The following is a 118,519-nucleotide window of genomic DNA, read 5'->3' on the forward strand; positions in this document are numbered from 1 at the left end:
CCTTTTTGGCAGTTTGCAAGACATTAAGGTAGGTAATTAAAAAAAAAAAAAGTAAAAAAAAAAAAAAAGATCAAACAGCCAGTTAAAATCCAGTTTGGACACACACACATCAGTGTTGTGTCTGTAGACACACACACATCAGTGTTGTGTCTGTAGACACACACACATCAGTGTTGTGTCTGTAGACACACACACATCAGTGCTGTGTCTTGACTGTAGACACAAAGGAAAATGAAAGTACGAAACTTCCGTACGCACGTTTGCTTTCATTTTCAAGTATGCTACGATTACAGAGGATAAGAAAGGAGTATAGAGTGATTGAAGTTTATGTTTTTTGAGTTTCTGAAACCAATAAAAAGCCAACTATACTGGAAATATATTGTTTCGGTGGTGAGGCTATGCGGTGGAGTAGTTTATAAGTTGCAGAGTGTGTTATGAAAAGTCTTTAGCAGAGCAGGAGCTGAGAACGGAGAACAGAAAGTCTGTGGTGTCAACAACAATGGAACCACTATGTCGTCTTTAAGTGTTACTCGTAAACTACAGCTTCTACTTTGGGTTTGTTTTTTTGTTTGTTTTGTTTTTATTACCGCTTCTGTTTACCTTTAGTTAAGGTTAGTAGTTAACCTACTTTCTGCATGTTGATTTTGTTCGTTTTTAATGTGTTGTCTTAAATAAAAAAAAATAACCCGGAAACCATAAGACAAAAAATATGTCGACAGTAAAAATGAAATCCCGCCAGAGGATTGGAAATCAACTTGAGTTGGAGCTCGTTTAGATGGTGAAATGCAAACACGCTCTATGTAACTCCTGCCACATAAATCCTTATATAAATAAGCTAAAAGCATACATAACAGATAAAACAATTTTATTCTATTTACTTTTTTCTATTTAATTGAGCTTTTTACTTTCGTGTATTTTTGTTATTTTCATGTTATTAAGCTATTTGGGTTTAACCCTTTACAAATACCATGATAGAATGGTTATCTTCTGGGTGATAAACCATTTTATCATCCAGAAGGGCAAAATAGCCATTTTTGTCTTTTGTTTTTTGTTTTAATGTAAAAGTCATAAAGCTAATAGCTATAATTTGTCACTTCTAAGTCAGATTAAATAACATAGGAGGTCACTTTTACAATTCATGAAGAATAATTTTAATGTCAGTGGCAGGGTAGGCATGCAAGTGACACAAATAATGTCAATAAATTATGTTTTTTGTTTGTTTGTTTTGTTTTTGTCATGTAGACTGAGGAATAAGTTCAGGCAAGAGTTTCCATTGGCTGTGATGCTCGCAGATGACCTTGCGATCTGCAGATCGCAAGGTCATCTGCAGTGAGAGTAGGTAGCAGGTGGAAAAGGACCTAGAGGTACGAGCCATGAGGGAAGGTTTACAAGACAGGAAAGAGACCTGCTATGATTTATGGTTTGGAGGTGGTGACATCGACAAAAAGACAGGAAATTGAGCTGGAGATGTTAAGGTTTTCTGTGCAAATAATCAGACTGGAAATGAGCATGTCAGAGACAAAGCTCAGATCAAGTACATTAGAGATAAAGTTAGAGAGGTAAGGCTGAGATGGTTTGGACAAGAGATACTGCATATACTGGGCAGAGGATGTTTAAGATGGAGCTCCGTGGAAAAAGGGAAGACCACGGAGGACGTTCTTGGGTGTAGCGAAGAAGAACATGCAGAGGGTTGGTGTGTCAGAAGAGGATGCTTAAGATAGGGTGAGATAGATGATCCACTGTGTCCTTGAAGAGGATGAGAATGAGAAGAAGATCAAGAAAATCATAAAGAAGCTCACGAAGAAGAAAAAGATCGACAAGAAGAGAATCCATGAGAACAAGCTCAGTTTCACAGCATTTGTGATGGAGCCTGAACGCATCACTAGTCTGAGTTCCCATGATGCACTTCGTTTTCAGTTGGATGGTGACAGTCGAGCGTCTAAAGTCGAGCTGACTTCTGCTCTATTTTTAGGTGTTTTGGAAGCGATGGAGAGTGACTGCACGGATTTTTGTGCCTCTAACGTGCAGCTCCCGTGTTTACGTTAGTTTAAGGAGGACACGCGCTTGTTTTTCGACCTGTTAGCCAGGCTGTTTGTTTCGGTAAGCAAAACTTAGCTAGTAAAAGCCGCCGACAACGTCTGGGTTTAATATTATTACATAGCTGATAGACATTTCGTTATTTACACAGCTTTTTTATTTTATTTGTTTAATTTACAGTGTTTCGGTCGTGCATTTCTGTCATTAATGCACATACGCCCAGTGCTCGTCACTGCAAAGCGTCTGCAGAGAAAACAAATGCTTCTAAATGTCGCTTTGGGTATTTAAAACGAAACTATTAACCAGCCACTGTTTGGTAAACAGTACTTTGTTTGCTGATAGCCCAGCACTTGATGTATTTAACGCAATCTTATTTGGATGTGATGATGTCAGGGTGGTTGGATTACATGCTAATTAGTTCTCAGAGTGCCTCTCAGTTTTTATTGGGGAAGTAAGAAGCTACTTCCCTGCAGACGTCTTCTTTAATCTGTGCTTCACGTGACTTGGAGGGCTACTCACAGAAAGGATGAAATGGCAAATAATGTCACAGAGCACAGCCTCGTGATTAGGAAATTCTGGAAACTCGATGTGAGGAGGGAAACTCGTTTCCTTCTCGTCACATGTCTGGCTCGAAGGCGTGGCCATATTCAGGATACAAACTCGCATGACTCGTTTGGTCGCTGTTAGTCAAGCCTGCAAGTGCAAAAAGGGCAGGTCTTTTTGTGTGTGTTTCAGTGTGCCATGTTGGAGTAACTTATTCCAGGAGGTGCCATGCTCGCCACGCAGACTGAAGCTCACCACGAGACTAAGGATGTTAAAAAGGTAAGAATAAGCTCGTTTCACGTTGCGGATTTCACTTCTGTCTGGCTCCTTCCTCTGCTGGTGAGACAGCGTGAGAGTTGGCTTGTGAGATTTAAGTAGTATTGTAATGCAAAGTACCCCCTTGATGTTTAGGTTGTGGGGGACATGGGGTGCTCCAAAAGAAAAACAAAAACAAAACGACAACAGCACAGCCTGTTTTCAATACGCCACTAATAGTGGATGCAGCAGAGGAAATGCATCATAATCCCGGTACTAAGCTCATCAACAGAGGATTTTCATTATGTTTAATGGTGAAGCTGGTCTTGCATAGGTGTAGTCCCAGGGCTACAGGAGGTCTTCTGGTACAGACAGGAAGGGGAAAAAAGCCCAAATGGACCGCTCTGCTGCTGTTGTGCACACTTCAGGGGACCTGCATTGAAAGACTGAATGAAGGTTAACCTAAGAAACATGTAACAAGTTCTATCCTTTTAGATCAGTGGTGGACATGTTTTGTCTCAGAGGGTCTTACTTACTTTGATAAATTAACCCAAGAGTCAAATATTGAACAATTAATGTGAAATAGTTTCACATATTTCAGAAGTATTTCAAGATTTTTTTCATAGACATAACTGACGCATCAGTCCTGGGTGATCGTGTCAGGAATCAGGAACTTGCTGTTAGTACTTTTTGTGCTTGTGTGTCTATGGTGAACTGTAATATAAAACCACTGAAGTACAAAGCTGAATTACTTAACAAAGAATAGATCTGGCTAATATTTGCTGTTTACTTTTAATATTTTAACTCACACATTGGCTTTCTTATACTTGATACATGCGACATTAGTTTATTTTCAGTGTGACTATTTTTGAGAATTGATTATAACTCTGAGATTTTAATGAATCACCCCGTGTTTCTTGAATCTAAATAATGACAACAAGTGAGACGGTCACCTCTCACCATCAACGCTGTTATGTTAAACATGTTATTGCTTCAAACGTGTTTGTTTGTTTTTTTTTAAACCACTAACAACAATTAAACCCCTCAACATCATTCATATTCAATCTGTTATGATGGCTTGCAGAGATTTGTTGTGCACTGTATATGATTGTATAACTTAAACTGTGTTCTTAACTGCCAAGGGCTGCCACCAGTCTGTGGGCTACTCTTTGAGAGTCTAACTCTAGCCTGAATGGTAGACTTCAGAACCAGAATACCTTTATAATCCCTAAGTAAATTATGTGTGTTAAAGTTGCTCCAAGACAGTAACAGACCAAACTAAATAAATAATGCAATATGCTACAAAGGTTACAAATTTAAGAAACAGTGCTAACATATACAAATTGCTCAATTATAAATATCAAGAATATTACAGAGGTAAATATATATGATTGACATTTAACTCTAACCTGTGAACTTTGTCATTTGTTATTTTACTGTAGAGAGTGTGTTAAAGGGTGTAACTATTGCAGTGTTTACAGTATATTAGATGGCGGAGTTGTACAGGGAGATGGCCACAGACAGGAATGATTTCCTGTGTGGTGCAGTGTGATTTTTGGTAATCTCGGTCTCTCATTGAACGTGCTCCTGTGACTAGCCTGCATGTAATGGAGTGGTATTATTCAGCATTGTCCTTATCTTGGACACCATCCACCTCTCAGACACGACTAGGGATGGGTACCGGTATCATGGCACCGGTTCTGACATAAACGACCAGACCGAAAAGCAGCGCACATTTCGGTGCTTGTTTTTCCTGAGATGTGATACACTTTGAATTCAATCATTTTACGTTTCCGAGGATAGTAGGCGGGTCCAGGTACGTACGTTCTTTTAGAGCAGAACTACAGATTAAAAATGCCCAAGGCGAAGCGGTCAAAAGTCTGGCTGTACTTCACAGCAAAATATGCAAACTCAGCAGCCTGCAACAAGTGCTTTAAGCTGATACTGTGATACTGTCAAAGGAAGTAACACCTCAAATTTTTTTAAAAGCCGAAAAATGCGCCGTATTTGATAGCTTGCTGCGAGACCTCACACCAAGCGCATCTACTGCGGTTGTTTAAGCACTGCTTCCAGCCAAGAGTGATACCATATATGCCCCATAGCTGCAGAAAAGGTAACATTGTTATCTTTTTACAAAAAAACAGCTAAACATGAGAGGTTTTTGGACCAATTTTGTGTTCTCCATTCTTTAAGCACCAGTTTGAGCACCGGCACCATTTCAAAAGTACCGGTTTGGCACTGGTATCGGATAAAACCTAAACGATACCCATCCCTAGACACGACCCTTCCTGCAACAGGAACTTGCGGATCAGTTTGAGTCTGTTGGCATCTGCAACCCTCAACCTGCTGCCCCAGCATGCAACAGCATAGAGGATAGCACTGACCACAACAGACTAACAGAAAATCCTGAGCATTGTCCGACAGATGTTGAAAGACCTCAGCCGCCTCAGAAAATAGAGACAACTCTGGCCCTTACTGTAGAGTGCAGTGGTGTTCTTAACCCAGTTCAGTTTATTGTCTTTGTGTACTCCAAGGTATTTATATTCCTCCACAATGTCCAGAGGGTTCAATTAAAGAAGATGGAGAAGTGTTCCAACTAGGCTTTCCTAGGATCATAAAAATGAAGACGTAAATTATCCTTTAAAAGTAGGAAGCCTGAGTCATAGGTGGAGCTACCCACTAAAGAGGTTTTTGACCTTTCACCAAAGAAAAGTAACCAGAACTATGATTACAAATATTTGTAACCAGTATTTTTTTTTTTAAAGTGAGGCTTATTTTACCCAAGTTTAAAATACCTTTTTTTTTTTTTTTATTTGTTTATAAAATAGCTAAAAATAACAGGGAGAAACTTCTGTTAGCTTAGATGCCAAATCTTATTTTCCGTCACTATGGACCAGTCGTGCGTAGTCATCCTCCAGACGCCAGGAAAACCCCAGGGTTATGGCTTTTTTTTTTTTTTCTCAAATGTGTTTTTCAGATGTTTCAATGAAAGGAAAAAAATGAGTTAAAAAAACATAAATAATTTTTATGTTTTGTTAACAAGGCTTTGAGACCTCAGATCATTAGGTAAGGTGAAACAAAGTCATTGCTTTGAGTATAGTTGGACAAACTGTGCTTGTCTGGCCCATCGTGGACCGTGGAAAAACCCTGTAATTCTAGTTTTGCAGAAAATAACCCCGCTGCATTAATGTACTGTATATGTCCAGGTGCTTGGAACTGGACCTGTAGATGTTTTTCTTTTAACAAGTCAAGCACTGCAAAGGAAGAGTTCTTCAGTGCTCAAGAGCACTAAGTTTCTTGTGTGTTGCGAAAGAAGCTGCCTTTGTCCTCTAACCTTTTACATAATGTAGGTCTGTTTGTAATGTGTTTGTTATTTTTTCCCCATCAGCTGACAGTGGGTGACATGTGACAGGAGGTTATATACAGGTTGAGTGTCATAACATCACAGCTGATCTCAAACTGCTTGTTTGTCATCACACTGTGGAATGAAATGCAGAAAAAAGTGCCAGTTAATGCTTGAAGATGTTTTCTATGTATGTGGTTGAACAGGAATTTTTTTTTCTTGTTTGACAGCTGCTTCCCATCAGAACCAGTTGAGGAATGTGTTGTTAGGTTTTGTATTGTTGATTGTCATTTATGCTTAGAAATATTTAACCATATATGCTTAGAGGTGTATAATCAATTGTGTAGTGATAGGACTGTGATCTTTAGCAGGCTGCAAAGGCTTGGTGTGCATTCTAGAGTGGAATGCACACCCACATCCTAGGAGCATAAGAGAGGTCCTGTCTTCTCTTTGTTGATATAGCAAACACACGTATATCTCTTTAAGTATAAGAGCCTTTTGTTCAGATGGACCCGCTAGACTCCTGGCACCAGCTTTTGGGGAGTCTTCACAGGGTCACATCTTGACCTCACACAAATCACATACACACACACACAAAGGCAAGGTACTCTTTGTGTGTGTGTAGACGTCATAGTTTAATGAACCTATGCATATTCATGTAACCTCAATAAAAGAGCAGTGTTACGGGAGAACGGACAAGAGCAACTGGGGTCAAGCGAAGGAACGGCGTTTGTCCGGTTCTCTCCTGTGCACGAGAAACATGAAGAACTTTGCCTACTTCGTGTCTTGCTTGCTGTGTAATTATATTGCCTTCAACGTTCCAGCGAATAGGTTTGTAGCTTGAACCTATCATGTGTTTTATTAAAATCCTTTTCCTCTTCCATGTATTGTTTCTTAGATCAAAGAGAAGTTGGCGCAGTCGCTCAAGGCCCTGCAGAAACGATATGTAGCGTCAGACTCGGTAGTCACCAGTGATGATTCCGATGCTAACCTCCTCTGCTGTGCCCTGGAGGCCATCTTCATCCACGGTATCAAGAGCAAGTACATCCGCTCAGAGTCTCGAAGCAGCAGTAGGAAAGGGGACCGTGGACCCCTCCCTCAGCCTTTTTTCTGGAGCCTCCTCAAGAGTGTCACCCACCGGTAAGTCAGAACCAAGGCACAATTATTCCTAAATTTGGGGGGTTTTGGACTTTTTCCCTTTGGAAAAAATACATTTGGAGATTTTATCTTAGACTTCAGGTTCATTTTATTGTAGTGTCTTTACCTTATGCAAAGTGCCTTGAGGCAACTTGAATAATCAAGTATTCTAACAATTATTCCACTGATTAATCGAGTAATCTGATGACAACTACTTTTTTGGGCTAAGACTATCTTCCAGGAGGCAAAAAGAATTCTGACAGTATTGTGTCTCCTGGATGAGGGGGTTTTGGTGTGTGTTCATGTGTATGTGTGTGTGTCTCTTTAAAGCAGCATGTGGTGGCTGCAAAGAAGAAAAGTGAACATACAATGTTCAATCTTCTCAATAACAATGTTATTGAGAAATTCAAATCAGTGATTCCCAAAGTGTGGCCCTCAGCTTCCTTTTGGGTATTGAAGGTATGCAGGTTGTCTGTGTGGTCAGTGAAAAATTTACAATTGTTAAGCTTGAAGTTAAAATGTTCTGAGTTCCCTGAGTAACATTTTCAAGCTTTAATATTTCCATTTACAAAACAAGTACAAGACAAAAGATTTTAAAAATTGACTGATCATTATCACATGGCAAAAAAGAAGGCTGTTAATAGAGAATTACACAGAATAAGAGAGATGATTGATCAAATGAAATGAAGAACAGAAACGTCAGGAGGTCATTAATCCGAGTCTTGTGTTTAAATCAGAGTTTTTAGTAAAGGGTTAGGGCTGCCGTTTTAGAGTACCTGTGAGGAAGACTAAAAGACTCCAGGTCTCTTTTATCCCCACTGCATCTTGTCTCCTCAATGGCAAATAACTGTCCTTGGACTTTCTATCACTATTATTTTCATTATTATTTTATAGTATTGTTCTGTTTATTTATATCCTGCTGCTAAACTAATTTCCCCTTGTGGGACAATAAAGAAATTTAATCGAATTGAATTGAAGTGTCCCTGAAGATTTTCAGAGTTCATATTGAGTGATGCTGTTCTTAAGTTTAAGTATGACTGATTTAAGGTATTATTCTGTGAAAATGCAATATGTTTATCACACTCTTTTTTTTTTTTTTTCTTTTTTTTTTTTTACCTAGTGATGTGATCACAGAGCTGGAGAAGATAAGCTTTGTGGGCACTGATGTGGGTCGCTGCCGAGCGTGGCTACGGCTGGCCCTCAACCACGGCCTCCTGGAGTGCTACCTCGTATCGCTGTTCCGTGAAGACTCCAAGCTGCAGGCCCATTATCAGCCCAGTGCCTTGCTCCTGAACCCGGAGGAGCGAGAGGTTCTGCTCAGCTACCTCCAGGGTCTGGCCTCCCTCACATTCAGCCTGTCTTACAAGTCATCTGTCCTCAATGAGTGGACCACCACGCCTCTGGCTCTTGCCGGACTCTGCCCTTTGTCCCAGGCAGACTTACTCGACCTGCCCCTCAATGGTGGAGACCCTCCCACCTCCAAACCGATATGGAAGGAAATTTGGGATACAGTGTCTCAGTCATCGGGTTCTTCGGACGCACTGGATGTACAGAGAGGCTGCCCAGTTTTAGTGGGGAGGGGATCAGATCTTTTACAAGGGAGTCAGACTGCTCTTCGTTCTTCTAATTTAAGCCTGGATACCACAGGCTCCTCTCAGCTGTCCTCCAGCTTGAGCTCTGACAGCCTTCTGCAGGGACAGGACCCCCGCAGCCCGACAGGAGAGCATTGGTCTTCATGTGACTTGGAAGCAGCCATTAATCCCAACATCTGCACCAAGAGGCCACAGAAAGAGTATGTATACATTTTAAACAGTTTTTAATCATTCTGGAGCAAATAGGAGTTAAATAACTGTTCTTAGCACCTGAATGAGCCCCATCTTGTAGTATATTTTTAGCCAGTCCCTCATACACCATCCTGTTGTTCTTATAATCAATAGAGAACCAGATATGTGTTAATCATTGGCAGGAAATAGCCTCCAATAAAACATCCACCCCAATATGGGCTCTGGCACAGGACTGAAAAGCAGCCAATAACCAGTATATAAAATTAGCAGCTTGGATGCAGAGGTTTTTTTTTTTTTTTTTTTTTTTTTTTTGGTCTTTCGTCAACAAAAGCTTTTCTTTTATTTAACTTGAAGTAGAATACATGTTTTGAGTTATCTGTATCTCTGCAGCTCGCTGACTGATTTCCGGGAGAGCGGACACTGCAGTCAGGACTCGACACAGGAAGACTCATTTGTCTCCAGCATGGGTCCTTCTCAGTTCTCTGAGAAGGGTATTATCAGTGACAGTGAGCCCCAGGCTTCTGAGTACCAGCCTCCAAACTTTGGACAGCTTGATTTAGAGCAACCAGAAACAACCACTGAGCTGCCGTCATCTGATGATGATAAGTGTCCCGCTGAAGTCTGCAAAAGTGCCTCTTCAGAATTGCACTCGGACATATGTCTTGTCTCAGCAGTCAGTGAACCTGCAGAACCTGTGGAGGAAGTAAGTGTCACTGTTGAGCCTGTCCAGGAAGAGAAGCCAACAGAAAGCTCTGAAAAAACCAACGCAGACTCTGCAGTTCATCAGTGCCCACGTCGCTCTACAAGCATCTTGAGCAGAAAGCCATCTTCAGATTCACTATCAGTAAGTGTAACATCTCTGTAGAGGGTAGCCGTTATTTGAGCAAAACCACAAACTTTATCTGGCCTTAATGCAAATTTGTCAAATGCACTCATATCAGTTCATAAATACTGTGGTTGCTGATTACGTAGAATGCAAAAAAACTATTTGATATTTGTTGCATGAAATGTCAAGTAGGATGTTCAACTCTTATTCTTGAATCTTGAATAATGCATAGAGAAAAAAACAACACAATATCTGTAATAAATAATGGAAAAATGTTATTTTGTGTTTATTGTTTTCCATTTTAAAACCCCTCACAAAAATGGTGAGTAGTCGCATTAGTTTTACTAACTTAGTCTGTCCATCCATCCATCGTCTAACTCCTTGTCTAATTAGTAGGGGTGCAACGATACACAAAATTCACGGTTCGGTTCAGTTCGATACTTTGGTGTCACGGTTCAATATTTTTTCGATACAAAAAAATGTTCATGAATTTTTAATTTGTCATTTATTAAAATTATAAATATATATTTTAACTCAAAAGTACAGTTTTTAAATTTAACCCTAACCCTTGTGCGTGTTTTTTATTTTGACAGCGAATGCGCACCTGCGGACCACTTATGTGCAGTCCTGGTTATTTAGCTCATCATATTGCAGCCACAGAAATTCTTTTGTCCATGAAACCATAAAGCTGCACTTTCTTTTTGCCTTATAGTCTGATTTGTCATAACTTCTCCGTTTTGTGGTAAGCTTTTCTTTGGCTGTCACTTCTTCACCCCGACCTGTCTTATTTGGCTCAGCAGAACTGAAATGCTTTTACACACTCACTCACATAAGCTCAGCGATTCTCTGCGCGATCAACCTCTCACATGTTTAAGCTTGCTGCGGGAGATTTCACTTGTCATGTTTGCATAGTAAGCTAACGATTAATAAGACGATGTCAGAGGAATTGGTGCACAAATTATCATCACTCACAGATCAGTGCTGTCGCTCTCTATACACAGTTCGCACGATTGCAAAGTGAAAGCAAAAAAACAAGCGCAAATTCAAACGCGACTTAAATATGTCACATATTGACAGTGGCTCACCGATGCCAATGACATAATTACCCAGCTACATTTCTGAAAGAATGCAAAAGCATTGACATATATTTTTCCTACAATAGCCCGACGGGCAGGGCAGAGATAGATTTTGGTAGCCCGACTGAAAAAAATCGCTAGCTCCGGGACGTCGGGCTAGCGATATTGCGAGCCCTGTATCTGATTGAGGAATCACTCATCTTTGGAAAAGAGAGTTTATTACAGAGAAATGGCTCTTTCCAAAATAAAAGCTATACTATCCGCTTCTTCTGGGCTATATTCTCAGCAGCATAAGGAGAATCATGTGCTAACAGCTGTCTAAATGACTCGGCTAAAGTTAGTAGCATGCTTGTTGTTTTTGTCTTTGCACTAGGATGATGTCGGCGTAAATGTGCAGTCATATTCGTTGTGTTCCCACTAGTGCTTTCAGGTTAATCTCGTTGAAATGACCTTAACGCCACAACACGGCAAATCTCCGTTAACGAGCTACCGCGGATCGCTCCGTGCATGGGGCTAGACGGCCAACACGTTAACGAGCTAACTGTGCTAACACACTAGTTCACACCAATGTAATTGAGCATTGCATGGCACATCCAACATACTGTTTTACTTTAGTCCATGACTCGCTTACCTTCAGGGTCATACGTCACATGAAAACCAAAATAATTCCAAACGCCAGATCTGAATGAGGTTCAATTTGCCTGTTGCAAGGAGAGCTTAACTTCTGTCTCGCTAGCTTGCCCTGCGCTCTTTCTTCTGACTATGCTGTCTGTGTTGAGCGCTCAGTGGATCTGCGCTGGACAGTGCAGCCTAGGCGGAGTAGTCGAACACAGATTCACTGAGCGCTCAACACAGACAGCATCGTCAAAAGGAAAATTGATAAAATAAATTACAAATGTTGTATTGTTCGATACATATGCGTACCGAACCGAAAGCACTGTATCGAACGGTTCAATATCGATACGAATATCGTTGCACCCCTACTAATTAGGGCTAACTTTTATTGACTGAGTACTGAGTCTTACTATAGTACTCACATCCACAGCGACATTTTACCTGAAAAACACCTCTCTGATCTGTGGGAAGTAGCTTAAGCACGCAGCAGAAACCCACATGGGCACAGCAAAAACACACCAACCTGCTGTTCTAGTGTTCAGTGTTAATAGACTGTGAGAATACTGCCGGAAGGCAAATTAGTAGTGATATGAAACCAGTCCTGTGGCGAAATGTTAATAAAATGGAGTACAGAAAGTAGCCATACTATACCAGCAAATGCCTAGAGTGAAAACAACTCTTAATTGTGATCTCTGAATGGGGGAAAACTAAAGATATTTCTTAGTGTTTTACATAAATATAGGAAAATCTCTTAACATTAGTCAAGACAGACACATTTGTGCTTAAATTCACGTGACCGTTTAGAGACCACTGTTTATAGCTTCTACACCACTAACACCAATGACACATGATAAAAGGGGAACCCTTTTTTTGCAAACTGCACTCTGCTACTTACCATTAACATACAAATGAAACCCTTTAGTTCCCAATGCTAAATAAAACATCCTTTCCTGCTTTTTGCAGCATTCTTATTCTTGGATCTCAGACGATGACATTTATAAGCCCCACCTGGAGAATTTGCCGGACAGCGATGACGCACCTGTCTCTCCTCCCGCACCTGAGCCCAGCATCTCGCCGTCACGTCCAAGTGTCGTCCATCGCAGACAAATAGGTACCATCCCCTGTCCCCCAAGCTTTGAGTGTAAAACTTATGATAAACGGTTGTATGAAAAGAGTTTTGGGCGCTGGGCATAATTCACAGCAGTCAGTGCTCAATGTGAGAACATAATAAAGTTTCTTTCTTTCTTTTTATTTTGTAATTGAGCACTACAAGCTTGTGTATGGGGAAAAAAAAAAAGATGTAAGAATTTTATGCAATATAAGAAAAATGCATAAATGAAGGAATAAGTAATTATGGGGAATCTCAGCAATCTCACTGCCCGAGGAAAGAAATCTGAGTTTCAGAATCCTGCCAACTGAGTTTCTCTGAACAAACAGTTTCTATCACAAATAGATCATTGCATTCAAGTGAAAGAGACAGAGCTGTTAACAAACTAAACAGAAGCCCACATATAAAATCGTTGCTCCACAGCACTTCTAGTGGTACCTGCAGTGTGCGCACACCTGGTCAATACAGGTAGCCACTGAGGGATTACAAATGAAGTAACATACTGCACTAAAGTCCAGGAGCACTAGAAAGCGTGGAATGAGATTAAAGCCACGCCCCCAGATTTTCCCAGCAGGTAATTTCCTTCAGGTCTCAAAAGAGAAAACGCCTGCTGTTACATAATGCTTGGCGTGTGGCCACATCACTGTGGAATGTGATTTTACTACATTTGCAGGACGTCACCTGGATGAGTCCCATGGCCTGTTTTAAAAATAGAAATAATGTGAAAGAGTGTAACACAGTAACGTTAACAGCGCAGATAGTGAAGCATGTCATGGGACATTTTGTGACAAAGCATATGGACTATGGTTATTATTTATTTTTAAAATCATTTTGTCAATAATGGGACTGTTCACGAGTAGCTAATCTCAGTCATTCACATGAACAGATTAGATTATTTAACCGTGTTGTGAGTCAATGTTAACTTATCTATTGAAGCAAATAATGGGGAATGTTGGCTGGTGAAATTATCCCACTGGGGATGTCAACTTGAATTCCAAGCCTTCTTTTCATTTTGTTTTCGCGCTGCTAACAGGAACTCTGAAGTCATGTAATAGTTGATTGGAAATCCAATGTCAGTTCACATATCGGCCTGTTCTTTTTCTTGTAACCCCGTTTCCTTCTCCATTTTTTTTCTCTACATTGCATCACTGTGTTGTAGCAAGTTGAGAGGACTTGCCAGGGAAGAATTACTTTCTGGGGAAAGTAATTTGTTAGATTACTTATGTTACATTTGCATTACCATATAACGTGGCCTAAATGTCATAGAATTACCAGACGTTAATGTAATAACACATTAACAAACAATAATATAGTTTCTTACATAGACACAAATCCCTGTCCTAATGAGGATTTTTCTTTTAGTCTTTAAGTTTTAACACACAGTTGACAGCTACATTGAAAACCAGTCCAGCTTTTATTTATTTATTTTTATTTATGACAACCCTGCAACTTTGCTCAAAATAATGCAAAAGGTTCAATTGTGGCTTAATTTTCTGTATGTATTGCTCAGCTAGTAAACATGGATATAAAAGAGGCCTTCTCAGTGTGAAAACACGACAATGTCATCTATGTATGTGTTTTTCCCAGGGCTGTCAAACCCCTTTCGAGGGTTGCTGAAGCTCGGTCACCTAGAACGACGCAGCGCCGTAGGATTATGGCGCGACTACTACTGCGAGCTGTCACCCTTTGAGTTCCGCCTATATGGGAATGCAGATGAACGGACATGCTGCGAAAACTGCTCCCTGGTGCGATGTGAAGACGTTCACATCACCTCAACTGAGGGCCGCTTTGACTTGACCTTTCCTGGAAAACGGCTTTACCTCCGGGCGGCCAATCGTGACGAAGCTGAGGACTGGGTGGACCGGATTATTGAGGCTGTCAACAAAAGCCGACCAGTACCGCATGGCGAGCAGTGGGAGGTGCTGCACACCGGGTGTGAGAATGGTGTGGATGAACGTGCAGTTTCTTCGCCACCCTTGTCCCCTTCCAGCCCTGAGCAAGGCCCGTCTGGTTCTGATGCTTGTGGAGGGCAGGATTCTCCATCTCCTCCTCAGCAGGAATTTGACTGGACATCGACTACAAATTTAGAAACAGATTCCATCAAAGAAGCTGTTTTGTACTTCTCCACAGATCCTGAGGCCCGGACGTGGGAACGTATGGTTTTCTCTCTCTCCTTGGAGACCTTGAAAGGATTTCTCGTAAAAGAAGGAAGGAAGCTACAGCGGCTAAATTACCCTGTTGAGGAAATCCGGGATGTGGTACCCGATGTTTCTCAGGGGGGACCAGCCTTTTTCAAGCTCCTGACAATTCGAGAAACGCTTAGATTTAGAGCGGAGAATGACAAGGAGGCTCGCTTTTGGAGGAAGTTTATCCGAGAGGCTCTTGACTCATACCTGGAGAATGGGGAGTGTGAAGGCTCTGAGGTACCTTTGGAAGCGACTGGAAATCTGTACAGACTGGTGCAGCATAGGCTAAAAGAAGATGGAGCACTTCTTGTTCACCTTTTCAAAGTTCCCTCAGAGAAGGGCCTGGACACTCAGGGCTTCAAATGTGCAGGTAATGTTAGAATTTAAAAAATATCTTTAAACCTTTTGAAGCCTGTTTGATGTAAAATCAAGCAGATTTTGCTTGTTGTGGTAATCCATCCTGTCTGCAGTATCAAAAGTTGAAGCTTTTCATTGCACTTCTAGTGTAAGTGATTGGGTCAAAACCCTTTACTGGGTTTGAGCACACCATTTTTTTAAATTTAAGACTTCAGCAGTCTGAGACGGACAAAATCAACCTTGTTTTAAAATTATCAGCTTAACAGCATTAAAAAGCATGTTTTGGACTCTTGGATAGTTTCGTCCTTCATTAATAACCTTTACAGTAAATGAATGCTTTAATAATGCATTTGTTTGCATTTGACTAAAACTTGAAGTTAAGGGTATGGCCTAATGTTTATAATGTGCATTTTGGAACATTTTAATGGACCTGACTTGCTGTGTGGTACTGATCATTGCAGATGCGTCTGTGTGTGTGTGAGCCTATGGCTTGAGCTTGCTTGTGTTAGCTAATAACTTTGCACTTCAATCTCTTGTTCAAATATTGTTCACTTCTGGCTCTGCAAAACTAATATATTGACAGCCAAAACAATAATGCTGAAACTTTAAAATCCAGGATCCATAAACCAGTAGATAATGTCATTTTATGTACTAAAAAAAAAGAAGAAACTTTTACATTAAGAAAACTGGAGATTATGGAAGATTTGCACTTGTCTGTTCAGTCTGTTCATTTCCTGTTGTTTAGTTTGGTTTTGAGTGTGATGATAAAAATCAGCATGTTGCCTAGGAGTCTAAGACCTGATCTTGTGTTCAGTTGTATTTTTTACGATCCTTTTACCCCAAAACCAATAAAACCCATCTTTAAGATCCACCTATTTTCCCAAAAGAAATTTAAAGTATTATTCCTTTGCTTTTGTCCCACTTTTCTAGCAAGTATCTTAAAACTCGGTCAGGTGTTTGTTTGCGTAATCCCGCTGACAGATCTGTTTTGGGGTTTGGTTTTTTTGTGGGGGGGGGGGATAAATCTTGGGATGAAAGACATCAACTTCTGACACGTGGAGCAGATCAAGCATAGCCTTGTAAATCATAATGTATCACTGATTGAGTCTACGGGAAGAGGAATCCGACTCATTGTTAGAGTGGATGTGACTCAGACTGAGTTGTGCTTTGCTGTGTCTTGCAGGCTGTCCTCAGAAGATTGGACTGTCACTGGGCAGAGCCAGGTTATGTGAGTTCTCTGGGCTGTACTACTGTGAGTCATGCCACAAAGGTGACACCTCCATCATCCCCTCACGCATGGTACACAACTGGGATGTTGCCCAAAGAGAGGTAGGTGCAACACGTAACTATCTGCAAACAAACTTCTATAAAAACATTTGTTACAGCAATTAGAAAAAACAAACATATATGACTTCCTACCTGCTAATTTAGATGAAAGCTTAGTGTCATTTGAAGAAACTGGCCTTGGGTATTAACACGAGTGCTGCAGACTGGAAGCATGAAGCACACTGTGTAATGTGTTACACCAAACTCTATGAACTTGCATCTTAAAGGTCTGAGTCTCATTTGAAATATTTTCTAATATTTTTTTTTGTTTGTTTGTTTTTTGTTTGTTTTTTTGCAACTTAACTGTTTTGTGACCTCTGAGGTTAAATAAAAAGACGGCTTTGCTAAAACAATCAAGTCAAAAAGTAAATGCCATTTCAGTATTTAATATCTCAAATTTAATTAAGGAAATATTTATGTTCACATACACTAATTATGAGCATAAATGTGATCACTGTCATGAATATGAATGAGTAACCTTTTTTTCTTTTTTATTTCTTGCAAGTTTTGAGGTTTGATTCAAACATTGATTTATTACAGTGCAAACCTGAATCAGGAATTGAAGAATGGATTAGGCTAATATGTACTAAATGTGCTAACAGTGTTTATATTTTGAGGAGGTCACCTCTTTCTAAGACCAAAAAGTCTGGTTGTTGCTGTTTGTCACAGAAACTGTTCATACAGCGCCATCTGCTGAAATAGAGTTAAATGGCAGTACAGACTATTTGCATTTCCTCCAGGCTAACTGACAGTACAGTCCTCTTACAGTTTTTCTGTGCGGGTTTGTTTTATGTATTCTAACCCACTCATAACTAAATATTCTAGTTTGTCTTTTTTTTTTTTTTTTTTTTTTTTTTAAATTGCTGAACATTTTGAAGCAACATGTCAGCCTCATGAGACTGCTTACACTTGTTTGTCTGCACAGGTGTCTAAGAAAGCCCTGTGGCTTCTGAAGCAGGTAGAACAAGAGCCTCTGCTCAACCTGGAGCAGCTGAACCCTGAGTTGGTTGCGCACACAGAGTCCATGGGTCAGGCCCACGAGCAGAGGCAGAAGCTATGCCTTCTGGGTGAATATCTGCATACCTGCCGCAGTGGAGCCTGCAAGAAACTCAAAGCGAGGTGTTTGGCAGAATGCCTTGGCAATAACAATAAATTACTCTAGGCTACATTGTTCCTATTGAATTTCTTTTTAATAGGAACAATCAATTTAAATGCTATAAAACATGTTAAACACCTTTCTTTTCTTTTTTTCATCTCCTTCCATTTCTCTCTCTAGAATGGGGCAGCGAACTTACCTGTTGGAGTCAAACCACCTGTACAGTGTCAAGGACTTGCGACAGGTAACCTTCTGGCCCGCTTTTATTGCATATAGGATCCGCCACCTTAAAATACCTACATATAGGCATCTGTATTTTTTTTATTTCTTTTTTGTCAGGTAGCAGAGGGCCAGTATGTAAACTTTCTGCGCAGGCTGGTGCAACATGCCTCTAATCACGTGTTCAGCTGCGACCTTTGCACCCAGCGTGGCTACATTTGTCAGATATGCCACTCTGATGACACCATCTTCCCCTTCCAGTTTGAGACAACCACAAGGTATGTTTTCCAAAGGGATCTCTCTTCATTCCTCATTCTTTTTATTTGTTTGAGCCCTAAAACAAAATAGTTTTAAAAAGAAAGAGGAAAAAGTCTCCACAATGAGGCCAGCCTTTTGTCCAAATATTCTAAATTAAATGCTAAACACCAGCTCCAACTTTTTAAACATCCTGTTCTTCTGTGTGACTTCCTTTCCCTTGTTTGTGTTTTCAGTGTTCTTTTTAGTCGCCACTGTCTGTCGCTTTTTAACGTGGGCTATATAAAGTGTAAACAGGACAAAAATTAACTGAAGCGCTCTTGTTAATATGAATAGCAAGACACAATCTACCAGAGAGACGTAGAAAACACTTTTAATAAAGCACACAGACCAAAATGATCTTCTTTTGGCTGCTACTTTTAGGGGTCGCCACAGTGGATCACCTGCCTTCATCTCACCCTATATCTAGCACCCTCCTCTGTCACTCCAACCCGCTGCATGTCCTCCTTCTCTTCTCTGTGGTTTTCCGCTTTTCCTCCTGTCTGGCAGCTCCATGTCCAAACCATCTCGGCTTTGCCTCTCTAACTTTGTATTCAAAACACTCATCCTGAACAGTCCTTCTGTTACAATAAACTTGTCTGTCCTGCTCACTCGCACTGAAACTCTTAGCATTTTAACTTGTCTACCTGCAACTCTGCCAGTGCCACCATCTCCAAACCATCCATCTTAGTAGGTCTCACTACAATCACTACTTCCAGGCTCATATGGGATTTGTCACCAACCTAATGAACATCTCTTGACATCAGTCACACAAAATCTGTAACAGATGATCATCCGTGTCTTTGTCACCACCCGGCTGGCTTCCTGCAGTGGGGTCCTGTTCGGAAATTCCTGCAAAGCCCTGGACAGAATCCAGTATGTCCAGAACTCATCTGCCAGGCTTCTAACATGCACTAAGCTCGGGGAATATATCACACTCACCCTCATAAATCTCCACTGGCTCCCAGTCAAGTAACGCATTACTTACGAGATCCATCTTCTCATCTACAAATCCCTCAATGCCCTGTTTTCATGTGCTGTTTTTGAAGTGGAACTGAAGTCTTTGCACTCTTGTCAAACCAGCCAGATTCCACTAACAAAAATAGTAATTATACCTGAGAACACACTTTAGATTTAGATTAGCAACTGCTGTCTGGTGGCTTTGAAAATTACAGTGTACTCATTAGTGTGGAGAAAGTCCAAGGGGGCTTTGAGCTTCTGAGTGAGAGTGGGTGTGAGGCGGAAGGAGCCTAAGGTATAGTGTGACAACTGCAACCACTCGCTCAGCTTTACCAAAGAAGCGCTTTATAGAACGTGAATTCAAACTGTTCTAATATAAATGACTGTCTTGTCCTGTACCTCATTTTAAAATATTGATAAGATCTTAAAATCTGTGTCTCCAAAGCTATAAAAATAACACCTATATGTGTGGAAATTATTGGGGAAACACATTTTCTCTATCGGAGGATTTAAGGCTGACACCGTCAACTGACTGAGAAATTCTTTTGTGAAAATCATACTTTAAGTTTGTGGAAAAGCAAAACAAAACCTTTAACATATGCTAAATTTGGTCATTAGTATTTTTACTAGAAGTGGTGTGGAAATTGTGTCCACAGTGCCTTTAATTTGGTTTGTTTTTTCTCTTGCCCAGGTGTGAAGATTGCAAAGCTTTGTTTCATATAAGCTGCAAGGCTGATGAGCAGTCCTGTCCTCGCTGTCAGCGGATGAGGAAATACATGGAGAGGGATCTGCAGGACTGAGCACGGTCAGTAGGGACAGTGCTGAGCTGTGAGCCACGGGGCCAGACTGTTAAACGTAAGCTGGTGGAGAGTAAAGAAAACAAAATTTAGCTTTCACATGATGTAACCTCAAGTGCAATTATGAGTTTGCCTGCCCTAACTGACTTAAAGCAAGCATGAAGATGAAGGTATTTGAAGTCACAGTGCTACAGTAGCTAGACTCTCTTGCACTAATGTAGAGGCATTCAGAGCCTCGTGCTGCTCACATGATGCAGCCAAATGTTACTGACCAGTGATTTAAATACCTCTCTGATTTCTGATTCAGCCACGACATCAAAAAAGGCCTGGTCAGACGTCGAGGGTGCTGCCAATCTATTGTATCCAAACATTTTTTACAGTTGGCCGTTTTCCACTGCAGGAACTAATAAGTAGCTTGCACCATTACCTATTCTAAACTCAGGAATCCCCACACCCACTCCTGTAAAACCTCTTGTAGGACTGCTTCTGGATCAGAATCTACTCCAGAATAAGAGCCTGTACTTAGAGGTTCTTAACTACTATCAAACACTACTTTTTTTTTTTTTCTTCTTTAGTTTCAGAACAAGAAAATCTTTGAAAAACCCCCAAACCTATTCGAACAAAGAAGTTTAGGAGTCTTTCAAATTGTAAAATTTAAGTGGATAAAACGAATGACAACCATCATCATCTGGTTTCACAGATTCATAGTTTAACTAGTGGTTTAATAATTTTGAAACTGAGACCGAAATCAAGATGGAAAGTCTCGGAGACTGCGTCAAAGACTTATTTCAGTTTCCTGAACCAAAACATACTAGTCTGGTAAAAGCTGTAATGCACCGATCAGTAGAGAAAAACCAAGGTATGAGCAGAAATCATAGCGTTGTCTTACCCTTCGCCTTTTTTTTTTTTTTTGGTGCATTCAGGATCTCCACAGATTGTAAGAGCTGATCATGGGGACTTCCTGTAAACTTGGTTCCTGCTACAAGTTTGTGCAGTGGAAAAGTGACCATTCACGCTCTTTACTTTGCTTGTCAATGTCTTCTTAACCATCATGTTTACACAAAAGTGATCCACAGTATGTTTTCTGTTTCTCTCAATGCACAAATTATTCAGACATGATTTCCAGCATTAATATTTAGTACTGTACTTGTAGAATAATGAGAAATGTTTTGATTAACAGATCTTGATTGTGCCTTCTTTTTTTTAATTTAAGCGTTACAGTTTTCCCATGATATCTCACTATTACGGGGCCAAAACTTTTTTTTTTTTTTATACCCATAATCATGCAATAAAAAAATTAGATTGATCAATAAAAAAATTTAGTGTAAATATGAGCGCTTTGTGGAATGTTTCTCTCTATATATATATGTGTGATTAAACAGGCAATTGTTAAGGCTCACAGAGGAGATTTGTTTATGCTGCTTATTCATGCATTTAATGAAATAATTTAATAATAACTGTGTGGCAAAAACATTAAAAATGAAGATTTGAGATGAGTGTTTATAAAGTTTAAAACGTAATTTGCATATTTGCACTCGGAAATGACTGTTAAATGGATATTTCAGCTGAGTTATTTGAGCTCTGATATCTTCAGCCACATTAAATTATCCCTAAACTAAAAACCCAGCTGTGTTTATGAGCTTTTTTTTTTTTCCCTTTTCTTTCATTTTTGACTTTGAACTGAGAATCATCAGACTTCTCTGGGGTCTGCAAAGAACAAAAATAAGTTGAAGATGTACTGAACTCCATTTTGTGATATGCAGAACATATCATATGCAAAGGGAAAATTGCATATACTGCAGTACTGTTATTTCCGGATTTGTATTTATTTTGTCTCATTATGTATGAATGACTGTATTGAAATAAATGTCAGTGTATTTGATTCGGTTGTCTTTTATTTTAAGCCTTTCACACCAGATAATATTCATTTTACTCACAAAGCCATGTATGGAAGAGGATTAGGGCCACTGGGGAAAAAAAGTGGGCACGTCTTTTTTTCTTCTTTTCCTGAATTCTGAGAAAAAAGTCAGAATTCTGACTTTAATCTCAGAATTCAGATTTTTTTTTCCCAGTGGCCCTAATCCTCTTCCGTAGCCATGGCACACACAGACATACGGGCTAATTTTCATCATCAGTCCCTGGAAGGCTGATGAAGACCAGATGCTTATTTTGCAGTACACACACCCCGGCACCTCACAGTCAGTTATCTCCTCAGTAAAACAATATTAATTCCTAATAAAGTCAATAATATATAAACAATTAAATACAACTGCCAATAACATGCAAACCTGGATCGAATATTATTGTGCATTACAGTCTTATAGCAGCTTGCACTGTGGTGCACTGAGTCTTTGGCTGAAGATGCTACTGTTGATAACCTCCAGGGCATGGCGTGGGTGTGCAGGGTTGATCATAATTGACTTCACTTTCAAGAGGATTATTCTTCCACCACCTGATGGACTACCTCCGTTTTGAGACTGTAACACAGAGCTAGTCTTCTTGATATGTTTGTCTCCATTGTGGACACACAAAAAACAGGCCGTGCAGTGCCTACCATATAGAGATGATGTTTGCTAATGCACATACTGTGGTCTAAGGAAGCAAGCTGTAATAAGGTTTGATTTGACACAAAAACTCTGATATACGAGAGGACCAGCCCCTCAAGCGTCATAATGACATGTGGTGAGCACTACGGGTCTTATAGTCTTGGTATTTGGTGTGATGACTCTCCTTTGCAACAGGGACTAAGCAAGAGGTGTTTCACAGGCTTAGGACCTTTTGCAAATGCAGGTGTGCTGGAGGACCACATATTTCTGCAGAACATGTTTTTAACAGCCTTGGGCTCATGTCACATGACCCTGTCAAATGTGAGGCCATATTGTCCAACGCTAAAGCTTGATCCAAATTTGGTCATGCAATGGGACTCCATCAAGTCCTGTGGAAACTTTGTTTTTGTGCAGTCATGTTAAAAACAATAACACTGTGTTTAAAAAGTTCCTCTGTGAAATAAGGAAGTCAGGAAGTTAGTTTCATCGCCATCTGTCACACTGAAATCATTGTAGGAATTTGGGTGTGTCTTTACATGTAGAAAAGATAGAAGGGAAATTCCTGTTTTCAACATCTTTTAAGATGGACATTTTGTGCTTTTCATCATTTTCTGTCATATTTATACGGATACATCAGGGGATCCTTATATTAAGATAAAAACATACCAAAATTGCGAATAGTGAAATCAATATTTATAAATGACGAAAGCTGATGCTTCAAAGTGTTCTAAACAGATAGTTTGATCCTCACTCTGGACTCTGTTTTAGTTCATTGAGTGTGGATATCCCTTATATGGTCACATGTGGCACATGGCAGTCCCACAGACCTTATGTTTACCAATCAGAAGAAGGATGGCTTAAAGCGAGAGGCCCTAAAACAGTCTATGGGGCTGTAACAAAGACCAGTATGAGAAAAACAAGTATTATTTTAAACTGAATAATGCAAAGCTACTCTACTTGAGTCCAAGTTTAACATGAACCTTGAAATGTGCTTTTAGAGACAAAGAGCTCCTGCAGAAGGAAGTGGATGACCATTAATATGTAGTGAAAATACACAGATTAAATGTGATTTACAGTATTATGGGAAAAAACAGGATCAATGAAACTAATGTTTTGACCTTCATTTCACTAGAATTCAACTAGAATTTTGGAAGCTCCTGAAGAGGGGAGGAGGGAGAAGTCTTGGCTGTATAACAGGTTGACAAGAAAAGGAACAGATGTATCACTCGGAGCAGATTCCTTAATACCAAACCTACCTGCCATACTTGGCACTTCTATGTTCTGATTTCATCTGTGTTTGGGGTGTTAAAATATCCACTTCACTGCTTCTAACCTGCCTGTTTATTGTTGAGTATACTAGCATGATTATATTTCACTCTATCACAGAGAAATTACGCGCAATGTGTTAAATTTTCATGCGGCCCATTCTAAACAAATGATTCTTAATCACTTAGGTATTCTAAACACGCAATACCTGGTGTGCCGAACTTGCATGAAGGGCTCATGCTTATGGGAGGAGTAAACAAAGGCAGCAAGCCTGAAAAACACGTTCCCCAAAGCCTCCAATTCAGACGGCACTTTTCTCTGAGCCAGAGCGACACGATCAGGTCCTCTGAGCCGCCACAGCATTCACCTTAAGCTTTGTTAAGCACTTTTCGGCGGTTTTTATTTGGGCGACGTGGCGCTGCTCATCAGGCAGGAGAGTCAGAGCGCAGAGCTGGGATGGATGCTGCTCAGAGAGACGCGCCGGTCAGCCCGCTGGAGAGGAGCAGCCACACCGCGTTCATACACAACAATACGCTGTATGTGTGGGGAGGTTACCAGGTAAGAAGAGCCGAGGTGTAATTATAACCTCGCTACCTGTGCAGGTCCCCAAAACTTGATTCTGTTTATCTGAACGTCATCAGTGGGGGAAAACGTTTCGATGAAGAGAATGAACTTTCTAGAATTTCCTTTCTTTACCTGGATGATTAGGTGCAGGTGTTTCTACGCGGAGCCAAGTCATGACAATAAATTTAAAGAAAAAGTCACTGGTGACTGCTTCTATGGTAACTCAGTGCGTCCTCGCTGTGTTTACTTTGAGGAAATTGAATCCTAAAGGAATAAATCACCGGAGTATATCAGTGTTTGTATTTATGAGTACGACAAATAACACGCATCCAGCATGTGTCGTTGAAAGGTATTACAGCTTGAGCTGCTACTGAACTGAGTGAGTTACACAAAGGTGTACAAGCACCTTTGTGTAACTGTTCACTTTAACTGTTCACTTTAATTAAAAGTGAACAGTTGTTTTGGTTCAATGCGTTTGTGACTGTATATGTATATGTAGACTTTAAAAAAAAAAACACTGCGGAAACTGAAGGAAATTGCCTTCCCGGGTTTCCTCCGTGGCGTGAGCGATAAGCAGAGTTCTGTCCTTTCCTTCTAAGATTCCTAATTATTTAAAGTAACACTCAGGTATGCCATTCAGCTGGGTTAGTTACGACGTCGGGAGCAGCTTGGGAGAACAAGGAAACACAGACTGCTTCAGGTTGTCTTCCCAAATCGACTCAAAGGTTTATTTGATACACAGCAGTTTATATAGATGAAAAAAGGTTCGTGTGTCAGCTTTCCCAGTTCAAACCGGTACAGACCAAATAAGGAAACGTCTTCCTGCCTTGTGAGCCAAGAAGTATCCTGTGTGTAGTTTATCAGCTCAGCTACAATTTATGATCATCCCAGCAAAATACACTCCTAGACATAGAATACAGAGTTCTTTCATTAGTGAATTCTGAAACAAACCACCTAGCCTTTAACGAGCCTTTTCCAGGAGATAAAGAAAAAGGGAGGATGGGAGTAAGGAAGTGGTCTCATCTCTGTGGTGTTTTTGACCTTCAGGTACCAGCTTGTGAGTCCTACACATTAATTCTTGGGTCACAGAGAAAGAGAAAAACAACTAGTAGTTGGGCCTTATTGAGTAACAGTTTTCCTGTATAAAACAATATCCTGTAAATGCTACTATGGTATCAAAATACCTAACAGAAACCAACTTGGCAAATGAACTGGAGATTTCAAATATCCTTCTAGGAAATCCTTCTAGCATGTTTCAACAAGAAACATTTTTTTTAAACTGCATCTTGCTGCATCCAGGTTGTTGCTATGTCCATCAGCCATCTAAGGTCACCACAGCTTTTCAGCAATGTGCAGCTTTAGTGAACAAAAGAGGACATTCACAGCTTTATCTTGTCTTTGTTCCTTCACAGGTAGTTGCCGGACAGGATGTCGTGTTGCCCAGTGATGAGATATGGCTCTGTGATTTAGACAGTGGGATGTGGTAAGATCAAATGAGGGCTGTTTATCAGCTGAGATAAACGGTGTGTCACACTGACATGTATCAGAGGATAGGACAAACTAGATAAAAGTGACTTAGCATTCAAAAAACAGCCTTTTCTTTTATGGTTATTTGAGTCAGGTCAACTAAAACCAAAGCCAACCTTTCTTAGTGTTTACTTTATATGTGTGTTTAAGATTTCTAAGGCTTTACCTTCTTATCTTTTACAGGCGTTTTTTAACGTTTTTGTCTTTGCAGGGAGCGGAGAGAGATGACTGGAGACATCCCACCAGACCTGTCGGGCTTCTGCGGTGCTAATATTAACACTAAACTCTACATCTTTGGAGGATATGAAACAGCTGGGTACTCCAGCCAGGTGAGATGCTGGGCCGCACATTCTGTTCCAACTCAGACCTGAGCGTCACGTTTGATAAAGATAAATGCTTAAACAAACTTCTACAGTCATACAAAAACTTTCTATCAATTTTATGGTTTTATGTATCAGGACATAATAAAATAAATCAGCTGGTACTTACCACGTTCATCCATCAAAATGCAAAGGTAGTGTCTGAAAAACTTCAGCGGAGGAAATAATTATGCAGAAGGTTGTGTGACAGCGTTTCAGCTTGGTTGAGGTGTGGACCTTGATATATATATTTTTTGTCTTGTTCAGCCAATTTAAATAGTCTTTAACCTGAATACAGCCATTACTTCCTCTTGAAAACATAACACTAAACTTTTTAGTGTAAACATATTCCACATATTCCAGTATTCATTATCTCAACTCATCTTATTTTAAATGATCATATCTTTCATTAAAATACTTCTGGTATTGCCAGATGTCGACACTTAGACATCTTGGCACTATTCTATGGATGCTGGAGAATCTGGATTTTCATTTTCTTCTTTACGTTGATTTTCTTATCTTGGACTTGCAAATCATGCGCTCCATGGCGTTCACTTGCTTGGTTCCTTTTCTTGTAGTCTTTTTTTATTTATTGAGCTTTCACTCAAGCTGTAGTGAGTGTCTGACAGCAGATTGCATAGCCCTGTTGGTTCAGAATAATTCAGCTCTACCAACAAATGCACGGTGGTAAGTTAAAAATGGGCCAGTGTACGTACATGTTTCACTAATGAGACACTAATTGTACAATTTTCTGCAGGGTAAGAACTTTTCCATGCAGATATTAGTACTTAAGGTAAATGCCCTCTTGTATGGCTCAATTTCAAGGAAGTTTTAACTTGTCGCAGAGATGTCCTCACATCTAGAGGAGGTCATGCTCCTGTGGCTGCAAACTAAGCCCCATAATCATTACCCATCCACCACTGTACTTGACAACTGTACTGCCATGAACTTCTACATTTAACATGTTAACAGAGGCCTATAGAGTTTGAGCTCTTGGGTTTTTTGCAGTTTCTCAGAGCATGCTGTTAACAGCACTCCAGCTACTTCCATCCATCCATTTTCTTCAGCTTATCCAATTTGGGGTCGTTAAGGGGGTGGAGACTATCCCAACTGTTATAGAACAAGAGGTGGGGGTATATCCAAAATGGGTCGCTAGTCTGTTGCAGGGCAATCATTCACACTCACATTCACACATATGACCAGTATAAGTTCACTATTTCACTTAACTAACTTCATGGTAACATGTGAAACTGTTGGAAAATTATTTTAGCCTTTCTATTTGACTGGGTGTAGATGTATCAGTGACAATTTGCCTACCAGTTTGCTCCTGTCAGATAGTTTACTGTGAAATTTGGTAAATGAGCTGTACAAACATGTAATCGTGGTTTAGTAGAATGGACAAGAAAGTGTACCTTCCCACCTACTCCCATCCTTTCCTCCAAACTGTCACCATGGCAGCTCTTTTATTTTTTTATATATATATATATATATATATATATATATATATATATTAGTAGTCAGAACTGAGGGGATTGAACTACCAGAAGGCAACATTGCAGACATAGAGGACAGTTACAAGTACCTGGGGATCCCGCAGGCAAATGGGAACCATGAAGAGGCCGCTAGAAAGGCTGCAACCACCAAGTACCTGCAGAGGGTCAGGCAAGTCCTGAGGAGTCAGCTGAATGGTAAGAACAAGATCCGGGCCATCAACACATACGCCCTGCCCGTGATCAGGTACCCTGCTGGGGTAATAGGCTGGCCAAAGGAGGAGATAGAAGCCACTGACATAAAGACAAGAAAGCTCCTGACCATGCATGGAGGGTTTCACCCCAAGTCCAGCACCCTGAGGCTGTACGCTAAGCGGAAGGAAGGGGGCCGGGGACTGGTGAGTGTCAGCACCACAGTCCAGGATGAGACAAGGAACATCCAAGAATACATTGGGAAGATGGCCCCAACTGACCGAGTGCTCAGTGAATACCTCAGGCAGCAGAAACCCAAGAAAGAGGAGGGAGACGAGGAACCATCATGGAAGGACAGGCCCCTGCACGGTATGTACCACCGGCAGATAGAGGAGGTGGCTGATATCCAGAAATCCTACCAGTGGCTGGACAAAGCTGGACTGAAAGACAGCACAGAGGCACTAATCATGGCAGCACAAGAACAAGCTCTGAGTACAAGATCCATAGAGGCTGGGGTCTATCACACCAGGCAAGACCCCAGGTGCAGGCTGTGTAAAGATGCCCCAGAGACAATCCAGCACATAACAGCAGGGTGCAAGATGCTAGCAGGCAAGGCATACATGGAACGCCATAACCAAGTGGCCGGCATAGTGTACAGGAACATCTGTGCCGAGTATAACCTGGAAGTCCCGAGGTCAAAATGGGAGATGCCCCCAAGGGTGGTGGAGAATGACCGAGCTAAGATCCTGTGGGACTTCCAGATACAGACGGACAAAATGGTGGTGGCTAACCAACCGGACATAGTGGTGGTAGACAAACAGAAGAAGACGGCCGTAGTGATCGATGTAGCGGTTCCGAATGACAGCAATATCAGGAAGAAGGAACACGAGAAGCTGGAGAAATACCAAGGGCTCAGAGAAGAGCTCGAGAGGATGTGGAGGGTGAAGGTAACTGTGGTCCCCGTGGTAATCGGAGCACTAGGTGCGGTGACTCCCAAGCTAGGCGAGTGGCTCCAGCAGATCCCGGGAATAACATCGGAGATCTCTGTCCAGAAGAGCGCAGTCCTGGGAACAGCTAAGATACTGCGCAGGACCCTCAAGCTCCCAGGCCTCTGGTAGAGGACCCGAGCTTGAAGGATAAACCGCCCGCAGGGGCGTGCTGGGTGTTTTTTATATATATATATATATATATATATATATATATATATATATATATGCGCGCGCTATAAATAAATATCCCCTGCACCATTACCACCTGAACCATGGATACAAGGTAGCTCTTCTGGACAGAGATCTGCTGGATATATATATTAAAATGTCTCATTCACATTGGAAAATTGCATTTATACACTGGCTGTTCTTTGTCTTTGATATAATGAGCAAATATTAGCATACACAAAGTCAAAAAGTTAGCTAGTGACTTGAGCTGGTGTACATGTTAGACCTGAGAGGCATCAGCATCTTGGCACTTTTGTTCTTGTGAAGATCAAGTTATCGTTCTGAACTTTGCTAGACTTGCTCACAGTGGGAGTACATACTTCAGCAGAACTGTTTGAAGGATAGTTGAATAGATTTGGAAAACTACACCCAGCTACCCACCCGTCAACTTTTGATATCAGACTTTACATTTTTTGGTAACTTGCAAAAAAGCAAACATGTTTTTTTTTTTTAAAGTCAGTTTCAGCACAATATTACTAAGATGCACGATAGTAAGAAAGCAGATAAGGCTCTCTTTCTAGGGGTTTCTAAAAAACAACAGACAAAACAAAATTCCTTGCATAACTGCTTGACACTTTACATGTATGTGCAGTGATATGCATGCCTCCTTCCCCAGGAGCAACACATTTGAAGTTATGTATTTTTTTTTTTTTAAAGTGTAATATTGTTCATCATGTTTCAGATGTACTATTTGAGTAAGTCTTCTGAGCTTTTTTTTTTTTTTTTTTTTTTAAAAGAAAGCTGTAAAAGTTGTTTGACTTTTTCAGAGGTCATCAAATATTTGTCTCTTCTGAAAACGGGCTCAGCTGTGTGACGTCATTGTTGTGATAATGTTTAATTAGAAGTCACTCAGAGCCTGACCTGTTCTTTATGCTTTCTGGTGGCTATCACTGATATGGAAGATTGGACAATGTGATCGGACGTGCATAAAGATAGTCGCAGGGGCTTGTCTGCACATCAGTGTTTAGAGAGGCATAAAGGAGATTCATCTATTTCATGTTTTGATTCAGGGTATGAAGACTCTCTCCAAATGCAGTTTGTCTTCTGTATTATTCCAAGCACCGTGTGTGTGTGTGTGTGTGTGTGTGTGTGTGTGTGTGTGTGTGTGTGTGTGTGTGTGTGTGTGTGTGTGTGTGTGTGTGTGTGTGTGTGTGTGTGTGTTTCACAAATGCTGTTTTGTCAGGCTCATACCAGACTCTGTAGAGACTGGATGGAGATTATCCAGCTCGATCATCTGTTCTGATAGCTATGTGAAGCGTGTGAAAGCTCTCTGTAGAGGCAGACTAGAAGTTTACAAAGAATGGCTTTTAAAATGAAAAGGTGCATAAGCAGTGTGGATTTACCATCCATATAATATGCAAAATTAAGAGTCAAGAATTTGTGGTTCATTTTTGACAATAAAATACAAACACAAGCAGCCAGGAGCTCCTTTAAAAAAAGGTTTGAATTAAAAATTGGCTAGATGGCTAGACTGTGTGCTGAAAAAATGTCCCCTGCACCATTACCACCTGAACCATGGATACAAGGTAGCATGGATCCTTGCTTTCATGCTGTTTATGGCAAATTTGCTCCTACCAGTTTGGTTTCTCCTCTGATGTGTGACATCAACAAGGCATTTTTTCCCCCAGAGAACTGACACTCGCTTGATATTTTCTCTTTTTTCTGACCATTCTCTCTAAACCCAAGTCATGGTTGTGCGGAAAAAATCTGTAGATCGGCAATTTGTGAAGTACTCGGATCAACCCATCTGCCACCATAATCATGCCACATTAAAAGTCTTAAATCACCTTTCCTCCTCATTCTGATCCACAGTTTGATCTTGGCCATGTCTAACATGCCTAAATGCATTTGACCATATGATTGGCTAATTTGATATTTGCATTAAGGAGCAACTGATCAGGTGTACCTACCAAAGTAGCCAGCGAGTGTATTTTTCTTATTTTGTCTAATAAATTGAACGGTGTTTGTAGATGTTCAGCGTTGACCTCTCTGAGCCGTGCTGCTCATGGAAGAGAGTGACTGACACGAAGGGAACGACCCCCTCACCTCGTAACAAACACTCCTGCTGGGTACACAGAGGCAGGTCAGTTACTACAATACACAAGCTGTCAATGAATAGCAGCCCCAGTTTTACAAATACAAATAGCAGGGGTTTATGTTGCACCTTTACCTCATTTTTTTTTGTTTAATTGAAGGATGTTTGTTTGTATTGTGTTTTTTTTTTTTTTTTTTTTTTTTTTTCTTTTTTTCACAAATTCTTCCAGGTTTCAGTAATTTCATTTGTAAATGAAAGTTAAAAGAGCAGTATTCTCTCCTATGTTGTCTCTGTGCAGATTGATCTACTTTGGTGGATATGGATGCAAGACCTTGAGGGAGTTACGAAACACATCGTCATCAAACTTCACTTTAGAAGAGATGTCCTGGGTAGATATTACTCTGATATAGAACTTTGGTTGCCAATTTATTGGTTAATCGTTGTTTTACTAATGATGATCGATATGTTTTTCTTTTTAGTCAAGAGCTGTAAATGAAGTAACTCTGTGCAAGGGATGGAACAGTGAGGTGAATGTGTTTGACACACTCACAGCTACATGGAGCATGCCAGAGACTCAAGTGAGTAAAACGATAAGATGGTCTTACTTTTGAACTATTAGGCTATCCATGCTAGCAGTTCTCAGAGGCTGTATTCAGACACAGCTGTACCAGAAGCTACACTAAAACTTTGATGTTTTATGATTTTTTTTTTATTACAACGTGCTGACATCAGCCTGCTTTCTAACAACACGCTGATGTCTGACCTTTGAACTATGACCTTGAAGCATTACACACTAAAATGGTATTTTTTATTATCTTTAACCAAATGACTGGAGCAGAAGTTGATCCCAGCTGAAAAATTCCACACTTTTAAACAATTCTGTAATTTACTAAATTAATACCTTGAAATAATTAATAAATCATTAAAATAGCAACTGAGATAATACACTCACAAATAAAGTGTTTACTGAGATCATAATTAAGGGAGCTGAGGGCTGTTTTTCCACAGACTTGTACACAATTAGACACCTTTTTGCAACTAGAGGAGTCGCCCCCTGCTGGCCATTAGAAGGAATTAAGGTTTTAGCTACATCCTAAATTGTGTTTACAATGCTCATATAATAGAATACCATATGACAGCATGGTGGGTATATAATAGGTTTTTCATGTATGTAGAAAAATTAGGGTCTAACTGAAAGCGAAGAGATGGTTGCAGTGGTAAAATCACTGTATTGAAATGCTGGTGGTGCTCCAGGAAAAGCTGCGGGTCTAAGCTTCATCATCTGAGGACCATTTTGTGGGGAATGGGTTTGATGGTTGTGGGGAAAGATCACCAGCCTCATCAGTTCTTGTCAAGCTTATCAGACCAGCAAGGATGATGCTCTGGGTGGGCCTATAATAAATAAAAAAACATTTAAAAAAAGGAGAAGGATGATGTCACAAAACTATAATTTGTGTTTTGCTGATTTTTATAATAAAATGGTGTGTTTTCTTTTGTTCAGGGTTCTGCTCCATCCCCCAGAGGCTGCCATGCCAGTGCCTTGCTGGGGAACAAAGGTTACATCAGTGGTGGTGTGGTGAGTTCACTTTTCTGAGCTGCTTAACGACACCATAAACAGCCAAAAATATGCAGACACTCTTGCACGCAACCTATTTTGTATCGGTTGATCTGCATTTTTGTCGTCCTCAAAGGGAAACTTTAATGCTGAAGTATACTGCAACTATTTTGGACAATACTCTTCCTCCAACTTTGTGGTAACAGTTTGGGGAAGGCCCTTTCCTGTTTCAACATCCCTTTCCTGTTGTGACGTGAAGCCGCTCTCATGCACAAAGCCAGATCCTTTATAAAAATGGTTTTCTTTTTTGGTGTGAAAGAATTTGACTGACCTGCACAGAGTCACGACTTCAATCCCATCCACCCTCTCTGGGATGAGGTGGAAGTCAAGGCTTATCACCTAAAAACAGTGTTCCACCTTACAAATGCAGCTACAGTCTGGTGGGAAAATCTCAGAAAAGTGGAGCAGAAACACGGCAGATTAATGGACATAGCTTTATATTGAGATGCTCAACAATAATATATATTCTGTGGGCCATGTAGTGTATGGCAGATTAACAGTCACTCTCTTAAAACTTTATTTCTCCAAAAATATGATTTTAAATGCCAAAAAGTTCCAGGATTTATAAATCACGTTAAGTTTCCCAGCTGCCCCTTTTAGGTTTATCTCCTTCCACACCTCCAGTTCTCTCCCAGCATGCCAATATTATTAGTTTGCTCCATAGAAATTCTGTTCTGACCTCAGACTGACTCGACTGTCATACAGTAAAAAATATGACAAAGTCCATGTTCAAATGCTAAAGGTCGTAATAAAACGCCTATATTTCTGAGCTCTACACACACTGAAAAAATACACCAACTCATATCAGCTTGCAGCTTCTCTATATGGAGACACAAAGAGGCAAATATATTTTCACTCACCACAGGTGTGAGTGAAAGTGTAACGTAAGCACCCATGGGATCACACAATGAACATAAACCTCAAGGCGCTCTAAAAGGCTGATAACACCTTTCTTGCCCAGAATGGTGTAGACAAAGAAGAAAAAAATAACTTTGCATGTAACTAGTCCTGTAAGAAAGATGAGAGAGCAAAGTAGGCATTGAGACCAGCATAACTGGTGGCCTTAAAGGCATATTAAATGTATGCCTTTATCTTTGTGTGAAGCTTCCGATTTTGTTGTTCACATTTTGGACAGAGAGGACAGATGGTTTGAAAGAGGAGTGAAAGAAGCCATCTATGTCCATTGTGAGCGACCATCTTTGAACAGAGACGGTGTTTTATGACACCAACTGTCTGCCATCTATAATCCAGTTTTGAGATCCCTCCCCAGACGCCTTAACGCCCACTCACATCCTGGGCCATCTGACCTCAGGAATTCGCATGATAAGGTGGGGCCAGGTTTCACAATGAGCTCACCCGAAACTCTGGCTGATTGGGACCCACACCCAGTTTCACACCTTGGCTCAGGCGATTAGAGGATCATCAGGGGGTCCTTTTGTCCCTCTGTGGGGGGTTACTCCCACTAGGTTTATATCTGGGACTCTCCACCATTTGACCTTAGAACTGAAGAAGCTTCTCAGATGAGAGGTGAAACGTCTTCAAGTAACTCAAAGAAGTCCAGACGCTTTTCTTTGCAAGCTCCTTTGACTACGATGACCTGGATGACTGATAACCTTCACAGACATATTCCAATTTTGTTTCATCATCTTCCTTTTAATTTGACTTTAATATTGAGGATCGACACTGCAGCATTCACAAGATTGTGTGGAGCTGAACCTGAAATTATCTGTTTTTTACCCCTCACCTGCAAAAGGGTGATGGGGTGTTGTTGTCACGCCACTGATCGGGCGGCGTGGAGACCTAAGTTTGTGAATGCAATAGCTTGAGAACAGGGTGATTTTGAAATTGATACCATAGGTGTGTCTACTAGGAGGCTGAGGGGTTGTAGATTTTTGTGAAAACAAGAGCATATTACTAACTCACCACCTGCCCTACTTGGCAGACTGTAACTTCCTGTAACTTTGTCCTCCTTCTCCTCAAAATAAAAATGTGTTGTTGTTTTGACAGACTGGTGGAAGAGCCAGTAAGTAGTCAAACAGGATTTCCAGACTGTACATAAAAGATGGACATAGCTTCCAGGTCTGAAAAGTGCAGCAAATATGGAAGTGCTTTGAACTTTCCTTAAATGGCCATCAGGGGGTGATTATGTCGGGCCCTCTTTTACATACAGTCTAAAAATAGCAGCTGCAAAATAACCGGTCCAGATGTGCACAAATTTATAAAGTTGTTGTACTTCATATTTTTCTTTTAATGCTGAGTGCTGCAGTCATTTACAGCCAAGTGTAGTGCCTCAGGCAAGAGCAATGCCTAACATCTGAGTTTACATTTGCAGGAAGCAGCAGAGTTGGACATGTTCTGCTTAGACCTGGACACCTGGACCTGGACCAAACTGTAAATTTTCTTTCACTCTTGCACACATACAAAAGCAATGACCTAACAGGATTTGTCCTTAGTGGCTTACTGACCACTGCTCTGTATTTTATTTTATTTTTTTATTTATCTTTTTTGAACAGTGACATCTCCTCAGCTTTTGCACCTCTTGGTCGCTCTTGGCATACCATGACGCCCACGTCAGATCACACGCTGTTCATGTACGGAGGTTTTGGCACAAATGGAGATACTTTAAGTAAGTCTAAGAACCCAGAATAAGCACCGATCTGTTATGGGATGAGACAAAATACTCCAAGAATGAAAGTAATTATAAAGAGGCAGAAAATGAAGTGGTTCTTTGTGGTCCGATTTCCAAAAAAAACTCCCAAATATTTAAGCAAATCCCCACTTGTTTTTCCTGATGCCATTTATAAAACAGATAACCATTCTGATTGCATATAATCATTCTTTTGGTTCAAGGAAGTGAATGGTTTGTGAAAGTGAAGCTTCGTTATTTTATCATGAGCCTCTTTCTTTTAGATGATGCCTGGCAGTTTAACACACAAACAAGAGAGTGGACCAAGATGATAAACCCCCACAAAGACAAGCCCAGGTAATTAAAATCATTCTGTAAATGTTAAAATTAAGTGTTTCAGCTTCATAGTTTTATCATAATTTGTTCTCACAGAAATGTCTATTTTATCCATAAAATCTTGTTATTTATTCCTCAGAACACTTCAAAATGCACAAAATTTAAGCCTTGCTGCAGTAAACCTTTATTTACTTGTCAGAGTTTTCCATACGGCGTGCCTGGGGAGGGATAGTGACGTTGTGGTGTTTGGGGGAAGCAGGAACCTCCGCATCGTCATGGATTCGGTATGTGATTAACATCGGTCATATTGTTTTGTTACACTGTAAGGTCTTACTGAATAAATCCATTGTGGTATAACCCTTTCCCGTTGCAGACATCATCAAAAGGCTGCTGCATTAAACAGCAACTTTCCTTAAATACTTTTAAACCCCATTACTCTTAAGGTAACTTGTTGAGTCAACCAATTACAGCGTCGTCTTTAACCAGGAGTGTTACATAAATGAAGCATAAGTAGTTTAAGGGCTCAAAGTATTAAATGCACCTGCAATGTGTTGCAGAGTCATGTGAAAAATAACCTCTTTCAGTTCTAAGGCTTTACATATCAAGGCAACAGAAACAGTAATTTGTTCCTTAACGGGTCTTAAAATGAGGTAAATGGGCCTCAGATGAACCACAACAACATGGCACTTTACAAATTGCCATTATTTATTTAACAAATACTAAGCCAAAGTGAAGTTTATTATCTGTTTATCAGATCATCAGCAAGTGTGGAGAGCTCTATAAAAACATACATTTTGGCAGTTTGCTGGTCTGGAGCCTCCAGCTATGTGTTAGCACAGTGTGAAGGAGGAGAGACACCAGCAATGATCTCAGAGAAGCCATTATTGCTGCTAATTGATCTGGGAAGGGTTATTGGGTCATTTCCATTTTATTTGAAGTCCATCATTCTACAGTCAGAAAGTTTATTTACGAGAGGGAAGCTGACGATGTCTCCCAATGTGTTTCCCTCAAGTTCAGATCATGTAATGCTCAAAGAAACTGCAAAAAAAAAAACAACAACAACCCTAAAAGCCACATCTCAGACTCAGATGTAGAACGTTTAGCATTATGCTTCATTCACAAACAGAAAACTAACTCAAATAAGATGACTGGGATCACCGGTGCTGATGTTGCACAGAAAAAATGAACCTAGGACCGTTTGTGGGAGAGAAATCATGAGCTTTAAAGATGGAAAAAAAGCATTTTGACATTTCATTCTTAATGTTAAATGTAGCAGTACTTTAGAAAATGTCAGGGATTTGAAGAAAGTCTTTATGATTTATTATCTGCAAGAAGTCCGTGCAAACGTTGATATGACCGTACAGTAGGACATACAGAGTGTTCACTAAGTGTGGCAACCATAAACCGATTCAATTTTTGTGCCCAAAAACGTTCAAGTAGGGAAAAAAGGTATAATGATTCTTGCATGTATCATCCATCCTCATGGGATTATTTTGAATCCTGTCATCAGATGGTTATTTTGAGGCTTCCATCACCACATCACTGCAGAGACGTACTCATCTTTCAGACTCAGCCTTACTCCCTCTCCAGGTATGCCTAACTAAAATTTTAGGATTCATTTAACAAAGATGCAGCATGGGTTTCATACTTTCTGTTGTGTTAATCATTTCATACTTTAACACATGTATTTCTTGTCATCACTGAAACCTCCATTCACAACCTCCATTTACACAGAATTAATCAGTTTTAATAAAGTCTGCAAACACAGCTGTGCAACTCCTTGTAGTTGTGCTGCCTCACATGCAGCAAGGCGTTAGATTAATAAGCTTTATCTTGGTATTATACGAACACAGGTCACTTTATTAGGTACACATGTTTAACGGCTTATTAACACAAATATCTAATCGTCTGGTTACATGACAAACTCAGCTCATGACCAAGACAACCTGCTAAACTTCAAACCGAGCTGAGTATTTTAGAAACTGCTGATCTTCTAGGATTTTCCTGCACAACCATCTGTAGTTTTTAGAGAGAATTCTCTGAAAAATACAAAACATCCTGTGAGCAGCAGGAATAGAGATGCTTTCAACACTTTGTCTGTATCATAAATAATTAAGGCAGTTTTCAAGGCAAAAGAGGGCCCCAAGCTGGTACTAGCAAGGTCTACCTAATAAAGTGGTTGGTGAGAGTGTAGGTGACAGAAAACATAATGGTTCCCTTGAATAAATAAAACTGCACGCTGAGGTATTTTCCTGTGTTCTGCTCTTCTTCAGGTTATGTGAGGATGTCATTGGACAAAACTCAGAGCTGCTCAGGTTGCAGCTCAGCTGGCTGCCATCGAAGCTACAGAGGACACTTGAGAAGAGAATGAGCTTTTTTTCTGCCAGTTCTTAAAACTTAGAGGACTATGTTTAGACTAGACACCAAGATTCTGAGCAAGTCTTCACTGAAATGTCTTCATTTATAAGTTGGGAATATGTATTTATACTTTGAAAAATGGTGCTAGATAAGATACTTTTTAACTTAATTTGTAAATGAAGCCTTTTTAATTTTGGGTAAAATTATTCCGTTTTGTGGTTTCATGTTGTGCTGTCTGTTTAACGTTTAAAAATTGTCTGTGAAATAGTAATAAAAGGTATTGATGTAACATATTAGTGTAGCTTTTTTTTATCACTTTAAGAGTGGAAAATGTTGCAAAATAAAAGCATAAGCAATTGTAAAAATATAAGTAATTGTAGCTTTAAAAATACACTGGATAACATTCTACTCTAAGAGTGGGTTCTGTGCTAGTAAATGTTACCCTTCAAAAATATAAATAATTAGTAAATCTGAAGATGAATGGGTTTTATTGTGAATTTGTTTCCTTTCCTCCTTTCTCCTTTGACCTTACAAACATAAAAGCTTTATTATCAATATTTATTCTTCATGGAAGTCAAAGAAACCATAAGCAGAGCCCCATCATACGATTTGAAAATTACATTTATGGAAAAAATGCAAAGCAGAACCAGGCAGGGATGCTTTTTAAATGCAATATTTCATTTGCAAAAAGGTGATTTTTAAAGCCTGATTGCAGGTGCGGGCAGCAGATCCACAGGGCAGGAGGTGGATCTCTGAATATCTGCTGGGCAGAACTGTTTGTTTCACACAGGTCGTACATAGTTAGCAGGAAGCATGCCCCGCTGCCCAGTGCGCTGGTTAAAGCCGAACACCCATCCCTCATCTATCGGCTCCACATCTAAGATCAGATCACCTTCCTGCAGAGAAAGCTCATCCGCTTCAGCTGCCATGTAGCTGTACATGGCCTGGTAGCGCTTCTGAATGAGCGGAAACACACACAGAGAAGAGATGAATGAACAGAACCAGTCAGACATGCAGACACACTGATATAGCAGATAAGAACATAAAGAGCACACAGTCTACCAGGATACATTTGAATTTAATTTCCCTACAGGAAAAATAAACAGAAGCAAATGTAATACATGGCAAGAAGTTTTAATATTAGTTCACTAGAGCTTGCTGTGTTTATAGTTAATCAAATCTAAAGTCTAAAACTGTGAGCATTCACACCTATGGTGAAAGATTAAAAACTACAGCTGTGTTTTATGAATTGATAGTATCCGGGATCTGTGTTATTGCTGCAGGAGACAAGAGAAAATTTAAAAAAGCTTGAAAAACATTTCACACAAATACAGGGTATGAGCCAAAGTGTGTAGACACCTTTCTTTACTATTAAAATGTGGGAGCACACTTGAAATGACGTGTATAGAAAATATAATTTTGTGCAACAGCTTGTGTTTCTTCTTGTGGCTTTTTTGGTCAACATATTACCCAGTCTACACAGTCACGTCCATAAAAACCTGGTTTTCTATTCTGGTATAAAATAGATTTGGTTGAACTGGAAGCCAGGCCTTATCAATCAACATTCATAGTGAATCCCTGCAGATTCAACCTCTGGAGGAATCTCTCCAGATGATTGATGTACCCACAGAATGAGGCCCATCTTAAAAGAGAGCATGCACACAGGTGTAATGTATGTGTCCACATACTTTTGGGCATACGTTTGCTTATGTATTGTTCTTACCCCTCCACTGTGTGGTGCTACAGCAGCAGTACGCATTTGTCCAGCAGACTGACCAAAGTCACTGACAGGGTTGGATGGCTGGTCCTCATAGTCTAAACACACACACAGTTCATACACACATTTAAAGGGAAAACTGTTATAAAGTCCCTGTGTAAGGATCTGTCTCACCTTGCCTATTTTCCGGAGGAGGCGCGTCACTTCGAATCTTGCTCTTCTCAAATTCTTCATGGTACTTTATCTGCACACACATGCACACATGTTAAATCCACACGGGGGTGCTAAGCTTTCACATTTGACGGTTCAGCCTCAGCAAACCCTCCCACTGTGAGAAGCAGCTCACCATTTTAGGAGGTGCTGAGAGATGACGAGTGGATATTGCAGCCACAGACGCAGAGAGAGAAAGACCCACATCTATTTAGTGTCTGCTTTTATTTGTCTATTTTCAGTAGTTGCAGCCCACTTGCTCCTTTCTGAAGGGCAACCACTGTCACATTAGTTTCACTTGAGAGTGGCTCAAAAAGCCCCCACAGGCTCCCATGTTAAAAATGCTGACCTTTATATCATTAAATACCATGTTTATAGCCCAATACAGAGAACTGTTTTTTCCTTCATTAAATAAACAGCAAATTATTTTTAATTCATTCATTTGGATATAACAGGGAATCACTTTGATGTGCAGGTGTGCTTGTAGCCAAAAGCTGTCTTCAAGGTTTCACTTCCAATAACAGGGTTAGGGTTATAGTTAGGGTCCTCTGAACTGGACCGCTTTGCCATGTTTGTGCGTTTTGAAGCTTTTTTAATGGCATTCTCAAACTTGCTGCGCAGTTACCTGTACTAACAGCATGTCCTAGAAGCTTCTTTTGGTGCGTCTTACACTTATCAATAATTATGTTTCTCTCCACTGGTTGCAAAAGGAAGTTGCAAATGCAGTCGTACACTTCAGTTTATCTTTGTGGTTAGTAAAGACGTGTGACGACCCCTGACTCTTGTTTTCAACCTTTTCACATTTGTCTTGATGCACGTTCAATCATCTCGTTAAGGAAATCTCAAAAAACGTTGATTATGTTCATCTGGATGTAGCGTTTTCAGTGGGAGAAACGTTTTAGATGAACAGAATCAACTATTTTAGGTTTTCTCATTTGTTTTGATGTCGCTGGTGGGCAGAGGAGGGTTTGTTAGTGCCAGCTGTTCCCAGGCTATAAATCTAGAGCTGGCAATCTCTTTTTCCCTCCTGCTCCTTGTGACCATCACACCCTAGATAGCACTTGTTTTTGCACACACACATACATTCACTTGCTTACATGTCCTCACTCATCTACACCCTACGTCACTGAGGCCATTGATTTGCAAATGTCAATAGTTTCTATTTCAGTTGTTTAATTAGGTTTAATAAATAATGTTTATATTGGCAAGCGGTGTGTCAACCTTTTTGCCATGGCCTTATGAGCCAAGTTGTGACACTTGTCTAATATGTTTATAGTCTCAATCGCTAATTTGACATATTATTTAATAAAACAATGTGTTTACGCTGTCAATTATGTTGGCATTCAGACTAATACTGATGACAGATCACTGTCATATGTCATGGAGATCTACCCCTCACTGATTAAAAAAATAAATAAACCAACATAGCTACGCCAAAAATATTCAAGTTGAGGCTTTAAAACAGAATTTCACTAATGACCTAGTGACATCACTGGCTGAGCTTTTATATGCAGTAAATTGTATTTGCCTTTTTTGGTCTAACTGTCTGAAAGTAACTTATTTTTAAAAACTGCTTTTTTCAGCGTTTTCCAACAGAAGCTGCTGGTGATGGGGTATTCAGTGACACAAAGCAACTCAAAGATTCTTGAACTTTATATGTGTTGAACTTATTCTGTTGTTAGTTTGGTATGTTGCTTGTGCAACATACAGTATGTCCCCCAAGAATAAAAACAACTCTGGGTCTAGTACTTAGAGGAAACTGGATGTTGCTTAAGGAAGAGAAGGAGCAGCCTCCTGTGACCTCAAGAAACCTCGAGAGGAGTAAACAGAAACAGGAATTTGTGGGAATAAAACTGGAGGAAAGGGATTGTTTTTAAAGTGGGAAGTGAGGGTGGAGAAATGAGAAAAAGACTCATACTAATACCAGTGGACAAAAATAATAGATTGCCCCTTTGACACACAGCTTATCACCCATGATTCCTTTCTACAACTAGTGCTCTCATGAGAGAGGAAGAGAAAGTTTGTGTGTATGTGTGTGTGGATAGCAGTTCCCTTTGTGTCCACAGCTGAGAGACTTTGACCATATAGGGCAGCTGTTCCTCAGTGGATGGAGAGAAATGCCTGAAATGTGCCTGTGTGTCTCTGCAGGGTTGTACTCTTGACATCTTTTGCTGCTCTTTGCAGCAACATGTTCTCTGCTTTGTATGCTGAAGCCATCAGCAAATCTACAATCCTGATCTGGACTTTCTCGTTTTCTTCTTTGAAAACTAAAATGCCTTTTTTAACATCTGCAGACTTGCTGCTTGCATCTGTCTATGACATCCTTCTGGAACTGAAAAATGTTGCCATAGTGAGATGCATACCAGATGTTTGACAGTCAAGGCCAAACATCCAGCAGTTTTCCCTTATTTTTGCAAGTGAAGAGCAAACTGAAGATACAAAAGTTCTATTAGAAGATATTGAAGGAGTCTGACAACATGACTGCACTTACGTTACTGATCTGATCCTGTGTCTTCTTCACTCTCTGCATCTCTGGAGTATCGACCACCACACTGAAACCTTTCCCCTTGTTCTTCTCAAACTCCTCCTTGTAAAGGGCCTGCAAATTTCAGAGTTATTTTAGAAGAATAACTTGAAGTTTAAAGAAAAAACTGCTTTCTTGGTAAAAATTATTCTAAAAAAATTAACTCCACTCTCTTTGTGTATCAGGACTGAGCTGTATCTGTTATTAAAATCCAACCGAATGCCTTTTTTTTTTTTTTTGAAAAGATGGAGATACCACTTGAAATTACTATGACTAAAAAATATGTAGCAATGCTGTGCTTCCTTTCTTTTGCATCAATCTTGGTTGCATTGTAGCCCAGGTACAATAACATCTGTGTGTACTGACTTTCCTTATTGCTATAAGGTTTAACTGCAAAGGTCTATATCTTTCCTTTTGGCCTTACAGACTTAGAGCTGTTATTGACTAGATTTTATGAGGACGGTTTAAAGCAGTTAATATGAAGCCGCTAACAGTCGTTAACTGTTGGGTCTGTCCCCCAAATTCCTCTTCAAGCATGTATAAGGTTGACTAGTGAACACTTTCTCTGTGAAAACAGTGGAAAAACGAATCTGCAGCTCTTATGGGGTAATGTTATTGATATTAAGAGGCCTAATGGTTAAACTAAGCCAACTGGCTGGTGGTTCATTATTAGCATACGGACATGAGAGTGTTGTCAATCTTTTTATCTGCCTCTGACCAAGAAAGTGAATGGTCACATTCCCAACAATGATCCAATATTTCTTTAAACATTAAACAAGTTAAATGACACAAGTGGAAGGAAACAGTTAGCTTTGTTACATATTGAATGCATGCATTGTTTTATCTTTGACATCAGCTAAAGCCACGGAAGTCGAGTTTTAAAATGAAGCCGCATTCAGTTACACTGTGCATCGTTTTACTGTTACAACGATCTGTTATTACAGCAACAAAAAATCCAATCCTGCAGCCCGTCTACCATGCACACTAAAAGAAAATAGTTCTTTTCATGGCTTCTTTGCAGCCTGAAGTGGAAAATCTAAGACATTTTGCAAATGCTTACATTTTAGTGAAGCTTGTAAACTAAGCAGATATCTCTTTAGAACTTTTCATCTATGCTTTTATTATTTTGCAAGGCACACCTGCCTAACTTCCTGGGATTATTATTATTTTTCATTTCATCTCAAATGTAGCACAACCTGAATGCAGCACTGAATCAAAGCCAACAAAGGATGATTAACAAAGACTTTTACATGTAAAGAATAAGATGGTATGGAAGCCCATGCAGACATGCAGATAGCAAAGCCGCATCACAACCTTCAATAATGTTTTAAAGAAGGAGGGAAAAAAAGAAGGAAGATCATTTGTTATAATTGGAGAGGTAATGGATAAATGGAGATGTTATCGGAGAATTCGATTCTTGGTGGTCTTTAAGGTGGACCGAGCATACGTTACTGATCTGGTCCTGTGTCTTCTTCACTCTCTGCATCTCTGGAGTGTCAGCCACGGCGCTGAAACCTTTCCCCTTGTTCTTTTCAAACTCCTCCTTATAGAGCGCCTGTAAATTTTCATTCATCAGTCTTTATTGTTCATTTTAATGTTTTTAACTTAGACAAAGGAGCTTAGGGCAATGCTTTGGCTTAAATTCTCAATTCTAAAGGGTTATACTTGCTAAAATGATCATGTTAAACACTTTTACTGCATTTTAATCAAAAATATACAAAAACTGATTCATGCAGGGCTTTAAATGGCCTTTTGGTGAGAGTTTTTGAAGCTTAAAACCTCAAGGAAACACTTGCAAACTTATTCCATGCCTGCATGTTTATTTGAAAGTAAATCTGAGATCCCCGCGAACTCACGCAGACATGCAAACATAAGTGAGTCATGATGTTGCTATGAGGAATATGCCTCCTCGGTAAGAGAGCTTGACTGCAGAGACTTTTATGGTTATAAACAATGAACTGGGCTGGTTTGATGAGTAAAGCGCAGAACGGGAGGGGTGGTGGTGTAAATTTGATCATGCTGTTATAACAGCCGTGTTGAAATGAAACGACAGATTAAATTGCTAACCAAAAATACAGCCGCTCTTGGCGTGTTTGTCCTGTTTCATCAGGTGCTTGTTTATTTAGAGACTAACTGTTCAAAGAGACAGCTTAAAAGGAATCTAGTGGAATAAAAAATAAAAGACAGTCACATTTTTTATAGGACTCAATCCTTTGAAAAAATAGAAAACCAGAAAAACTCAGTACAGCCTTACTGTGTCCATATGAATTAAGAGTGTAAGTTGCAGCCAAGTGCTGCTAATCAAATACACTTAATTAACTGATCGTCAAAAAGTTTCAGCACTTCCCGGGGGTGGATTTCCCAGCAAATTCCCCCCAAATTAGACTGTGCTCAGAGAAATAAAAAAAGAAAACAAGAGTTATATATCAGAGCCTACACACCTCAGTAAACATGTTAAATAATAAAATTCATAACAGCAAAATTAGAAAAAAGGTGAAACATTTTTTTGCTTGTTTGGAAGAGTTGGTTAGACAAAGCCTCTACATGGCAGTAGACGATATACCAAATAAACTTAATGTATCGCAAATTTTTCCCACTATGATGGTTAAAATGGCTTTATCACAACCATCCAGTATAAACAGCCATGGCAATATTAAGCTGTCTGCACGTAATTTTCTCCCACACGCTGCGACTGCATCATCAATCTCCCCTCCCAACAGGTACATTTCCTCTTATCACTCAGCCCTACTTGGCATTATGGTTTAGGTTTGCAAAGCTGCATCTGAACGAACTGCAAGACTTTTGTAACAATGTGCTTTTGACAGAGGAGAACAAAGTGGAAATGGAGCCATAAAGAACAGCAAACCAAACAAGCACCACATATACCTTACACATCATGAGGTTTTGCAACCACAGGACCTGGGCAGTCACTGAGTCGACCATGAACTCTGTATACCAGAGTATTCTAGAGTCAAAAGTGAGGCCATGTGGCTGACAGCTAAAGCTTAGTCAACATTTGGTCATGCAATAGGACAATGATTGCAAGCACAGCAGCAAATCTACAAAAGAAGGGAATGACCCAGTCAAGGTTACACTTCAGCCCAGGTGAATTGTTGTGATGGGGACCTTAAAAGAGCTGTGCATAAGTGAATGCTCACAAACCTCAGTGAACTGGGCAGATGTAGGTCACAGTGCCTCTCATCAAACAGATGTGCTAATATTTACCATGAATGTTTTTGATTTATTACCACATGTTGACACAGAAACACTTGAAAATAGCAAGGCGATGACAAAGGAAACAGAATAGCAGCACTGAAAGTCAATACTGTTTGATGCATTTATAGATGACATCAATGAAGCTACAAAAATATCAAATGGTTTCATGTACCTTAATACACGTGTAATGGTTTCTGCTGTGTTACTGCAACCTTTAAGATTTTTTCAGCCATTATAAGACCTTTGCATTGTTTATTGCATTGTAAAAGTTACATTTAAAACTGTGTCCTCTCTTTTCAGAAACAGTTTATGTATTAAATAATTCACAAAATTCACATTTTTTACTTGGATGATTTTTCTTGGCAATGCAGATTAGCGTTCTGCATACCTACGCAATTGGTTTAGCTTAACTGCTGACATTATGAATGGGGGTAGGGGTCGAGGACCATCCAAAAAGCTAACTGTGCCCCTCAGCTATATTCATTTTACATATTTATATGTAAAATCCAGTCATACAGTTCGGTAATTAAGAAGTGAAACACCCACATTGCTGTTAATTTATTGTAATAACAACCAAGCTCATGTTAATGATTCTGTGAATAGCACCTTAGTGCATCTGCAGTAAACACTTTAGTATGACCAAGGAGGACACTGATTTTGGAGCATATGGGCCTATGCAAGTCAGACTTTGACAAGTACCCCTCACTTTTCTTAAGAACTGAAAAAATACCATTCACCAGCTTATGCATTTTTTTTAAAGCACTTGAAAATTTCAAAACAAATGTGCAAGTGTGCATGAATACTTTGCTATAGAAACCATTTCCTGATAAACAGGAAACGTGAACTGATAAAAGGTTATGCTGTGTTCAGTTAACTAAATTTAACTATTCTCTGCAAATTTCGATATTCTGTCTAACAAATACAGGTCTGCACGGGTCTTGCAGAAATGCAGTCGTGAGTGGATTGCCTAACTTTTTTCATCCTTTTAAAAGGGAAGAGAAGCTTCACCTCAAAATGCTGAGTGGCAAGATGATCCCTAAAGTTTAATCTGTGAAGGAATCTCTTTAATTTTGCGTGACTTGCAGGACTTATCTCTTTGATCAGGTTAGAACATGTTGGCATGAACAGTGTGATTAGATTAGAGCTTAAGAACAGGGATGGCAGGGAAAAGGAGGCCGGTACCACATCAGAGGCTAAAAGGAGACTGGATCTGAGAGTATTTTTAAAAATGCTCTCAAACCTCTGATCATTTACAAGAGTTCCTGACGAAACGCATTTGAACTTCATGAATGTCAGATTGGCTCATGTTGTAAAAGTAGAGTCTCAAAATGAAGCTACCATGTCCTTATTTAAGTAACTCATCAAAGGGTACCTTTGATTTAATCAAAGGAATCCAATTGTCATGAGAGCAGAGCCAAGATCTGCGTCCTGATCTCCTGCTCTGATACCGAGCTGAGTGAAGGAGATATATATATAGAACTTTTCCACCAATGGGTTGCTGTTGCCAGTGCTTAACCTAGAAAAAGCTCCACTTATTTCCACCTTTAAAAAGACTGATGCTGGTGCCAAAAAAGCTGACATCAGCACAGCTCCAAACAATTGCTGCCACCAAAGTTGGAATCACTGCTCTCAGTGACAGTGTGAGGGCCATGGCGGAAAATTCAGGGCTAATTTTAATAAAACATGAGCCAAAGCAACTTCTGTTAAAATGCCCAGCTTTTACAGCGTAACATTTAGTTCCCTGGCATATCTGGTTATCAAAGACACCAAAGCAGAACTGTTATTTCTCGCACCACCTTCAACACTGTGATGACGGAAAAGAGGCAATCAGGACTGACAGATATGTAACACCAAGCGATGTTGCTGCAGTGAGCTTGCAAACAGTATCTCCTTTCTCTGCTGGTCAAGACCAAGATGTAAATGATGGCAGAGATAGGCCTGAACTGCTAAAGTCTCACCTGACTATTAAGCATGCTCTGTTGTTTGAGACGCAGATTCTCGGGGGTGTCGGTCACTATGGTGAAGGAGGTTTTGGGGTAATGCCTGAAAAAAAAAAAAACAGAAGGGAAGAAATTAGATAAATGAAGATTCACATCATGCATTCATCCACCCATCTATCCAGTTAAGCAGCAAGACCATGATTAGATTGATTGGTGTTAACCAAAGTCCTACAACATAACAGCAATCTTCTATGAAATCCAGCCCAACAATATGATTGGCTGATAGAGTTTTTCCGTACATTTTAGTTCAGGTTTTGCTGAATGTCTTCTTCCTATGGATGTTCAATGGCTTTATGCTTGGCTGCTTTGTTTTTTGCAATATTTGATTTTCAGGAGAAGCAAACTGTTGTCAAACTGAATTGAATGAACTGATTAATTTGTTCATTCTGCAAATAATTTGTGCCTTATAATATTATGTAAAGAGCACAATAGATGAACCCGGGTTGCTGTTTAATAACAGTCGGACAGCAAATTTCTAATCTCACGTCAATCTTTAGGAATGACTGGAATCACATGATTCAATCTGTCTGCTCACACTTCTCTTTTCCATCACTTCCACATGCTGCCTGCAGCTTCTCCTGCTCAACTGCTTCAGAATTTAACTTCTGCTCATGTGGTAGATTTGTTAATGATGAAACAACCAAACCTGTTCAATCACCTTGCACAGATAATAGAAAAAAAGGCCGTAGTAAATAATTCCTATAATGCTACGTATTATAATTTTGTGGCTATAGTTGCGTAATGAACTGATTTTGATTGACGCTAATGTTACTTAATAACAAGCAGTAACCTAAAGGAGCTGAAAAAGTGAAACGTCAAAAACTAGTGTCTCTAAAGGCCATTTTATTCTGGCTCCAAAAGTGACTCCCATGTTAAAATGTCCAAATTCAGCAATAAACTTACAATATTCGCCTTTTATGATTACTGTACAGTGGATTTTTTTCCCCAAGAAATCACTCATTTGGATTTTGTTGAGGCCTAAAGTAGTTGAGCCCTTTGACTGACAGGTGTGCCAACACCTAGCCCATAGCTGATACTGTAGGCCTCACCTCCAGTAATCGGCATTACTGAACTGTACTTCTGGACCTCGTGTGTTAATGCAAACTCATAATATCTGACTTATAATATGGCATGCTGCAAAGCACAGCCTGTCCAAGAAATCTGTGCTTCAAATTCAGTGAATGAAATTCTATAATTTATTAGTCAGTTACTTGGCACTAGTTAGCACACACAGTGTCTGTGTGGATCACCTCTACAGTGTAAGGATGCAGCTTTCTTCCTTGGTCTCTTGTGTTCTGGGGGCCTCTGGATGTCTGGAGATTTGATCTCCTCCATACCTGCTTCATGCCCTGGAGGACGGGGCTGTGGCCCCCCCACACCCTCTAGCAGATCATTACATGAAGGAACCTTTTAAAAAAACAAGCGCGTCCATGCTCACAGGTGTACACACGGGTGATCACACCCACAAACTACACTCTTTTTGGCTCCTACCTCAAAGCACACTGTGTTCTGTTGATCTTATGTGCTGCACAATAATGTTTAATATTTAGTATTTACTGTCATATTCCCATATATCATTGTGATGTTGTTTATTCTATTACTCTTGTTCTCTTCTGCTTGTTTTCTTTTTTCTTTCTCAGCAGGTGACCCAGGTGATTGATATATGTATTTTTTTTCTTTTTCTTTTTTTTCTGCCCGTTCTGTTGGTTTTTGTCTTTTGCCCTTCTCCCCCGTCCCTCTTCTCAGCTGTTTCTCTTTCCCTCTTTCTTTCTCCCCTTCTTTCCCCCAGTCAAGTCTGTCCCGTATTCAGTAAGTGAAAATAAAATAAACAATAAAAGGTGAATCAAATGGACCATTACGGCAAGGCTGGGATGGTCAATTTGGTAAAGTAAATCCGTTGGGCATCTTTCTTTGCCTTTAGACAACAATTCTGATGGCAAAAGAGCCAAACGGGACAGGCGCAAAAAAAAAAAAAAGGATGCAGCTTTCTGAACAAGCTTGCTAGCGTTTCCTCATAACTTAGCACTTGACTCTTTCATCCAAATAAGGCTGGCTCAAAAAAAAGCAAGCAAACAAACAAAAAGACCACCACGTCTACGTCTGAAATGCTAATGCTGAGGCTTCAGAGGAAAGGTAACCACATCTTTTATATTTTAGATACGGTTTTGTTTCTTTCAAATATACTGCAAGCTCTTAACAAAGAGTCAGATGCTATCCAGCTATTTTAAGTGTTTGTTTTAGTCATCATGGTGGTGCATGCTGTGAAAGCTCACATAGTGCAGTAAGGTTTCTTCTCAAAGCCTTTGTAGTTCGTCATGCTCAAGGCCATCTTGCAGACCTCACAGCTGAAACAACCTTTGTGCCAATACTAGGAAAAAAGAGAAGAAATAAAGTCTGAAGTATTAAACTTAGAAGAAAATGCATTTCCATCGACACAAATTTAGATCTGTATTAACCTTTTTTGACAGAACACTGTGGAAATCTTGTTCACTCTTACTGGCTGATTGAATTAAATGGTTTTTCATTTGAAAAAATAAAACTTTTTTCTCTCTCTTTCTCTCTCTGAGCGGGGAAATCCCTTGACTCCTCTACATAAGGCCACAGCTGTCCTACTAATCTGTTTCTATTTCTCCCATCGCTTCACTAAAAGATTTCCAATAAGAAATGGTTCAAATGGAAAATGACTGTGAGAAATAATGCTGTGAAATTAGGTGCATTTTTAAACCTATGCACTATGCATATAAACTTTCCCATAAATATATTTTTTGCATTATTAAATAAAAGTCCTGCAGGAAGCCATTTTTCCCAAAAGAAATCAGGAATTGATAACATCTCTGTAACTCAGGTCACTTTGCTTTGATTAAGTCCTTAAATTGATTAGATCATCTTGATTATAAATAATATTCATCTGATTCCACTAAAATGATCAGAGTACATCTATTTGAGAAACCACAGATACATAGATTATTATTGATTATGTACGATATAAATTTTTTAACATTTGGAAATTTCTAGTTGATTTTTATGTGTATTATCTAGACTTCCATTTTGCATGTTTTTTTTGGCTTGGTTGTGACTGTACAAAATATGCACCCAGTTAAAGCATCACATGAGATATGACTGCATAAAAATATTTTTAAAACTGTAGAATAAAAAAGAACTTTTGCAAGTGGACAAAACTATTTTAAATTTAAAATATCTATAATAAAATTGAAAGTATAAGTTAGTCTTGAAACTCACCTGATAAATCTTTGCATACATTAGAGTAAATCACATTAAGGTCAGTGGATGGGCTTAAACTTGTTTCACCTTACCTTATCAAGGCAGTTTATTTTTTCTGTTGGGTAAACTGGTTTATTGCATCTCCCACAGGGCGGATTCATGATTGCAGAAAAAACAAAAACAAGTTTACTAGTCCAAAAGTTCAGGAGTAAAGGACCTGTAATGGGCAGCTGGTACTCGAACCGTCCTCCCGCTTTCTCGCAGGCATTTCAGTTAATATGACCCCAAGGCGAGGAGGAGTCAACTGTGCAGCACGGAGACCTCATGTTGCCTTTACAGGTCGTCGGACATAGCAATTTTACTTCTGGTGTTTAAGTAATTAATACGAGATGGTCGTCAAATGTGATTCTATATGATATTTTTAGTAACTTAAAATGAATTAACAACAAAACAAACGAAACCATTGCGCATCATTCAGCGGCCTCTTTAGCTTGTCCAAATATGTTTTGTAAATTACAGGGTTTTCGCATGCCTTGAAGGCAGCATCAGCAGCGTTGAGGAGAAGTGAGGTTGATAACCTTAAAAGGAGTAACAACATAGACTAATCCAAATGTACTGTAATAACGCTTTTAAATAAATAAGGTCGACTCTAAACATAAATTTATCGCGGTAAGCTCTAAATATCTACATTTATACAACAACAGGGTTACAACTTTTTATTTAAAAAAAAAACCCCATACACAGCACTAACACAAAAATTTAACCAGTAAAGAAAACAAAGAATTTTCCATGCTATTGATGACGTGAATGATAAATAGATATCACCAACTGCTACGTGGGGACATGATAATATACTGTACTGCGGTTCGACTTTGTTTATTTGACGCCCTCTGCTGGAAACAAGCTCGATTACAACCAGGTCTGCCATTTTTGTTTACATTGTTAAGTTAGCGGAAAGCTTCGGACTAAACAAACCTGTGTATTATAATATATGTTGGGATTTATGAGTAAATGCAAGAAACAACTATATAGTATATTCAGCGTGTCAGTACTGAACATGTGGTATATTCATATAGCCAAAACTGGCCTATTTCGTGCATCGGGGGTATAGCTCAGTGGTAGAGCATTTGACTGCAGATCAAGAGGTCCCCGGTTCAAATCCGGGTGCCCCCTCTTTTCTTTCCTTGGTGACTTTTTGTCGTTGCGTTCGTATAAATAAATGTAATAGAAAACTTCACCGATTGCCTAGCGATATATGAAGTTTATTCCTTACTTAACGAACATAATCTCTACGAGTAGCCGTATGTCTTTTTGTCGCTTTTATGTTTCCCACCGCGTCTTAAAATACTATATTCCACCTTATCTAAAAGAAATTCTTCAGAGGGTTTTACCACTAAATTAATTACATGTCCCAATGTGTACTTTTACTTTACTTTTTGATTTTGTCACCATTAGTTGTGTGGAAAATCTCTTTTCTTATTAATCTGCAAAGTTTACAAGTATTTATAGACGTTGCAAGCGGTTAATATGCCTGTATGTTAGCAAAACTATCGGAATATCTGTCTCTGCTCGGTACACACCTTGATCTTTAAGCTCAATATAACAAATGATCACCGTGGCTGCGCTTGTCATGTGGAATTTCGTGTTGTGTTATGGCGCCATCCTGTGGCAATGCTGTGCACAGCCCTAAATACCTTACATTTTTGCAATTTTTAACCTATCATGGGACTTCAGCAAGGAAGGAGATAAATTTCCATCCATCCTAGCTGTCTCAGGGCGAGACAGATGCATTTGCTGTCAAATAAATTTGCATAAAAAATGAATTCCATACATGCAGTCATTTTGAGTTGTTATCACAGCAGTGCTTAAGCTATAATGTAAATTTATTTTTAAAAATTAGATGCACATGAAGTATTAATGCCCACATAAGGTATTTCTCTAATAGTATCTTTAATGCTGTTTCCTTATATTTTAAGGCTCATTCATTTAGTTATAAAAATTGAAAACCATCTAAATAGATGTTAGTCACTCACCAGACTATGACCTTGAGATCAAAATCCAGACTCGTCACCAGCTTTTATTAGAAGACATTTAAACAGAAAGGTTCAAAGAAAACCCTCATAACACGTCTCTAAAATTCATCCAAACAACATACGTCCTTATAATCACTATCAGCTATAAAGCTAAATATCTGTCGTAGTGAAGTCCACATAGATATAACATTTTATGAACTCATCGTTGCTCGCGTAGAAGTTTCATGAAACAAAAGTGACTCCATAAAATGGATAAAAACAAAAAACACAGAGTAAAGTTGAGTGGTACATTGATTTGCAGTATGAAGGCTAGTTTAATTCATTCCCTGACAGGCCCTTGCATCATTGGCTTTTGGACATTTGCATCTCATCATTTCTGTACTGCCGTCTTCCTCTCAAACCCTCCAACCCTTAGATAATATGGCTAATCCTCTGTGTGATGGCAAACAGCAAAAGACACAGAGAAAGCTGGCAAGAGCTACAAGAGCAGTTACAGTAAACACTGTCCAGCCTCAAAGGTTGGAGTAAGGACATCTTGTGTTGATGGTCAGCCTGAATGTCCATATTCATCCTCCTGTAGTACCGCAGTTTTCCTCAAGATGGTGTCCTCTCTTCCACTGATTGAGTCCTGCAAGTCCTAGACCCTTAGCAGCAGTGCTCAGCTTCAATGAAGCCTTCCTTTTCATGGCCCCCGAGCTCGACTTCAGCATAACTGGAGTGACAGCCCTGATTGCGGAACTTCATAGAGGGCCAGTAGTTATTGGTGCGTCGCTGCAGACAGAGAAACAGTAGTAGGTAAAGACCACCTAGCAGGCAAATGGGAAGATGCAGGCTTCAACCATAGACGGCATAAAAGATGAATGTAGCCACTGGGATGTGCCTATTGCACATCCATAAATCCCCTAAACTTTACTGCAAGTGCTTTTATGAATTTTAAAGGTGAGTGTTTTCAAGTCAAGAGTGGGTTTTACTGTGAAGCCACAAGCTCATTGGCCCATTGGAGCTTAAAGATCATCAGGAGAGTGTTTCCAGTGTTCAGGGCTGTTTTGTCACAGACTTCTGCAAGTCTTTTTGCAGACACATGAACATCACCCACTTCTCATTCATCAGGTGAATCTGTCATTTCATTGACCTGTGAAATAAACTGGTCACCCAGTGACAGAGTATGCATGCTTACACGTTTCACCTGTCTGAAGTCTGGTAGTTATGTAGACATTATAAAAGATGGACATAACTTCCAGGTTTAAAAGGGAAGCCAATGCAGAAGTGCCTTAAATCTACATTCCTTTTAATACCAGCATCAATGATGTATTTCAACAGTGGCTTAAAACAACTTTACCACCACCATCTGACCATAGCAGTATATTACAGCCCACCAGGTCAAAGTGAAATTAAGGGAAAACATATATTTTAAGACAAGAAAAGGTCCTCTATATTTTAAAAGAAAATTAAAGTCTGTGACCATCCCTACTGCAGAGGGAATGAGAGCTGGATGTTGTTTTTCTGACCTGCATGAGGTAGAATGGTGGAGCCACTGTGGGATGTGTGTTGATGTAGTAAACAGCCAGTAAGGTGAGAGCTACAAGCAGAACTAGAGCAGCCACAACGCCTGCGATGATGGCCGTGTTCTCTGTCATCCCGTTGTTTGGAGGGCTCGTCTGTATATCTGAAAGGAAGGAAGATTGTTGCTCCTGTTAAAGCATTTCTAAATATAGAAATGCCTAGGTAGCTAACTATGGACTTTACTTTGGAAAACTCTGTGGCCAACTTCCTAAAACTAAGTGGGGACAATTTTCGTTTTCAAATTAAAAAAAAAAAGAAAAAGAAATTCATGTTCACTTGTTTGTATTTACAGTAAATCTCCCCAAAATCTGTATACACAGAAAATCAACAGAAAAACATTAAAAAACAATCATCAGTCTCTTCCCAAAGTCCACATCGAAAAACAAATATTTGACTACTTTACTGTTGGACTTTATTAAAGTTGAGTTTGACACTTACATAATCTTTATTTAACTATGATAATAGAACACATGAGATTTAAAATCAGTGGGTTCTTAATTAGCAGAATTTATACAAATAAATAAGTAGAAACATATAGATGAACTTAAAATTTTTGAACATATTGAATGAATAAATTGTGGTCCTAGGATTGATCCCTGGGGCCTACCCCTGGTTAGATTACAAGCTTTGGAAATCATAGCTTCTGCTCACACACTTCTAATGGTTTCTTCTGATTATTACTGTCAAAAGTGAAAATTTAGTTATTCATAAAAAGTGTCCCTGCCAATGCAACAGAAGGCACTCCTATTTGCTTAGGTACATTTGATTTTACATAAACATGTCTTTGAAAAGATCTACACAAAATCTCATATATAAATACATAGATAAGTTCAGCAATTATTAGGCATAATTTTATAGTGAGACTAGCTTTATGATAAGCTTTCTGTTATTGTTATTTTTTACATTCTGAAAATGTTTGCAAAGATGTACAAGTTTAAATCTGACACAGATTTAGGGGCTATCTACTGTTTATATTGAGTCGTGCAGCTGGTACCTGAATGCTTATGCTCTCTATGGAAATTCAGCTTTAATTCTGTAATGCTCAGAAGTCAGAGAGCTACTAGTAATTCTGCTTCTCCTTAATCTATTCACAAAGGGTCACATTTTGCATGATCCCCCAAAAAATAAACAATTAAATATTCCTTCATTAATCCTTCACCAGTTGTGGGACTGAGTTTTTGCTGAAATACCAGCACTGTATTTTCCAACTCACCCCTAGTAACAGGCTGTTCTTCAAGCACTGAAACGGTTGGACCTGGAGAGGAGTGATTAAAGGAGCTCATAGTTGCTTCAGGTAGAACTGTGTTGTAGTCCTCACACATGCCTTTAGCCTGAGTGAATGCCGAAAAGAATGACTCAGGAATCAGTAACAAAGCTGCTCATCTCTCTCTTGTGTAATATGGTAATGAGTCTCACCTCTTCAGGGCAGTTGTAATCCAGCCACTCTTGTCTATGTCGGTCTATACCATCAGAACATCTAGAAATGAAAAGCAAAGTGAGAAAAGGCGAGAGTCTCATAACATCACGAATTGAACTTTGTCTTACCGTTGAAGTGTGTTGCACCAGCCACAGCTGCTTGTCAAGTTGGATGTTAGGCAGAGATCACAGGATGTGTGTTGAAGACAAGCTGGGGAACGGGAATCGCATCATTACGCAGTTACGGGGTGAGTAATGAGGCTAGGCTGTCGAACAAAAACTAGTTTGAAACAGAACTTACTGGGCAGAGGTGTGAACTCAAAAGCTGATCCGCTCACAATCTTTGTGGTGTCAATGGCAACACGATGATACTCATAGATAGTACGCCGCTTTGCTTCTATCAAGACAAAAATTGAATGTCAGCCTTTCTTCTGTATTAAGTCTCATGTGAAAACTTAAAATGAAGTCTGTTCTCCATGTTTCTGAGAGGGGACTAACTCCTGTTCAAATTGAACTACTTGTAATGGAAAGTATTTAGTTTCTGCTTTTACTCCTCTGCCTTAACTGGCTTAATAATTTACTAAAATATGAATAATTACTTTAAATTAACAGTAGAGGAAGCATCTCTTTTTTATTTTAAAGGAACTGACCTGACAGCAGTGATGTAGGGAGGTGTCCCATGAAAGCGTCAGATAGTCCAACTTTCAGCGGATGCTCAGTAGAATTTATTTCCTCCACTGGCAATGGGATCTCAAAAAAGAACAGAAGTTTGTTTTGACACTGGTAAACCTGACATTCAAGCTGAGCTGTGTTTTTTACAAAATATTGAAGTGGTGGAATTATATTTTTTGCTACATCTGATTAAAAATACATAACTTACATCTTTGTAGTTGAAAACAATTGTTCCATTTTTGTGGAGCGCTGCCTGGAAAGTAAAAGGCCCCGCTGCCTCTCGGTCCTTTAACCGCACTTTGTCCCACTGCACGACAAATAAATTTCCTGGGCAAAGCAGTATACAAAGGCCAGTCAGAGATACCCAGGAGCTCCCAAACTCTAGAGACTTCATAGAGGAACCTTTACCTACCATTATCCGAGTACCTCACTGTTGAATTTTTAGTAAAGCTAGGGTCAAAATTGGCCATGAGGGGAGCGACATACTGGGTGGCGGTTAGCATTCTGTGAGTTATTTCACCCATGTAGATGAAACCTGAAGAGAAACATTAAGAGAAGTGAACTGTTAAAGATTTTAAAAACACCTCTACCTCATGGTCGAACAGCACATCTTTAAACTGAAGCATGTGACCTACCTCCAGTTGCTATAATAATTTGTCTCAAGTAGTGCCCATAGAAGGGGAAATCAAAGGAGAGTGCCACTCTCTGTGAATAAGAAGACATGTCAGATGTGGTTAAATCTGTCTGTAAATCAGACATTAGTGCTTGAATGTGCGAACGCTCATCTCACCGCTGCCTGTCGATGCGCGTTGGACAGTATGCCGTGAATTCTGACTTGGTTTTTGTGCAGGTTGTCCATATCCACCCACAAGCTTGCAGTCTGTGTGTCTGTTGGACCAAAACTCTGCCATCTGTAGTACTTCTGGGAGTCCTCCTGAGAGAAAGAGGTCACTCATTAGACAAGTTTCCTGAATACATTAATCATGGTGAGGTAGTTTAGAGTAGGTCTCTGTATGAAATAGACTGATTTATATTGAAATCAATGACTTACTACAGGACTGGATAATTCAAAATGTATACATTTTGGGTAGCTCTAGCCACTCCAAAATAAAGATGCATAGTTTTCAATCTTGTTTTATGTACATCTTAAACTAGTAGTCTAAAGGATTGCTACGTGCATTTCCATATAATAATAACAAATGAAAAAAATAGAACATCTTACCCTTTTACATATCTCTGAGAAGAAATCTTATCAAAGAGAACTCATCTTTATGAACATTTGGGGGATTTTTGCATCCTATTGTACCAGTTTCTAATAGCTAATCAAAACATTTATCATCGTTCTAAACAGATTTCTTACATTTGGGTTTGTACAAGGTACTTTTTTTTAAATTACCTTCTTCAGAACTTGACTTTCACCAACAGGAGGCAGCATTTTGTGAGTTGGTTTGTTGAGATTTTCCAGTGTTTACATTTTGATATATATGTTTTAAGCTACTCTATTTCCTCTGCTCTTAATGGCTTACTTAGTTAAATAAAGCTTATAATTATTCGCTGCACCATATTGTAGTACAGGTATTACAGGTATTATTACTGGTATTAGATGAAAGTACAGTCTTACCTTTTTTCCTCTTTTTTGTGAAAAATATTTAGGTTAGTGTAAGTGTGAAGTGAAAAAAAAACCACTATTTAGTCGATCAGCTCAAAAATAATGTGAAAAAAGCAAAAATGTCTTATTTTGAAAAAACAACTGGGATAAAACTCAGTGAGTCATGCAGGGATTTTTCCCTTCAGTCCTTCTCACATAGTGCCACTTGATGGAGCTGTTTACACATTGGCTTTGACAACAAGCACTTGTGTCTTCATACAGATCTCCAGTCTTGATGGCATTATTAATCTATAGCATAGTTGAAGGTGACAGAGAGCAATGGTTCTGGGGTTTAGTATGGGCTCAGAAAGTGGAGCAGTTAAATGCAGCTCCGGCTGCTCCACTTACAGCAAGTGACCCACTTTTTTCTTCCATCTCCACTGCCTGACACCAGCCTGTATTTTCTAGGGGGATTCTAGGTGAGGAGAATAATCATTTATTTTCCCTCACAGCTGACTGACTTATTGAAGTGACTCTGATTGGACAGGAGATGGAGGGTTTTGGAAATTGGGATCAGGCCTCCCCCTAAAAAAGCAGCAGCAGCAACAGCATTATAACAGGGTTACTTGTGATCCAATCCAAGTGAGTCACACACACATGCACATACTCGTGCGCAGCCATGCTTAAACAAACACTGTAAGCTGGCAACACAAGTATGTGGTCTGTTTTCAATTTGAATTGTAGGGAGAGGAAGAAAAAAACGTAGAACACAATTTATTTGGGCTAATTTTTACTGAGGCTGATTGAAGTGAAAGATGAGTCTAGGAGGTAAGACACTCATAAAACCTCATCCCATGCACTAAAAACACACACACGCAGACACACACTTCTAAAATAATGACTGGAAAATGGCACAGGACAGTGATGTGCTACAGGCTTTACCTTTGACTAAACTTTATTTTTTCTGGCTTGGCAGTAGCTACTTGACTTGTCAGCACAATATCATTACCAAAGCCATTTACAGTTAGAGTTTGCCTCACATTTATCTCTTCATATTGTCATACACAGATAACAATGAGCTATATTAAAGGTTAAAATGTTGTTAGGGGTCAGCATACCAACCTGTGATACCCCAGCCTATGGTTAGGTTAATTCTGCAGCATTCGTGAAAGTAACTTGTTTCTTGGTTTAAAGATTATAATAACCATGTAAACATCACTATATTGATTGACACTAAAGATTCTTTGGCTTTGGTGTAATGGATGGTTTAGTTTTCCTAAAATAAGTAGGGGATATTTATCCCTCAGGCTAATGTCATTTTAAGTTGGCAGCTATTAATGCCCTTTTTCTTGCAGAACCAATAAATATAAGAATTCTCATTTCTGTAATTCAGCTGACAATGACTTGCACAGCTGTGTTGACCTCATTCTCACTGGTCACAGTTTTTGGGGCAGTTTTTCTCATGCTCTTACTGGTTGTAGCTCTGTGGCTGTACAGTTTTCTACAACAATGAGCCCTCCATAAGGAAGTATTATGCAGTTTAGGCTAATTTTAGCATAATTTTAGCAGAGTTAGATAATACAATACAAACAGCACATTCTGAAGCTACATGCAGTGACGCAGTCTCAACATACAAACTTAGCAACAAAACTGACTCTGTAGACAGTTCCTCTGTAGAACTTTTAAAGTTCAAGACAGTACAGTTAGAAAATGGCTGAATAATATGGGTTGTTTGGACTGCTCTTCTCTCTAGAAAGAACATAACAGCATGCTAAGGTTTGCACAGTTGCAATCCTAAGTGCCCGTTGGAAACATAAAACCAAATTGAAGATGTTTGGTTATTATTCACAGTGCCATGTTTGCAAAAAACCAAACACAGCATATCTGCTCAACAGGAAACCTCATACCAACTTAGAGTTATGACAGCTGAAAGTGGCTCTATAAGAAACTGTTGGCGGTTTTGGCCATCGCAGTCTTACAAAAGGTTTGCCAACACAAAAACATCTGTTTTATTCTAAATAGGACCATAATTTTCTAAATGAACATTATTCTCAATTGAAAAAGAGTTGGCCATCTAAGAAAAGATAAGATAACCTTTATTAGTCCCAGACGGGGGAAATTTGTTTTGTTACAGCAGAAAGTGGACAGTGCAAAGTTAGAGAACACTGGAATACAATAAGAATAAGATAAACAATTAAGACAGTAAAGACATTAGGAAAGTGTTTACTTTGGTATGAAATCGACTGATATGAAGCTCACTTTCTCATGGCCATCTAGCTGGACCACAACCAGAGCAGATGCCCCCTGCTGGCCATTAGAGAGATTGAAAGCTTAAGGAACAGCTATACGCTGTGTAGCTTTAGCTTCAAGCATAGGCATGATGTCATTATTTTAGAGCTTACATTAAACTTGATATTTACTGTATGTGTTGTAAGTAAAAGAGCAATGGGAGCGTCATTTCTATGAACAGAATTTAGGCCATATTAAAATAGTTGATTTTCCTACTGTCACTATTGTAATCTAAGGTCTTAGCCATGAATCAGTCATTGCATCTCACCACTATGCGAGTCATGTTGTCAGGCAGGGGACTGATATCAACTCCTCCTCCTCCTTCAGCCTGTGAGCTGCGGGCTTCCCTGTGTTTGTGTGGGGTCTGCTGGTCTCTCCTGGTTCTGTGAAAACTGGACGGATCTTCCAAAGCAGTTCCACTCCATGCATCTAGAACAACACAAGCAGCAGCACACACATACATGCAGATTCATTCACGATGATGTACTTCTTGAGGATTTAATCCATGAATAAATACTCTCACCACATAATCTCTCACCTGTTGTTAACCATCAATTTGAGACATAAGAGTTCAACAAACAAAAAGCCACAGACTTGCTTACTAAATCACAATTACTTTGAGGAAAAACAAGATAATGTAATTATCTCTCAAAATGTGTGAAAACTGTGTTATAGACATTATAATGACTTTGACTTTAAACTCTGTGGTCACATCTGTTCTTTATTGGTTACCATAATCTGGATCATTAACAGGCATACATATCTAAAGAAAATTAAATCCATGTTTAGAGGTCACGGAGCAATAACTCACACAGAGACAGAAATAAGATCAGCACAAACAACACCGTAGATTTTGTATACATCTGTCATGCAGAAATAGGGGCATGATTCCTTTTTAATCATGTGGTGCCAACATTGTTCTTTGTTCAAATAATCCCTGTGTATGTACAAAAGGATTGTGGGGGTTTGTCTGTGTGTGCATCTTTTTAGAGCACTCACATCTCTACTGACCACCTACATTTGTGTGGGCTTTCGTGACATCTGCTTAACAGATCATAGATGGCTGTTTATGTTTTTTTCAACCGATCTATGACTCACTGTCCACATTTTTAGTTGGCAGTTGCAAAATCAGCAGAACTCACTGATAGTACAACAGGGTTAAGAGCTCATTATTCCCTCTGAAACAGAGGGATTAAATTCCCTTTGCTGTCTGGTTCTGAGCTGTTAGTTCACTGAACTGAGCTATTAATTAACAGCATGTTATGAACATTCCCTTCAGTGTGAGAAAGATGAACCCCGTCTCGAAGTTATGGCCAAAATTATGTGGATAACCCCCCCCTTCAGTCTGGAGCTGTTTTATTGGATTGACAGTTTGTTATGATTAAAATGTTAATGCCAGATTATAAGTTTAGCAGTAGTTTGTATTCCTCCCCTGTCTCATCTAACATGAAAGGCCTGTGTACAAAAAAATAGGCCTGTAGAAAATGTTTTTCACCGTTTGTTGTTGAAGAACTGCACAAACCCCCAACCATGACCCCATCCTGCAGCTCTGGTATGAACTGAAAACTTTGACTGTGATCCTAAGATGACCTAAGATCAAAGGCTGGACTTGCTAACGTGCTTGAAAGTGAGATTGGCAGGAAAGCAAATCGCTGCTGCATAGGCATAGCTTTGTAACCTTCCAGTTTCTTAACACAGGCGGTAAATTAACTATTAGTAGTTTTACTAGTAATTTTTTCACAGTCATCTATACAATCAGACTTCGTGTTGTGACCAGTGGAGTCAATCTCTGCTGGGGGAGAGGGGAGCTGCTTTAAGGCACTTCTGCGTTGACATTGCTTTCCATCTTTTATATAGACATATAGACTATATATTAATACAAAAACTACAATGAATATTTATGACTAACTCACACCTAATCATAAAGACTGAAAAAGATGGATGTAGTTCCTGGGTCTTAATGTATCTTAAAACTGCATTCTTTTTAACGATCACCAGGGGGAAATACATGTGGTTGCAAAAGAAGAGAAAGTGGCCCTCGTCCCAGGCCTCTGTAAACACTTTGCTGATGAGTTTATGGGCTCAGTCGCTCATTTTGTGTCATACTGAATAAAATAAAATAAAATAAAATAAAATAAAATAAAATAAAATAAAATTTGTCAGAAAGAAGGATTATCTAGCGCCTTGGCGTACAACTCAGGTTGAGGCTTCATAATGGGACTTCACAAGCCAACGTGTCACGGTGGCTATGACCTTATAGTTTTTGTGCACCTAATATAGTTAAACTTAGTTTTATAAAAATAAAATAAAATTAGAAATTTGTGGCTTCAACATCAAAAGGTTCCTGTCCGGTTTTAAAGCCCAACATTAACTGCCTGTATTTTGATTGTTTCGCTGATTCAAAAAACATGCACTCCGCAAAGTTATACCTGCTACCACACAAACAGAGAGTGCATAAAATAAATATATATAAAATGTTAATTTTTCTAAAGTAAGAATGATATTAAATTAAAAAGTCTTAAGGGACAAAATAGGACAAGTGAAAAAGAGAGGTTATTACACACTCGGGGGAGATTGTGCTAATGAGGAATCTTGTTTGATTATGGTGCGGTGGAAGCTAATTTCACTGCTGCAGAACAAAAAGCTTCTAACTGGGTCAGATTGGCACTTATCATCATCATCACTAAACAGCGGAGGAGGCTTCAAACAGCAGAGTTAAACAATGAGGAGGAGCTTTGAGGAGCAGGAAAACTGAAAAGGGGAGTTCAGGGGCTGCACACAAGTTAGCGCAGTTTAGGCTACAGTCTAATAGACCATGACTATACTTAGATTTTTCCTGCCACCCTTACAATAGGTCACTTTGAGATTTGCTTTACAGATCTTCCAAGTGTTCACATTTTCTTTCCTGAAACATCATTAACCTTATCTAACTGTCTGCATGTGGGGCTGGATGAACTTCAACATCAAAAGTGTGCTGGGCTTTGCATAAGGACCTGGACTTAAGACAGGCCTCAGTAGCATCATGTCTGGCAGACACATGTGCGTGTGGACCCTGCACTGGGAATGTGCAAACTGGTGCAAAAAAAAAAAAAAAAACCTATGCTGATGAATGGTCTAATTGTTGACGCGACAGATATGATGTGTGACAGATGTACGGGTGAATAGTCAGTGGCTTCACTGCAAAAATGCCCTCTGATGTTGCTGCTAAATAAAATCAAAGGCATGAAACACATTCTGACAGTCCTTTGAATTTACATCTATGCATCTGCAGGATGTCAGATTTTCTGCTTTTTTTTAGCCAACCTCACATATCCAACAGCAGAAAATCCTTATTTCTGTGCCAAGTCTGTTGACTTGATTAAGAAACATTAAATCCCTTAACAAATGCTCGCTATTTTGAGGAGATGGCACCTGCATGGCAGCGGTGTCCACTGTACCTTCACATGTGTCTGCATTGCAGCAACCGCCACAAATCTAGTGGGTGTTGTCAAACTAGGACACAGCCTGATGAACCATATACATTGCTCTGTTGATACATGGATTGTATTCATTCATGCCAGTACCATGTTACACACTCCTATTTCCATTTCTCTCATTTTTTGCTCTATTTTTTTCCTTTATAAGTATGAAAATGCAAAGCTGTAATATAATAACAATATAAACACACAAACCTTTTACTTATCCTTATAATTTACCTCATTATCTGTTGTCAAAGACAGATATCTAAGAAACACAACAGGGTATATTTTCTTCTGTATGAAAGTATTTTTTGAAGGCTCTACAAAAACCAGAGCCACGTTCCTAAACTGAGACAAAAGCTAAATGGCCTTTCAGTCTGCTCAGATGGATCAAGTCCATGGGCGAAAAATACATTTCTTCTGAAAACAATATTTTCCTGGGTAAATGTGCAACACTTTGAAGTTTGAGTACAGGCGGGAATACATCGAGGGCATGTACTTGGTCAATGAAGGGGAAAGAGAATTATCTGCAGGCCCATCAACAGAGAACAAAAGGCCAACATCTTTGCTCCAGAGGCAGACACACTGAAGAGAGTGAACTATTGTGCACTGTCCAAACACAGCACACGAGAGCAGATTAAATCTCAAGATACAATCAAAGTCTTGACCCTATCACTCTTTTCTAGTGGTGGAAATGAGACACAGTATTACGTGCTTTGTCAGGACAGGGATTAGGGAACAATAATCACAAGACGAGGTCATCGCTTGTCGACTCAGTATAGTTCAGTGCAGTGGTTTTATTATTTTGGATTTTAAAAGGGTGATCTGTGTTAAAACCAGCCTGGAGCTAGTAGCGTGGGAGGACCTATTTGGCACCTTATCCTCAGAACAGCAGTAACCATAACACACAATCGCAAACACTAGCAGCTGGAATGATAAAGACCTGAAAATAAATAGAAAAATGTGGTGTTTAGATTAATGTGCACAAATTGACAAGGGTCAGTTGTTTATGTTTTTGAACAGATCTTTCATTTTCAGTCCAGATGACATATGATTTGAGTTTGCAGATGTGCTTGGCCAGTTGTAGTTAACTGTTTATTTAGTGCTTTAATATTTATAGTCATAAATCTGAGATTACCTTAGTAAGAAATGTGCAGTAGCAACCAAGAAATGACTTCAGAGGAAAATAATGTTCTGCCCCTTGAAATGATAAGTGCAGCCGATCAGATTAAAATCAAAATAGTCTTGTATAGATGCCACATTGTTAAAAAAAACTCTTAATAGTGCAAATCCATCTACATGAGGCAAATGTTAACCACATGGGGCTAGAGGTAGTCTCACGTTTTAACGTCTAACTTAATAAATACACAAAAGTTTAAATTAATGATTTAGCAATGACCATCTATTGGAAAATGCTGTTTTGTATTTGAAAGCAATTTTCCACAACTTATTATTAATATAAATGAAAGCCACAATGTATATTTATAGTCTTTATATATCTGTGCATTCCCTTTTTCTGTTGTAAATACTGTTAAAAACTTTAAATATTATTTCAGCTGCTCTTCTCCCGCCTACTGATCTTTGGGTTGCAGTAGGTCAGCGAATCTCTTTTTGAACCATGTGTTTCTTGTGAGACCCACATGTGTTCACTTTTGTAAACTAGTTCCAATCAAAATGCGAGACATCATCTCAGTATGTGGAACGGCGGAACAAGGGACAAATATGCTGTGCATTCCCATATAAAGTGGAACATCTGGTAACCCTCGCTTCTGGAGTCCATTGCCAATTTTTGGAGGTTTCCGGAGTGTTCAGGCGATGTCCAGGCCAAGACTTTGTCCTCCGTCTTCTATTCACTGTTTGTTATGCAGAAAAGCTTTTTCAGCTAAGAAAAAGCTAAAAAATCGTCAGGTTTAAAAAAACTACCCTTTGGCTAATGTCTGTTTGGCTCTTCGTGCAGATTGTCTGCCTGTACACAACCAGAATCTGCTCAAACATGATTGGTCATTAGGAACTTGGACTACAAATGGAAACTATAGAGGTAACACAGATCCAGTCCCTTATAGTGGTTACTTGTACATACATATAAATTAAAGCTACTTTGTCATTAAAGATCCTTGTGATTATAGTTTAGATTTCAAGCCAAGGTGGTTATCGCACAACTTTAGAAGTGCACGACTGTGCATACGAAACATAGGTTGCTGTCATTTGTTGACCAACAGAGGTCTTGCAGCAAAGGCATTTTTAAGCAAAAAACTCCCTGTTGCCTTAAGACTTTTAAGCTCTGACACTGCATTATTGTTTGACTGACGTGTTTTAGCTTTTGACCTTTATCAGCATCATCAAAGCCATCAAGACCATAAAGTCAGACCTTTTCCTCTCCACCTTGAACGTAGGTGGTTGTGCCAGAAACCTATACTGTGCTTCTTCCATTAGGTTCTAGTTGGATTGGTTGTTGTGGAAATTTGGTTCAGCTAACATGAAGATGATTAGTGAATAAACTTGGGCTTCTCATCTAGTGCTTTTAGCCCAGATACCTGGGCCACATGTTGTTTGTATTTAAGATTAAATGGCAAAAGTTAGCATGCTAACATGCTAAGGATACTGACTGCTAAATACTGTTAGCACTGTTACTGCACGTTAGCAACTAGCATCTTTATAGACTCATAGTTACAGTGTTGCCTGCTTTTGCACAAACTCATTAGCACAGGTATTTTCCTGGTATTTTTCAGACAGATTTGATATAATATGATGATATCCTGCTTATAAAAGCAACACGTACATGGATATATCAGCATTCATAAAATCCACACATATCTTTTATGTGGTGTTTAACTTCTGTGAAATTTACACTGAAATTTGCAGATGTGTAAACAGTCTTGATGGTCCTGACCTTTGAGAAAGTTGGGACAGCCATGTAGTCTTTTTACCTAACTCTGCTGTATTATTATCTGCTCTGTAAAAGAGATTTGGCATCATCTGCAGTCAGGCGTTCCTTTGGATAAGTCATTGAGCGTGTAGTCATTTAATTACCAAGCTTCCAGCACTTCCTTTTTAGTATAGAGCTGTTCTACTTTCTGTTGAAACAGAACACTAATCTAAAAACGTCTGAGTTTACAGGGCCCAAATATGAATCCATCTTTACGAGGGAGACTCTAATAAATTGATCTGGATCACTGGTTTTGGAGTGTTAATAGGAAAGATGAGCCTGGACATTATGCTGGACTTCGTGTGACCGTATATTTGAGGAGATCTGTCTCTCTGTATGTCTGGTTGTCCTCTGCAGAGCTAGGCCCCTGATCAGAGGAACTGGGACCACAGGAGAGGCCAGAGAAACTAGAGCACTGCTGATTGTCGGAGGAGGAGGAGGAACAGCGGAAGAACGGGGGCTGGCTAAAAATAATATATCTCCAAGGAGAACAAAAATACATACATGCACACACGCACCAACACACACCTACAGATAGGATGGCAGAGGATCCATATACAGGAAATGCACAGAGCAGGTGATGAGACACAGTCTGAGATGAAACTTTCCAAATTTAAGAAATCCTAGCTCAGATGCTGTTCTCACTGACTGACTTTCATCTTTTACTTTGGAAATGAATCTTAAACCCTCAAATATTTATTTGTTAAAATCCAAAATTCTCATTCACAGGATCAGTATTATTAAAGCAAATGAACCCCAGACATTTATTTTCCCCCCTCCAAACTGGAAATACAGAGGTTTTGGAATAGCATCATGAAAAGAGAGAGAAAATAAAAATCCAGACTCGCACACCATCTTTTATGTGCTTCCTGTGACTGACAGTGAGAACTACCACGAGACCAGTTAACTTCACGCATGCACGTATCCATAGACATGCCATAAAAAGTGCCAAAAAGCATTTTAAGCCTTCCATAGTTAGTGACAACAAATTCAGGTGTGTGATATTAACTTTAACTGAGATTTTTAGAAGCTGTTTTGTGTGGCACTTGACAGTCTGTTGTGCAAAAAGGTAGTCGTAATGGTGCTGTTGTTTGTAGATCTGTATTGGGTGTTGACGTTAAAGAAAGGGGGCTTACCTTCATGCTCTTGAGCCCAGACTCTGCCTAGCTCAGCCTGGGAGAGACAGATGAGGAGAACAGCATAAAGCCCCATGTCCGGCTGACTCTTCTCCCTCCTTCCCCTTCTCTTGATCACTCCTTGTCGTCTTCTTCTTCTTCTTTTCCCCAGTTTCCCCTCTCACTTTGTGTAAAGGAATAGGGCACCTCACTCCACCACTCCCCCACCTTTCGTCTCTGTCTCTTCGCCTCTGCTCACCCACACAATTGCTGTTTCCTCACTTCAGCCAAGTTTTACTGCTTTTCTCCCTCCTCCTTTTTTGCCCTTGTTTGGCCCTCAGAATACTGTCTCAGATGATCGGTCCATAACGCAGGAGAGATGATAAACAGCTGAAGTGAAGAGATGTGTTTTCTCTGTGCTCTTCCTTTGCTTCAGTCACATTTCTATCTTTGAATTAGCTCTTCACTCGGTTGTCTCACCTCCTCCCCTCTGGATGTCTGTCTGTCTCGCTTGTGTTTTTCTGTTTTCTCCAAAACAGAGCTCTGGATTTTTAGAAGACTTCCCAAAATGAGGAAATATTTATGTATTTCTACATTTTTTTTCCTTTCCTTACACAGTAGAAAAAAAGGGGGTGTTGAAGATGGGAGGAGCATGTCTCCCCCATGTGGAAGCAAGCTGAACCAAAACAAATGTGGTAGTTAAATGGTTGGCGTTTTGAGAAGAACTTCCTCTGTAGTCTGTTACAGAGATAATGCACATTTTTAATTGAAAGGTTTGAAAAGAACTGTTTTTCTACTCTTGGTAGTAGAAGATTATTTGATGAGGTAAATATGTTTTGTGTCCAACACTTGAAAAAGAAGAACCTGGAATTATTTAGGTGCTGTTGATAGTGGCGCTATGGTGACCATTTTTATTTCCCAGTTTCTTTTCCCTCTAGGAGTGCTATATAAGTCTCTGACAATTTCATTAGGTACAGATTGGTAGTTTGGTCTTCAGGACTATATGAATTTTTCGTGGAAAGAATTAAACAAGGAGCTGGAAAAATTCCTCAGACATTTTGGTCCATGATAGCATCACACAGTTGCTGTAGACTTCTTGGCTACAGCTCCATGATGAAAACTCCCATCTTATCTATTGGATTGCTGGATTTTATCAGAGCTTTTCCTGTGTTCACACTAGATGCCTGATATGTCTCTCAGAAAACCCTCTCAGAACTATGGGCCACTTCAGGAGGGAAAGACTGGTGTCGGTGCTTTAAGTAAGTAATTAATTAAGCAAATATTGCAAATAAAAACTAACAAGCACAAAACTTCGGTGTTAGCCTTGTGTGTAGTTTAGTAACTTCTTTATTTGTAGAAGAATTGCTGTTATGATACGTGCTGCACAGAGTCAGGCACGGAGAATTGATGATATGACTCAAACCTAGGGTTGGGCTGTCCTAAAATTTTGGATTTTGAATCTAACTGGTGCATGGATTTGGATGTGTATGTGTGTATGTGCTACTAATTTTGGACTGCTGTCCTTCGCGAACATAAAAGGAACTTTAATCTTTGTTGTCTTACTTTTCCTGGTTAATTAAATAAGAAAAACAATAATTAAATCATCTACTCTGACCATTAGAAGTTTATAAAGACATAAAATTAAGATTATCTCTTTATAAACTGAACTATATTCATCTTATTCACGAGGCTCTGAACAATAGCCCGTTTTGGCCCATTGGTAAATTGGTAATTGCCCACCCCTGCCCTTACTCACACAAAGTAATTATGTTTAGGCACAAGAAACATCATCTGAACGCACCTCACAAGTTTCTCCATCTGTCCCAATAGCATGTTACAGACAGCTGTCCACATAAAAAAAATCTCTAAAACTGAAGTTTTTTGCTTTTAGAGAGCTTACATCTTTTTCTTTTTAGTTTGTTTTTATTATTGGTCTTATATAAAGATCACACAAGTATAAAACTAAAGAATAATTAAACTGAAATAACAGGTTTTGTGGCTGGCCTTATTTTATATATCAATTAAAAAAAAAACCTAAATCATCGTCCTCACCTTTTCTAAAACGCACAGCAAATTTATGGAAGATTAATACACATTTGGTGCTCCAATGAGCATTTCTGTTAACAGGATTGGAAGTCAAGGTGTGTGTGCTTGTTGTAATAAGGGAACATGTCACACACTGAATTTGTGACATGTTTGTGTGTGTGTGTGTGTGTGTGACTGTGTGTGACTGTGTGTAGGTTGTAGCTGCATAACAATATTTTTTTTTTATATGAATCTCTTTATTGTTTTGGTCTTTTCGTAGGATTTGTTAACAATAAGGAAACCACCAGCATATATTTGCAATTGGTGCTGCTCTACTTTCAGCGATGAATGTCCCAGTGTAGTGGGATGACGAAATGTTAGTAGGTGTATTAAGATATTCATAGTTCTTCTGAAATGATCAGTTAATGCCCCCCAATATTTTTCTCCTATATCCTCCTGTGTTTTTATGAACTGGTAGGAGGACATCATGTGGTTCTGTGTAGAGTAGGCCTTGTTAAATTCTTGCATTTATATTATAAATGTTGAAACGTGCAAATTCCCAGAATATGCACATTATATTTTGGTGCATAAACCAAACAGAGCAGATGTACACAAAACTAGTCCTAAATTAAACAGGCAGTGTGGTCGGCTTACTTTAAGCATATTCTTCTTTTTGTATTGTATAGGATATTTTCATTTTTTTTCTTTTATCTTTTCTATGTGTCTACCTTGGGTTTCTCCTCATGTGACTTCTTGCTTGTTCACAAGGTACCATAATTAGGGCAAAACTCTGGATGAAACGTGAAAGAGGTTTAACTTGACTAAACCAAAAAGGCCAACTCAAAATGTGTTTCACGCCTGTCAAAATGTTAAATGAGCGCATTTGTCATCAATTGGAACAAGATGTTGGATGGAGATGAGCTGCTAGATCTGGCTGAAAATGATCCAACACACTCTGATCCTTTAGCGGGGAGAATTATGCTTAAAATATGACCTGCCTTGTGATTCCCCATAAACTTACACAATGTTTTATCTTCCCCTGTTTTAATACGCAAACACAGTGACTGTAGAGCAGAAGGTTTTACTGTTTTTATAGATCCAGTAAGCCGGTAAATTTGTACCACATGATTATTTAGGAGACTGTTTATTTTGCCGATTGATGTGAGAAGTTCATTAAAAGTATATTCACTGATATTGCTACAACACACAAATGTTTGCCAAGTATGAGAATTTCCTCCAGACTCATAATGTTTGTGAACTGTGTGAACTGTTTAAAAAAGAAAAGAAAGAACAACAACAAAATTAATGTGAGCAACACAATGTTTGCTGCATTAATGAGAAATGTTTTATACCATATGTACACTTTAATCCGCTTAAAACTTTAAAGTCTGAGCCATGAAATATTTACCATTTTCAATTAAGTAGTGTCTTAATTGAAAATTCTGATTTACAAAAAAAAGGAAATATTAATTTGCATATTTGAGTTTTTAACTTCACTCACACTGATCCTTGAAACACTAGATGTTAAGTGGTTAAAGGTATTAGATAATAAAATGTGTAAACTAACTTTATTCAGTTGGAGAATGACAATATGAAGTAATACAGTAACTCTAGCAAAATTGGTTAGTAAGCTGCATTTGTAAAGTGTTAAAGAATAAATATATGTTCTTAGTGCCTTAGCAACAGAGGCTTAAGTTAGTGGAAGTTTAAAAAACAGGAAGTGTAGTGCAAAGCTGCAGAGGCATATTAATAAAAAGAGGAAACCAGACAGAAAAAGCAGAACTAGCTCTTGGATGGTCGTCAGAATTTACACCCTTTTATGGTCCTCGGGACCCAAAATGGTCCCCATCCAAAAGGTGATATAGCAATGGATTTTATGAATTTTTTTTTCATTTTTTTTCACATCAGATCTTTTAAACAACTTCAGACCTATCCACTGATATAAAGTTTTTCATAATTTTTTTCATATTTTTTAGGTTTTTATGGCTTTATTGTCATAAAAACCCCTGTTTTTTGGGGGGTAAAAAATCATAATATGCAATATTTTCAAAAAATGAGTTGCAAATGGAACTACTTGGCATGAGGTTATTAGAGCCTTGGATAGGTAAAGAATTCAGAATAGAATTGATTTGGATGCATTATTATTTTTGGAGCAATAAGAGTTTTTGCAATATACTTCCATTGGTATCCCTCGGGACCCAAAATGGTCCCCATCCAAAAGGTGATATAGCAATGAATTTTATGAATTGTTTTTTCATTTTTTTTCACATCAGATCTTTTAAACAACTTCAGACCTAACCACAGATATAAAGTTTTTCATAAATTTGTAAATATTTTTTATGTTTTTATAGCTTTATTGTCATAAAGACCCCTGTTTATTTTTTATTTATTTATTTAACCCGTAATATATATTATAAATATATTCTCAATCACATTCACACCACTCTCTTATATCAGTTCCACTACATCGAGACTATTTTATGGTGGTCAGCTGTTTTATTGTCATGTATTTTGCATAATAAGATAACCATGTCCTGCATTCAAAACCACTGAAAATGTCTATGGTGGTGCTGTACCTAATATTGTGCTCATTGGATCCAAAACATATTTTTCCTTTATTTTGAAGCCTGAGGCTTAGATCCATTAGGTATTCACGAGAAAAAAATTATCACGTCAGGATTACAGTATATCGAAAATATGTGATTATAATGGGAGTCAATGGGACCCAAAATGGTACGAGGACCACAGATGGTAACACTTATGTGAATCTCCTTTACTATACACAACACCATAGAGGGGATCAATGAATTTTAAAAATAATGCTAAAATGCACATCCTAGCCAAGTTTCATGCAACTAGTCTTTAAAATGACTGATATATTGAGAATCAAAAATCCAAGGGGACCCAAAAGGGTCCCTTTTTTGACTATGACCATCAGAGGGCTCTAGTAACACAGAAGGAGTTGTTTTTATCAAAACTATGTGTGACATGTAAAGGACCAAACTAACATCTGGTTCCGAACCGGGGACCTTTTGCGTGTGAGGCGAACGTGATAACCACTACACTACAGAAACTGCTGCATGACTGTGTGGATTTGCCTTGTCAGGAGATTAAAGTCTCTCGATTTCTAGGATAGCAGTGTCAGGACTTGGGAACATAAAGCAGGTTACATTTCCAGCAAGTATAATCAGAATGAACAGGTCAGGTAAGCAGGTGGGTGGGTCAAGGGTAGACTCCCTGAGCAGTGGAAAAGACAAGTGAATAACTATTACGCAGAATTAACTCAAGCAAGCTGACAAGTAACTAAAGGCCTGAGCAATACTACCAAATGGGTATGTTAATAAACTGGCAATGCATATTGAAGGCTGAGTTAAAACACTATGCTGACTGCAGATGGATGACAGGTATGGCTGGTCAGGGTTTCTTCCCATCACTGGAAGACATACACTATATTACCAAAAGCGTCTTGATGCATTCTCAATCATCCAGGAAAATAAATCTCCAAATGTTGATTCTGTTCATCTGGATGTAGCGTTTTGTGGGAGAAACGTTTCGTCACTCATCCAAGTGACTTCTTCAGTCTCAGCTGACTGCAGTTTGACCTGCAGTTTGACCTGCAGTCAGCTGAGACTGAAGAAGTCACTTGGATTCAGGTGTTCAAATCATTTCCATGGTCAGAGATGTATAAAATTAGGCACCTAGGCATGCAGACTGCTTCTCCAAACATCTGTGAGGTCTAAGGAGCTTATTGAATTCCAGCTTTGTACTGTGATAGGATGCAACCTGTGCAATAAGTCCAGTCATTAAATTTCCTCACTAATAAATATTCCAGTCAGCTGGAAGTGGTATTATAACAAAGTGGGAATGATAGCAACTCAGGTTCTGTAAAGCAGGGTCAGCAGATATTGAGGTACATAGTGGGCAGAGTTCATCAACTTTCTGCAGAGTCAGTTATTGCAGATCTCCAAACTTCATGCAGCCTTCAGATTAGTTCAAGAACAGTCCTAACTGGACTCTAAAGGGTTGAGCCACGTGTTATCTGGAGTAACAAATCATGCTTCTCCGTCTTGGTTTGGTGATTGCCATGAGAACAGTACTTGTCTGACTGCATTGTGCAGTCACAACAATTTCAGGCTCCCACCTTCATGGGAACAGTTTAGAGATGTCGCCTTCCAGTTCCAACGTGACTGCACACCAGTGCAAAAAACAAGGTCCATAAAGACATAGATGAGAGAGTTTGGTGTGGAAGAACTTGACTGACCTGCATAGAGTCCCGACCTTAACCTGAGAGAACACCTTTGGGATTAATTAGAACTGAGACTGCGAGGCCTTCTCGTACAAAATCACTGTCTGACCTCACAACTGCGCTTCTAGAAGAAAAGGCAGGCGCCACACCTGGCAGACAAGGAGAGCAATGACACAGAGTTTTAAGATCTTAACTCTTTTAAAGTGATGTGTTAGGCAGCTCTACACCAAATTAGGGGAACGTTTTTTACAAGATAGACCAGTAAAGTTTAAGACACTTAAAAATATATACCAAAATACACTGAAGATGTTCCAAAGGTGCCTATTTTGACACAATTTACACCAGTTTTTTTGTGGGGTCCAGTTATATGCTTTAAACTAATATTAATAACAGTTTTAACTATTGGGCACCAATGACCCTTGTTCTACATTCTTGTCCTTTGCTTCTTTTCCCATCTTAATGATAAAAACCCCTAAACCTGGCACAAAGAAAGCATGCCTGTTTCCCATTATAGAAGGAATCACACTCTTAGGTCTTGTTCCAATTGAAAACAGGTATCAGCAGTATCTTATTTAAACCTGGATAGGAGTGTACTCAAAGATCTAACGACAAAATAAACACACGTTTGGTTCATTTGAGGTTATTTTTAGTGTTAAGATGGGGGTTTATTTTGTTTTATGGATACAAAACACAGCTGACATAATACTATCATGAGGTTTAGAACAACATGTCCCTGTCAAATATGTGTCTTTGCAGGATTACTGTCACCCTATATTAGTAATCATAACGGACAGATGTGGAACTGGTTGAGTCACAGAGGCAGACATATGGTGTTTTTGTGAATCCTTCAGCTCGCCATATATTGTGTTAGTCGATTTCAAGATGAGTCAAATTCAAGACTTATATTTTCTCACGTCACCCTTTTAAGTTCTTTTTTCTGTATTAAATTAAAGCATAAAAGTTCAGTTCAATTCAAGAACAAGTCATCTTATTTACAGAAAACCTGACACTAAACATAGGAGCCATTCCCTTAGAAATAACATCTGTTTTACCAATAATAAAGTTACCTCATTTTTTAAAGAATACAGTTAATGACTGGACATTATTTAATTAATTGTCTATCAACTACTTTTGTATTACTGTAACTTTACTAGTAATACAAACTTTACTTTAGATTTTTTTTTAACATGTACGTGTATTTGTATTTGTGTACTGATGTGAGTACAGCTTTAATCCTATCTTAGTCCCAGCAGCAGTCTTCTACCTGCTAACATCTACTGGCTTCATTTCACTGCTCACTTCACTTCATGCAAAGCACCATAAAACCTCTGCCCTGCTTGCTCAAGGTGTGAATTGCCTGCCCACAAACACAGAGAAAAGGCTTTAAGGCATTTCTAGCACCTCATTTTAAATTGTAACCTCAATTTGGAAGAACACTATGATACGAACACATCGTGCTACAGGGATACAGCCAGATTCACAGCATGGGGGTTGTACAAATTCTGCTCACACTTCTTGAATTGTTCTCGGAGGACAAATTGTATGAATATCATTGCATTTATCAATGTGTTCAGACACTTGGATGGAAGTTGATTATTTGGAAATCAAAGTCCAAAAAGTCAATTTATCCTTTAAGGGTTACAGGATGTTGGCCAAATACAGAAAAAACATGTCTGTAGCTTTAAAATTACAAAATAGTGAAGCTGATAAGAAAAACATGGATGCCCCTTTCCCCCCCAACAGTCCAACAAAAAGAACAATGTTAAGCTTTGTAACTCTACACAAAACAGGGAAATTAAGTAAGTAAAAAAGAATGGCAGCGAACCCCTACGAAGCTCTTAAACTCATCAAATCTAGTTATAGAAACCACTTCTGACAATGAGTAAGAAAGACAAAGTGTGTGTGTGTGTGGGGGGGGGGGGGGTAAACAGAGCTGCAACAGCATGCTGGTTTAAACAAACATAACAAACATCAGCAACCACTCAACACGCAGGTTTGCTGCATGGCTTGCAGCTTTAGCTTGCAGCTTTAGCTTCTAACATCTTGAAACTTCCACAGCAAACAGAGTACTGCTGATATTCGTTTGAGTGTTAATTTTGATAAATGGAAGTCAATTTAAATCTGGTCTCCAACGATCACCGAAAGAAAAACATTTGTCTCTTTAATGGCTAATTTTTCCTGTGTTTAGTGGCTATGTGCTAATTTTTATTCAGTGCACAGCTAAGTTGTTTCCCGTTGTATCAAAATGAGCTTTAAGAAAACAAGTTTGCCAATACTGGGTTCACTGTTACCACTGCCTCCTTCTAGAGTGGATACAAGATTTGATCCATGCTAGCGGATCAAAGTGTTACACATAAGTGACATAGCAAAGGAAAAGCTAACCATAAAAACAGAGAGAGAATCCCAAAGACAAACGTGCAAATGCAATGACAAAATCATTTTTCAATATTTCCAATTTTGCCTTAACTTTACCGTCTGCAGATCTTTTAAAATTAGGTCTGAATAATGTAGTCATTGAATATTTTCTGATGCATAAACTGCAAATAAACGATGCGCTATCTTTCGCAGATACTTGTGCAGCAAACATCTGATCTATGAGGTGAAACTCCCACTTAGCATAGCCATTCACTGGCCATTCAGCCAGTTGAATTGGGCTTTTCTGTCTTTAGCCTGTGGCAATAATGTATGAATGTGCAACATGTGCCTGTTTTTGTCATTGTGTCATTACTAAAGCACATCTACATTACTTTCGATTTACAAATCTTTCCCAATACATCTAAACCCTTTTTAAAAAAATCATAACTACTGGTGAACAACGCAAAATCAATGCTGACAGTTTTCAATCGTACACCAACCACTAACTGATTTTATTGTCCATAAAGTTTCCACTCTCCAGTTGTCATGAAACATTCAAGCAGCTAACAGAAGAACAAACAACACAGCTGATGTAGCACAACTTGCTTTTGCCTTTCCCGGACTATAAATATTTATTACCATGGCCTGACACTGCACACTGTAATTTCAGTAATGCTGAAACGAATTCTTTTCCACTGACCTGAATAAACATACACTCTAAGGGACTTTTCCAAATTTTCCATCCGTCTTGCACTGAGTGTTTTCTTGGAAGTGGGAATGAGGACTCGTCATAACCTCCACCATTCACAGCTCCCCATGGTGGTGGTGGAGGTGGTGGTCTTGGGGGGTGGGGTGGGGGGTCAAGGTCCATTACAATGGGCAGACATCAGCTTGTCTATTGTCTCTCTTAATCCCTAATTGCACGACCATCAGCGATGTTGATTCTTTACATGCATTACAAGCGTCATTAGCAGAGTCATTAACACAGGGAAAACATGTTGAGGACCGTAGAGACACAGTTATCTGTCACTGCATTGGGTAAATAGTCAGGGTGATATCTTACTGTAAGTACAGATGTATAACAATAGCGTTTTTGTAAAAGAATGATAAGGGGAGGGAGTGGGTGTAGTTTAAACTGTAATCCCTCTGATGCAAAATGCAGTGCTGTAAATCTTATTAGGAATGATGAATATGTGTATGTGTGACTCGCTTTAAAAGTTCTGTTTATGAGTTACAGAACAGAAAAATTGATGATGCAATGATGAGTCTGCAAGCTCTAAAACTTTTCCAAAAAAGACATTGAAAAGATGACTGTGCCAGACACGTACCTAATATTCAGGTTCGGCTAAAAAGTAAAAAAAAAAAGAAACAAGAAAATATATTACGTTAATAGCATATTTAGTGAAAATGTATCCTTTTACCACAGGTTTTATTTGTAAGGCAAAACAACATCATTACTTCTGAAAACTCATTCAAATCTAACCCCTTTTTTATTATTAACAATTTTCATTTCTGCTTAAAACCAAAGCAAACAGAGAAACAAATCAGCTTAAAGACTAATAATAACCATTACGCTTACCTCAGTTCTGCTCAATATTAATTGTGTCTCTTTGTAAGCTTATTGGTGCAGCCCATCACAAGAATCCTAGTTTCTCATGTGGTCCCTGGAAGAAATGAATTGCCCCTCCTCTAAGTATCACCCTTCTCATGTTTTTATCGGCAACAAGTTGGTATATCTTTTCACCCAAGTCTACACAATCACCGTGGTGACAAAAATAATGGATGCAAGAAGTTGTACCCTTGCATCCTTTGACATGATTTTAATGTTCCAAAACGTACTTGCCCCTTCTTTACCATCTGACCCAGCACCTTCATCCCAAGAGGCAACACTGCTTCCCAGTTCCCCTGCCTCTGTGGGAATAATACGTTTTCATTATCCAGAGGTCCATATAAATATCCTTACCATGAAACACATATCGAGACGTAACCCCACGAGAAACAGAATTTAAGGTCAAATGCTGTTTAACATAAATGCATACATGGAATGGACATTGTGTAGCTTTGTGGTTGCAATCAAGTCACAGCAAAATAATAAGTGAGTTGGGTGTATTTTTAAAAAAAAAACAAAACACATACATAACACGTTATCATTTTTGAAACAACAGCTAGGCATCACCTAGATATCCACTAAACTTAACCAAATATAACCCAATTTTAGCTTTGATGTAGCCTACAATTTAGAAACATTGTAATATTTTTACCAATAATGAACAGAAAACTGATGAGTACGATAAAACTATCTGTCATTTATTTGAATGGATTGGAATAGATTATATTTTCTTTCTCTCATTAATGCATCCCTTGCATTACCTCTTATAACTCAATAATCCAGTCAAAATGATTAGACTGCTCCAAAGGCTGCATAACACTGACACAGTACTTATTTACACATTGCTAATTGCTACTATTGTGCCCACTAACTGTGCCATTAGTCTGTGTTACTCTGTTCTGATAAGGATAAGGAGCTAAGACAGTCCCAGACTGCAATATCTGTGTATCTGATCTGGGCTGTCTGCCACTTAGAAAATGTAAATTAGTGACAATTATTCAGGCACCTCAGGCTGAGTAAGAAATACCTGGTAATGTTAGATAAAGCTCTCCATACAAGGTGCATTAATTACAATTATAGACAAGACAAGATGTTGTCTTAGTTGGAGAGACATTAAGTGGTGGGTTTTATAGTGGCCTGGAGGCTCGTGAGTGAGACAGAGGGTCTGTGTGGGTTTAGCGAGGTGTAAGCTATGACTACATTCATCCAAGCAAAACAAAGAACCAAATCCAATTTCCCAAAAAAAAGAAGATTGGATGCTGTGTACATTGCAAATTTTAAAAAGCGTGAAACCTTTATAACGAATGTTAAAAATATGAAATTGTATGTTTTTGAAAATATATACATGCTTATTTTGTTTTTGATACAAGAAAATGTTTTACAAAGGTCTGCACAGGGGAAACAAAGACTGAAAAAGCTTTAAAATGCCTATAAAACATCTTGTGGAATCCAAATGGAAATAAAAGAGAATCCCAGAAAGAAGAAGATGACTGTTTCTGAATCTAAAATTACATTTCATCATGGATGGTTCATATAATTAAGATTTAAAGGAACTGGAGAAAACTCTGGATGCATGGGACAAAGCCCTCAATCATTACTGAGTAGTCTTTGAAGCTCTCAGTCAGCTTTTCATTAAAAACAGACTGTCTTGGACATCACCGCATGGACTCAAAAACACTTCAGTAAACCATGCTGTAGATGTGGAGTGTCATTTGAAATCATGGACACGTGGTCATTTGAATCAGAAGTCACCATTGCTGATGGTATGGCCTGTATTTATGTACATGGGAAACCTTTACATCTGTGAGGACACTACTGAAGATATTGCTATATTTTTAAGGGAAGGCCTTGCTCATTTCTGCAAGAATGACCACATTTCTGCATGATTGCTGACGCCATAAAGGAGACTCAATATCATCTGAATTTTAATAACTACCTAGAATTATCTATATCTATATGTGTAAAAACCACAACCAGTATAGTCTATGTCTCACAAATGTTTATTCCTGAAGTCAGAACAGTACGGAAGGAGCTGAAATTGTCATAACTGGTCATTGTGGGGGAGTTTAAACTCTTTTAGTCAGTGTGACTGCTTTTAATTTTACTTTTGTAATGATCTGTTATATGACTAAATCATATGGGAGACTTTTACCTGGATAAATAAAGCATAACGAAATGATTTCAAACACACACTTTGTGTATATTAAAAACTTAAAACTAGCTGATTGTTGGACATTTCAGTTATTATCATAACTGTATTTATAGAGAATTGCTTGTCCTGCTTGTCATGTGTAAAGATTCCAGGACAAAAATGTGAAAAAAAATTTCTTTTTGTTCCCCTACAGCACCTTGTCTCCCTTCTCCTCCTGATGGTAATTACATTTAATGAGTTCAGGGTTCATCCGCAGGGTGCACTTCTCCAAATTGCTCACAGCATGAGGTCTGAAGTGGGATAGGGTAGGGGGTATCAGGACAGTCGAGGTCGGGGCCAGGAGTGTTTACCCAGTGTTTGGGGTCAAGACTTGCAGTGGCTCTACTTGTCAGAGAGCAGTGAAACATGTCATTAATTTGTCTGCTTTTGTCCTGCTTGTTTGTTTTTCTGGTAGAGATAATCACGTGAAGGTGGTGCTTGTCTTGGCTCTATTGTGTGAAACTGTTGTCAGTCCATCACCACCCTCAGTGCCCCATCTCTCCCCATTCCCTTTCTCCCCACTTCATGAATGGCCATTTTGCCACTATTTTCTGACTGCAGGGGGTGACCCCAACAATTTAGTTAATCCATTAACAACTAATTGTCTCCTCCTACTCTGTTGTTTGGACAAACAGCCTGGTGGGGGGAGGTCAAGTCCTTCTGACCTATAAAAGTCAAACCAGAAGAGCAGTGAGCCAGTGTCACTGCATGGATACCTTCAGTACTGACTGTTTACACTTTGACTTGCACTTTTAAGCGCTGGATTTTTGTTTCGAGCTTTTCTTGCTTTCTCTTTGACTCACCTCTTTTTAAGTTAATCATTGTTCATTTTTTATTAATCCTTTTTTGTGCATTTTGGAAATGTTTGGAAATCTGTGGTTGGTTTGTTTGTGTCTGTCCTTTTATGGGACAGAAGCACGTATATGGGCCTGGATGCTGAACATGCCCCACAGTCCTCCCAAAGAAGGAGCAAAAGCACTTCGACAGAGCACTCCTGTTGCCAAACCAGTCACGGTAAGATGCTTGAAAGTGGCCATGATTATTTTGTTTGAATTAACGAAATCATTTGACATCTGTAGAAAAGGTATGAGAGCAACATGGCCCTTCTGTCTTAAACTGGGCTTAGAATTTCAGGCAAAGTTTGCAATGATTTCCTTCTTTTCTTCAGGCTGCATGTGACCACGACAGAGCTTGTGGAAGGGGTTTCTCATGTGATCGCCACTTTGGCCTTTGTGTGCCTCTAAGAGGGGAGGGTCATTACTGTCGGAGAGATGCACAATGTGTTCGTGGACTTAGCTGCATGTTCGGGAAGTGCCACCGCAGTATCCCCGATGGACAAGAGGGTAAGGGTGGACCAACAAATGTAACCAAATCTTTTAAATTTCCAAATTTTTCTTCATACGAAACCAGAAGTGACCACTGTTTCCTTAATCCAGGTGCCAGGTGTAAAGTTGACAGAGACTGTGGAGCATCGATGTGTTGTGCCCGGCATCATGGTGAGCAGGTGTGCAAAAGAAGACTGACGTTAGATGAGAGCTGTTATGTGCCTGATGGTGGCCTGGCATTCAGCATCAACCAGATTTGTCCGTGTGATGAGGGTTTACTTTGTCGTGAAAGCAGTGGAAAGCTACAGAGAGAGTAAGTACTACAAACACTGGTTTTCATCATCAGATATTTTACTCAACAAACAAAGGGTTTGCTAAAGTGACTGATATCAATATTCACTCCAAAGCTTTTAGTTTCATTGACAAATCAGTTTTGGGGTCTTTGTTATCTAGATTTTATTGCAAAAAATTAGGCAAATGACAATCACATTTATACCATTTTGTGGGTGTTAATTCAAATTCTTCCTGGACTTCTACACAATTGAACGGACATACTGGGTTTTCTGGACTTTTAGGCCCTTTGAAAGGGCAGGTCGAGGACTAACTTCCCAGAAAACTTTTAAAGCTTTTAAGCCTCTCTGTTTGTACAACTGTTAGAAAAGTTTATCTTTTTATGTTACTTTTTAATTTTTATGTTGTATTGTGTATTTTTAAGACTTTTACAAACTAAGTAGGTTTAGAGTCGTTTTTAATTTATACTGGAAATGTACATGTCTTTTGGCATAAAACAGGTTCCACAATACAATTTACAGATGAAATTTAAGAAGTGTTCCAAGATGGAAAAATGAAAAAGCCTTTAGCTAAGACAGTAAAAGAAACAGCTCAGAAAAGTTGCTCTACATTGCAATGCAAATTTGTATGTTTGCACTATGTACTATGATTGTCTACTAATCTACAGCCTTAGTAACAGCAAGCTTTAAGAGCTTTTTTCTTTCATTCAATATGACAGTAACTGAAAGCAAGTAATATGTTTTAAACATGGTTCAGTTTATCTAAAATAATTGCTTCTTGCAAAGACTAACTTGGGTTTGTTTGTCTTTCAGGAGGGAGTTTATATACCAGCCAGAACGAACAAGCTGGACCTGTCAAGTGCCCAACCTTTGATACATTATCAACAGCAGTTCTATTTTCTGTGTAACTATACTGTATATATTTAAATGTATATGTTTCTAAATATGCTGTATTGTTATTTGCTCTTATTAGAGGCTTAAAGAAAAGTTGTTTTTAATATTTCATTTTGTAAATTTTGACAAAAAGCACTACTGTATGTAGCTGGGCTCAACAAAGCTAGTGTCTTATCCAAAATCTTCATCATGATCATTTGCTGATCTTTCTTTCTCTAAATGTCTGAAATGCTTCAAGTTTTAAGCATAAATTAAAGAAAAGGTTTTCCAAAACTAATGAGTATAATTTGTGTTTCACAAAAAATGTATTACAGTTTCTTAATTTTAAAGCTTCCAAGATCATTCCCAATCACTAATCAAAACATTTGGGTAATGAGTAAAGTACCTGTGCATACAGAAACATTATATACACACACAAATGTAAAACATTTATATAATCCAGACTTTACAGACAAAGAATGTTTTGAAATCAAAATATGTTTTTTGGAGAATTTTGCCAAATAACATCAAGATAACAAAGGTAATTAAATATAGCAAAAATAAGAAGTAGAATCAGAATTATACATTTTTAAAAGTAATGACAGTAAAGTCACTATTATTCTTTAAAATAAAATTATTTTAGATTTTAAGGTTTTTTTGTTTTTTTTTTAGATAATTTGTATATATTCATTTAGCATACAATCAATTAAAATGTAGAGACATTTTGAGAAAAGTTCATCTTCTTGGATGTTTTGTTGTCTTCCTTACCACAAAGCTCACCTTATAGTAAATTTCAAATTAAATGTTTATATAGTTAACTGTTTAAAGACTGAATTATGAAATAATTGCCAAAAATTCTTTATTAAACCTTCTGACAAGTTGTTAAAAAAAACCCTAAATGAAATATTAATTGGAAATATAGGAGTTTTAATTTGTTTTACATTTGCTACATCTGGGGTTTTTTTGGTTTTTTGGTTTTTTTTGCAATTCATTGATTAAAACTGTATTGTGCAATTTTGTTTAGATTTGATTATGTAGAATTCTCAGAAAACCCATGTTTCAAATATGATGAAACTGAAATGATTTTAGGTGCTGTATTCCTTTAAAGCACCAAGTCGACTGTGCAATCTTATGAAAACAGAGTCTGTCTCCCTCTGAGCACGTTTCTTGGACTACAGGAAGGAGTTACATAATATAAAGGAATCTTGCAACTCCTAATTGTTAGCATCACCAGATGCTGTAATGCTAGCTGTCCCCTGACCCATTCTTAGATCAGTATCTTCCTCGGACTACGTCGGGCATAGTCTGAGGGCCATTCACATGCTAATCGTCCAGTTTGCCCCTTCAATTTCACGGTGACTTGAATTGTTCTGTGAAGGACATTAGTGTCTAACCTCTTTGCTATCGTGTTACAGAGCTTATCATTAAGTCTTTGCAAGGAGGTATTTGGTGCTGTGAATAGAGCCTCATGACAAGAAAGATTGGAAAGTCTTAGGATGTTTTATTAAGGTATTGATGTGTTTTTTCTGACAAACCTTTTGATTTTATGAACAAACAGGATGTAAAAGGCAAAGAAGAATTTATGCCAGAAATAATGCACAGTAACTAATCACAACTAGAGTTATTAAGGCTTCAGGAGAAGCCAGTGTGACTGTTCTAAACCTGCCAGCGAGAACACACGTTTCACACACATAAGAAAGGCAAACGAGACAAAAGCGATATCTAATAGCACAAGACTTTGAGAAACCTTATATTGCCGAATGCTGCAAAACAGTGGCCTATCATCTCCACTTAAGAACAGAAGTTACCATTGTAGGCAGCACGTATCACAGTCAACAATCGCATTTTGGAGGTATCTATACATGTCTGTTTGCACTATTTAGCTTCTTAAACGGTTTTCTATTCCTGAATGCTTTGTCCTCTAGCATAAAAGGAAATAAAACCAGTGTAGAATTTGAAGACATTTTAAGAAGCTGCCTATTTCTCTTTTTACTCCACATTTCTGTAAATATTCGCCTGATGTATATATACAAAACCGATCTATCTATAACTATAAAAAGTGATTGTTTTTTGTGAAGTTAGTTTTTATTCTATTATTTCATATTTATCTATTTTTATACCCTTTATTTAACTATAAAAGCCTCAGTGAAATATAAAATCCTTTTTACAATAGTTACCTGCCCATGTAAGCTGCAATATATTATGTTACCAGGTATGGAGTTAAGGGCGTGGCCACCATTATTAACAGAGGTACCAATCATAGATCGTACAAAAGGTGGATGTAGCCACTGTGATGTCACCCATTGGTTTGTGAAGTCCTATTTGCAGGCTCAAGATTGGTGTTTTCGGACAACTTTATTTAAAAACAAATTATGCGACAAAGATAAGGCTTCCTGCAAAGTACAACCAACCAAGCAAGTGAAATTTTAGCATTTTATAAGTTACTTAGTGCTAATTAGTAGATATGTGTTTCTTGAGTCCTAACATTTTAAGAATGCAGCTTGCTAGTCTAGCTTAGCTAAGATTTACCCTCCCCCCTACAGGTGATATCTTTTGGCTAAAGAAAACCTCAATAAACTCCAAAAAGTAGTGTCCACAACCAGTGGTCTTCAAGCAGTGTATAGTTTTAGCCCTCAAAACCACATGAAGGTCAAACCAAAAATCAAATAACCCAATGACGACTCTACTGCTTATCATGTTGTTTTGGTCAGATGGGCTTAATTTGATAAAACTTGCATCCTTCTGGCTAACATTAGCTTTCTTGCTAACACAGATCTATGTGCATGATATTAATATTAGTTTTGCAACAATAGCAACACTGATCACACATAAAGAGATCACACATAGAGAGACTCGCTTTAAATTTTGTACTAGTCAAAAACTAATAGTTTTAATTGTATAAATTTAAGAATTCTCTGTTAGCTGTCTTGAACACACTCTACAACCCTGAGAGCTAATCCTTTGAGAGACTTTGGTCATTTGAAAGTCAATGTCTGAGCAGTACAGAGAGCTTTTGTGAGAAGCTGACAATAGAGCTCTTAAACCCATCCTGCCAAGGGAAAAAGTGGAGATAGGAGAATGGGTGAAAGTCGATTAGCCTTACCTGTGATAGTATAAAATCCCTCCCTAAGTTATCAAGAGTTGTTAGCTCTTGAATCACCACTCCAGGTAAACTGCTAAAGAGCCATGAGGAACCTCTGACCTCAAGGTGGTTGAAGACATTACTTCTGTCAGGTAAGTGTCATATGTGTTATATTTTCTCAGACTTATTTTACACATTATCCTGTTATTGATAATTCTTGAATTTCTCTGCAGCACCACACTATGGCTTTTGTCAGTGCACTGTTAATGCTGCTGCCTGTTGCATGGTCATGCATTCCCCAAAAAGCAGGTAAAAACACTTTGACACAAAGATGAGTATGTATTTAACATGCTTCTGCCTCATGACCTGTATAGCATTTATATGTAGATTTTTTTGGTCATTGCTTTTTAATGCAAAAATCACCATGCATCCTAAAACTATGACTTATATGAGTTATTTTTATACATATATGAAAATTATCCCTAAATGTGAATAAAGCTCAAGAGGAAAAACAAAGAAGGAATTGATAACCACTACTGTCACAGTATGATTAAATAAACTGTAAGGTACAGTGTATAATATTCCCTTTTTATTTTAATTTTTACTTCAGATTACGTTATGGTGTCATGTTTCCCTAATGCCATAATTGCCAACGTCCCAGAGTGTCCTTACGGCTGGGAGATTGAACACTTGTCTCTCGGTGGAGTCTGTTACAATGGAATACACAGCCCAGGTTACTACCGCTTCATCATCCCAGATCTCACACCCAAAAATCACTCATACTGTGGGACTCAGTCTGAGGTGAGAAGCCAAGTAGGCCATAATAACCGGTACTGTGCCGCCATGCTTAGAGATTAATTTTGTCAGTTTTTATTGAGACAATACCTGAGATTATTGTTGCCTCTTTACCTTACAATACAAAGCACCTTGAGGCAGCTGTTGTTGTGGTTTGGCACCATATAAATAAAACTGAATTGAAAGGTGAAATACTGACTTTTTATTTTGCAGACATAGGACAGGGGCTGGAAATGTAATGAAGGCATTGCATTGCAGTGCATTGCATTGAGAATAACAGACAATCAACAAAATACAGGGTCACTAAAATGCAATCATGCTGAGGTTATCCCAAGGTCTTGGCATATAAAATTAAAATGATCTATGTAGGTATGAACACTACTGCATTATTTTTTGTAATTTGGTCTTACTGTCCCTTGAGGATAGTACTATTTAAATACAGAGAAGTCTCTCTCAGTTTATTTAAAAGTATTAATAACATTATTTTATACTTTTCATGCCACAGTACATTCCCGGCAAAGACCCCAAATACATCTTCTACAACTCCATTGTGTCCAACGATACTTCACTGACAGTCAGAAACCAGCCTGTGAACTACACCTTCAGCTGCACGTACCGAGCAGCCTATCTGGTTAATAATGCAGTCTTTAGCCAAAGGTAAGCACCAGTTCAGGATACGAGATGACCACAGCTGCTGTCTGGATGATATGTGCCTTCTGACCCAATGACTTGCAGCGTTTTTACTAAACCCTCTGCTTTTTCCAGAGTGGCTACAGTTTATGTCAACAATGGGAGTTTAGGCACTTTTAGATCACAGTTGTCTATGAATGTGTTCACGGTGAGTAGCTGCTCAAAGATTCGCCCGGTGGAATCGACATGTTTAACGTAATAAATGCTTTTTATCAGTGTGTTTTTGTTATAAATACTGTCTTTAATAAATGAAGGTATTATCGTGTACACACCACGATCATTGAATGCAAACGAGAACTGCAGACATCTTGAAAAACACAAAATGTCCCATATTTCATAGAATTCAAAGTTCCTGTATGCCAAGGACGCTCCCTATGTGATTGATACCTCTGAGATCGGCTCTGAAGTATTCATTGGCATCGAGGCAAAAGGTCTAAGTAACAGGTAGACTTTAGATGTTTGTATGTTTATTTTTGTAGTTTTAAAGGTAAGATTCTCCCAGACTTCTAAAGCGCATTTGTCCTTTACATCTCAAAGATTCAAAGTTGTGATAAACAACTGCTGGGCAACTCCTTCACCTTACTCCACAGACAGGAAAAGGTGGAGCCTCATCATTAAGAGGTACTAAAACACAAAAGGCTAAAACAACTTAAGGAACATTTTGTTCCCACTTCTCTCGTTTTATAGGATGTTTAATTGCTGTTTTCCAACAGCTGCTCCTCTGACAACACTGTGACTATTTTTGAGAACGCCAAAGACAGCCGCTCCATGTTCAAGTTCAACTCTTTCCGCTTCCAGCGGCAGGAGAAGGTGTCCACTGTTTGGCTTCACTGTGAGGTCCAGGTCTGTGATGGAGAAAGGATCACCTGTCAGCCAGTGAGTGTTTTGTTATTTAATGATACCAAAAACATTATAGCAGTCGTTCCCATCTACATGTTGCTGTTTTGCAACTGCTCTTTTTAAATGTCATAGTAGAAAAAGCACAGATGTTACTAATAACATTAACTGTGGCTCTGTTGTTAATTTCCAAAGTTTCACATGCACTAGATACAAAACCTGAAACATCTAAATGGAATTCGGCTATTACAGTTTTCTCAGAGTTTAGGTCTCTTAGTCAATCTTCTTTAGCTCATCATCTCTGAGAGCTGATTTTCTTCCAGGCTTACCTGATTTCTTCCCTGGCAGCAGATCACTTAATAGATGCATTTACAATCCTGCAGGTTAATCTGGGCTGACCAAACCATTTTAGATTAAACTCATTAAACTCACTATCAATGGACTGATGCAGACTGCAAGGCTAGCAGCATTAACCAATACATTTTAAGTCTAGCTTCCACATAGCTGGTAAGTTGCCTTTACTGGCCAGTCCATGTTTTGGCCTTTGACACCATGCAATTATAAACTGAATAACAGATCACTATAACATTGAATTCTGTGTCTTTATACAGTTAGGTACTTTTTCTGCAATAACATTTACAAATTAGTGATTTTCCTCTATTAACAAAAAAGCTAATTTCACATTCTGACTGGTTGTTTTTCAAGTTCTTCTACTGGCCTTTAACATCAAAGTTGAGTACAGTGTAAAAAACAGACAAACATACTAAACAGGAGACCATGGTTGCTTTTTCTTGAAGAGCCCCTGCTCTGTGAGGAGTTTGCCATCAGACGTAGACCCAAATGGGGGGATCCTTACTGCTGAATTTCACATTAAAGGTAGAGTAAACCGTGGCATATTTATGACTGAGATCAATAAAGAGTAACTCATGCAGTCGATTGTATAGTATGAACAGTACTGGTTTTTTTTTAACAGGTAATCAGTCTTCTAATAATGGACACATAACAGGTAAAAAACAATGCGATGATAATTTTGGTTGATTGAAATCATAATCGAAACAAAAATAATCTGAACAATTAAAATTTTTTGATAACTAAGGTCTTTTATGCTTTAAATAAGTAGAGTTTAACTGAAATGTTTAAATCTGTGTATTGCTTTGTACATGAGCTGCAAAACCACTCAAGTTTAACATGAACTCATCCTCTCAAGGCTTACGCTCAGCTAATCGTGTTCAAACTTGGTTCTCATTCACTGAGGTTTGATCTGTTAATTTTTTTCTCCCTCCTTTAACAGGCGTCTCAGTGCTCATCCTGCTTGTGGTCCTGATAAACACATGTTATGATTTCATCAATGGATCAAGAATTTTATAAAACAAAATCATCAGTTTCCATTAACACACAAACACAGAGGGGAGTGCCACCCAGGACTCAGGGAGCGTATGAATACATTCCTCCCCACGCGATCATTATCTCACAATATGATTTTTATTTAGCATGTTTATTGATGCTTTGAACCTTGTGTGATATTTCACTCCTTCCTCCAATAAAGATTCATTACATTTTGAAAGAAAAGGAATTTTTTTCCATTTGTTCCAAACCATAAAAAAACAAAAAAACAAAAAAATTTCATTCAGTCCTTAAATTAAAACCAAATTTTCGGTCTGACAGCACTACAACAAACAGAGCACATGACTAAACATAATATTACATTTTTTCTATTTCCATGACACAATCTAGAACAACTATAAAATGTCTTCTTCATTTCATGTTACACTGAAAATAAAAACTCTGATATGGGATTTATTTATTCAGAGGAAAAATGAAAACAGATTTTAAATCTCGTTGTTTGCTTGTCATGTTTTTATGGAGTGTTTTATAATGGGAAGAGGTGTTTTTCTCAGTGATCAATCACAGCTCAATCACAGGTATTTGATTATTATTATAATAAGCATTATCAAACTTCTGATTTACATGATCTAACCAAACCCCACAGTGATTGAGTTTAGTTATTTGTGAAATAGTCATATGACAATAATAGAAAAATACTCAATTACTGATTTATTTATTCTCTCCAGGTCTCAGTGACCAAACTGTGCACAGCTGAATGACAGATGTTGATACAACAACCAGCTCTGCAGCTGTAAGAATAAATTAGAAATGCTTGATTAGCTTACAAAATATTTTCTTATGAGATAACTTTAGGCACGTCAGAGCTGACTACATGTGCCACAACAAACAGTTTGAATGGAACGCTAAGCATTTTGAAATAATTTACAGCCTTGTGTGCAAAAGTGGATCCACTAAATACTTAAATCCCAAAGAATAAAGAATTAGAACTGCAATTAGTTGCAATCCAAACTGCAGTCTCTGTTCATGCATTGTGTTCTGCATTTTCACTTTGGCCTCCATCCACATTTTGTCTCTAGTCCTTCTTTTTATACATGGATGACTCAAACTCATCTTGCATGGAATTTTTTAAAAGCTGTTAAAAACTGATATCTTAAAATAAATTTCTGCAGTATTCCCTGCTAATTAATATGCGTCTTTTCTCTTTAGATGTGTACTGGAGGCATCGTGGGTTCAGTTATAGGAGGTACAGTCAGGTTTTTTGGGGCTCTTTTGTCTTCACCTCTGGTCACTCCTGGTTTCTTCAATGGGAGAAAATACAGTAAAACAATAAAAAATACAAGTCATTATACAATACAACATATATACATATAAATAAATATTTGTGAGTATACCTCTGTTTTTACTGGTGAAGAACCACGGTCAGTGAAGACAGGATTAAATCCAGCTCTGTTCAGCAGCCAGTACGTCTTTTGAGTCCCTTTACCCTGTCACAAAGAGAAAGACATTCTGGTCAACCTAACATCTTTGTTATTTCATTTCGAGGGAAAAAATATTACAGACTGTTCACCTTCATTTGAATTTCTCCTCTTTCTTCCAGTTCAAATGATCCAGCCTGGAAAAGAATGTCTGCCGTGGACTGAGATACATGAATCTTCAAGGCTGTATGTGACATACACATATACTTCTAAAGAGAGATTTTAAGCAAGACAAACTCCTAGGTTTGCATGTGAGTTCAACAGCTCTGCATGTTTAATCATGCAAACATGTTAATATAGACCATCACATCAAGTTAATTTTTAAGGCATAATACGACTACTGTAGACTGTTAGCCTGAAGATTAGCACAAAATACAGAAGGAGAATGCCATAAATATTTGTAGGTATAAACCAACCAAGAACTGGACTAAATGAAATGGATATTATGAAATTATGAAAAATTAAGGGATTGTCAACATAATTAGAATTCATCCTCAAGGCACCATTAGCATCTAGAGAAAATTTCATTTCATTCTCATACACTGTACCCAACATAAACTCGTATGAGTGATGGATATATCTAACAAACCAAGGACACTGCATGCTAGCCACTGGTCTCTCTGTTGCCAATGGGGTCAGCTCTGGCTGGTCATGTGAAAGAATGCAGTCTTGTGGAACTTGGACACTGACTTTACTTTCAGGCCTTCAGACCCAGAGAGTGCATCTATCATTTATAAACAATGCCACAATGATTCATTCAAAAGTAGCCAAACTGACTGAAATCTAAAATTGTCAAACTTATAGTGAAGCAAGAAATCAATAGTCAAGAATGTTTTGATTTATCTGAAAAATGCACTGTCATTTCTGCCCTATTAAAAAATGAAAGTGACAATAGTCACTTCAAATCATACCACAACTACATAAATCTTATTTTTTTAGGGTTATTCAGAGTTTAAATTTTGAAATTTCAACTGCTTACTCACGTAAGCTGTTGCTTTCCATGCGAGAAGCTGTGTTCACCGTGTCACCAAATAGGCAGTATCGAGGCATGGTGGTCCCTACCACTCCAGCAACTACTGGACCTACAACATTTTTAAAAGTCAGAATGGATTTTGTTTAAATTGCTCAAATGTTCAATGCACAAACTATTTTTCCCACTACAAAGTCGTTCATACTTCTTGTCACTTGTACTTAGGTCTCAGTAATAGAGCTCTAGGAGCTTGTCAGTGACCATATGCTAGCCAAGTGGTGACAAAGGAAAAATGTGTATTCCATGACCGTGTTTGCTGGAAATTGCAGGGTAGTGACTAGTGTGAAATTGGTCCAAAAAGTATATAGTCCTGGACCAAAAGCCCCCGTCCAATGGCTTTGGTCACGATTTCCATGGTTGCCAATAGTTTGTAACTTAAATATTTGCAAATAACTGAGAAGTGCAACACAAGCCAAAAAGAGAAGTTTTGCCTTCAGCGTAAAAGTTGTGTCTTATTGGTGAAACCAACACATTTTAAAAGATGCAACTTTTACACTGAAGGCAAATAATGTCAATTTCCAGTTTTGTCAAGGTTACTATGGGTAACCTTGACAATCTGCTAGTGACCAAAATAATCAGAAGGATTTTTCTTTGTGCAGCATTCTCTTTGTGACTAATTTTACCCAGCAACAGCCACCAACCTCCAGCAATCACTCACTAACCAGTTGGGGTACTTTTCAAGACCTTCAAATTCTGTAATGTGTAACAGCAGTCTGGCGAGGAAGGAGCGGCTAGCCGGTCCAGCGGGCATGTGGTGTGGAGGTTAGCCAGATAACACGGAACCAGTCGGTTAAATCCAATAACAGACCTTTATTCGCCGTCAGCAACATTACACTTTATAAGCCAGGTCTCCTCGGCTGTACTCGTCCGAACCTACATGCGCGGGGATTGGTACCACCAGCGCCAGCTTGTCACAACAGTAAGTAAGGTGCTTTCTTGGAGCATGGAACATGAGCAGCATGAAATGGCTGCCGCTAACAACTCACACACCCACTAGGAGACCCCCACAGCTACTACAATAGTTGGGCAACCCCCCCTAGTGGTGCTATAACCCAAAAGGTTTGTTACAAATGCCATGGTCTCCATTGCTACTGTATCTTACCAGAGTGTATCCCAGTGCGAATTGCAAGGCTCTCATTTGGCATGTGACGGATTCTGAACACCTTTATGCCTCTCAAGAAATGTAGCGCCATTGTGGATATCTCCAAAGCATGCAAGTTTCCATTGCTGATAGGCAGACCACTTGCCACCATGTATGCATCACCAATTGTTTCCACCTTGTAATGTAGAGATGTAAATTACATTTTTAAAATAAAATAAAGCTGGAAGAAAATAAAACATAGCACAAACAAAAAAAAAAAAGATCCCTGAAATTTCAAGGAAATTAAAATTTTCATTAAACAATTGTAAATTTTTTTTTTTTAATTTCGTGTAATAGCAAATAAATTTTCTAAAGTTTTAACTGTTAAGATTTTGCTTTTAATCAGATATGATTTCTCTGCATTGCTGGTTAAATTTCTTTAATTGTTTTTTTCTTAATAAGATAATGTAACTGGATGCTGAGTTAGTAAATATGGAAGGAAATGGTAAAGCTATTCTCATGTCTTGGTAAGAAAGTCAATATTTATCAAAATATCTATCGTATGATAGATATTTTGCTTTTTATGATCACAGTATGTTCACTGTCACTTACTTTGTAGACATCGTACATCTTGATGATGTCATCAAAGAGACTGTAGAGGTCGTTGAGGAATGTTACCACTTCCATCGCAGAGCTGACTGAGCACATGGAAGTGAAGCCGACAATGTCAGAAAAGAAGATGGTGACCAAGTCATAGCTTTGTGGCTCCACTGACTTCCCTGACATCAGCTGTTCAGCAATATATCTAAAATCATTGCAAAAAACAACAACAACACAAGATAAGGTTGACTGAGTATAGCAATACAAAATATATAGTTCCTTTGTTATCAAGTACCTTGGCAACATGCTGGCGAGGAGCTTGTCTGCACGAGTTTTCTCCACTGTAAGCTGATTGGTCCTCTCCTCCACCACGTCCTCCAGGTGATTTGCATACTTTTCCAACTTGTCCACCATATTATCTAGAATGTTTGCATGGCTACAAGATAGAAATTCATCATTAACTCTTTTGCAATGAGGATTTAGTTAGGTTAAATCTTACTTAGATTTGAGTAAGACTGAAGACAGTTGGAAGTTTTAGCTTGTGAACTTTAACATTTATGGGCATTATGGTAAATTTGTGTCTCACTTAAATAAAAATGTGGAATATGACTTTACACAAAAACTTTATAAAATAAAAATTTAGGGGTATGATATTACCTGTCTGGACTAATGTCTTTCAGCCGCCTCCGTATAGAACCAAATGGCGGTCGGTGGTCAGGGTTTTCACTCCAGCAGGCTTTTAGCAGTGCATTGATGTTCTCTTCAACCAGCTGTTCAGACAGCACTGGTCGGAGGGGTTCCCCTTGAAAAGGTGTCCTCAACTGCATAATAATCTCTGTAAGAACATCTAGCATTAGAATTTAATGGGCTATATCTTTCAACTTTGGTTCAGACTAAAATATAATACCGGAAAAATTGCCATAAAATTTTGTACTTCAATCCAATGCTACATTATTTCACATATACTCAGTAATCCACAAAGATACTTAAGAACTTGGTTGAAACCATCACATTTTAAAGTTATTACAAAACTGGGATAGACTGATAATTACAGCGCAAAAGAAAATGGAAGTAGAAATGCTTCTAATGGTGCCAAATTGCCAGAAGGTAAATAAAGCTGGAGATTGTAGCTAACTAACAGTAACTGATTTTGGGCGTTGACAAAAAATTTGTAGGTTAAGACAGTTAAGAAATCATGCCAACCTTTAGGGTCCAGATTGATGTCCTGATACGGACCAGCTTTGGAGTTGTACATTAGTTCCCACATTATGATGGCAAAGCTGTAGACATCACCTTTGGGTGTTCCATTGATCGGGGAACCGACCTGTCTGAGAAGCTCAGGGGCAATCCAGTACATCTCTACAACATGTTCTCGTGTGTTACTTCTCCATCATGTGAATTTATTTAGGATAACAGTGATTATTACAACAAATTCTGATTTCACTGACCTTTGTAATTGGGGTTTTCCAGTGAGTTCATCTTGCCTTTGTTTCCATATTTAAACTCCCACAATCCAAAGCCAGAGAGTTTGATTTGTAGTCGGCTATCCACCAAACATGTGCTAGGTTTCAGGTTCCCATGAAATTTTAGGCTACTTTTGTGAATAAACTCCATTCCCTGGACAACAATTTAATTATTTTAAGATTTAAATAGTAAAACATTTCAGAGTACAAAATACATATTCAGAATTTTAACATATAAAAGTTAAAAAAAAAAAAAAAAGGTATACGTACAGTTTGATGTCTATTTTAAAAATGTGAAAATACATTTCCAATTGATTTTTTAATTGGAATTAATTAGATTAATTAAAAAATTCATTCATTCTTTCTTTTCAATCTGTTTCTTTTTGTAGATATATTTTAATTATTTTATTTATTTATTTTTACAATTTTTTAGTCACTTTATGACTTAAGTTCCTGCTATGGACCTGAGTACATTTTTTTAAATTGTTATTAGAATAAGAAATTTACTCATTAAATAAATAGACTTACATTGACAATGTCATATGCAAAAGACAGCTTGAACATCCCATCTAAGTCAACGTCTGAAGCCTTAAGAATATCCTGCAGAAATATGCCAACATGGTTCACTTTTAAGTTAAAGGTTTATTTATGGTTAATGCAATCCATTTTGAAAAAAGAACCTTCAGACTTCACTGACCTTCAAACTACCTTTCTTGCAGTACTGGAAGACCAAGCAAATGTTTGGTGGTTCGATGCATGCGCCAAAAATTTGCACCAAGTTCTCATGTTTCATCTCTTTCATCTGTCTTGAAGAGTTTAAGAAGGTTAGGTACAACATAAATAAAAAGTGAAGTAAAACATAATAATACGTTGTATTAGATACAGTCCACCTGGATTTTTGGCTGTTAGAGTTTTCAGAGTAAATAAAAAGTAAATTATGTTTTATCTTGAAAAAAATGAGGAACTTTACCATATTGAACTCTGCAGTGATCGAAGGCTTCTGGAAATTACAGCTAACAGGGTTCTCAGTGTACTTGATAGCCACTTGATTTCCCTATGTGAAAAATTAAAATAACAAAATATACATCTCTTAAAGTCATAGTAAAGAAGAGTATGTAAAGTACTATGTAAAGAAAAAAACACCTCTTTATATTACATAAGCATTAAAAGCTTTCTTTATAATTCTTAGATAAACAATAATTCATATTTGTATATGTGTTGATACATTTTCTTTTGCATTTACATTAAATAATATTTGAAACTAGCCATTCAGACAATAAGCTTGTTTACTGAATTCATAAAAGCCCATATGATACTCAAACTTTGACTGGAGTCACTGCAATTCACATTAATTCAAGTCAATTTTGAATTGAATGTTGAATTTGAATTGAATTGAATGTAATTTGAATTACACATATATTCTGTGTTTGTCTAAAACCTGCCCTATGTTGTTATTATGTTTAACATGTTCATGTAATGGATCAGGTATTCTGTCCTCAATATAGGTGAACTGAGACTGCCAGAAACAAAATAAAGAGCAGAAGCCAAAAAGACTGCTTTAGCTTCGGTTTTGTGGCTTTAAGTTTTGTGTTGGAAAAAAGAGATACCATCCTTCTCTACCTTTAACCTTAATATAGTCCCAAAAGTTACACAGGCTCACTGTAAACTCGAAATAAAACTAGTACCTGGTAGAGACCTATGGTGGTGTAGATATGTTCTTTGCCTGCTTTGTCCATCAGGTCGTAGCTGTTGGTGGATAAACTGGCCTGAGAGCTACCACTCCAAGTATGAGTACCTGAATTGCTTAGAGACATACCCTGATTTCCCTGAAGGAAAAAAAAACACATGTGAAACCTTGTACACTTATCATTGTTCGACTTCACAACACCTGTCGAATGCTCATACTGTAGGTTCCCTGATGATGGTGATGTCATTGTAGTTGATCATCCACCAGTAGGAGTCATCCAGCCTCGTCTGGAGTCTTAACTTCTGCAGCACCAGCACCCCAATGCTCAGAACTGCCAGTACCCCAATAACAGGGAAGGTCGCAAGAAGAGCCAACAGGGCAATGTCTGTGTCCAGAGAGAGCAGTAAGTTATTATGACAGTTAGACATCAAAGTTTCTTCAAAAAGAATACACACAAAATAAAGGTTTAGTGTTTTGAAACAAAAAATGTAGGTAAGGCATGAAGTCAAGCTGAGCTGCAATCTAGCAGACTGGTTGATACTGTGGCAGACCTAAATAATTTGTGTTTTTAAGCTGTGCTTTTAAGCTGCTTCTCTCACCCCAACTCCTGCTCTCACCCCAACCGGTCGCCCCTCCCTGAGCCTGGTTCTGCCAGAGGTTTCTTCCTGTTAAAAGGGAGTTTTTCCTTCCCACTGTCGCCAAAGTGCTTGCTCATAGGGGGTCATATGATTGTTGGGTTTTTCTCTGTATCTATTATTGTACGATCTAATGTGCAATATAAAGCGCCTTGAGGCAACTGTTGTTGTGATTTGGCGCTATATAAGTAAAATTGAATTGAATTGAATCTCCACATCTGCTTCACATCTGCAAGCCACTTTGCAACCTAGTAAGTCCACTCTGTATTTTGTATCAGCTCTGCTCTGTGCTTGGACGTTGCTGCTGCTTTCTCTACCTGTGCCTTTCCTGACATGGGTGTGGAAGTCCCAATAGGCATACGAAAAACAAAAACTGAAATCTAATTCCATAAGGAATAGGTTTTACCATTAGTCACCCATTCACATATTTCATTGTTGAAGCCACATACTGGCACATCGGGTGGAGGTCTTCCTTTCGGCCACACCACAGACGCAAACATTGAAGTTTGTCTGAAATAAAACATTTTCTGATAACTATCATGTCTCTGTTGTGTTTTTTGTGTTATCATTGAGATGTGACTGAAGATTGTTGTCATACAGATGTGATACAAAACAATTTGGTACCTGATATTTTTGGTGTGACTGTCAAAATGGAGGATTGGGACAAACTTGGTGATGTCACCTGTGTGCTGGAGGTCATAAATTGAGTAGTCTAGATTTCGCTTTCCCTCTCTATCAAAATGGACCAGTCCAGAGGCTCCTGCAATGACAATCTGTTAGTGAATCAAAGTGTCATAGAACATTATGTGTCACCCTTGAGTTTGATTGTTTTAGCAAAGTGTTTGTGGGTGTAACTACAACCGATTAAAAGTCAGTTCACCCAAAACATACAGTATCACCTACCCTCTGCCCATGGATCTGATTTCAGTATCAATCTGTGTTACATCCACAGATGAAACTACTTTTAACTACAGCAGATTGTCTAACTTTTGTAAAGATGAGGAATTCCCCAATTTCTAGATGTAAAATTTGAACTTGGATGCCAAACTCTATAACACGAGGTATCTGATAAAAATACAATTAAGGTAAATTTAATTCATTTTTTAAAAGGTTTTTTCAAAGTCAAAATAAACTTTATTGTGATTATTATTTTGTGATTATGCTTTGTAGACATGTTGATTTACTGTAACAGGCCCAGAAATATCCTCTTTATTATTGCTGCCATTCCTCTTCCTTGTCAAAGTTTTGGTGCCTTGACTATACTGATGAATGGTTTGGACAGGCTTGGCACCTGGGACAGTTTATTAGATTTCCCATTCATGGGCTGAATTGGTTCAGTTTACATGTTTACCTAATGCAGCTGTGCCGTGACCGCGTTACAGAGAGTGAATGTGGCGTGTTGAGGTAGTTGGCATGGTTAAAAAAATAATAATAACATAAAAGTTACTCATGCTTTAAGAGCTGATGGTCAGCTGACCTCAGCAGACCATAAGCATTATCCAAATTTATATCAACAAAACAAACTGTTAGCACTAAACTGATTATTTCCTTCACTAAAGAATATAGAAGCCTTTCAAGAACCAAGTAAAAAAAACAATATTTGCACTTTACACTGAGGCAAAATCAAAATACAGGTATTGAATTGTGTAGCTACCATAAAATTGAAAGTTGTTTCTTTTTTTCAGGATCTGTAATAACTCCCGACCATCATGAGGGTCTTTGCCACCTTTCAGGACTTCCTTCAGTGCCATGGCGTACAAAAGCACAGCGTCATGCAGATAGGCAGAGTATGGGCTAACCTGAAATACATTAAATCAGTAAAATAAATATGTGAAAGTTCAGTATTTTCCATGATTCAAATTCATGCTTTCTGTTCCCTGTGCCTACTTGCCTGTTTTTCAGATGTTAGGTTGCTCCGAAATGGATGTCCGCTCAGTCTTTCAAAAACTTGTTCAAAGAAATCATAATACTCGTAGCCTTCGTAGGATTTCTGAGCAATAATGAACGCCATGTCAAAAGCTCTTACGGCAACCTCGTCTATCGTGCTGTTCAGGGCATTTTTCCACAAGTTATCCTGCTCAGGAAAAAAGAAAGTTTAACATGAATAATACACGAGTCAGTAGATGCAACAGCACTTTGAGTACTCCAGGAGAGTAGAAAAGCGCTATATAAAAATCAGTCCATTTACTATTTACCACAAACAGCTTTGATCAATTTTGATGGCTCATAAAGATTTAACTCAGTCTGGAAGACGGATGCTATGATGCTATTTTATTTAAAAACAAACAGTCATATTCCTAATCATACATGAAATCATGTATAAGCTCACTAACCCTGAACCACTCTGCAGATATAACACAGCAGTAACAAAGTTTTCTTTTATAGCACAGCTCATGCAACACTACATGCTTTACATGCAGATTATTGACACAAAGGAGCAAATATTCAAATCCATGAATTAAGTTATATCCAGCATGTAGGCACTAAAACTGTATTTGAGCCTTTAATTTTAGATAATGTGTGCCTTAAAGTTTTATTTAGTTTCCTGATGAGCACGGTTCTAAAAGACAACATATCCAACTCAAGAGTCAATCGAAAAGTAAAATATTGGACTTTCTGGGTCTAATTTAAAAAAAAAAAATCAGGAGGCTGTACGTTATTAATGTTGTTGAATTTTGTTTGATAAGAATAGCCTCAGGATATAACGAATTTAATTGAAGCTTACCTCTCCTGTGTCTTTTCAGGCTTTGTTGTCTTGGTGTCCCCGTTTGTTGGTGATTTACACAGCTGAATATTTGTCTTACTGTGTTGTGAAAGTTTTACTCACCACAGTGCCACTGACCTCAAAATGTTGTACCAGTAAGAAAATGTAGTCGCCATTCATCAGACCCTGACTCTCAGCCTCCAACAACAGAGCCATAGTATCCTCTTTGTTCGATAGCACCACAATAACTGAAGAAGGGTGGATGAAGAAATTAGAATTCAATTAAATTTTATTTATACAACACATAAGAAGTTCATAAAAACAAGGTGCTTCTATTGTAAGGTAAAACCCCTTCAATAATAGAGGTAGAATCACAGAGGTCCTCAAGGCGACAGTGGGGAGGAAGAGCTCCCTTTTAAGCGTTTAAGCGAAAGAGACCTTCAGCAAAAACCAATCTCAGATTATGGGATGAAGAGAACAAGACAACAGAAAAGAACAGCCAAACAAAAAGCAGACAGAGGACAAACTATTGCAGAGACTAAAAAAAGGGAAAAATTAAAACAGGAACAAATGACAGACAAAAAAGTGGTTTCATAGTTTGCTACAAAGTGCTCATAGACATTTCTCTTACCTCTAGCAACCTTGGAAATGTACCTAACATTCTGTTGAACTAACTGGGGATCGCTGGTGTCAAATTTAACCACTGCAGTGAGCTTGAATTTGGCTCGCAGAGGATCCTCAATCGTTTTCCACAAAGCATCAACCTTGTCCCAAGTATTCGAGTCCAATCCCCCGCCGATCAAAGCTACATGACTCCACCCAAAGAACTCCAAGGTCTTCACCAGGACCTCGGCGCTTCTTTTAAGAGGGGGCATTACAGTGATGTAGGAATCGTAGTTGTCACTGTCGTCCATTTTGGTTGATTGTCCCACAAAGCCAAACATTGGGATGTTCCATTTTGACGCAATGAGACCAGTCACCTGGAAAGCAGTTTTAGTAAGTAAAATTTAAAGGGTAAGATTATTTTTTTTACAAACACTCTTTTAAAAGACAAAAAGGCTTATCAGAAAATGGGAAAGCAAGTTTTGAATTAATATTAACTTCAAAAGGAAAACATCAAAGCCTTACAACAACAGACTGTTTTTATTTAACTAAAATGTCTTTTTTTAGAAACACCGAGAGATTTATAACATAAACTCATCCTTGATGAGGGGAACAACAACTTAATAACCTGTAAAATCAACCACCTTCTTTGGGTGTATGGATGCACAATTAATTTCTAAAAATGGTCAAATTTCATGACCCATCCTTATACTAAACTGATGAATTGCCTGATTTGTTTTAGGAAATATAATATAAGCAATATTTCTCCAGTTTTCCATGTTCAGTCAATATCTTGTCAGTAATGTAAATTTGTCCTGATTAGTTTACTATTGTGTGATATGGCAGGTTATTGTTGTATTAAGAAGGCTTTAAAACTGACTATAATTAGACCTTGGACTTCAATCAATTCAACAAATTGTTTTGATGGTTTGATCCAAACTTCGAGCTGCAAAATAAATCTAAAACTCAGAATCTTATCCTCTCCTCTATTGTCATTTTCAGTCTTTGCAGAGACTTCCCATAGCCGATTCTGGACCACTTGAGGAGCCAATTTGGCCCATTAGCCATATGTTTGATGCTCCTGCAATAAATGAGTCTAGCATACAATAACAAAAAGTTAGAGTAAATACAAGTAAAGTCATTTAAAATCCATCAAATGCTCTTTATTTACAGACTTTTATAAACTTTTAGGATGATTTACAATACATCAAAAAGAACCATACTTTCTGCTTATGCAGGAAGTATGCAACTTATGCAGGATATGTATTTCACATAAACAAAAACATTAATTTCACATGAATTATACCTCAGCTTCTTCAGGACATGCTGGACCGAAGAGCGCAGACACATTTTCTTTCCACACCTGGTGAATAAATGCTCCTAGGGACTCTTTGGGACTACACTCAGTGTCCTTGAACACAAAATCCAGATTAATGTTTCCCAGTAAGGCGGGGTTAGCGTTCACCTTCTCCACAGCTATCTGTATGGCTGAGCCCAGCCGCAGGGCGCTGAAAGGGAAGGTTATGTTCCAGGGAGCCTGGAAGGCAATGAGCAGCTTGTGAGGCTGAGATCCATTGGTGCCATTGCTGATGCTAGCAGCAGCAGTTAACAGAAGTGTGAAGTGAAGCACCAGCATGGGACTCGTGCCACGGCAATATACCCCCCTCAGCATCACTCTCATCCTGTTAGTGGCTTCGTGTTACAGAGCTTAAATACGCAACTTCACTGGTGATGCTGGACATTTGGTTAGGGAGGGGAAAATGTAGGAGGAGGGAGGTGGTATAGAGAGGGAAAGTTTATTATTGTTTTTGTGGTTTGATCCTCTATTCAAAATAACTTTTAGTTGATACACAAATCAAATAGTAGAATTTGTGCTCTTTACTTTACATTTCTTCTGTGTAGCTCATATTTTTATCCAGAAAACATTCAGCAATCCAAATAAGAATTAATAATTATCCAAAGATTAACTTTTGATTTTATTGATTAACAAAATAAGATCTTGATTAGGATTCAACTACAATAGACCAATAAATCCAACTTGTGTCACATTTATGTGCACATGTAGTCACTGCTTGCAATCATAAATCCAGTGTCAAAGTTCAACCCGATCTGTTTTACCTTTAACAGTGTCATGCGTCCACTTCAAACAAACACATAGAAGAGAGGAAAGAGGGAGAGGAAAAGAGGACAGGTTTATTTAAAGAATGTGGGCTAAATTCATAAAGATTTTTTAGGGGAGAAATGAAAAGTGAAAACTGTTGTAACTCTCCCGGGTGTGTTGTCTGCTTATGCAGGGCTGCAAGAGCCAGATAAGGCAGGTCGAGCCTTGCTCTGTGCAGAGGAGTTCTCACACCTGTGTGCAGTTTAAGGTGCTAATGACTGCAGGTGGGCAGGCTGTACATTAGTGGTGTTGCTTGCTTCAGCTGTTTTTTCTCCAGGGGATGAGTCGGCTCAGCCTGGTCCCCAACTACTGCCGCTAATCCCACCAGGTAACTTTTAATGAACCTATTCCCTTCATCTCACTGCCTGACAAAATTAACTCATTCGCACAAGAAAACCTGTTAGAAGATCAGCACTGTGTTCCTTGCTTTAAGTGAATTGACAAAGCTAGGTGTGGTGATTGTTTGTCAGACATGTGTTCTGTACACACAGATAAAAGTTTCACAAGTGAGAAAACGCACAAATAATTCAGTGAATTCATTGGTATCCTTCAGTATTGCTGTTTGATGTTTCATTTCACCATTACTGACTGTAACCTGATGATAAGATGAGCAAATGTGAGGTGGCGTTTCCTTTTATCTAATCTCTTTCCAGTGATTTCAACACAATGCAATACACCTTGCACTGTCTGACAATATCCATGGTTAACTTATGGGATTTAAACACATGAAAGAATCAAAATTGAGCTTGATAAACGGGAGATAAGAATAGTGCCCTTTTCACCAAGTGCAACCTCTTGGATTTCCCAGTGTACACACAAGTTTTATTGATTTGGACAGAAATCAAAGAAATTTTGTGGTTGTAAGAGCTGATGGTTGAAAGGTAGTTTAATAAATTGCACAATGTACACTTTAATACAAGACAGGTTTTGATCTCTGTGATCATGTTCTTTTTTTTTTATCAGCGGAGGTGATGGTGGTCAAGGTTCAAAGGTTTTGAAGTCTCATGCTCATTCATTTTTATGGGTTCTTATTCTGTGTTGCCCTTCAGAGCAGAGGAAGAAGATCTGCTGTGAGCACATGCCACGCACCTCTAAGGACCAGCAGCAGGTAGGAGAACCTAATTGTGTTGGTTAATTTCTAAACTATCATTAATTTTAGGACCTGTTCTTAAAAATCTCATTATAAATGTGTCAATAGATTTGTTGCACAAAAGGTAAAATATTTTTAAATGCACCTGCTTGACTGTTCACAGTTGTCTTAATTAACATCTTTACCTAAGTGCAGTTCAGCAGTTTGTCACAACGGTCAAGAAACCTTCCTATGCTTAAAGTAAAATGGCCATTAAAGCATGGATTTATGTTCTTCTCATTTTAGGTGTTTATAAATATTCTGCAGCACTTACTGTCTTTACACTGTACGGGCTGTAATTCTCTCTTGACCTTTTTATGGGTTGGGCTCTAACTTGAGTGACTAGAATAACTTGCACAATTCATGTTGACTTTGAACTTGATTTATGGGCACAATATCGAGAGCAGTGTGAAGGAGCCCAGATGCATCACAATGATGTATAGTTTAGCTTAGCTTTTAAAGAAACTTGACTTACATTTGATCAAATAGTAAAGACCTGGAGGTCTAAATCTTTATAAATCCACAACATTGTTCTGTATCCCTGCAGACTCTCCACCATGGACTTCATCTTCCACTTCCTGTTCTCCCCACTCCCAACCCCTATAATTGTCTCCTTGTTCGCTTTGGCCGCTGCCACCCTATTTTACCTGAACACTCGACCAAGTCCCATCCGGTCCCCCACTGACCTCAGCTGCCAAACTATGGGTATCAAGGTAAAAGTCAGAAAACTGTCAGATCTTGTCAAATATGACTGTTAATTTGGTGCATAATCTGCTACAGAATGTCACAGTGTCTCTGTTTGAAATCCTTAGGATGGTGCAAGAAAGTCTGCTTTGTTGGAGGATAACAACAACCTGATATCATATTACTGCAAAGATGCAAAGACACTCTATGAGGTTTTTCAGAGGGGTCTGAAGGTTTCAGGTAATATCACTGAATTTGTTATATGCATCTTTTACAAAACAAATCCCAATGTTGCCTAGCTTTCTTTTGAGGTTTAATGAGCATGTTTTCAGTCTGCCTTGATAAAGCTGGGTGGTAGAAATGGCAAAGGTTACAATGTTATCAGTTCATGTTATCCACGGTTCTGGTTATCTTATTTTGGATATGGATTAAAACCTGATAACATACAAAATGATTTAATTAACCGAAGACCTAAGAAAGTTCTCCAGTCTTAAAGTTGGCATCTACCTGTCCCTTATACTTGGTGGTTAGTTTATTCTGAATTTAACTCCTCCGTACAATTTCTTCAGATAGGAACAGTAATTCCACTTGGGTGTGACCCTTTTGTGGGTGTGGTCTTAGTCCAAATCCAAAAAGAACTCAAAGTTCTTTAAAAAAATAAAAAAGATCAAACCTCGATCTGACTTAACTTCCATATGTATGCTGCAGGTTTAAGCTAAACACTCTTCTGGTAGTAATGAATATGCAGAGTATGTGTGATGTAGTGATGTGTGTGGATGGTGAAAATGTGCCATTTATAAGGAATAAATGTAAAACAGTTGTATAGGCTTTGCTGTTCATACTTCAACTGTATAAATCCAAACATGTTAATTTCAAACACCGATACCCTTTATAAACATTAATAGGCATAACTGTTTAAAATGTGTACCACTATAAATAAATAAATAAAATAAAAGTCAAAAATTGGTACCTAAAAACAAAAAGGTATATAAAAGGTGCATGTAAATTTAAGCGTTCATGTGAAGTTCACTGGAATAAAAGGGGTCGGCAGCCCTATGCTTTTGGCCACGCCCTCTTCTCAACGCTGACAGGCGTCTTAATTGCGCAAGAATGACGTAGAGCGAGGCCTTGCTAAAGAAGAAATCACAATAAACCAAATTACTAGTCGGGCTCATAAGTGGGATAACTCTTGTGCTGAACACGGCATAAAATATGTAGCATAAAGCATTTATGCTCTGTTTAACAAGACAGTTTTTCCAGGCAGGAAAATGCTTCTAAAGGGAAAACTCAGAAACTAGATGCTGCTTCTCCCAGCTGAGAAATGGAAAAACTTGAGTATATGCATAAACTAGTTAACTCTCATATTGATTGCATTCCTTTAAGCACCTTGACAGTGAAGCACCTTGTGAAGCTCACGTTAAATCTCTTGTTGTTCCAGGTAATGGACCATGTTTAGGCTACAGAAAACCAGGAAGACCATACCAGTGGCTGAAGTACCAACAGGTAAAAGGATCAGCATCTGGGGGAAAACATTAACACCAGCTGTGAATTTCAGTTCATACTCACCCCCTTCCCCCCCCCCCCCCCCCCCCCTCTCTCTCCAAAAGGTGACTGACAGAGCAGAGCACCTGGGATCTGGGCTTATTCATAGGGGTTTGAAGCCAAACTCTAACACCTTTGTTGGTATCTTTGCCCAGAACAGACCTGAGGTCAGTGAAGTTTAGATTTATTTATTTATTGTCTTTTCAATGTGATCAACATGCTGCAAATGTCTTACTGTTTCATTGGTCACTTGCAGTGGGTTATTGGTGAACTGGCATGTTACACCTATTCAATGGTAGTTGTTCCCCTGTACGACACGCTGGGTCCGGAGGCTCTTGTGTTTATTATCGACCGAGGTAATTGAGTTTCTCTTTGAATCCAATTCTGCTAATTAGAGCTGGGTGGAAGTCCGGTATCTCCCTGATCCCTACAGGGATCTGTGACTTTCCATTAATCTTTTCTTTTCCAATGTGCTCCTTCAAACATATTTTGCTTTTGATTTTCTGATTTAGCTCTGGAAAATTTATAAGTGGCATTAGATTGAGGCATTTGTCTCAAATTGTACTAGTTTCAATTTGAACAATAGCCTTCTAATTTAATAAGAGTCCAGCTGATGTTTTGCTCTGTTTCAGCTGAGCTTTCCACAGTGCTTTGTGACAATCAAAAGAAAGCAGAAACACTCCTGCAGAATCGGGAGAAAGGCCAGACTCCAGTCCTCAAAACCATCATCATTATGGACTCTTTCAACTCCGAGTTGGTCGAGCGAGGAGCAAAGTGTGGTGTGAACATTGCATCCTTGGAGGAAATGGAGGTAATGCACGCTGAGCACAAATAGTGGTTACAGATGAGTCATTGCTTTTGTTTTCTCCTCGCTTGGGAACTAACATTTAAGATCTGTACTAAAACTGCTAGAAGACATTCAGCATTATTGAAAACATGCTTTGTTTTTATTCTCCAGGCACTGGGGAAAAGTAATCCTCAAAAGCCAATCGTAAGTTTCTGATACAGCCATGTAATGAAATTCATTTGAGTCTTAAAAACACTGCACACTGTTCTGATGAACTGATTTCATGTTCCAACAGCCACCAAAGCCAGAGGACCTCAGCATTGTTTGTTTCACCAGCGGCACAACAGGTAATGGTTTTACTTAAGAATATCAAAGTCATTTCCTGCAGGAATTAAATCATTTAGGAAACTTGAACTTGATGAAAGTTAAATCCAAATTTAATATAACAAGACAAAGTGGCAATGATGAAGGTGATAATTAACCACAATATGGAAAGGATGGCAAACTTGGTCTCAGTGAGGGTGGGAACCCTTTGGAAGGATTGCTATAAAATTATTTTGCACTAATTTTGGTGACTCACTGGACTTCCCCGTGAGTACAAACACGAAGTTAACACTTGTGGTTTGAAGCAAAATATGTTGACAGCTTTGATGGAACCTTTTAACCCCTTTTTATGACTATTATGTCTTTACCAGGAAGAAATGAGGTGTTTATTATCCTGACTGATCAACAATTTGCAACAAATGTTTTTTTTAAATGTACATATCTCCTTAGCCTGCAGCCAACCTGTATATTTGACACATAATTATTTAGAATAGAATTCAACTTTATTGTCATTGCACAGGTACATGGCAACGAAATGCAGTTTGCTGGGGGGGGGGGGTTGTTTTTTTTTTTTGTTTTTTTTTTCGGGGGGACCTGCACCTAATGAATTGCCCATTAAAATGAATCAAATCCTTAGAAATGTTTTGTCAAACTGTCTTTAGGAAATGTGTCTTGGTATCATGATGGAAGCATGTAAGGAAAACATGTTCTTCCTGGCCTATTATTCAAAGCAGTTGTGAAGGAAACGGTGTGAAAACATTTTGGGAGAAGTGGATAGCACTACGTTTGATGTTTAGGCTTTTAAGGGTAAATCATTGTACTCATTTGTCAGGAAATCCCAAGGGAGCAATGCTGACCCATGAGAACGTGGTCGCCGATGCTGCAGGTGTACTCAAAACCATTGAGGTACATGAAAAGTGGAGTGGTTTTTGGTGTTTTTTTTTGTTTTGTTTTTTTTTTTTTCTTTCCCCATTCTAAATGTTGGGGTGAAAAAAAACTCGTGTAATGAGCGAAAATTTGTGCTAACAGAGCTTCTGTGTAAATGCAGGTATCGATGATTCCAAACACCCAGGATGTCACAATTTCATTCCTGCCATTGGCACACATGTTTGAGAGAGTCGTGCAGGTAAGGTCCATACTTGATCATCCTTCAAAGTTCTCTTTAGGTGTGCTAACTTTATTTTGTATTTTGCAGACGGTGATGTTTGGTGCTGGAGCTAAGGTGGGATTCTTCCAGGGTGACATCAGACTGCTGCCAGATGACATGAAGACACTGCAGCCCACCCTCTTTCCAGTTGTGCCTCGACTTCTCAACCGTATCTATGACAAGGTGGGTGTATGTGTGTGTAAGCTAAACAGCTCACATTCCTTTTAAATATACTACAAAGAATTAACACAACACAACTCCAGTTTCATTGATATCAAGTGCACAAATTTTCTTTGACTCTTAGGTTCAGAGCGGAGCCACTACACCTTTCAAGAAATGGTTATTGAACTTTGCAGTGGAGAGGAAATATGCAGAGGTGAAGGATGGCATCATCAGGAAGAACAGCGTATGGGACAAGCTCATCTTCAACAAAGTCCAGGTACTGCTTCTGTTTGAATAGCTGTAGTTCTCAAGGGACACACACCTAATAAAAACACAAGCAGCAGAGTAAATTGTGTGCACTCATGGCCACTTAATTAAGTACAGCTGAACAGCTGCACTTAATTTAAGTCAAACATCTGGTGAGCCAGTCACATGGCAGCAGCCATGCATTTATGTTCAGAGTTCAAACTGATGATCTTTAAAGGGAAGGAAGGTGTTTTTAAAAATTCTATGAACGTGGCATAATTCTTAGTGTCAGACAAGACTGCTTAGTATTTCAGAAACTGCAGAAATGCTGGGGGCTTTTTTTTTTTTTTTTTTTTTTTTTTTTTTTTTCCCCCTCCCCACACACTGCCATCTTTGGGATGTAAATGACCCCAAAGCGCTTTACAGTACATTCAGACACACACACACTGGTGATGGCAAGCTACCTTGTAGCCACAGCTGCCCTGCCCACAGATTAGTGGCTGACCTGCTCTGCTACCTGAGCTACAGCCACCCCATTGTACACATTTTCCAGCAGAATAACACACAATGTCATAAAGCACAAATCATCTCAAACTGAACATGACGGTGGATTCACTGATGTCAAATATCCTCCAGTCATTAGATCCCAATCCATACACCTTTGGGATGTGGAAGAGGATATCATGGATGTGCGACTGAATCTGCAGCAAGCCTGTGACAGTTATGCCAATATTGACCATAATCTTGACTAGACTGTATGGCAAAAAGAATTAAGCAGAAGGGGATCCAACCCAGCACTAGCAAGGTCAAGTCACTGACTGCATGTTGAATTGTCAGTGGGTAATTGACTGTGCAAAAAGGGTACACGGTTCATGAGGAAATGGAGACATTTTGGGACTTTGCATTCACGGGGAGGACCCCCTGATCTTCTAGTTAATGTAACCTTCCCCTTAAATATTCAAAAGCTGCAATGCATTCACTAAAAGTATATGTGCTCAACCTTTCTTTTAGGAGTCTCTAGGGGGGCGTGTGAGGGTCATGGTGACTGGCGCAGCACCCATATCTCCCTCTGTTCTCAAATTTCTCAGAGCTGCTCTGGGTTGCCAGGTAATAAACACTTTAATCCTGTGTGTGTGTGTAGTTTGTATTCAGATTTCTATGACTCAGGTAGTCTCTTGATATTGAAATGTACTATAAGATGGTGGTAGACTTTCAAGGGCTTTGGTACATGTTGTTTTCCTGTAAACATGCACATCTTGTTAAAATAACAACATTAAAAGTGAATTAGGTCCAAGAACAGGAGGTTCCACAATGGTATCTTACAGATTTAAGATTGTGATTACAATGTTCACTTGTTTTATTGGTCCCCTTAGATCTTTGAGGGGTATGGTCAGACCGAGTGCACAGCCAGCTGCACGATCACCATGCCATGTGATGCCACTGCAGGTACATGGCACAGAAGCATGCTGAGTTTATCATCACTTCCCACTTCTCACTGACATTTTGTGTTTAATGTTATTTTCATCTTAAACATTTGGTTTTGTTTTTTGTTGCTCCTCCTATAGGTCATGTTGGGGTGCCGTTGCCTTGCAATTTTGTGAAGTTGGTGGATGTTGAAGATATGAACTACTTTGCTTCAAATGGTGAAGGAGAGGTAGGCTTTTTGCAATTCAGACAGTGAGGCTTTGGGATATTTAAACCTGCAGCAAGAGCAGTTTAATCTGAAGTACTGAGGTAAGTTCAGTAATTTATCCAAGCATGTTCTTAAAGAGTAAATAAGAGTAAGTTTTTAAACATCATCACTTGTCTCAAAAGTAAATAGACTAAGTTGTAGCCTATAGTTAACCGTATAGTTCTGCATCTGTTTTCGCCATGAATTAAAACAGGTGGGTGGGCAATAGTTTACTTCTGGTTTGACTGGTTGTTTTTTTTTTTTTAAAGGGAAAAGTGGATAAATGCATGGATGGGTTAAATAAAAAAAAAAAAAGTTCTACTCATCCTGTAATTTCATTACTTTTTTCTTCTTCTTCTTCCCAGGTCTGTATCAAGGGCAACAATGTGTTCAAGGGGTACTTAAAAGATCCAGAGAGGACTGCAGAGGCCTTGGATGAAGAGGGTTGGCTCCATACTGGAGACGTTGGGAAATGGCTTCCGGTAAATAGTCCAGCCATTTTTAAGTCTGACTAAAAGTACGACCACATGCTTTCCTTCCATGTACCCATCATATAGAACACAAAGTAAAGTTTAGTAGAAAATGAGGTGGAATCAGAGTTTAAGAGCTCAAAGGCTCTTATAAGTGAGCTACTAAATTTGTTTGTTTTTTTTCTTTTCACTGCTTGCCCTGGAAGACATGATAGTTACACTGCCTGACAAGAATGTAGGGGCTTTCTTGAGGTTCTGCCATTTAAAAGGATCAGACTGACCTTGAGGTGCTTGTTCTCTTGCATGTTAAGTTTAGTGAAGACATCAGCAACTCATTTATCTGTCAACTAAATGTAAATCTTCAGCAAGAGATGACTGGCTCTTGAAAGTACTGGGGATTCAAGGGGAAAGTTGGATCTGTTTTAATATGGGGAGGGGGAAATTGTTTTTTGGTAAAATTAAATATAACAACATACAAGCTCCATCACTTTAGAAGTACTGGTGAACAGAATGGGGTTTTTGCTTTTCCTGCAGGCTGTAGCTTTTGGAGTGTTATTGGTTTTCAAGGAACTCTTACCAAGAAACCAACATGACTTCCATTTAAAAATGTTTACTTGAAGCTCAGGAACAATGCTTTCCCAGATGTGGACCATTATTTTAATGAGATGTAGGGACACACAACTGTTCAAATCACGCTCCCATTCTCTGATCTGGCCTGGTTTTTGTTTGTGGCAGAATGGAGTTCTCAAGATTATTGACCGGAAGAAGAACATCTTCAAGCTGGCTCAAGGAGAGTACATCGCACCAGAGAAGATTGAGAATGTGTATGTACGCAGTGCACCAGTGGCACAAGTGTTTGTGCATGGAGACAGTCTACAGGTAAATCTTTGGGCACCTTTGCTATGTATACACAGTGGATAAAATTCACCTAGACTACACTGTCTTCTTTGTCTCTAGTCTTGCCTGGTTGCCGTTGTGGTCCCTGATCCTGAAGTCCTGCCAGGTTTTGCTAAAAATCTTGGCTTTCATGGTTGCATTGAAGAACTCTGCAAGATCCCTGTAATGTTTTTCTCTTGCAAGTTTTGTAACACAATCGTATAAACTTGAAATGACTTGCTGAAAAAAAAAAAAAAAATTATTTGTCTTTGTCTGCAGGAAGTTAAGAGGGCAATTATTTCAGACCTGACCAAACTAGGAAAAGAAGCAGGACTCAAGTCCTTTGAGCAGGTGATGACTCATCCTTTATTGCAAAAATGAAACTGCTGTGTAATGTCTTGGGAAGTTGGCTGTTATCCACATTATCAACACCTTTTTGGAGGTTTTCTGCACTTCTCAGTAACCTGGCTTTTATCACCCTCTAATGGTTAAAATGTGCAAAATCAGCTAATTCTTGTCATGTGCCCCAAAATGTCAATTTTCTTAATAATTATTAGCCTGTTAATCTTTAGTTTACAATATATGCCATAACTTGAGAAATGTAACATTAATTTGCTTTCTATCATGGCTAACATTTTCCATTTTACTAACTCATGCAGGTTAAAGATGTGCACCTCCATCCTGAGCAATTCACCATTGAGAACGGCCTGTTAACCCCCACCCTTAAAGCAAAGCGGGCTGAGCTCAAAAACCTCTTCCAGTTTCAGATTGACCAACTTTATGCTAAAATCCAGTAACCTGAATAAACAACTTAAGACAAAAGACAAGCAGTTATTTTCCATCATCTGTCAAACTTTATAGAATGGTGACTTAAACATTGGTTTTAATGCTTTGGTTTTTTTCCCCTGGTTTTTTGTTTTTCTTTTTTTTTTTTTTTAAAATAACGTTGAAGAGCACTGAAATGATGCGGTTTTGTTGGCACCAATTCACTTACGTTATAGCTCAAGTGAATTATCGAGTTCCAGTTAAAGGTTGAAAGGTCACCTAAGTTGAGGAAATGGGTTTGGTGAACTTGGTGAACTTGGTACAATCTAATAAGAATAAACTGGGGGGAGGGATGCATTATGGAAAGTGAACTGAAAACAAAAGCAAAACAAGCAGTGTATACATTTTGATGCTGCTGCCTGACTCTGAGGCCTGTTTGTATGTGGTCCCCAGGACTTCATATCAAGTTTGATTACAGATGAACATTTCTGCTGTGGCTCAACACCGCCCTCATGTGTTGCTTTCAAACATAGCAGGAACAAACAAGTTTTGTGCTAAAACGGCTCTATTAAAGGGCAATCAAGTGAATAATTTCCAGTCTATACATCACAGCTTTCAAGTGTTCAGCACTAAGACACACTGATTTCAGCATTTAAAGGTAAGGTAGGCAGAACACTGACACTTTAAGTTCACAGCTAACTTGGATCTAATTTCTTGTAGGAGTTGAAGCTGTGCTTTTGCATTTCAATTAATTTTTATTGAACCCCTTTGTGGATTTATGCCAAGATAAAATCTGAATTTGTGTATATTTTGACTGACTTGTAAACATGCTTGTCAGAAAAGCTTAGCACAGAAAGGGGAGAACAGGAAGTAAAAAGGCTCTTGGAACCCTTTATTTGTTTTAAGATGTTCAGTATTTAAAAACCAGTATATTTTCCTGCTCCAGTAATACTTTCCACACTCTCCTACCCAAACTATCATCCTCTCCACTCTTTTAACTCTCTCCTTTGTGTACAATTCTCTTCCTCATTGACTCCCTCCTACCTTCTCTTCTCTCATTTTCCCCCTCCTCTTCTACGCCCTTCTATTCTGTACCTCTTTCATACTTAGTTTTTAAAAAAAAAAAAAAAAAAAAAAAAAAAAAATTTCACCTCCATCTCCCTCTTGTCTTCCTTCATTTTTTTTTTTTTTCACTTCAGACTGTTTCTTTACTCTTGAGGACAAAGGGCGAGGATGTACCCCTCTCTACCTACCACCAAAGAGGTGTTTTCAAGTTGTAGGTGGGTTTCAACCTGAAAGCAGAAATATTACATTTCTAATGTGATCAAATGTTAAACACTGACCTAATTGTGACCCAAGATGCCTTTATTGGTCTGCTCCATATAAAAAGGTTATGTTGTGAGGAAGTATTTACCTGCAGGAATATGGAAATTACACAGAAGGAATGAGAGGCTTGAAAAATGAATTTTGTTAAACATCAGTCGAGAGGTTTGAGGCAACGGGCACCAATGTTTAAATAAAGAATTATTGAATTTACTTTGCATATTTTTTTCTTTTTGTTCAAAGTCAATTTAATCATTTGCTTTTATTTTATTCTGAAATGCAATAATAGACTAATCCTTTCTCAGGCGAATATAAAAGAATGAAAACAAAGCGCAGCGTGTGTCTGCAGGTATTTATCGTACGTCTCAATCAGTGATTGACACATTGTTTTCAAAACAGCCTTTGCAGTGCTAATGTAGGTGTGCAGGTCCAAAAAAGCTTGAATAGTTTTCTTTGTTGTTCTTTAAGCAAACTGTTACACTATGCAGAACCATCAGGATGAAACTGTATTAATGTAGCTTCCACACATTATGTAAAAACTTCTGTTTTTATTCTAATGACTTGACTTGGCAGCAGTTACATGTTTGCATTCACACTACTATTAATCCTTCTGTGTCTAAATCTTTGATCCATGCATTAGCTTATGATGTGAACTTTTTGATGAGCAGGGTCTCAACACATTATGAAATTCTCACATAAAACTGGTATGTCAGGAGTGCTGATGTGCTTTTACAAACCTTGGTGGTAGAAATGCCAGCAAATCTATTCTGACTGAAAGTTTCAGTTCCTGAAAAAACATGATCGCATTAATTTGGATCATACTGATCTCTTATCTTTTCAAGCCCGGAATTTATTTGCACTAATTCCTCTTCCTGGTGCAAGAAACTTCCCCATAAGGAGTTATGTTGAGACAAAGAGTCTGGTTCTTTTAAGGTTTTTATAATATATTTTATATTTTTATGCAGTCATATGTTTAATTGTTTCAGCAGTTTGCTTGTTTGTCCTTTTAAAACCATTAATTTGAAAAATTCTATTATAGCAACACAAATTTTGAAATGGTCACTAATTTAGAAGATGGCCCATCATATTCACCTTTTTTTTTTTTTTTTCCCTATCCATGAAAGAACTTGATCACTGGCTCCATATTTCTATTTTTCAATAAGAAAGGGAGATTGACTTTAGTTATTTGTAATTTAGCTCCTTATTTTGTGTGTGTGGCTGTGTGATTTCCTTCATAGATCTTTAGAAAATATTTGGCTGATTGAAAAATAATGAACACTTTAAACATAAAACACCAGAATTTATTAATATAATGTACAACAATGTGCACCTAATAAAATAAAATAGAATGATTGAACAACCCAATGGGCTTTGAATGGGCTTTCCTATGTTTTATACAAATACATTTGATAAATATCATCCATTATTTGATTTCAAGTTGCCACATAGGAAATCTGCCGGGGGGATCACATTAACTTAATCATTTATTTCCAAATTTCTGGCATCTCTGAATACATATACTGAATATTAGTCCTAAAATAATATATATGCGAGTTTTCCAAACGTGTATTCACTGATATTATCGCCTGCGCCATATTTTACCAGACATAATACAGCAAGCTAAGATACTACAAATGATTATGGTGGTAATGCTGCCCCCTTGTGTCGGGACTCCTGCGTCGTCTGAGCGTAACTGCAGGCTGCATCTGCATACCGCTCCACCGCCGCACCTGGACTTTTTACCGTTTCCGAAGAACTTACACCGCCCCCTTCCTGCTCCCTGACCACTTTAGAGACTCCTTGGGGCTGCACGTTTAGTGAGAAAGTGAATCTGTAAGCAAATGTCACCTCTTTTTAAGCGACTATTTGGATTCAGGGTGATTTTGTTGTAAATAAACTTACCTGTGAACCGGATCAGCTGCGCTACACACCTTCTTCAATATGGCTTCTTCCGCTACAGGTGATCACGAAGATCAGGTAAGTGAACTTTTAAGTTGCCCCGCTGCTTAAACCAAATTCACAGCACAATGGAGGAGGATTTAGCACCTTGTTGGACCTGTTGCCGTTTGTTTAGACTGTATTTGCAAATGCAAAGAACGTGTTGCTTACTCACAAAGCACAGCTTCTTCACTGTTGATTTAAAGTTTTATTTTCCTCAAAAGGAAAGTGGGGGGAAAAAAAACAACAGCCATAAATCAAGCGAGGTGTTGCATCACGTATCTAAGAATTCCTTTGATATCCAAATAGTTGGTTAAACTCCTGGTTTAAGAGTTAATCCGTATCGGTAACACATGCAGAACATTCCTTGTGTTGACAGTGCTGATACGATTCCATGAAATTATTACTAATGCTTAGTCATCACTTTTGTCCTGCTGTCCTCTCACATTTCATGTTAGATATGCAAAGGAGCTGCAAATATTGCAAAAAAGGTAAACGGAAACCCGTTACTACTTGAAACGATAGTGTGAATTAATCCCTATTTCGAAAATATGACGTGACTTGCAAAGTATTTTCTTGTGAAGCTCAGGGAAGTGCAGTTTGCACAGATACCGTGACCTTTTTCATGGCTTTATACACTTGGTGTTTCACCCCAAGAAACGATAAGGACTGAATTAAAACTATGTTAAATATATTATATAGTATATGTTTTTTATTATTTTATTATTTTATTTTTATGTAGAGTATCGCCGATACTGCACATTTTAGTGGTTCATGCAGACTATGGTGTAAAAATATTCTCATATTCTTTATCTGTAATTACTAGAGATGCACTGATACATCGACCTATGGCATTGGCAGCAGCCAATATTTATCTGTTATGTAATGTAAGTTTTGCACAAATATACATTAAAATGCGTAATTGAGGTGTAAAAATAATTTAAATAACATTGGATATTTATTCAAAATAAGGGTTTTACACACATTATTTTTAGTTGCTCGATACAACTATGTTGTTAGGGCGAGAAAATGTGTATGTTGGGATAGTGAAATGATGGGTTCTGTAGAGCAGTGGCAAAACTTGCCACACAAACTGGAAATTGAGACTCTTTGCAACCAGTGGTTGCCAAGGTCGCTAGACCCATCTGTCAACCACTTGCCAGTCCACTGGGAAATAAACAGTTTTTCTTGCTTTTTGAGGGGCAGTCAACAACCACCTGTGCTACTGGAGTCTTATCTACTTGACCCTAAAATGTCACCATGATTAACAAAATGGGCAAATTGGCAGACAAGTTAAAACCAAGTCTGGAGGTTAGTGGTCACGTGACAGCAAAAAGGCCACATTGTTATTCTAAACCCCACTGCTGCTGCAGAATTTCACTGTTGGTGCATCACATATTACAGACAGATGACAAGCTGAAGAGAAGAGCAAACATAGTGTCTTTCTATGGTAATTTGCGCTTTGCAACGTGTGCCGCAGACAGTGCTGAGAGTTTTGTAAACAGCAGACATCAAACTACTCTGCTAGACAACCTATGTTATACATAATCTCTGAATTACTCCAAACATTGTTTTCTGTATTAGGTTCATTGTCAGATCGTAGAGGACAACATAGCTGCTGATGAAGTTGCATAAGTGCACACTTGAGGTGACAGTGTCTGCAAATACGTTCTGCCTCAGACTGTGTGAGGTTCCAAACCCTGACCCAGGGGAGGAATGTGTTTTGCATCAGACAGAGTAATTAACAGGCTTCTACATGTCCCTCTTATCAGTACTGACATAGTTACTAACCCGGCACAACTGATCTGCAAATATCATAAATATGTCTGTTAGTGCAAGAGTCTGAGCTTTACTTTGACTTGCGTGTGCTCGATTGAGACTCTTTTAGTCTCTCTTCATATACACGTTAGGTGTCTTTCCCATCTCAGGGCTAAAGGTGCCACATTCGAAAGGTGACCACTGAGGAGCTACATACTACTAAAGTATCAACACTATACTGATGCTTATGGTCAATTTTGGCAGATGGCATACACAACCTTAATGGACTGCATTGTTTTGTTATCGAAGAAAATTATGCTGGCTCCCTAGAAAGATGCTACTTTTATCAGACTTGAATATTTCATTATAAGGAAGTGAGATATGCAAATTTAAATGCTGACACTGTTGTAAAGCATGACCTCAAACTGGATTTTCGTAACATTTTGAACACTGTTAAAGAACAACAACATAAAAAGACTTTAATAATCTAGTTGCATTAGTTGCACCTCGCTAATAATGGGTTCGACCTCGTTTTGCCTTCACAACTTCCCTA

The 118,519-nt window shown here is 38.6% G+C and overlaps 8 protein-coding genes and 1 non-coding gene across 14 annotated transcripts; 6 read left to right on the forward strand and 3 right to left on the reverse strand.

Moving 5' to 3' along the window:
• Positions 1–1,893: 1,893 nt before the first annotated feature.
• plekhm1 (pleckstrin homology domain containing, family M (with RUN domain) member 1) lies at positions 1,894–21,841 on the forward strand. 2 transcript variants are annotated; one of them, XM_085285183.1, is made up of 12 exons: positions 1,894–2,100; positions 2,773–2,859; positions 7,077–7,318; positions 8,436–9,107; positions 9,490–9,943; positions 12,580–12,727; positions 14,312–15,280; positions 16,451–16,596; positions 17,519–17,712; positions 17,870–17,933; positions 18,029–18,186; positions 19,854–21,841. In XM_085285183.1, exons 2-12 carry the CDS (start codon positions 2,809–2,811, stop codon positions 19,960–19,962), a joined length of 3,207 nt encoding a protein of 1,068 aa, XP_085141309.1. In that variant the 5' UTR covers positions 1,894–2,100; positions 2,773–2,808; the 3' UTR covers positions 19,963–21,841. The 2 variants fall into 2 exon arrangements, with proteins under 2 accessions (XP_085141309.1, XP_085141310.1); XM_085285184.1 differs by lacking the exon at positions 1,894–2,100 and having other exon boundaries at positions 2,114–2,859.
• Positions 21,842–24,038: 2,197 nt separating this feature from the next.
• Positions 24,039–38,139, forward strand: LOC146568856 (kelch domain-containing protein 1-like). Of its 2 annotated transcripts, none has more exons than XM_085285186.1 (13): positions 24,039–24,329; positions 25,748–25,818; positions 26,074–26,191; positions 31,091–31,203; positions 31,454–31,544; positions 31,635–31,733; positions 32,657–32,731; positions 35,103–35,161; positions 35,284–35,396; positions 35,681–35,753; positions 35,932–36,016; positions 37,243–37,322; positions 38,006–38,139. In XM_085285186.1, exons 1-13 carry the CDS (start codon positions 24,228–24,230, stop codon positions 38,124–38,126), a joined length of 1,200 nt encoding a protein of 399 aa, XP_085141312.1. In that variant the 5' UTR covers positions 24,039–24,227; the 3' UTR covers positions 38,127–38,139. The 2 variants fall into 2 exon arrangements, with proteins under 2 accessions (XP_085141312.1, XP_085141313.1); XM_085285187.1 differs by lacking the exon at positions 24,039–24,329 and adding an exon at positions 24,568–24,684.
• LOC146568857 (LIM and SH3 domain protein 1-like) lies at positions 36,642–51,240 on the reverse strand. Of its 2 annotated transcripts, XM_085285188.1 has the most exons (8): positions 51,072–51,240; positions 50,031–50,125; positions 47,716–47,800; positions 43,989–44,096; positions 42,509–42,616; positions 39,982–40,051; positions 39,814–39,905; positions 36,642–39,046 (listed from the first exon to the last, which is right to left on the reverse strand). In XM_085285188.1, the coding sequence occupies exons 1-8, from the start codon at positions 51,138–51,140 to the stop codon at positions 38,873–38,875; spliced, it is 801 nt and encodes a 266-aa protein (XP_085141314.1). In that variant the 5' UTR covers positions 51,141–51,240; the 3' UTR covers positions 36,642–38,872. The 2 variants fall into 2 exon arrangements, with proteins under 2 accessions (XP_085141314.1, XP_085141315.1); XM_085285189.1 differs by lacking the exon at positions 43,989–44,096.
• An 840-nt stretch (positions 51,241–52,080) lies between these two features.
• Positions 52,081–52,152, forward strand: trnac-gca (transfer RNA cysteine (anticodon GCA)). The gene has a single exon. It is a non-coding gene; the product is annotated as a tRNA-Cys (tRNA).
• Positions 52,153–53,036: 884 nt separating this feature from the next.
• On the reverse strand, positions 53,037–68,587 carry LOC146568859 (plexin domain-containing protein 1-like). Its single transcript, XM_085285190.1, has 13 exons — positions 68,061–68,587; positions 60,809–60,969; positions 57,454–57,597; positions 57,299–57,368; positions 57,076–57,198; positions 56,872–56,990; positions 56,642–56,741; positions 56,293–56,388; positions 56,121–56,202; positions 55,992–56,052; positions 55,789–55,906; positions 54,521–54,678; positions 53,037–53,783 (listed from the first exon to the last, which is right to left on the reverse strand). The coding sequence occupies exons 1-13, from the start codon at positions 68,134–68,136 to the stop codon at positions 53,658–53,660; spliced, it is 1,434 nt and encodes a 477-aa protein (XP_085141316.1). The 5' UTR covers positions 68,137–68,587; the 3' UTR covers positions 53,037–53,657.
• Positions 68,588–69,042: 455 nt separating this feature from the next.
• Positions 69,043–83,121, forward strand: LOC146568860 (dickkopf-related protein 3-like). 2 transcript variants are annotated; one of them, XM_085283437.1, is made up of 5 exons: positions 69,043–69,298; positions 81,379–81,479; positions 81,634–81,808; positions 81,902–82,103; positions 82,894–83,121. In XM_085283437.1, the coding sequence occupies exons 1-5, from the start codon at positions 69,220–69,222 to the stop codon at positions 82,952–82,954; spliced, it is 618 nt and encodes a 205-aa protein (XP_085139563.1). In that variant the 5' UTR covers positions 69,043–69,219; the 3' UTR covers positions 82,955–83,121. The 2 variants fall into 2 exon arrangements, with proteins under 2 accessions (XP_085139563.1, XP_085139564.1); XM_085283438.1 differs by lacking the exon at positions 69,043–69,298 and having other exon boundaries at positions 80,758–81,479.
• A 2,741-nt stretch (positions 83,122–85,862) lies between these two features.
• tectb (tectorin beta) lies at positions 85,863–90,273 on the forward strand. Of its 2 annotated transcripts, XM_085285204.1 has the most exons (11): positions 85,863–86,187; positions 86,269–86,344; positions 86,646–86,836; positions 87,336–87,487; positions 87,596–87,668; positions 87,861–87,964; positions 88,058–88,141; positions 88,234–88,396; positions 89,155–89,233; positions 89,331–89,363; positions 89,649–90,273. In XM_085285204.1, exons 2-11 carry the CDS (start codon positions 86,278–86,280, stop codon positions 89,723–89,725), a joined length of 1,023 nt encoding a protein of 340 aa, XP_085141330.1. In that variant the 5' UTR covers positions 85,863–86,187; positions 86,269–86,277; the 3' UTR covers positions 89,726–90,273. The 2 variants fall into 2 exon arrangements, with proteins under 2 accessions (XP_085141330.1, XP_085141331.1); XM_085285205.1 differs by lacking the exon at positions 89,331–89,363.
• Positions 89,831–102,618, reverse strand: gucy2g (guanylate cyclase 2g). Its single transcript, XM_085285202.1, has 22 exons — positions 102,289–102,618; positions 101,011–101,359; positions 100,518–100,627; positions 99,567–99,749; positions 99,330–99,474; positions 98,300–98,435; positions 98,082–98,185; positions 97,259–97,425; positions 97,039–97,179; positions 96,324–96,407; positions 96,051–96,155; positions 95,882–95,953; positions 95,339–95,507; positions 95,094–95,249; positions 94,548–94,725; positions 94,186–94,326; positions 93,903–94,095; positions 93,312–93,486; positions 92,163–92,261; positions 91,272–91,363; positions 91,096–91,188; positions 89,831–91,002 (listed from the first exon to the last, which is right to left on the reverse strand). Exons 1-22 carry the CDS (start codon positions 102,616–102,618, stop codon positions 90,907–90,909), a joined length of 3,318 nt encoding a protein of 1,105 aa, XP_085141328.1. The 3' UTR covers positions 89,831–90,906.
• Positions 102,619–103,370: 752 nt separating this feature from the next.
• On the forward strand, positions 103,371–114,483 carry acsl5 (acyl-CoA synthetase long chain family member 5). The gene is made up of 22 exons (XM_085285203.1): positions 103,371–103,471; positions 104,193–104,251; positions 104,820–104,985; positions 105,085–105,196; positions 106,395–106,459; positions 106,564–106,665; positions 106,755–106,854; positions 107,131–107,309; positions 107,457–107,489; positions 107,581–107,632; positions 108,442–108,515; positions 108,658–108,735; positions 108,805–108,939; positions 109,061–109,195; positions 110,176–110,271; positions 110,538–110,610; positions 110,730–110,818; positions 111,202–111,318; positions 112,042–112,185; positions 112,264–112,365; positions 112,462–112,533; positions 112,842–114,483. The coding sequence occupies exons 3-22, from the start codon at positions 104,830–104,832 to the stop codon at positions 112,977–112,979; spliced, it is 2,052 nt and encodes a 683-aa protein (XP_085141329.1). The 5' UTR covers positions 103,371–103,471; positions 104,193–104,251; positions 104,820–104,829; the 3' UTR covers positions 112,980–114,483.
• The last annotated feature ends 4,036 nt before the right edge of the window (positions 114,484–118,519 follow it).

The sequence above is a fragment of the Mchenga conophoros genome, linkage group LG8 (assembly GCF_057382185.1).
Source record: "Mchenga conophoros isolate Kocher_MC1m ecotype Shallow Benthic linkage group LG8, M_conophoros_male_GT1.1, whole genome shotgun sequence".
NCBI classification, from domain to species: Eukaryota; Metazoa; Chordata; class Actinopteri; order Cichliformes; family Cichlidae; genus Mchenga; species Mchenga conophoros.

Coding starts and splice junctions, on each gene's coding strand:
- acsl5 (XM_085285203.1), top strand. CDS start 104,830: ATGGACTTCATCTTCCACTTCCTGTTCTCCCCACTCCCAACCCCTATA. Junction 106,666..106,754: donor TTGCCCAGAACAGACCTGAG/GTCAGTGAAGTT, acceptor GGTCACTTGCAG/TGGGTTATTGGTGAACTGGC. Junction 110,611..110,729: donor GCCATGTGATGCCACTGCAG/GTACATGGCACA, acceptor CTCCTCCTATAG/GTCATGTTGGGGTGCCGTTG.
- LOC146568860 (XM_085283437.1), top strand. CDS start 69,220: ATGCCTGATATGTCTCTCAGAAAACCCTCTCAGAACTATGGGCCACTT. Junction 69,299..81,378: donor GACTGGTGTCGGTGCTTTAA/GTAAGTAATTAA, acceptor TTTATGGGACAG/AAGCACGTATATGGGCCTGG. Junction 81,480..81,633: donor CTGTTGCCAAACCAGTCACG/GTAAGATGCTTG, acceptor TCTTTTCTTCAG/GCTGCATGTGACCACGACAG.
- LOC146568859 (XM_085285190.1), bottom strand. CDS start 68,136: ATGGGGCTTTATGCTGTTCTCCTCATCTGTCTCTCCCAGGCTGAGCTA. Junction 60,970..68,060: donor CTGGGCTCAAGAGCATGAAG/GTAAGCCCCCTT, acceptor GTGTTGTTCTAG/ATGCATGGAGTGGAACTGCT. Junction 56,053..56,120: donor TGGTGCAACACACTTCAACG/GTAAGACAAAGT, acceptor TTTCATTTCTAG/ATGTTCTGATGGTATAGACC.
- gucy2g (XM_085285202.1), bottom strand. CDS start 102,618: ATGCTGGTGCTTCACTTCACACTTCTGTTAACTGCTGCTGCTAGCATC. Junction 101,360..102,288: donor CATGTCCTGAAGAAGCTGAG/GTATAATTCATG, acceptor ACTGCTTTCCAG/GTGACTGGTCTCATTGCGTC. Junction 91,003..91,095: donor CTTCACCAGTAAAAACAGAG/GTATACTCACAA, acceptor CTCCCATTGAAG/AAACCAGGAGTGACCAGAGG.
- LOC146568857 (XM_085285188.1), bottom strand. CDS start 51,140: ATGAATCCGCCCTGTGGGAGATGCAATAAACCAGTTTACCCAACAGAA. Junction 44,097..47,715: donor AGAGCATGCTTAATAGTCAG/GTGAGACTTTAG, acceptor GAAAATTTACAG/GCGCTCTATAAGGAGGAGTT. Junction 40,052..42,508: donor CACAGGATCAGATCAGTAAC/GTAAGTGCAGTC, acceptor ATGTGTGTGCAG/ATAAAGTACCATGAAGAATT.
- LOC146568856 (XM_085285186.1), top strand. CDS start 24,228: ATGGATGCTGCTCAGAGAGACGCGCCGGTCAGCCCGCTGGAGAGGAGC. Junction 31,545..31,634: donor CTTTAGAAGAGATGTCCTGG/GTAGATATTACT, acceptor TTTTCTTTTTAG/TCAAGAGCTGTAAATGAAGT. Junction 35,754..35,931: donor CCCCACAAAGACAAGCCCAG/GTAATTAAAATC, acceptor TTTACTTGTCAG/AGTTTTCCATACGGCGTGCC.
- plekhm1 (XM_085285183.1), top strand. CDS start 2,809: ATGCTCGCCACGCAGACTGAAGCTCACCACGAGACTAAGGATGTTAAA. Junction 7,319..8,435: donor CTCAAGAGTGTCACCCACCG/GTAAGTCAGAAC, acceptor TTTTTTACCTAG/TGATGTGATCACAGAGCTGG. Junction 9,944..12,579: donor CATCTTCAGATTCACTATCA/GTAAGTGTAACA, acceptor TGCTTTTTGCAG/CATTCTTATTCTTGGATCTC.
- tectb (XM_085285204.1), top strand. CDS start 86,278: ATGGCTTTTGTCAGTGCACTGTTAATGCTGCTGCCTGTTGCATGGTCA. Junction 87,669..87,860: donor TGTCTATGAATGTGTTCACG/GTGAGTAGCTGC, acceptor CATATTTCATAG/AATTCAAAGTTCCTGTATGC. Junction 88,142..88,233: donor TGGAGCCTCATCATTAAGAG/GTACTAAAACAC, acceptor GTTTTCCAACAG/CTGCTCCTCTGACAACACTG.